The sequence below is a fragment of the Eurosta solidaginis genome, chromosome 1, assembly GCF_040869045.1.
Source record: "Eurosta solidaginis isolate ZX-2024a chromosome 1, ASM4086904v1, whole genome shotgun sequence".
Lineage (NCBI taxonomy): Eukaryota > Metazoa > Arthropoda > Insecta > Diptera > Tephritidae > Eurosta > Eurosta solidaginis.
Window position 1 is genome coordinate 236,297,644 of NC_090319.1, and position 144,179 is coordinate 236,441,822.

Sequence of the window (144,179 nt, forward strand, 5' to 3'; positions counted from 1 at the left end):
CAAACTTTTTTTTCGTGTTACTTATTTTAAATCCTTCCTCCTTGATCTGTTGGGATGTGATATATTATATATTATTTCCTCAATTTATTATATGAATTTCTTGTAAAACGCATATCTAATATTTAGTTTTGGGCTGACACACAGTGTTATTAATGAAGAAGTGGCCCTGTGTGAAAAGGAAAAGTTTATTATTTCATTAAACGAAATTGTGATTCCATTAAGTTTCTGTGTGAAATTGGCACAAAATATTAAAATTAAGACATTGTAGTAGTAAATTTAGGGGCCTTTAATTTACGTTAAAATATTTGAACTGATGAATTGTTAGTCCTGGTACCGAAGTGGGATTTTTCCTAACAAACAAAATCTGGTAACACTATGGGCAGTTCAACCTAACCTGGCCTGAAATATGTAAATTTACGCGTTCACTTCTTAGGCATTATAAACAAAAATGTATGCAGAACGAAAGTTAATATTTCAAAGTTAATATGCAAAGAGGAAACACTATTTCAATCGATTGATTCGCTTTTTATTTACAGCTGTGTAATCAACCATTTTTATGATTGCTCTGCATTATTATGTATTTTAATAATAAAATAACAAAATATACATCCACATGTACCTTATTTATCTTGTCACCATGTAGATTAACAATTAATTTATAAAAATCAGCTAAGTATCAATATAGGGCATTTCTTAATAAAAAATTATTATAGTTACCTAATTTAAAAAAACATATCACCAAAAAAGATACAATTGTATAAAAACCAGGGACGGAAAATAATGTAACGATTTTACTGCAATTCCCCTTATTTGCAATCTTCTGCTAACGCTCGAATCACTAAACTGTTGAATAAATAACTCCAATATTTAATAATGCAAAATGGCCTTTATTAAAGTACTTCACAAAAGAGATACTTCACAACCAATAGCTTGCTTAAATGAAACTGATTTCCGTGCCTCTACTGCTGCCGCCTTTTATACTGTCTGGTTTCCTCGTTGCATACTTCTAGGCTTTTCCATTCCAGAACTTACTAGTTAGTTATCAGCTACAAAATCACCAGCCACAACTACGTTTATAGCTTCCCATATGCGCGTGAGTAATACTTGCACAAATTATTGCCCTCTCTTGTGAGCACCTCAGATAAGATATATGCATGTGTTTGTGAGTTGCTTCTCCGCTGCGTGTACGTACATATGTGTAGACATAATGATTGAATTTTTGATGTGCATCAAGTCACTGCTTAGCATCGGCTTAGAGATGATAGTATTCCTTAGTTCTGCTAATATTCGTTACAATAATTTTTTTTTTTTCGGAGTCGAAAAAGTCCTGGTCATATAATTGTCCTTGGTGAAAATATTTGAGTTCCCAGGTATCCCTATAGCAACATCATGTCGAATGATGCATCCTTTTTATTTTTCGAACTTTTTCCATAAAAGTCAACATATAAAAGTAAAATCTGTATTTTTAATTTTTAAGTCCTATAGAACTAGTTAAACTCGGACTTTTAAAAATAAAAGTTAAATCAAGACTTTTATTTTTTCAGGCCGAAATAAAAGTCCCGCTTGATAACAAAAGGACGGCTTATCTGAATTAAAAAAATTTGGTACCAATCTCCTGGATTCCTAAAATGTAAAACCTTATGGACTTTTGAAAATTTCTGTTAATAATACTAGGCGCCCACCGTGGTGTGATGGCAGCGTGCTCCGCCTACCACACCGTATCTCCTGCGTTCGCACCCCGGGCAAAGCAACATCAAAATTTTAGAAATAAAGTTTTTAAATTAGGAGAAAATTTTTCTAAGCGGGGTCGCCCCTCGGCAGTGTTTGGCAAGCGCTCCGGGTGTATTTCTGCCATGAAAAGCTCTCAGTGAAAACTCATCTGCCTTGCAAATGCCGTTCGGAGTCGGCATAAAACATGTAGGTCCCGTCCGGCCAATTTGTAGGGAAAATCAAGAAGAGCACGACGCAAATTGCAAGAGAAGCTCGGCCTTGATCTCTTCGGAGGTTATCGCGCCTTACATCATTTTAATACTAGAAATTTATCATAAACAAACTAGATCGAAAATATCGTAGTATAAATGGAGAGCTTGCAGTGGATTTTTGCAATAAATTTCGTTTCAATACAACTATTAGGGTCAAAATTGTTAAACCCCATTCTGCTATGATAGGAAAGCTTTCCAAAAAAAGAAATGGTCGCAATCGGCCAGTAGCCACGCCTCTTTCTGTATATAGAAATTTACGCACAGAACATGCAATATTTGAGTATCAAAATAAGCCACGTTATTTAAATTTGGCACGTAAAGTACTGACATTGCATTGCAAATCCATGGCCATAAAAGCTCATAATTTAAAAAATCATGTGTGCTGAACTACCGGTTTCGAAGAGTCCTTAAATGATTCCGGAAGAGTCCCAAAATGACATCAAAATAGTCCCGAAATGATCCCGATGGGATCCCGGACAAATCCAGAAAACTATCCAGAAATTATGACGGAAGGGCCCCAAAATCATCCCGAAATAGTCCCGGAAAAGTCCCAAAATTACCCTAACGGAATGCCGAAAATCATCCAGAATCATCCGAAAATCATACCGAAATAAACTCGACGCGATCCCGAAAACCATCCATAAATGATCTCGGAATACTCCCGAAAAAGTTCCGAAATAATCCTCACGGAATCCCGGACGGATCCCGAAAACTATCCAGAAATGATGCCGGAAGGATCCCCAAATGATCCCGAAATGACCCTGACGGGATCTCGAAAGTCACCCAGGAATGATACGGGAAGGATCCCCAAATGATCCCGCAATAGTCCCGAAATAACTCCGACATATTCACGTACTTAGCAATGAATTCAAGTAGCCAGTTTTGATATTTTTATATACAAGTGGGTGTGACTTTAATTCGATTTTAAAACTTTTTCCGTCGGCATGTACAAATACAAATATGAAGTTCGCTTACCAATTTGCAAAAATATTGCTCAAAGTATGTACGACTTATCGCACTTGAAAGTCCAAAAAATCTTATTTGGAAAGTAGTTGGTGCCATGCCCATTGTCCAAAAAAATTATGTGGATCAACTACATGCAATGTCAGTAATTTACGTGCAAAATTTAAATAACATGGCTTATTTAGATACTCAAATATTGCATGTTCTGTGCGGAAATTTCTATATACAGAAAGAGGCGTGGCTACTGACCGATTACGACCATTTATTTTTTTGGAAAGATTTCCTATCAAAGCAGAATGCGGTTTACCAATTTTCACTCTAATAGTTGTATTGGAACGAACTTTATTACAAAAATCCACTGCAAGTTCACCATTTATACTACGAGATTTTCGATCTAGTTTGTTTATGATAAATTTCTAGTATTATTAACAGAAATTTTCAAAAGTCCATAAGGTTTTAAATTTTAGGAATCCAGGAGAATCGATTGGTACATAATTTTTTTAATTCGGATAAGCCGTTTCTTTGTTATCAAGCGGGACTTTTATTTCGGCCTTAAAAAATAAAAGTCGTGATTTAACTTTTATTTCGGGACGTTTATTTTTAAAAGTCCGAGTTTAACTAGTTCTATCGGACTTAAAAAATAAAAATCTGAAAATAATTTTTATCTTGGTCCAAATATATTTAAAGGCCAAAATTAATAGTTTTGTAAGGACTTATATTATAAAAGGAATAACAGTTTCAGCCCCTGATAAAAACAGCAACGCTGCCCACATATGTTCAAAATTCCCCACATTTGGTGAATACCAACAAAATTGCAATGCCGGTACATATATATATACATGGTGGATATAGTATTTTGTAGGTATTTAAAGTTCAAACTATGAGCTTTAAGATGTAGATGGAGCTATTTAAAAGAACTATGCTGACAAACCGACATGTAAATGCAAATGACTCAAAAGCAAGTGCTGTGTGCTCCGTTGTTGACTATGCTACGAGATTCTTATTTATAATTATAATTGTTTGGAGAAAAGCATGCGCTCCCCAATGCTCTCCTATTAATTTCATTCGAGTGTGGGTATCAATATCTATGTTAGGTCTACGTAGGTGTGTGGAATCATACAACAATTTTCTCCCACAGCTTGTCTCAATATTAATCGTACGCACATCGATATATGTACATACAATTTATCCGAGTATGCATTTTTGGGCATGGCATTTAATAAGCTTTTCGATATTTTTCATATGTAACTAATAATTTTTGTTCCGGTACGATTGCATTCATTAAACTTTAAATGCGAATGTATATATATGTGTACTTAGTAAATAGTTTTTTGTTTGTTTCGAAAATCATGAATGACAATTATTATAGTATAACGTATAACGAAAAGAGTTTGATATCATTCTCTTTAAAGAGCATAAAATTAATATTTTCATTCCCAAAGTCTGAAGCAATCAACACCACTTCATAACACCGCATATACATACGAGATATACGTATACGCAATGCGTGTGAGGCAAAACGACATTAAGTGCCAAGCGTTGAATTCTCTGTAAGGCACAACGCCAAACAAAATTAGGGGCTGCTTGTGTCATACATACGTCATAATGAATTTTATTGGGAATATTGTACACCTAGCATGTCTTTCTCGCAAGTACATTCAATAGTAGATATTATTGTACAATTGATACATTTATTCCCTTTTGCACTTGTTGGGCAAAAGACTTTAGATTAAATCTAGTATTCAGTTCTTGAAAATACTTATCTAAATGCATAGGTACATATTATTGGTTTATATGTATATGTGGAAAGGGGCCACTGCTTATACGCTCGATGTATGTAGCAGAGAAAGCAAGTTTACTTTGCACAATTCAGTATGCAAGTATGTATATTACAGAACGAGAATACGAGTTGGAGTTCCAGGCATATCAGTTTATTTTCTGTGCATTTGTGTGTACTTGGGAAAGCACCTTGTCCGTTTAAAAAGTCATCGTATTTGAAGTTATACGAAATAGAGGCACAACGTAAGTGTAGGCCAGACAAACGTATCTGCAACATACATACACATGTACATACAGCCATGCAAACTTATGTTTGTATACAGTGCCTTGTGTTATTTGCCTTCGTTAGTGTTATCACGGAGTGGCGCTGATTTAGAACATGCTTGTTAGCTATGGAGTGACGCTCTGTAAAAGACTTGAAATGAGTGTACTGATGCGCGAGCGATGAAAATCGGAATGGCGCTGCGCAGAGGAATGCCATGGGTAGTAATTTTGATTCAATTGTGTGTTGACAAAAGATTCTCTGTTTTTAGTGTAGATTTGTACTTCGTATCGCGTAGTAGGAAATTTATGTTTGACGTGGCAGTTAATCGTGCAACATAACGTAACACAAGACAACAATAGACGCTACGAATTCACATGAAACGCTAATTATAGTCTGAGGTCGAAAAATAATTTCCAAATTTCATAGACATACATGGAGGACAATCTCCCCTTATACAACTATATTGAAATTGCGGATTCTTGAAGAACTGTTTGTACCTATCCAACAAATTTCAAGCAGACAGGCGTATGAAGTATAAAACAAGTCAACTTAAAGTTAGCCGAAGAGAGAAAACTTAACAAATAATTTAAAATTTGATGTGCTTATACGAGATAAATACATGAAAGAAATGTTTCGTTTTACTATGAATTAAATCGAAAATATATAGATATGTACATACAAGTTCATCTCAAACGAAAAAAGCATTATCTATTGATATGTATAAACGAATAGCACAATATTATGCGTCATTGAAATGGGCAGCAAGTGTTGAAAGTAAATATTATAAGTTCTTAAAATTTGTAGTGAAATCATGTGTGTAAAGTGTTCTTCCGGAATTCGGTATTTTGATGATACGTACCTATAAAAAAATATAATATCAAGTATAATCTTAAAATATTAAATACGTGAAGTCTTCGAGAAACTAAACGAAACTCCTTTTTTCCAAAAAATGTTCTACACTCCCCACCACCAAATTAATTCGCATTTAATATCACATATTACTCGCCGTGTAACAAACGCCATAACAACAACACCGAAAACCAACAATAAATCAACAGCAATTAGGGCTTGGCTTCTCAAAACAAAAAATGCAAATACAAAAAACAATTATAAATTTGTTTCTGTTTGATCGTAAAACGGAATTTTATTATCGTCACCGGCTACGAAAACAACACGAACAATCAAAAACAACACACGATCTGTTAACAATATACATATTTGTGTTTGAAAAATAAATTACAATAATCGGTGAAATAAAAACGAATCACATTTAAACTGTTTGTGTGTCACTTTTCATTAACACCCGGCTTTACCAAGCCTTCGGGAACCATAAACTTACGCAACATAACTATTTCTACGATTGCTTATTGTTTTCTTGGCATCGTACTGGAATACCCCCAATAAAAATATTTACGACCAAATTAATGACGTCAAATTTTGTCTTTAATTATTGTCAAAATAAATGGTGAAACTGTTGAACGTAAATTGCTCGCATCATTATTATTAAAAACAACAAAACCAAAAAAATAAAAAACAGGTATTTAATTAATTAACTATGTTATACAATTAACAAGTAAAATGCTTATGAAAAATCCACCTTACGGTTTGCATACATACATACATATGTATGAAAAATTGTGGTGTTTTTCTCTAAATACTTGAAATTCTAAATATTGATGAAACATTAAAATTTACGCGAAACAATTTAAAAAAATTGTGTTAATCCAATATAAAATATGTGGGCCTGCAATGAACATTTGTCCTTGCTTATACGTTCGCCTACACGAAATGAACACACACACAGCATAATTTCACTACATATTATCTATGTACATATGTGCTCTCTTATTAGCCTCTTCAACGTTTGTGTTAAAGAAAACGTGTGGTGCTCTCTGACTCAACAATTAAACACTCAAACGGTCTATTGTGTTTTGCTTTCTTTGGCTCTGGTTACTGGTTTTTGACGGCTGTGCACATACTTACATATATATATATATATATATATATATATATATATATATATATATATATATAGATATATGTATATTTTTACTAATATACATTCGAATAATACAAACAAATTTAAATAATTCAAAACTGATCTAAATGGAACTAATAACATATTGCTTGGATTGGTAATCTACATGTCTTTGTGGTTCGTATTGCTTAGACTTCGATACCATCGCTTGCGTTTGCGGCGTAATATTTATTTTTGTCACCAAACTGTTCCCTAAAAAATCCTTTTTATTGTTTTTGTTCAAATCGCGTTCAAAATAACCGTAATTATTCCACCGCTTCCCCAAACCCCAACTATCCCGCTGGCGTGCGCTCTTTACGACCCCCACGATGTCTCGGCAGTCGGGTCGCACGCCGCTGCCGGGGCTTGGTGGGGGCCACATCATCACGCTCCACATCCAACCGCTACTGCTACGGGAACCGTGCCCACTGGTGGAATCATCAATCAACAACCCGCCTCGAATACCATTAATCAATTGCATCATCACCCGCACCATCATCATCATCATCACCATCCACACCTGCAACACCATCATCATCTGCAACATAATGTACCGACTGTGTCAGCGAACTCAACATCACATATACCAACGGCCGCTGTGCTTCCATTACAACAACAACAAACTACAACGACTTCGCATTCCACGCCAACACACGCGGTTATGTATGACGATCCCCCTCCAGTGCCAATCGTGTCCTCACAGCAGCAACAACAAGCACTACACCTATCCTCCCAGCAGCAGCAAACCGCTTCTGCATCAGTTGGTGGTGAACACAGTCCATCCCGAACACCGTCAGTCGTTCCCTCACAAACACAGCAACATCTCACATCACCCCACCATCATCAGCAACAGACAAATAGTGTTCCGACTGGTGCGACAACTAATCTTCAGCAACAGCAACAACAACAAAGTACAGCAGTGGCGTCCGGCCAGACACAGATTGTTGCACCGACAACGGCGAGCGTCTCTCCTTCGAGTGTTAGTTCTCAACCTCCAGGTAAGTAAATTAGTTCCTCAAATATAATTACGTATAGGGTTTTGTTTCATTCAATAGAATATAGAAAAAAAATTAAGTGTGGCTTATAGCCCATTTTTTTCTGGAAAAATTTTACGCTCAATTTTGCACTCGGAAATTATATCTTTTGAACTAGATTATTTGGCAAAACGGAGAGAGCTTTGAAGCAGCAATAGCGCGATTTTATTTCCAGAAAAGAGAACACTATCAGAAATTATAGTAGGAATACCAACGTCAAAATTTTGCATAGGGCCATATCCAGCGTCACCTACATACGTTCTACTGATCGACACAAAATTGCAGTTTTTCTGAAAATTTTCAACACGTTTCAAAATAGGGTGGCACAGGTAGTAGAGTGTATATGATGTTCTTCATGAATCATATCAAACTTATCTGCGGCCGAAATAGTTTGGTGGTAGCGCGCTCCGCCTACCACACCAAAGATCGTGGGTTCAATTCCCGTGCAAATCAACATCAAAAATTTAGAATTTAGTATTTTCAATGAAAACTAGTCTGCCATGCAGATACCGTTCAGAGTCGGCTTAAAACATGTAGTTCAAGTCCCGTCAATTGTAGGAAAAATTAAAAGGATCATGACACAAATTGGAAGAAAAGCTCGGCCTAAATCTCTTCGGAGGTATATCGCGCCGTGTATTTATTAATTTTTTATCTGCAAACAATTTAAAATTGCAGAAAATCGGCATTTTAAGCCGTGTCTTACACATTTCCGGAATAATTTGGTTTTTGGGTCCTACAACTTTGCTATATAAATTCTGCGAATTGCTTCATTTAATCCAAATGAAGCTTTACTTTTCAGGAATAGGTATTTATAGAAAGTATAACTGGTGAGCTGGCCGCCGTGGGTTCATTTTAATCTGCTATGGTTTCCTATTAACACATTGATGATGGTCAGTGTGAATAACGTTTCACATCCCATAAAATTTGACCAGGAAATAAGTTTTGTTAGTGAAACAAGGAAAAAGAAGGAGTATTTAGATGAAAATACTGATAATTATCTTGTAACATGCCACTTTCATTGGGCATACGTGATACATTCACTACGACTCGTACCTATGTATACTTAGGGCCGGATTAACAGGTAGGCAGTTGCTTGGGCCCCCGATTTTAGGGGCCCCCGAAAAATGAAAAAGACTTCAACAATTTTCTTACAAACATAAAATTCTAGAGATTGAAAGATAAATATAATCAGAACTGAAAATAAATTTTACTTAAATAAATAAAGCTGAATTTAAAAGGCGACGACCGACAAACTAGACAAGGTTTCTAAAAAGTATATTTCCGACTCATTTGAGAAATTGTATGAGCGTGCAAAGAAGTGTATCGAAGTGAAAGGAGAGTATATTTAATAATAAAAAGGGTTTATAACTTTGCCTCAGTTGGAAGGTCAAGTCTATCGAATCAAACTTTAAAGTTTCTTACTGAAGAATGTGGTTTAGATATTCAAAATTGTAGAGGACAATAATATGACAACGCATTAAATATGTCCGGGAAGTATAAAGGTGTGCAAGCTAGAATATCGAGTTTGAATGAGAATGCGATCTATGTTCCCTGTTCCGCGCATTCCCTTAATTTGGTTGGAGAGCGAAGAAGTGGTGTTTTTATGCAGTAGATTTTTTCGCCATTAAGCAGACATTATATAATTTTTTCCGCTTCCATCTATCGTTGGGGCGTATTAAAAAATAAAATAAACAATGAGAAAACTTTGAAGACATTGTCAACTACGATTATTTGATATAATATTAGATGCTCTAGAAATCATTACTGATGATGAATCATAAAATACTGATACTCGTTACGTGTATCGCGAATAAAATGCAAAAATTCGAATTTGGTTTCATGATGATTTAATGGAACTCTATTTTGACTGCTATGCGTTCAGTGAATAAGTCATTGCAAAGTGAAAAAGCAGATTTGCAAACGTGTTAGAAGAGAATTTAGTATCATTCCGTGAAAAGTTCAATGATTTCGAGGAAAAAAACAAAACAATTATTACCTGGTGTAGGTTATACAGAAATCGTAAAACGTACTCATCGTAGAAAAAACCAACCTAATGACGGAAATGCTCCAGAAGTAGAATTTTCGCCTCGCGATGATTTTAGGACAAAAGGTTTCCTCGAAATCGTCGACAATCTTCACAGTGAAAGTATATGGAAGTTTCAGAGAGATTTGCATTTCTCATCAACTTTTCTCTAAGTGATGGAGACCTCCACGAAGCTATAAATTACTTAGTTAATATTTATTGTAGAGACTTGGAAGAATTTTTCATTGGAATGAAACAATTCCAAAGTTACGTGAACTCCAGATACACTGATGCACAAAAAACTCACAGTCATTTGTATAAGATTCTAATGGAAGATCGTTTCACCAATGTATTTCCTAACACAGAAATATCTCTTCGGATTTGTTAACATTAATGATCACAAATTATTCTGCCGAACGATCCTTATCGCAATTGAAAAGAATCAAAGCTGCTGAAAGAGCTACAACGCGACAAGAGCGACTCGAGATGTTAGGTATACTTTGCATTGAGTCAGATTTCTTGAACAAAATCCATATTGATGAATTTGCCTAAAACAAATGTAGAAAACGACATGTTGTAGGTGGTAATTTTATTGATATTAATGCATTCTGACAATAAAATTTTTCGAAGGATATAACTTTGTATTTTTTAATCGAAAAAAGAAGGGAAGGGATGTGAAAAAAGGGCCCGCTGAGGGTTAATCCGGCCCTACAGGTAGGTATGGCAATGAAGGAATGGAAAGATTTTTCACTTGTATGAATTCAGAATGAGAAAAATTTATATGCATTGACATTTTCTTCATTATTATAAAAATTCATATATGTATGTAAATATTAAAGGAAAAATATATGTACTTGCCCTTTGCGAAAAATCCTGGCTTAGAAGTACAACGACAAAGTCCGCAGTATAAGCATTCCATGGAAAATCGTTAATTTTAGTCGTTTTCGAATTGCTCTCCTTATACATACATTTTCAAAGCAAATAAATTTTAAATATATCACACCTCAACGTGGTGGTGTGAGGAGGAATTAGGAGAAAGAATACAAAATAATATCAGCTTGAGAAAAAAAGTTAGACAGCAAAAAGGAGAAACAAATTGAAAAATTAAATATCGTTAGCTTAATGTGAAAATGTGCTAAGTCACTTTTTACGAATTTTACAGGAGACGAAAAATACTGAATAATTTTTGAAATAACTTTTTTTTCAAAACTGTGAATGAGGATACCTTAGTTACAATACTTTTGAGTGTAGAAGCTTTGAAAAAGATAAGCAAAAATCATGTATGCTAACCCAGCAGCTATTTTATGACTTAGCACAATTTCCTCACTCAAAACAAATTTTTCTCCTGACTTAGCACTTTTTACTCAATATGTTTCCCATCACTCTACCCCTTTAATGATTGAAATATAACACTAAAACTATAATTTTCACACAAATACTATTTATTTGTCAAACTATTTCTAACTATTGGCGGTCATCGTGGTGTGATGGTAGCGTGCTCCGCCTACCACACCGAATGCCCTGGGTTCACACCCCAGGAAAAGGAACAAAAAAATTTTAGAAATAAGGTTTTTCAATTAGAAGAAATTTTTTCTAAGCGGGCTCGCCCCTCGGCAGAGTTTGGCAAGCACTCCGTGTATATTTCTGCCATGAAAAGCTCTCAGTGGAAACTCATCTGCCTCGCAGATGCCGTTCAGAGTCGGCTCAAAACAAGTAGGTCCCGTCCCGCCAATTTGTAGGAAAAATTAAAAAAAAGGAGCACGACGTAAATTGGAAGAGAAGCTCTGCCTAAAATCTCTTCGGAGGTTATCGCGCCTTACATTTATTTATTTATTTTATTTCTAACGGTTCTGATCTGGACTCCTTTGCCGGATGGTGCGCAGACAATAACTTATTTTTAAGTTCAAACAAATGCTGTGTTGTGTCTTATTCCATAAAGACAACTGCCACATACTTTATCTACAAACTAAATGCTAAATCTCTTAATCGTTGTCAAGAGAGTAAAGACTTGGGTTTACTTTTTGACTCCAAACTCTCTTTTTCTAGTCACATTGATTTCGTTGTTTCAAAATTTGTTGCAATGGTTGGGTTCAGTAGATGTAACACCAGTGACTTTAAGGACTCTATGACGTTGAAGGCACTTTATATATCCTTGGTCAGAAGTGGTGTTGAATATTGCTCAATAATATAGAATCCTTTCTATGAATCTAAGTCCTATAAAATTGAGAAAGTTCCAAAAAATTTTACAAAATTGCTTTACGTATGCTTCACTGGCCAGACGGCCTCCCATCATATACCAGCAGTCATAAATTGCTTGGTCTTCAGGCTTTGCATGAGAGAAGAACTTTTATCTCACTCATGCTTGCCTATAATGTAATAAACTTTAGCACGAATTGCTCTGATTTATCTACTTTGTTCATTCCATATATTCCACTGCGTGATCTTCGGCATAATAGATTATTTATCGAAATAACTCATAAAACGAATTATGCTATGAATGAACCTATAACTAGGACTATACATCCAGAAAATCGATGCAGTAGTGTTCTTAATTTTAATAACAGCTAATATCAGTTTAAGCTTGAATTGTTTTCTATTTTTAACTAGTCTGTAAGAAAGCATGTAGTTATCGACATGTAAGAATTGAAGTAGATTATAGTCAGCGCAAACATTTATCATACACCAAAGGCATGTCTCAATTGGGTAAATCAATTTCAAGGGGTTGTGTTCGCAACCCTCTCAAGGGGTTTCCAGCACAATATATAGCTTCTCCAACCCAATTGTTAACTCACCTAACCGTGGCGAATCCTGTTTCATTGACAGCCGAGGCTCTGGCGACCCCAAGTTCCCCATGGAACTAGGGGGTGGGGAGGGGGGATGGCCTAGAAGGTTTAATGTGATCATATAAATCGTTCCCGAGATGGTCGAGCTAGTAGTACCTTAATAGTGCTTTGCTACCGGAATGTACCGGATCTATATCCGGCAAAGGGCCATCAACATCGGTAACATTCCCCAAAGCCTTGGGGGAGTGTCTTTATCGTTAACACAACAACAACAACAAAGCATGTACTTTTAGACTGAATGAATTAAATAAATAAATAAAATGTGCGCACAAGGAAAATACTAGTAATTCAGATTGATATTACTGACAGGTTGACTTAGCACATTTTCTTTAACAGCTGAAGACTTAGTACAGTTACACATCATTGCCCACAGCACGTAAAAATGAAAAATTTAAATATTTTTTTATTGTGATCCATGTATTTTGAATTCAGTTTTAAAACTGAGTTAAAATGCGATTTTTGAAAAAAAGTGGCTTAGCACATTTTCACATTAAGCTAACGATATGTTATTCTCAGAAATTCCTTAACAACCATTTTTTATTCCTTCATATTAGTTACCTTAATATGTAGAATGTTGATTTCTGAAAATAGACTAAGCCTGTACCTGGAATATGTATATTAATATTAGTATACTGGACTAAATTTCTATGTTTAAACATTGCTTTAGAATTTATGCCGAGTTTCATTTCCAATTTGCGTCGTGCTCATTTTAATTTTTCCTACAAATTGGAGGGACTGGCTTTACATGTTTTACGTTGACTTCGACCAACATTTTCAAGGCCGATGAGTTTTCACTGAGAATCTTTCCATGGCAGAAATACACTCGAAATTACTGCCGAGTTGCGACCTCACTTAGAAAAAGTTTTCTTATTGAGCAAGCTTGTTTCTAAATTTTTGATTTTGCTATGCCCGGGACTCAAACCCAAGATTTTCGGTGTGGTAGGCGGAGCATGCTACGATATATAGTATAAGGGAAAATCGAAATTCGAAAAGTGAGTTTCACACGGGTCCCGTAAAATAAGTTTATTTTTAAACAATTTCTTTTTTTCTAATAAACCTATTTAAATTTTTTTATTTTAACAAACCTTGATACAACTACTACCAAATGGAATATTTGTTTTTTCTTTTCAAATATAAAGAGTTTCCCTAAAGTTTCACCTGACTGACTGGTGTCCCGTACAAACTGATGCTTTTCTGCGATTTTTCTCACACATATACAAATATTTCAAGAGTAGGTTTCTATTTTTATTTAGACATGTACCCCACAATATTAATGCACTAAATACTTTGTCCGAAAAAGTTATAAGTTTTCTTTAGTTAAGGTCTAAAAATGAAAAAAAAAAAAATATGTACTATTTATCCCGTACCAACCGTGGAATGATGAATTGTTGGTAACAATTTTACATTTTTTCTATACTCTGTGCGGTATTTTCCGATCGGGTGACAGCCATGTAGCTTTATACTCTTTTTATGTAAAATCTTTGAGCTGGATATGACAACATTTCGGGAAAAAGCGAAGTCGATCATCCTCCTCCATTAATTACTAACTACTATCAGAAATTGCTGTGTAAATGTATTTTTATGAACAACTAGCAAAGACCCCGCGAACTTCGTTTTGCCGAAAATAAGTTAGATATAACTGAAATACTTTTTGAAACCTGTTGAGCAACTTTAAATTTTTCATTGTGGTTTTATTTTATTTTATAAAAGCTAACATAATTACAGAAGTTATTAAAAAAATGACTTGTGAAAATCAAATGAAATATGGATATACAGTCATGTTAGAACAACATCAGCAGCAATTATTTAGGAAAAAGCATTGCAATGCTCTTTGATAAACAACGCTTTTGGGTTTTCCGTCTTGACTGAAAATGAATAACGCTGGAGGCCTACCAACTCTTGAACATCCAACGTAAAGCTGTCCCTGGGAAAAAACTGGATATTCCAAGTCTAATCCACAGACTTGGAAAGTTTGGCCTTGCGCTTTAATAATCGTTATGGCAAAAGCACGTCGCACGGAAAATTGAAGGCGTTTAAACTCAAATGGCATATCAGTTGGTATCATGGGAATTCGTGGAATCAATACATCTTCACCTTTGTATTTTCCAGTTAAAATTGTGGCTTCAGTGATGTTATTTATAAGCTTTTCACTGCAAGTCTGGTGGCATTACACAGTTTTGGTTGATTAATGTTACGAAGCATTATCACAGGTACCCCAATTTTGAGCTCTTAATTATGTACGAGCAGTCCCGCCACATCGAGTGAATTTAGAAATTCTGTTGGATAGTTCACAACATCTTCTTCATGGATGACAGTATCATTGACTTGTATGATACCAAGTCTCCAATTATTTGCGACTGAATATTTGCGTTCGTTTCGTTGACATCTTTAGTTTTTCCTTCCAAAATAACTCTTTCACTTAACAAAGCATGATTTTTGTATTGCTCTCTTAAATTGGGAAAGACCTACGCAACCAATTGTTCTTTGGTTTCAGTAAATTGGCAAAAGATTTGGGGTAATGTTATCAATCCCATATTGTTAGCACGAATTATACCATGTCCAATAGCTGGGAATTGTTTGGAAAATAAGGCAGCTGTTGGTTCCTCTTGCAGTTGAACACGAATATTCGTTTCAAGTTTAATTACTTTTACAAACTTCCACAAATTGGAAGATTTCAAAGATGCATTTAGTTCATCAGCAGCAGTAGATTTTGGGATAACTGGCAATGTCTGCCGAAAATCACCGGCTAACAATACCAAAACTTCACCAAAAAAATTTTGATTTTCTCGTAAATCTTGTAATGTTCTTTCCAACGCTTCCAATGACATTCGTCCCATACAATTAGGGCACATTGTTGCACCACCTTTGCCATTCCGGACGTCTTTGAAATGTTACATGTCGGATGATCAATAAGTTGAACATTTAAAGGCAACTTAAGTGCAGAAGGCGCCGTTCGACCACCATCCAACAAAGTAGCTGGGATTCCAGAGGACGCTGGTGCTAAAACAAATCTATTTTGTGATCGTAAAGCAGCCAAAAGCAAAGAAATTAAAAATGTTTTCCAGTTTCTCCAGGAGTATCCAAAAAATAAAATCCACCAAGCGCATTGTCGACAGCATGCATAATTGTATGATAAGCTCGTTTTTGCTCTGCATTTAGCTTTTGAATATTTTCATGAAGAAATATTGCCAATTCATTGGTATCGAAATTTCATTCGCGTTCCACTTCTTGATTTAATAAACCATGTATTGGTCGATTGAGCGAGGCCATACCAAGTTGTTCCATTGCTTTATTAGTCATCGAAAAACACATTTCTTCAATTAAAACCAATGCTTCATTATATATTTCGTTAGTGAACTCCAAATCTTGGTTTAAGGTCATAAGACGCATGCGACGCAATATATCTTCGCTTATGCAATCCCGATATTTTCTCCATAACTCAATGGGATTTGATGGGCTACATGTTGATATCAAAATTGAAAAAAAAAAAAAATGTTCTTATTTGATGTGGAGAAGATGTAACATACACATCATTAAGCGCGTTATCCCAATGTGCATCACACTCAAGTAAGTGCAATCTTTGACAGCCCTCACGATACGTCACGCACACATTTCCATTGACCGTCCTCAAATCTTGAAATAAAATTGGACCGCGAATATTAATTAACAGCATACGTAAATAGAAACACTCAGCATTGTTAGGACGCACGGTATAAATTCGTCCTAAAGCACTTGTAAAAAACACATTTGCGAAGCCATGAACTGGTGTTCCTTGTTTACGTCTTTGAAATTCTTTAATCGATTCATTTCATGTAAGGTATTTAGATCGATTACGAACACCCGCACTACGCTGCATCCTTAATCTATCACTTCTACTACGTTCTTCCCTTTCTTCTTCACTTCGAGCAGAACGTAAACTTGCATTTCTGTCCTGTCTGCCTATATTAAATCGTTCGCGTAGTTCTTCTGAGCGGTTAGACAAACGTCTAGCATTACCGGTACGACGACCGATATTGCGTCATATTGGGGGCATAATTAGTGATCACTGAAAAATTTACTTTGAAGTTCAGAAAAAAGAACCAAAAATTTAATATTATCAGCACAAAAACACAATTCACTTTTTATTTTAATCACTGAATCCAATCTGGACGATTTTTTTTTAAATATTTTTCAATCGCTAAATATATTTTCTAAACTTTCCAATGTGTACTATATTTTAAACATATCTCAATCATTGCATTTTCTTTTTAAATTTCCGCTGGTTCACATGTACATACGTACTTATTTTTTAATTAATACGCGAGCTAATTGCAATTAAAACAAACGCAAACCCAGTGAATTATGCATGACAATTACTGTTACTTGTGGTGGGGTGAAGTGTGATGAGGTGAGGTGAGGTGCGGTGAGGTGAGATGAGATGAGGTATCTATCATTAGGAACGTTTCCTTTCAAAATGCTGACGCAAGTTCCAAACGCAAATCAAATCGGTCCAACAATTTAGTAGTTTGGTGGCATACAAAGTACTGAAAACGCAATAAAATTTCGAAATCATGTGGTCGGCCCTGTTCCACATTTTGGACGATATCACTTTAAAAGGTTCACATATTATTCATACCTTTATGTTAATACCCATATCGTATAAAAGCATCCTAGGGTCACCCCTAGTCCAAATTTTGGTCGATATTCCGGGAATGGGTTCTCGTATGAACCCGGTTTCACCTCCTTGTTAAAACTCTCATCAAATACCTATCAATTGATATCCATATCGTACAAAGATATTCTATGACCTATATCTCCAAAAGGCGGGGTCGGGACTCCAGCCCCACCCCGGAAGTCAATTTATGGTAGGAACGTTTCCCTTTAAAGCGCTGACACATGTTCCAAACACAAAACAAATCGGTTCAGCGGTTTGGTAGTTTGGTGGCATACAATGTACTGAAAACGCAAGAAAAATGCGAAATCGTGAGATCTCAGCTTTCCGCATTTTTCGGCCGCAAAATCAAACTTTTTTGAATTTTTTTTATATATAAACCTTCCACAAAGAAGTCCAAGAGACTGCTTTTACAGAATTGAGATCGGCTTAACCATTTGGGCAAACATCGCGGTCGTACGAAAGCAAATCATTTATATATATATATATATATATGTAGATATGTGTATGTGCATTTTTTCATCGCCAAATATGTACATGGGAAGAAGCGGTAAAGGCTACTGATCTCGAATTTCTAGCTGTGTCCGTTATGCATATTTTTTATTTTTATATAGAAAGTGGGCGTAATTTACCAAATTTGTGATTCTATTCAAGGGCAATTCTATTTTAAAAAGGAAAGGTAGTTATAAATAATATCACAACATCTGCAACCGTATTTGAAGTCGATGCAAAAATTTTAGTAGTCGTTGCCACGCGATTTTTTTCAAGATAGTTAAATTAAGTTTTTGTGTCAACGAAGTTTACATATAAAATTTAAGTATTGTAGCTTTACAATTGACGGATATCCCGTTATGTATTGAATTATCACAGAACTATATTTCATTGTGAAATGATATTTAGTAGTACTCCTAGTCGAGGTAACAATAAAAAGTATTGAATTTCACTACAATACATTTCTTTAAATAAAAGTTATTGCAAAACAAGTCTGAAAGGCTAAGTTCGGGTGTAACCGAACATTACATACTCAGCTGAGAGCTTTTGAGACAAAATAAGGGAAAATCACCATGTAGGAAAATGAACCTAGGGTAACCCTTGAATGTGTTTGTATGACATGGGAATCAAACGAAAGGTTTAGTGAGTATTTTAAAAGCGTGTGGGCATTAGTTCATAGGTGGACGCCTTTTCTAGATATCGCCATAAAGGTGGACCAGGCGTGACTCTAGAATGTGTTTGTACGATATGGGTATCAAACGAAAGGTGTTAATGAGAATTTAAATGGGAGTGGGCCTTAGTTTTATAGGCGGACGCCTTTTCGAGATATCGTCATAAAGGTGGACCAGGGGTGACTCGAGAATGTGTTTGTATGATATGGGTATCAAATTAAAGGTATTAGTGAGGGTTTTAAAAGGGAGTGGCCTTTAGTTGTATATGTGAAGGCATTTTCGATATATCGACCAAAATGTGGGCCAGGGTGACCCAGAACATCATCTGTCGGGTACCGCTAATTTATTTATATATATAATACCACGAACAGTATTCCTGCCAAGATTCCAAGGGCTTTCGATTTCGCCCTGCAGAAATTTTTCATTTTATTCTACTCAATTTGGAAGGTGTCAAACCCACTTTTCAAAGTTTTTTCCAAAGTTATATTTTGCGTCAATAAACCAATCCAATTACAATGTTTCATCCCTTTTTTCATATTTGGTATAGATTATGACATTTTTTTCATTTTTCGTAATTTTCGATATCGAAAAAGTGGACGTGGTCATAGTCGGATTTCGGCCATTTTTTATACCAAGATAAGGTGAGTTCAGATAAATACGTGAACTAAGTTTAATAAAGATATATCGATTTTTGCTCAAGTTATCGTGCTACGGACGGTCGACTGTGTATAAAAACTGGGCGTAGCTTTGACGGATTTTTCCCATTTTCACAGAAAACAGTTATCGTCATAGAATCTATGCCCCTACCAAACTTCAAAAGGATTGGTTAATTTTTGTTCGACTTATGGCATTAAAATTATTCTAGACAAATTAAATGAAAAAGGGCGGAGCCACGCCCATTTTGAAATTTTCTGTTATTTTTGTATTTCGTTGCACCATATCATTACTGGAGTTGAATGTTGACATAATTTACTTATATACTGTAAAGATATTAAATTTTTTGACTTAAATTTTTTTTTTAAAGTGGGTGTGTTCGTCATCTGATTTCGCTAATTTTTATTTAGCACACATATAGGAATACGAGTAACGCTCTTGCCAAATTTCATGATGATATGTTCAACGCCTGCCAAATTACGGCTTGCAAAACTTTCAAAATACCTTCTTTCAAAAGTGGGCGGTGCCACTCCCATTGTCCAAAACTTTACTACTTTTATGTTCTACGTCTTAAGGCAAACCCACCTACCAAGTTTCATCGCTTTATCCGTATTTGGTAATGAATTATCGCACTCTTTGTGCTTTTCGAAATTTTCGATATCGAAAAAGTGGGTGTGGTTATAGTCCGATTTCGTTCATTTTAAAGCGCGATCTGAGTTGAGTGCTCAGAAATCTATGTACCAAATTTCACCAATATACTTCAAAATTTACTCAAGTTATCGTGTTTGCGGGCGGACGGACGGACAGACGGACGGACGGACAGGCGGACATGGCTAAATAAATTTCTTTTTTCGCTCAGATCATTTTGATATAGAGAAGTTTATATCTATCTCCATTAATTTATCCGTTACGGATTACCGTTATGCGAACAAAGTTAATATATTCTGTGAGCTCTGCTCAGCTGAGTATAAAAAAAGTGTGATGATGACCCCTCGGACAAATACGCTGACGGATAGACCGACGACCAATGCTAACATAAACATTTTTAAGTCACCACTGCGTCTCATGCGCATTTTTCTGCGCTCCATTTCGGCATGTATCAATCGCGTCATCACTAGAAACGCCATTTTACTCACCGCAGCCTGACATTGTATGTTCTGCACATTAGGGGAACTAAATTCCTAATGGAAGGCTCCTCTCCCAAAACTCTGTGTACAGAGAGTCTATCGCCGTGAAAATGAGAGCAATTAAACATTGCGTGTTCTGCGTTTTCCAATTCGGTGGGACAGTGTGGACAGAAAACATCCTCCTCCATCCTACGCTTATGTAGATACTCCTTGAAACCTCCGTGCCCACTCAATATGTGCGTGAGGTGTTAGACGGCTAGATTTGCCTGGGCCGCTGATGTTCGGCATTATTCGCGTTAGCGCTCTACTAACTATAGAAACTTCCTCTCCCACCGCCCTGAAGTGCTTCTTAAAAGTTATTTTTGAGTCAATGTTTACTCCTAAATATTTCAAGAAAGGCTTTGACTTTATTTCATAATCTCCTATGGTTAGGACTACCCATCTACAGTTCGCTTTGAGGTCACCAACACCACTTAGATCTTATTGCTAGACATTTCCAGCCATATGTTCGTCAGCCATTCCTTTATTCTTCCTTGAGCTTCTTGGCCACTGCTACTACGGCAATGGCATATGCATAGTCGACCATTTGCTTGCCTCCGGAAAGTTCGATTTGTAGCACACCGGCATACATCTCATTACACAGCGTTGTCCCCAGAACAGAACCCTGAGGGATACCGCCGGTGATGTTGTGCTTTCTTGGTCCCTCATCCGTATCAAGGAGGAGTACTCTGTCGCTAAAATGGTTACCAATTATTCTAAGCAGGGAAGCAGGCATGCTAAAGTTTTGTAGCGCTGTTATTATCTGCATCCAGTTCGCGGTGTTAAAAGCATTTCTAATATCCAAAGTATGTGATTATTGCTTCGCGGTTATAGCTTCACGGGCTATATTGACAACTGTTTGTATTGCATCTATCATAGATCTTGATTTTCGAAACCCAAACTGTCTGTTTGGCAAGCCACCTGGGCTTTCCAGGGTTTGCTGCAGGCGCTCACTAATCATCCGCTCGGGAATCATTTCTATCGAATCCAACATACAAAGTGGCCTATATGAGGATGGCTGGTCGGGCATCTTACCGGGTTTCAGCAAAGGGACCAGTCTTTGACGTCTCCATAAGCGAGGAAGACGCCCTCTCGCATGCAGGCGTTGAAGAGGTCCGTAAATACTAATGTCCTAGATCTTATCGCGGATTTAAAGCCTATATTTGGCACTCCATCGGGTCCCGGAGACTTGTTACCTGCAACTCTATATCTTTCTCTGTGATTCGTGAGATTTTCACTCTGCTAGGACCAGTAATCATGTGTCGGAAAAAGAGTTTCGACGATTCGTTTCATCAGTATTGGTAGCATGTAGGTTGCTTTGATTTCTGCTCTATAATTTTGGCCATCTCTGTTTTGTAAGCCAATCCCCAAGGATCAACATCGGCCCTCACCATTAGTTCTTCGAAGCACCCTTTCTTGCTCTTTTTATAGCATTTTTTAGCGCTGTGTAGGTACTGTTTAGCTCATCATATGGTGGTGATGGGCATGCCCTCTGGCCCCTGAGCCGTGATGTGACATTTTCTTCGCTCCTCCGCTATTTCGTCGTTCCATCAGTAAACAGGAGTCCGATTTCCTTTGGTGCGACTTCTTGACATGAAAGTAACCTACGCTGTGCTTAGTGACCTAGATATTTGAACCGACAGGTCCTCCGCATACGTGTATTGTATAGTTGCATCGTTCCAAATAGCATCAAATGTTTGGGGTTTAAAAAGGTGTTGTTTCCATCTTCTTCTTTGTAGTTGATTGGCAGCTATCCTTGGTGAAGTTTTCACCAGCTCTAAGCTAATAGCATTGTGTTCCCTATGTGTGTGGACGTTGCTGATGGACCACTTTGCTCGCCTCTCCATTTCCCTACAAGCAAACGTAAGATCTATAATCGATCGTCTACTGCCAGTATCGAATATACACTTACTGTAAAAAAAAGCCGAAAAACTGTTTTTTCCTGTTACGGCGTTTCTACAGTCACTACAGCTGCGTGATGAAACTTTTTAGTTATTGTGGTTAATATTGATAATTTCTTAACTCGTTATGTGGTATTTTAAGGCGGGAAAGTTAGAAAGTCCATAGCAGTTTTCGTAAAATCAACTATATTTCATATAAGTAATAATTTTATGCCAATTTCACACAGAGGCTTAATGAAATAATTAGTCAAGTTTTCTACATTAAAGCCTTAATTGAACACAATCTTCCATACAAAATACAAATTATTAATTATCTCATTATTGCTTTATTGATTGCCTAATCGAGTGATAAATCCAGTCAGTTTTGCTTGGTGCTTCGAATTTCATTGTCAATGTAACAAATGAGAATCAAAAATAAATTATTTTCAATAAAAGATAATATCGCTTTTTCGAAAATAGGTAGGTACATATTTGGTTAAGTGCAACATCTTTGGGTAGTTGCGCATGCATTCTATTCTGTATTACGGTTAAAAAGAAAACGACTTTATAGTTAAAAAGGAAATGGTTGTTTTCCATTTTAACTATTTTTTATTAAAACGAAATATTTTTTTGGGGCTGCTGACAGAATTCGCTTAATGAAGCAAATGGCCTGTATGAAAAGGGAAACTTAATTATTTCATTAAATATAATTGTGATTCGATTAAGTTTCTGTGTGAAAACGGTATTATCCTTGAAAAAAAAATTAACATAATTGTCTAAATCAAATATGGAAAGCGCCAGCGGAGAACAATATAATGAATTATCCCTAAGGAGATTCTGGACGAAGTATATTGAATAGGTGACTTTATTCACTCGTTATAAAAGTGGACGACCACGAAAGGCCACTGAACGCGTTAATAGGAATATCGTCATGGCAGCTTTTCTGAATACATTTAAAACAGTTCCAGAAACTTTCGCGGAATTGAAGTATAAACATTGATAGTATAAACATGAAAACTATAATATTGTTACGAATATTAGCAAAACTAAGGGGTGCTGCTATCTCTAAGCCGATGCTAAGCAGTGACGCGAATTCACATCAATAATTCAATCATTATGTAGCTACATAAACGAAGCAATAATTGCGTCTACACATATGTACCATGTACGTATACGAGCAGCGGAGAGTCAATGCACAAACACATGCATATATCTGAGATACTCCTATAAGTATGCAATGAGAAAAACTATAAAATTGTGCATTTGTAGTTACAGCTGAGAAGTTTGAGAGCTGCTGGACTAGTAGATTCTGGAAGCGCCTAGAAGATGTATAAAATTGTGTAATTGTAGTTACAGCTGAGAAGTTTGAGAGCTGCTGGACTAGTAGATTCTGGAAGCGCCTAGAAGATGCGAAAGTTGAAATCAAAGAGTATAAAAGGCGACAATTGTAGAGGCGCTGGAAATACTTTTTTCCGTAAGTACACTGAAAGAAATGGTGCTAGTAAAATCAACAAATCGGTTCTGTTGTTCATGACTTAACGGATATTCGGTGAAATTAATCGTATTACGGTTAATTCGACCGAGTTCTTTGTCAAACGAACAAATTAGTTTAGTCATTTTAACAGGAGAGAAATTGTAGCTCTTAAGTTAACAAAATTCTGTAAAATTGACAGATTCCTGGTCAATCTAACTGATTTTTCTGTTAACACAACTAATCTCACTGGTCATTTCAACAGCGATCAACAGACGGGTTGGTGTCGAAATTCTGTATGTACAAAATTCTAAAAACAAAATTCGGCTTTCTAAAATTCTGCTTTCAAAATTCTGTATTAAAATATAATGTTAACAATGTTAACCTTTAACTATGGAGGTGAATTTTTGGGACATAGTATGTGACATGGTGGTAAATTTGACCCCTTGCAAAATTATTTAGATATTTTAAAAAATATTTGGTTTTACATAGTTTTTTTTTATACAATAACATCTTATATCTTTTTCCAAGTAAAATAAATACAACAGACCATTTTTTTATTTTTCAAAAACAAAATGCCCGCTTTATTTCACAAGGGCTTTATTTTTCATTTTATAATAAACACAACATAGTAAATTAAGAAAAAAAGTTATAAATTAAAAAGTGTGTTAAACTTAAAAGGTATTTTTTCACAGCCAAATGTATGTATATAAATGTATGAAATAAATTATCTTAAAAAAGGTTGTACTCTGGAATCCACAGGTCAGTCTTTTGGGGGTATTTTTTACTCATCCATTTCTGTATTTGCGCAGTTTATACATACACGTTTACTACAGCCCATACACATGTGGAGTCTTTCGTTTAAGCCTGCTGGGGCATATGTAACATAGTTTACGTGCTGCACTATTGTCTTCCATGGTCGGTGGAGCTATGGACTCTGTACCTAGAATTTGGCCGATTATGTCTCGCAAAAGCCGAGGGAGTCTTGGGTTATGCTGTCGCCGTTGCAAATGCGGTACTATTAACTGTCGGGCTAATTTTTTTAAAAAGTCTCCTCTTGAACAGTTGTCAAATTCCTTCGAAGATTGGAAGATAATGTAATCGTTCACAGCACTTATATCTAACATTCTATAAAATATGGCTAATGACCAGCGGCGTGACATAAATAAGACATGAATAAAGTGAACATTTCTTGTCAAGTTCATCCACTCCACCTTTTGTATTATTGTAGTCTGCTATCATAGCAGGTTTCCCAGTAAATGGATCATCTTCTTTTTTGTGATGCATTGAGCTTAACAATATGACGGCACGATTTATACGAGGCACATATGACAATATAGTAACGTCTTTGGTGAACCCATACATGGATGAACTCAACTTTCTAGACTTTTTGGGCTGAAATTCCGGGGGAATCTCTCTCTTGTTTTTTTTTTTAATGTTCCCAAATAAGTTATGCTACGCTTTTTTTATTCTTCTACCACCTGGATTGAAGAAAACCAATTGTCAGAGTTACATTTCGCGCACTTCCTTCTAAAGGTTTACAAAGTCTTATCACTGATTGTGTTGGTATTGCAAGTCGTTTTTCTTCATTTGTCAAGCCAACTCCATCGGAATTTTTCCCAAAGTAATTATATGCATTGGAAAGATACTGTATGCGTGCATCTGTCAAACACATTATTTTGATACCATACTTTGCTGGCTTCTTTGGCATATATATCTTGAACTTGCATCTACTCCGAAATGGCACCAACATTTCATCAATGCAAGCATGAGTTGCAATCGAATAACTTTTTTTACAGTTTTCTACAAATTTGTTCGGAACCTGCAGCTAATGGATCACTCGCCAATCGTTGATTTCTATCAGAAGAGTTATCAAAACTTAAACAACTGAGAATGCAAAGAAACCTAGTTTCGGACATTGTACATCTAAACATGTCTCGTCCAGTTCCATATGTAGAGAAAATAAATTTTGTGTCTTCGTGGTTAGACTTGAATACGGATGTGTATATTAAAATTCCGAAAAACGCTCTCAATTTAATTAAATCAAGACATTTTGTTTCGTTTTTTCCACACACATCAAATTTAGCTTTCAATTTTGCATTTGTATGTTCTAAAATCAAAGCTTCCATATCACTGTCAAAAATTCTTGACCAGTATCCACATAAATCCGTTTCAGGATTTTGATGCAAAGCCACTGGCAATCGTACAATATTGTGCAGAGGCGTTCTTACAGCGCGTGTAGGTTCAATTGCTGACCACTTAAATCCGTTTTTACCATAATAATAATTCACTCCAGACTCGCCAATAATTTCTCCAACATCAGTTGCATTCCCTTCAACGGCTTCAATCTCCTCAGAATTATCTTCAACTGCTCCATCGGAATCATAGTCTTCATCGCTGGATTCCGCTTCTTCAAGACAAAACGTCGGATCAGTAATGTCATCTTCAAAGACGCTGAAGTCCTCATCATCTTCAAGCAATTCGGCTATCAAAGACTCGCTTAATGATTTTGATCCTGACATGACCTATATACATCCATAAATAGGTCACATAATTTAAAATTTAACAAATCACGAAACAAATTTTCTCTACTAAATAATTTATTACTAGCTAGACGGAGGAGTGGTCATATATTTTCTATGATAAACTAACACTAAGTCCGACGTGGGGTAAATTTTTTTCTATTGAAAACTTACGCTTACCTGGACGTGGTAGTAAAATATTTTCTTAAAAAAGCTTGCTTAAACCTGGAGGAGTGGTAATTTTTACCCCAACATACGTATTTCTCCGCTCGTGCTACACCTATAACAGCCAAAACACAACTTATCAAAAATCAACACGAATTGAGAAGCTACTGAGAAAATGAAACTGAAAGAGTGCAGCATAAGAGAGCAACTTAAAAAAATAGTAAGAGAGGGTCAATTTTACCACCACCTCCATAGTTAAAGCTTAAAGAGGTTATGTAATTATTTTGAAAAAGTGCACCATGCACAGTAATTCTGCGTAGAACACCTGTCTGCATAGGCGGCCTTCAGCCGCGCTTATAAAAAATAACCCTGGGCTACGCCATGCCAAGTCCGGGTGTGTGATGTCCTTCTGCGTAGTATACCCTTCTGCGTAGTATACCCTTCTGCGTAGGCGGCCTTCGGCCACACTTTAAAAAAATAACCCTTAGCCGATCCAAAACAGGCTACGCCATGCCATGATCCCGGAATTTTGACTTCCAGAATTAAACATGCAGAATTTTGAAAAAGCAGAATTTTAGAAAGCAGAATTTTGAAAAAGCAGAATTTTATTCAAGCAGAATTTTTTTCAAGCAGATTTTTTTTGCAATTTACAGAATTTTGTCACCCAGAATTTTGTAACACAGAATAATGATACGCTCCCTCAACAGTCAATACATGAGCAAATTTCAACGAGAATTTTACGCTCACTGCGCTCTCTACTTTGTACTTATGACGATAGTGCCACTTGTTTAAAAAAAATACCAAAATAAGAAAACCACCAAATCAGAAAATACACAAAACGGGAAAACAATAAAAAACTAGTTTTTCAGTTATCAATACAAAATAAAAAAACCCGTTTTTCAATTTACTGTGCACAAAATTATGAGATACCGGGACACCTATTTATCGGGTACAATTTTGCAACTTCTCCTCCAAGCGAAATGCAAAATTGCGCCCTATTGTTGCAAAAGTTTTGTTCGAACGCACAGGATTTTTCAAAAGTTAGTAACATTTTGTTGAAGTTTTTACGAATTTTCACTCACGCGAACGAATCTAGTGAGATAATAAAAAACATTCTTTTTTAATGTTGATGTTTCCGACAACATAAAATTTTGAGTTGTTTTGGAATCGTTTCAACTTAAAGTGTTACGCAAACTAAACTTGTCGAATTACATGTAAAGTTACTCCAGTGGTGAATTACCTTCTAGCAATTTGATTCATTACTTTTCTATAACTTACAAGTTCTCTATTTAAAACGTTATGTCAAACATTTTTACAAGTTTTGTTCGAAACAATCAAGTGTGGCAACTACATGTGAGAGAAGAAATTGAGAATGAGCTGAGCTGCAACTGAAAGAATTGAGAATCAGTTTTGTGACTACTATTTTCATTTCTATATTCATATATATGTATATGTAGCAAGCATGCGTATTTATGTATTCACATATTTACGTATTTTTATGGCGGCCGCCGTGGTGTGATGGTAGCGTGCTCCGCCTACCACACCGAAGACCCTGGGTTCACACCCCGTGAAAAGCAACATCAAAATTTTAGAAGCAAGCTTTTTCAATTAGAAGAAACAATTTCTAAGCGGAGTCGCCCCTCGGCAGTGTTCGGCAAGCACTCCGAGTGTATTTCTGCCATGAAATGCTCTCAATGAAAACTCATATGCCGTGAGATGCCGTTCGGAGTCGGCATAAAACAAGTAGGTCGCGTCCCACCAATTTGTAAGCTCGGGCTAAAATCTCTTCGGAGGTTATCGCGCCTTACATTTATTTACAACTTTTTTTATTCATTTGACTACTAAAACGGTCAATTATGAGTCAACGATTTGTGCGCAGTTGATTCAACATATTGTTGCGATGGATAAAAATTAACAGAAAATCCGGTTTAATTGACCCGTATTTCGGTTCATTTTACCAGTGCTTTTCTTTCAGTGTATAATTTCCCGTTCGTTTACAAGCTCTAGTCTCAGGGATGTAAAGCTTTCGAGAAGAACTCTACCTCTATCGCTAGCTCGACTACTACCCCATACATTTGACCAAGCATTAAAGTATCCACTTATTATAACTGGGTTCCTACCCTGTGCTTCTATGCTCATCGCAATAATTATGCTCTAAAACTCCGTGCTAGTCATGCTTGGAGGTGCATAGCAACTTTATATGTATATTCCTTTGATTTTTGCCCACGTGAACTCAGCCACTATCGGTGCCATCTTTTCCTGTAGAAAAGTTTTCCTGGTATCCAAATTGAGGCTTTCCCCGCTGAGTGTGTGATCCAACTCTGCTCATGAATATTTCTGTACGGTTCTGTATATTGTTGTTACAAATCTTCCTTCACACATTGTTTGAAATAAGAGGTGTTGGACCGCTTGGGGGTGGCTTAGATTGGGTTGTTACAATCTCATTAAGCAATGCGGATGCTTTCAACCGATTTTGTGATTCTTCTCTAGAGCAATTCTATTTTGAAAATTAAGGTTGGTTATAAATAATAACACAACATCCTCAACCGTTTCTGAAATTGATGCAAAGATTTTCAAAAGATTCGAGCGGCCTTAGTAGGTGTTGCCAAGCTTTTTTCATATTCAAGTTCAGCTTTTAGCTTTATAAATGACGGAAGTGTCCCGTTGAGTATTGAATTCATATTTATTTTTTACAGGAGTATTAGTCGCGGTCAGAAGAAGTAGTGTGTTGAATTTCATTACAATTTCTTACTTTTTTTTTGGGATTTGGGATTAATGGCAGGGTTCTACGACCACAGCACCAGGTACAAAATGAAACTGGCCTTTCTAGATTGTCGTTTCATTTCACATATTCCTCCGTTATTCACAGTAGCTCCGTTATTCAATAATATTTAAATTCCGTTATTTCTCGTAACAATGTTAATTATTTGGTTTTCAAATGGCACCACGCGAGGCACAAAATCAATAGTAATTTGGTTTTTAAATGGCACCACGCCAGGCACAAAGTCCGCAATAATTTGTTTTTTTAATGGCACCACGCCAGGCATAAAATACGTATAAGTATTTCAAAACAATTTGTCACTTCATGTTGGGAGGACAAAAGCTATCCTTAAGACACGTCCAAGGGTGCTCTTCCCATCCCAACCTCCCAAGTTCACAAACAGGCGCGAAGCTATCCCTCGAGCCTGTTTGTTATTTCCAGCTCAAACCAAGCCTAAAAACATTTTTAGCTGAGCTGTGGATAGCTGACGCTTCCCAGTTGAAACCCAAAATCGAACTGAAAATTTATTTCTTTAAATGAAGGCTATTGCAAAAAAAAAAACAAAAAATAGTCTGACGGATAGACCGATGAATAAATGAACAATGCTAACATAAACTTTTTTTAGGTTGACTTAAGTAGAATAAAAAAAATCTTTATTGATATTAGAGAAAAAAGCAATGCTGTAAAAATCCATTGTTACTAAGTTTTAAGCGCGCCTAAAACAATTAACACCATTAGGATTAAATAGCATATAGAATTATTATGTAGCTAAAAAAATGGTGAATAAAAGGAATAGCAACAAACAGGCATTACTTAGAGGCCAACTGCAAAGTGAGCTGCGGGGCATTCATGTGGCTGAGTGGTTAAAGGCATCTGCGTTTACACTGGTATGAATGTTGGAGAGTCGAGTTCAATACTCAGCTCCCGAGAAGCTAGCTGATGAAGAAGTGAAATTCAGAAACATATCCTAGTAACCATCGCCGTTTGTAAACTTTGCAATTTTTCTCTAATATCAATAACAAAACAATTGTATAAAGCAATATGAGCAAGTCTCGCTAACTAAATACAGATGAAAACAAATAAAGGTGTCTAAGTTCGGGTGTAGCCGAACATTATATACTCAGCGTGAGCTTCAATTGTACATTTCATTTCAGATAAATTACTTTTCTACATAACACGTGGCACCGCCCGTTTAACAAAAAAATGTCTCCCCATTTCCTCTCGCAATAAAACTTGATAAGTGAAATATCATTGATTCAAAACAATTGTTTGCTAAGTTATAGCTTATTAATCTGGCCTACGACCCTCTTAAACTTGGTTTATATCTAAGTTGACATGGTCTTTAACCGATCCCGTCCATTATGACTAGAAATATTTTCTGCTATAAGGAAAATATGTGTACACAATTTCATTTCGATATGTTAATTTTTCTTCGAGTTATGGCTCCCGAAACGTAGAAAATTGCTTAAGGGTAGCGCCACACCCATTTTCAAAAATATCAGTGTTTTCCAATTTAATGTTATAATTCAATATAGAAGGAAAAATTCTATTGATACAAAGCTCTTTTTCGCTAAGATATAGCTTATTTTCGTCTACGACCCTTTTAAGAATCTTTTATATAAAAGTGGGCGTGGTCTTTAACCGATCTCGTCCATTTTTTTCCAGAAATATTTCATGCTATAGGGAAAATTTGTGTACCCAATCTTATTACGATCCGCTAATTTTTCTTCGAGTTATGGCTCCCGTAACATTGAAAATTGCTTAGTCATAAAAGGGGTGGTGACACGTCCATTTTTTTAAATTTGAAGTTTTTCCTATTTATTGTTATAAATCCACTTGGGAAATCAAATACCATTGATATAAAGCTCTTTTTTGCAAAGATATAGCTTATTTTATTTGTCCACGACCCTTTTAAAAATCTCTTATATAAAAGTGGGCGTTGTCCTTAACCGATTTCGTTAATTTTTCTTCAAAGCATTCCTTATAGTAAAGGCAACCTCTCTGCGCAATTTTGTTACGATGGGTTTAACGATTTTTGATTTATGATTCATAATATTTGTAAAATTGATTTTATCACAAGTGGGCTGTGCCACGCCCATTTAAAAAAAATTTCAAATTTTTATGAAGGGTCTCAATATCAGTCCACAAGTCAAATTTCAACATTCTACGTGTATTATTTACTAAATAATCAGGTTTTTTGTGTTTCCCAAAATTTTATACATATGTATAAAAAGTGGGAGTGGCTATAATCAGATTTCGCTCATTTTCAATGCCAACATATTCTGGGTCCAGATATGCTCGTGCACCAAATTTGGTGAAGATATCTCAATATTTACTCAAGTTATCGCGTTAACGGACGGACGGACGGACGGACATGGCTCAATCAAATTTTTTTTCGATACTGATGATTTTGGTATATGGAAGTCTATATCTATCTTGTGAGGGTGAGTTAACATCCCACCTAAACAAACGTGCACAGATACATGTTAACAGCGCCATCAATGTTGCTAACGTACGACGTCGCAGCTATAGCAACATTAAGCCATGTTGCTAAACATATTGGCACTTGCAACAAGGAACAGTGTGAGACGAAATAAGACTGACAAGTATACATGTGTTTGGTTAGGTGTGTATTCGAACTATAAGCTGATATCGTATGATTTTTCAGTACCGAAAGGAGCAATGACCCACTAGGTTCGGCCAAAAACAAGTGAATAGAGAATGAGTTAGTGCGAAAACAATAATCAGGTGATCACTAATGCAATTTATGTTAATAAGAATTAGTTCGAAAACAACGCAAATATTAGCAATGCAATTCTAATGCAAAACAGCAGCTTCAACTAAAGGACACAAATTAAAAGAAGCCAGTTCCAGGCATAATCGCAATCGATGCGGTCAGGACTTATAGTCCTCCGCGAAAATAAAATTACTCCTACTATTGTTAGAAATAAAGTGTCAGTTTTAAAAACATAAAGAAATATAAACTCCTTTAAATGTTTTTTCGGGAATGTAAATAAATTCGGTATAGCCAGTAAAGCTTTTTATTCTCGTCGGCGAAATTATAAACTTTAAATCAATGTAATAATTTTTTTATGAAGTGCAGTGTTGGAAATATGATGTTTATGGAGAGAAAGTTGTGTAGGGCTTAGAGTTTGCCTTAAAAATGTGTCAGGACTTTGGGTCCACAGCGAAATATCAAATTTCGTTATTGATTTTTATAAATCTTGTTTCGACAAAGATAGTTGAAATATCATCCGATCATATATATATATATTTATAATGTGACTGGTGGGGATTGTGGAAACGGTGCTTCTTTCCAGCGAAAGCAAAGACAATTTTTTTCGAGAAGCAGATATAATTTATCAACGGGTTGAAAGTTGTTAAAAAAAAATTTAAAGATTGTCGATGAATGACAAGTGAAGTGATAATTTAAAGTCCTACCAAAAATACACTGAAATGACGAAATAGTTATAAAAATAAATAAATAAATTTGTTTGAAAAAAACTCCATAGCAATATCCTAAAGGTTATTTTAAACACAGAAAGCTTAGTAAAACCTTGCATATAACTGGTTTACAAAAATCTTAAAATTTATGAAAATGTGTCAGGAGTTTGAGTCCACTTCGAATAATCAAATTGCGTTATGTGAAAGATGGTATAAATCTTCTTTCGTCAAAGGTATTCGAAATATCGTCGGATCATAGATATATATTTTATACTGTGACTGGGCTTAAACAAGATCCGTAAAGGACAAACAAAAGATTAAATAAATTTGAAGAAGGGAAGAGAAGGAAAAGTCACAGTTGAACAATAAAAGTTTTATAAAATCGCCATTCTGAAAAGTTAAGAAAATTTTGAAAGTTGGAAATCGAAATTAATAAATCTACATACTATGCCATTTGTACGAAAGATCAGCACGGGCCAGATTCAGCACCAGCAAGGATATGAAACATCGAAATGGGCTAAGAGGAACATGGTAAGATCACTCTTAGCAGGCTGGGTGGGTAAAGAGACGGAGAGGCAAATTACAGCGGAAGCCCTCCTAAACATCCGATGAGTAAGTATTTTAGCAGCAGATATGTGTCTTTCAAGGGTAGTTGCAGGTTAGTTTAGTTCAGTTTTTGTTTTCTCTGTGATATTTTTCGGATTTGAGAAGAAATCTTTCCTCGTAGGTCGGAATAACCCCTTCCATTTGCGAGTTACGCAATGTCAAAATCTCTGTTTAATTTTTGTTTTCTTGTGCCGACCCAAAAGTCAGTGTACGAGCAAGAACCCCACCCCATTCGCTGAAGCATAGCTGTTTGACATTAGACAGAGTATGCTCCTTGAACTCTATACCTATATAGGTTAGGTTAGGTTGAAGTGGCTGCCTCCGCTGTCCAGAGGAGACTCACGTAGGCCGTTGTGGCCCGTTGTGCTACCACGCGGAGGGCCCCTATTTCCTATTTCCCTACTTCCGAAGAATGCTTAGACCCCAGTGAGGCTAAACCAGCGCGTTTGCCTGATGAAACGCAAGATGTCGTTTGTGTGTGCTCCAAGGAGTGTCTGTGGAGGCATCGGTACCTGGTTTCTGACAGTGCGGGACAGTGGCACAGATAGTGCTCTACGCTTTCTATCTCCTCCTCGTCCTTACAGCTGCGGCAGAAGTCATTTGTTTGTAGGCCCATATAGGCACCATGAGTGCCCATGAGACACTGACCTGTGAGAAGGCCCACTAGTGGGCTTTTAGAGATACGGTTTAACATTATCACCGATTGCGATCTCTTTTCACCCAGCTTAGGCCAGATTTCTTGGATATTCTACATGTGGGTTCCATGGCCCACCTGGCGTTTGCTTGATGGGTGTATAGAGATCGCAAGCAGTGCTTGCAGGTGTTTAGAAGAGGGCTGGCCCAACCAACGGAGGTTATTGTTTGCAGATTGGTGCCTTCCCTAACTAGCTCGTTCGCAGCGCAGTTTCTTGAAATGTCACAGTGGCCAGGAAGCCATATGATGCTCAGGTTGCATTTTCAGCTAGGTTGCTAAGGGTTTCCCTGCACTTCCACGTCACTAGTGACGAGATGTTACTGCATTGCAGGGATTTTATGGCAGCCTGACTGTCCGAGAAAATTGAAATAGAATTGGTCACCTGCAGGTTAGCAAGACAGAGGGCTGCTTCCCAGATATCTATAAGTTCAGCCTGAAAAACACTGCAGTGGTCGGGTAAGCGCAAGCTTTGGCTTAGATTGAGCTTCTCAGAGTTTATTCTGCTGCCGACTCTGTTGTTCAGTTTAGAGCCATCTTTAAAAAAGGGGGTTTCGTGAGATCCCTGCTCCCTGCCGTTTGCCCACTCGTTCCTCTCTGGGATTCTTGTGGAGAATTTGTTGTCCCAGCAAGGGGACGGTATTGTATGGTCCAATTTTAAAAAATTCCTGGGACCTGCTTCAGGATCCGGGTGTGACCAAACCTGCAGTCCCTCCATGGCTCGATCGGGTTGAGCCTTGCCGCGTTGCAGGCGGCACAGTATTTTCCATACAGATCAGTGGGTAGAAGGAATAATATGGTTTCAAGAGCTTTGGTGGGAGTGGAGGGAAGGGCACCGCTAGTAAGCATTGCCGCCATCCTCTGCACTCTCGTTACTTTGCTCTTGTTAGATTCGATATCGAGTGCCGTCCACCATACGGTGACGGCGTAGAAGAGTATTTCTCACCACTGCCGTGTTGATCCAATGGACGATGAGGGGCTGGAGACCCCACCTTTTTCCTATTGTTGACTTGCAAGCATAGAGAGCCATTGTGGTTTTCCTGGAACGCTCCTCCTCATTCCGCTTCGAGTCTAAATTCCTGTCTAGAATAACTCCGAGATATTTAACCTCTGAAGAGAGTTTGATTTTCCTCCCATTTAGGGACTGGTGGGTAAATTTCGGTATAATGCGTTTGCGGATAAACAGCACCATCTCAGTTTTTTCACTGCCGATGCTGTGTCTTCATTCCCTAGACCAAGTATTTATTAGATTAAGAGCATATTGCAAGAGTTCGCCAAGCACCGGAAGGTGTTTGCCGGTAACTGTCAAGGCTATGCCATCGGCATATGCAATGACTTGGCATCCGATGGGCTGTAGTATAGATAACAGAGCGTTCACCGTCAGGTTCCTTAGTAGAGGAGAAAGAACGCCCTCCTGGGTGGGTTCGTCTGTTGGTATACCTTATTAACGAGGAGTTGCCCAGTTCAGAAATAATGCTTCCCTTGTTTAGAAGGAACTCGACGAATTCCACAAGAGGCTCTTCTACCCATAGTGAGCGTAGGGATTTTGTGACCGCTGCTGGGAGAATGTTGTTGAAGGCTCCTTCTATATCGAGAAAGATACCCAGCGTGAATTCTTTGTAGGCAAGTCCCTTCTCTATCTTATTAATGATAGCATGTACAGCTGACTCTACGGATTTGCTCTTAGAGTAGGCGTGTTGGTTGTTGGAGGTTAGTGCTAGATTTGCCGATCGTCTAATATAGGCGTCCAGCAACCGTTCTAGAGCTTTTAGGAGGATGGAGGTAAGACTAATTGGTCTGAAGTCCTTTGGACTGTTGCCCGATATCCTGCCTCCTTTGGGTATGAAGACTACTTTTGCTGTGGTCCATTCCGTGGGGATATAGATCAGGTTGAGGCAAGCCTTGTAGATTTTAGCTAGCAGCGGGCTTGTAATTCAGCGGGAAATATTCCATCAATTCCCGGAGATTTGAAGGGTTCGAAGGTCTTGATTGCCCATATAACTCCTTTTCGCTAACTATGTGGTCCAGGGGTCGAAAGGACCCTGGGTTAGATTGTATGTTTAAGAGGTATGGTTGAAAGGTGCAGCCTGGAAAGTGAGTGCTGACCAGGGTATCTAGAATTTCCGTACTAGAAGTGTCTCATTCTCTGTCCGCTGTGCGAATGCAGCTGGGAGGTATGGGGCTTTTGGAGAGGACCTTTCGTAGGCGATTGGCCTCTGAGACTTCTTCGATGTCATTGGTGAATTTCTTCCTGGAGTCCCTTTTGGCCTTCTGGATTGACTTCTTGAAATATTTTAAGGCGTCCTTATAATGGGACCAGATTCCAGGGCGCTTAGCTTCGTTAAAAAGTTTTCTGCTGTTTTTCTCCTGCTCGGAGTATGTGGTCCAGGGGTCGAAACGACACTGGGTTAGATTGCGTGTTTAAGAGGTATGGTTGAGAGGTGCAGCCTGGAAAGTGAGTGCTGACCAGGGTATCTAGAATTTCCGTACTAAAAGTGTCCCATTCTCTGACCGCTGTGCGAATGCAGTTGGGAGGTATGGGGTTTTTGGAGAGGACCTTTCGTAGGCGATTGGCCTCTGAGACTTCTTCGTTGTCATTGGTGAAGTTCCTCCAGGACTCCCTTTTGGCCTTCTGGATTGACTTCTTGAAATATTTTAAGGCGTCCTTATAATGGGACCAGATTCCAGTGCGCTTAGCCTCGTTAAACAGTTTTCTGCTGTTTTTCCTCTGCTCGGAGATTTAAAGATTTGGTGATAAGATCTACTGCTTCTTCTATTTTGGACGATGAGTCTAGCTCACCGAGAGAAGGAAATGTTGTGTCTAAAGGAGGCGCTTCATCAGTTCTTAGCGGTAAGCTCGACCTACCGCGAGAAGTTTTTCTTAGGAGAGTAGATGATAGGACATTTTTATAAAGGTTCCAGTCCGTACGTCTCCTATTCCTGTAAGCCACCCTAGGCGGTGTACGCAAAAGTAGAGTAAAAGTGATATACATATGATCAGAGTAGGAGTTTTCGTTGGAAACTCTCCAATTTTTGACAAGGTTAGAGAATGGCCCTGAAACTTGAGTAATATCTAGAAGCACCTTTCTATTTGAGGTGATAAAAGTTGGTTTGTCTCCAGAGTTGCATATACTTAGATTGTTGTTAATAATAGAATCAAAAAGAGGTCGGGTAGGCAATCCATGTTTCGATTCCGTACTGTGGTACTGCCTATTAATGTCCTTTTGGTCTTTTGTTGTAAAGTAAGGCTTGTTCATTCCTTAACAAGAATGTCGGCTAAGCTGTTGGCAACATAGACCGGCTGGTTGGTTACAATGTACACACGATCAGAGGACCTAACATCGGCTCGGACCATTATCTCGTCGCAGCCAAAATACGCGCCCGCCTCTGCCCGAAAATTTTACCAAAAATTTCGGCGACAGACGGAAGGTCCGGGGCAAACTACGGTAAGAACGAAAACGGCGACCTTATAAATGATGCCCAGAGAGTACTTAGACAAGTGAGGGAGCATTTCCCTGCTCTCCTAAATGGAGACAGCCTAAGGATGACGACTCCGATCTCGAAATCGATGATGATGGAAGTCAGCAGTAACCATATTAAAAAACAACAAGGCCGCGGATGTTGATGGATTGCCTGCGGAGCTATTCAAAAATGGTCGGACGAGTGCACGCCCGACGATTGGAATCTAAGTGTTCTTTGCCCAGTCCAAAAGAAAGGGGATACTGCAAACTGCGCCAACTATCGCGGAATCAGCCTTCTTAATGCCGCATATATGGTCTAGTCAAGTGTATTGTGCGAAAGATTGAAGCCCACCGTAATTCGGCCTATTGGACCTTATCATTGCGGATTCAGACGTGGTAAATCTACCATCGACCAGATTTTCACATATTCTATAGAAGCGTGCAATGACATTGATATCATCGGGCTGGACACCCGCTCCGTAAGCTCTGCTAACTCCAAACTGGCAAAAGAAGCGCTAACGATGGGTTTGATGGTGAATGAGGACAAAAAAAGTACCTGCTGGAAAAAGAAGCGGTAAAGATGGGTTTGATGGTGAATGAGGACAAAAAGAAGTACCTGCTGTCACTGCAGAACTTTTTCATTTTCTTCTACTTAATAATACACCCATTTTACAAAGTTTTTTTCTAAAGTTATGTTCTGCGTCAATAAACCAATGAAATTACCATGTTTCATCCCTTTTTTCCTATTTGGTATAGAATTATGGCATTTTTTTCATTTTTCGTAATTTTCGAAATCGAAAAAGTGGGCGTGGTCATAGTCGGAGTTCGGTCATTTTTATACCAATACAAAGTGTGTTCAGATAATTATGTGGACTGAGTTTAGTAAAGATATATCGATTTTTGCTCAAGTTATCGTGTTAACGGTCGAGCGGAAGAACAGACGATCTACTGTGTATAAAAACTGGGCGTGGCTTTAACCTATTTCGCCCTTTTTCACAGAAAACAGTTATCGTCCTAGAATATAAGCGTCTACCAAATTTCACAAGGATTTGTAAATATTTGTTCGACTTATGGCATTAAATGTATCCTAGACAAATCAAATGAAAAAGGGCGGAGCCACGCCCATTTTTAAATTTTCTTTTGTTTTTGTATTTTGTTACACCATATCATTACTGGAGTTGAATGTTGACATAATTTACTTATATACTGTAAAGATATTAAATTTTTTGTAAAAATTTCACTTTAAAAAAACATTTTTTTTAAAGTGGGCGTGGTCATTGCCCGATTTTGCTAATTTTTATAAAGCATACATATAGTAATACAAGTAACGTTCCTGCCAAATTTCATCATGATAACTTCAACGACTGCCAAATTACAGCTTGCAAAACTTCTAAATTACCTTCTTTTAAAAGTGGGCGGTGCCACGTCCATTGTCCAAAATTTTACCTGTTTTCTATTCTGCGTCATCAGTTCAACCCGCCTACCAAGTTTCATCGCTTTATCCGTCTTTGGTAATGAATTATCGCACTTTTTCAATTTTTCGAAATTTTCGATATCGAAAAAGTGGGCGTGGTTATAGTCCGATATCGTTCATTTTAAATAGCGATCTGAGATGAGTGCCCAGGAACCTACATACCAAATTTCGTCAAGATACCTCAAAATTTACTCAAGTTATCGTGTTAACGGACGGACGGACGGACATGGCTCAATCAAATTTTTTTTCGATACTGATGATTTTGATATATGGAAGTCTATATCTATCTCGATTCCTTTATACCTGTACAACCAACCGTTATCCAATCAAAGTTGATATACTCTGTGAGCTCTGCTCAACTGAGTATAAAAATCAAATACCTCAACATGCTCATAGTAAGTTAATTGACCTTTGCATTGATTATGCCGATATTTTCGCTCTTGACACGGACAAAATGGCTTTAAACAACTTCTACGAGCAAAAATTTAGATTAGCAGACAACGAGCCGGTATATGCTAAAAATTATCGATTGCCATACTCTCAACACGAAGAAAAAAATCGCCATTGTTAAACAACGATTTGATTGAAACCAGTTATTCGAATTACAATAGTCCTTTGATTGTAGTCCCAAAGAAAGATACTAATGGTCAAAAAGCTTATCGCACATGCGTAGATTTTTGCGCAGTAAACAAAAAACTCATATATGATAAATTTCCACTAGCTAGAGTTGACGATATTTTAGACAATCTCGGTAGAGCAAAATATCTTTCCACATTAGATCTTTTTTCTGGATTTCATCAAATCCCCTTGCATCCTGACTCACGTGACATTACATCTTTCAGCACCTCGGTCGGCGCATTTAGATGGAAAGTGCTTGAATTCGGTTTAAATATAGCACCTAATTCATTCTCACGAATGATGACAATAGCTTTTTCGGGTATACCACCCAACGTCGCATTTTTGTACGTCGACGATATTATCGTAATAGGTTGTAGTGAAGCACACCACATTAAAACTCTTTCAAAAGTTTTCGATACTTGTAGGTCTTTCAATCTCAAACTTAACCCAAATAAATGCAACTTTTTACTACCAGAAGTTACATTTTTAGGTCACAAATGTTCAGCCAAAGATTTGTTGCCAGACGACTCTAAAATAAACGCAATTAAAAAGTATACAAAACCGACTGACAAAGACGCGGTACGACGATTTGTCGCGTTTGCAAACTATTAAAGACGGTTTATACCGAATTTTGCGTCTCTGGCAGCGCCTCTAAATCGATTAAGCAGAAAAACAGTTGAATTTGTATGGGATGTAGAGTGCGAAAGAGCATTTTTATCTTTGAAAGCAGCGTTACTTTCACCAAAATTACTTCAATATCCAGATTTTACTAAACAATTCATTATTACAGTTGATGCTTCCACAACTGGATGGGGCGCCATTTTAAGTCAAGAACAGCAAGATAGTGATTTACCAATTTGTTTCGCTTCTAAAGCATTTAATAAAGCCGAACAGAAAAAACCCATTATAGAATTGGAGCTTTTAGCTATTTAATTTGCAATCAAGCAATTTCGACCATACGTTTATGGCACCCATTTTATAGTAAAGTCAGATCATAGACCTCTAGTATACCTTTTCAATATGAAAGACCCATCTTCAAAACTTTCGAGAATTAGGTTAGAATTAGCAGAATATAACTTTACTAAATGCAACCTCCCGTGTATTTTGTTGTTGCCGATTGTACATAAACTGTCAATCGTTCTTTCAGTTTCTTCTGTCAAAAGTGATGAAAGAAGAAAAATGTCACATGTAATTTTCGTCAACAAAGCCAAAACAAAAAAAGAGAAAAGTTGCTTTGCTGATGAAGCTGGAGGAAAAAGGCATTTTAAATGGAAAATAAAGGTAATTAGCTGATTTTTAAATGATATATATTTAATTTATTGTTATTATTTATTTACATATAGCAGCTGAATCACTTCTTCAACGTTTCCAGCGCATCAACTCTTGGTAATTCTATACGACAGCATGACACTGATAATATGCGTCCATAAATATCGAGAGAGGTGTTAAAAGATGCGCATTGACCTCGACAAACAATAATCAGAAGGCGGAGGTAAAATATTTTGTGTTGGACAAGAGATATTTGCAAAAGAAGTTGAAAATTTTCAATTGAAAATTTTCATGTACGTGTTGTAATGTTGATGATATTTGTACCCACAAAAAAATTGTGGACATAAGTGTTTTGCGCAGATATAGTTTTGGTCTCCAAACCGGTGTTGGACCCACCCAGATTAATTTTTTATAAGCGCGGCCGAAGGCCGCCAGCGCAAAAATACTATGGATCCCACCCCGGTCTCGAAGCACTCCGGGGTCATTTTTCGGTTTTTTGGAAATATCTTTTGAACGAGCTAAAATTTTTCTTTTCCGCCTTCGGATTATTGTTATTAGATTTGGTGATGCATGTTATCTTGCCCTCAAAGAAAAGGAATATGATAAGAAATTTATAGATTTTCTGTCGAAACGTTTATATGATCGCATCACTTCAAGATTATCACATGGTATATGTAATAGTGATCCAGAGCAAAGGTGGTTTATTAAATTTATCATTACTTATGGCCTTAAAAGATGTGGCGTTGTTTAGTGCCTCAGCAAGTACTTCTGCATCACTGGAACCTACGTGCGATTGGAACTGAGAAGGATTTGGCACATAGTTCAATAAGGTATACGAGTTTACCGTACTGAATTGTTTAGTTAATTTGAAAGTAATTTATTGTTAAACTTTTATAGATTTGGTATTGGTTGTTTTACCACCATTGAAGAGGTTGATTATATTACCGATACCTGCATCAAACATGTCGAAAGTTTACGTGAAATGTCTCCATTATGGGAGATGGTGCTGGAACCAATTGATTTGAAAAATATCCAATGGTCGCAACATTAATTTTGTTTATGATATATAAATAAGGGACCGTTTTGTATTGTATGCATCTTTTAGTGTATGTATTTATATTCCAAAGCAGTTTAATGTAAAGTGAGATACAACTTTTTTGGAATTATATTGTTCCTACTTTATCTGCCGAAGGTCGTTATTTTGTAGAACTAAAATTATATTGGGAAATGCTATTGCTAAATGGTTTTTGTTGTAGACCTTATTTTCAATACATGTATGTAGGAGTGCTAACGTTACTGTCTCCAAGAGATGTTGAAAATTTGGGATGATATTGTATATAAAATGCTGAGTTAATAGTATGTTCATGAATAAGTACTGATTTATTTTAAAATTTCATGTATTTTGTAAAGTAAAAATTAAGTAATTTAGTAACCTAATAAATATCGAAGATACATATATACATAATAACGTTTAACGTTGGAAACTCGTCGTGTCGGTATTTGAGGTGCAGATTTCTTTGAAGAATATGTACTCCATGTCTTTAGATGGAATATTTTTTAATTAAAAAAAAGCACGGTTGTGTTGGATACTAGTTCGGTTGTAGTACTGACTTCAATTACGGTTCCGGGCTTTCCTTCTGGCTCTAGCCAGGAGGCTTTTGTAGCAATTTCGGCTTTAGGTTGGATCTGGTATCGGTACCTGCTACGGTAAAAGTTCGGCTTGGAATATTTCCGTTTTCAACTCCAGTATCTCTTATACTCCAGTTTTTTTCTTGTCATCATATGGATGATATAAATAATCCAAAAGTAAACCTATAGCATGTAAAACGTAATTGTCTAGCAATATTTTCTCTTCGCAAACTGTTTGTGGCCCTGATAAGGGCAGCTTTTCGTAGGTATAATTGTTTAGAATTTTTTTTTCTCTTTGTTGACTATTGGTGGCCCTGATAAGGGCCGTTTTGCGTATACATGTATAGCATATTTTCGCTCTTTGTAAACTAGTGGTGGCCCTGAAACTAGGGGAGGTTACTACGTCTGGGTTTCACGGCTTATTCGTGGTACATCATGCATATCCGTTTGTGTGCTGCAGCTGTTCCGTGCGAAGTATTGACCTTTCGCTCCACCGGTGTCACTTAAAAAAAAGCGAACATGTAGAAGGGACTTTATTATTTATCCTTCGTCCTTCCTTCACGTTGTAGCGGCGAAAGTATTGTCCGATATTTTGGTAGATAACTGTAGGAATGACCGTTGGGGACGATAAGACAACTTCCGTTTTTTACAAACTCTTGATTAGCACTGCTAATTCATACATAAAATTATATTATATTTTTTATCTTACAACATTCGGGAAACAATATTTACATCAAAGACAGTAAATATAGCGATGGAGTGGAGTTGGGCATCAAATTTACTCTCTGAGCTCCCACAATAAGGTCACAGGCCTGAAAATGGAGCAAAAAAGTTAAGCCATTTTAGGGAAGCTAACGTCACAAGCTTTTTCCCAATTTTTCCTCTTCCTTGATCTTGCGGGGTAATTCTTTACTTTAGCTCACAACAGCAAAAACTTGAGCAAAAATATCGGGAGGTGTCAAAAAAAGCGTTTTGGACTCAGGACGACGAATCCGAAAGCGAAAATTTAAAATTTTATTTCTGTCAAAAAATATTCCCAAAAAACTGAAAAATGGCACCGGAGCGCTCCGAAACCGGGGGTGGAATCCATAGTATTTTTGCGCAGGTAATAGTCTAGCTGAGGGATCGACTGCTAATACGCTACCAAAAATATCGAGAGAGGTGTCAAACGACGCGTCTTGACATCAGTATTGATAATCCGAAGGCGGAAAATAAAAATTTTAATTCGCTCAAAAGATATTAACGAAAAACCAAAAAAAGACCCGCGGGTATCTCCGAAACCGGCGGTGGGATCCATAGTAATTTTGCTCAGAACACCTTTCTGCGTTGGCGGACTTCGGCCGCGCTTATAAAAAATTACCATGGGAGACCAAATCTATATCCACGCAAAACACTTTTACCCACAGTTTTTTTTTGTGGGTACCCAACACCATCAAAATTACAACAGCCACATGAAAATTTTCAACTTTGTAAATATATCTGGAAAGAAATAAAATTTTCAATTTCCGTTTTCGGATTCGTGGTCCTGGGTCCAAAGCGCGTCTTTTGACACCTCTCCCGATATTTTTGGACGAGTTTTAGTAGTTGTGAGCTAAAGTAAAGAATTACCTAATAAATTTTCACATCAAAAGTAAATAAACAAAAATGTAAACATAAACAAAGTTTGACATTTTATGACCACCTTCGAATGAAAAAACATGTAAAATGCAACTCTGATGCTTTTACCTGGTTATTGTACCACGGTTCGAACATTATACTATTACAAATTTCAAAAATATTGGAAATAAAATTTTAAAATCTTTAGAAATTATACTAACAGATCCAGTGGAGACAGTAACAGATGAGGATACAAATTTAAAACTAATGAAAATTTACCATAATGATCCCATTTCTGGTGGACATTGCGGAATGAAAAGACCTTACGCAAAACTACGAACAAAGTTTTATTGGAAAGATATGACTCGTGATATATCGAAATATATCAAAAGTTGTAATGATTGCCTTTTGAACAAGGTTAAACTTAAAACAAAAGAAAAACTTATTTTAACACCAACTCCTTGTAAACCATTTGATATACTAGTAATTAACACAATAGGACCCCTACCTGAGTCCAAATATGGTAACAAGTTCGCACTTACCATGATTTGCGACATGATTAAATACCTGGTAACAGTCGCTGTGCCAGACAAATCGGCAAAAACAATCGCTTCAGCAATCTTTGAAGGCTTCATTTTGACATACGGCACAATGAATGCCATAAAAGCAGATTTAGGTACTGAATTTAAAAATGAATTATTTGAAGAATTAACTAAACTTCTAAATATTGAACATAATTTTTCAACTGCATACCATCACGAAACTGTTGGCACGATTGAACGTAATCATAGAGCTTTTAATGAATACTTACGTGCATATTTAAAAGATACTTTTTTCTGATTGGGATGTTTATTTAAAATACTTTAATCTCATACACAGTACTACGAGTAGCACAGTTTTCGACAATAAATTTTCGCCTTTCGAGTTAGTCTTTGGGAAAAAGGCAACTTTGCCTAATGAATTGACAAAAGAAAAAATTGACCCAATTTATAATGTCGAAAGCTATGCCAAAGAAGTTAAATTTAGGATGCAGAAAGCACACAAAATGGCACAAAACCTAATTAATAAAAATAAGTTACAAAGTAAAAATCTGTACGATAAAACGGCACGACCTTTAGTTGTCAAAATCGGAGATAAAGTACTTTTACAGAAAGAACCACATCATATACAAGAAAATATTTATCAAGGTCCATTTATTATAACTAAAATTAACGAACCTAACGTAACTATTTTCGATTAAGTTAAAAACAAAGAAAAGTAGTACATAAAAATCGCCTAAGTAAAGTAAATTAGCATTACTTCAATACTTTGAATAAACCGTAAATGTGATTGAAAAATAAATCCAAAATTTTTTTTTACTAGTAATTAAGCAGCCACGAAGGCACAAAAACTTGTAAAACAAAAAAAAAAAAAAAAACAGGAAAATAGCACACAATTTTGTATATTTAGGAAAAAAGGGTATTTCTTAATATATAATATGTAATAAAAATGTGAAAATTTAAATTGAATATATCAAACATAAATACTTACAAAGAAACATTCAACATATATTGTAGTAAATTAAAATGTTATTAATATTTATACCTTTTATTTAAGTTACAATGAACTACCAAAACGTAACTACAATTTGAGTATTCGAGGTATAAAATCTTTTTCAATTAATAATAAAAATGGTTCCGAACCAACGAATTAAAAAGGGGGGTACACCTTAATATAAATATATATTCGTTTGTTCGCAACAATTTTTATAAGTTTATGGCCAAAGAAGAATGTGACAAAACTTTGTCAATTCTTTTTTTCCCCAAAAAGGATGAAGTAACAGCAGCCTTAACAAATAATAAAAATATCACCCTGTTTCCAAATTGCTGCAACACCCGTTGTCTACTGTGAACGAACAACCGGTGTTGGAACAACCTGGAAACAGAGCAATTCGGCTCGGCAGAAAAAGACCGGCCATTATTAAAAAATCTGGACAAGAAAGGGAATAAAAATTAAAAATTACAAACTGAAGGAAAACTAAAATAAGTGCAAAAGTAAACTAAAAACATTTATTGTATTACAATTATTAAATTATCTTAAATAAAGTGAAAAGAAAAACTAAATTAAAATTCGTGTTTGGTGTTTGATGTGCAAAGCGCACATCATTTTTCGGAGGTTCATAAAATGAACCTTATAGAGGTCAGTTTTTTCGTAGGTTGTTGTTGTTGTTGTTGTTGTAGCAATGCTCGCCCCACCTAATAGCCGCGACCGATCACAAATTGTCATCAATATCCTCTAACGGGAGTCCAAGGAAACTTGCCGTTTCAACAGGGGTGGACCATAAGGAAAGGGGTGTTAGAGGCGTTGGTTCCACATTACAATTAAAGAGATGGTTGGTGTCATGTGGGGACACATTGCAAGCAGGGCATACATTTTGTATGTCGGGGTTTATTCTGGATAGGTAAGAGTTTAGCCTGTTACAGTATCCAGAACGAAGTTGAGCAAGAGTGACACGCGTTTCCCTGGGGAGTATGCGTTCCTCTTCTGCGAGTTCTGGATATTTTTCTTCAAGTACTGGATTCACCGGGCAATTCCCGACATAAAGGTCCGACGCCTGTCTATGGAGTTCACCAAGGACCTGCTTGTGTTTTTCCGCTTCATACGGCTGGGTTCTCAGGTGCCGTATTTCCTCAAAATGCTTACGGAGATGACTCCTTAGGCCCCTAGGCGGTGCTGGTTCGTCAATCAGATGTCTGTTGGGATGCCCAGGTTTCTGGGTATTCAACAGAAACTGTTTGGTCAGCATCTCATTTCTCTCCCTGATGGGGAGTATTCTCGCCTCATTATGCAGATGGTGTTCTGGGGACATAAGAAGACAGCCCGTGGCGATTCTGAGAGCAGTATTTTGGCAGGCCTGTAGTTTCTTCCAGTGGGTGGTTTTTAGGCTTGGCGACCATATGGGTGACGCGTAGCACGTAATCGGCTGGCTAATTGCTTTGTATGTGGTCAAGAGCGTTTCTTTATCTTTTCCCCAGGTACTGCCAGCAAGGGATTTGAGGATTTTATTACGGCTCTGAATTCTTGGAACAATTGCGGTTGCGTGCGCATCAAAATGTAGATCCTGATCAAACGTCACACCCAAGATTTTGGGGTGTAGGACAGTCGGTAGCGTAGTGCCATCGACGTGGATGTTCAATATGGTCGACATTTGGGGCGTCCATGTTGTAAACAAGGTCGCGGAAGATTTAGTCGGTGACAATGCCAGGTTTCGCGAGGCGAAAAAACTGGAGAGATCAGGGAGATAGCCGTTTATTTTATTGCATAGCTCATCGATCTTTGGGCCTGGGCCTGTGGCCATTATTGTGCAGTCATCGGCGTAGGAACCGATTGTGACTCCTTCCGGTGGTGAATGTAACTTAGATATGTAGAAATTAAACAAAAGCGGGGATAGGACACCACCCTGTGGCACCCCTTGTTTAATTCTCCTTTGTTTTGATGTTTCGTTTCTGAATTGCACCGATGCCTGCCGACCACCCAGATAATTTGCGGTCCACCTTTTAAGACATGGGGGAAGGGTGGACCCTTCCAGGTCTTGCAGTAACGAGCCATGGTTGACCGTATCAAAAGCTTTTGATAGGTCTACCGCTACGAGTACTGTTCTATAATGGGGATATTGATTCAAACCGCAATTTATCTGGGTGCTAATGACATTTAGCGCGGAGGTAGTGCTATGGAGTTTTCTGAAGCCATGCTGATGAGGGGCTAGCTGCAAATGTGCTTGGAAATAAGGGAGCAAAATGGCTTCAAGCGTCTTTGCCACTGGCGATAGGAGAGATATCGGACGATATGACTCACCTACGTTAGCTGGTTTCCCAGGCTTTAGTAGCGGGACCACCTTGGCCATTTTCCATTTCTCGGGTATGACAAAGGTGGAAAGAGACAGGTTGAAGACATGCGCTAAATATTTGAAACCCTCTTTCCCTAGGTTTTTAAGCATCGGCATGGCTATGACGTCTGGGCCCACTGCTTTGGATGGTTTAGCGCGACCAATGGCGTCCTCAACCTCTCTAGCGGTGATGGTAATTGGTGACGCGCTGAGTTTGTGTTTATGTGCGTGTCTATTGCTCTCCGTCTATCTTTGTCGACCGTAAGATGCATTATATATTGTCGGCAGAAAGCGCTCGCGCATTTTTTCGCATCCGACAGCACCTTATCGCCAAAGGCGATGGAAACTTTGTCTTTGTGCTTAGTCGGATTCGATAGGGACTTTACGGTGGACCAAAGTTTACCTACACCGGTAGAGAGGTGACAACCTCTTAGGTGCTCTTCCCATTTCGCCCGCTTGTGTTCGTCCACAAGCAATCTGATGCGTTGGTTTATATCCCTTATTTGGGGGTCGCCTGGATCAAGCTGTCTTATAAGGTCGCGTTCCCTCGCTAAGCTCGCGGCCTCCGCCGGGAAGTGGGGCCGGATTTCGGGAATTCTCCCGGCGGGAATGAAATGTGCCGAGGCGGATTCAATGACCTTACGGAAGTGACGCTCCCCTTGGCGGGCATCAGTCGGGATAGGGAGGGCAGCAAAGCTGCTGTCTGTTGCAGATTTATATTCTTCCCACTTTCCTTTTTTGAAGTTTATGAAAGTGCGTTTTTCGCTGACGATGAAGTCGGCGGTACGCTCGAACGAAATAAGTATGGGCAGGTGGTCGGATGCCAATGTTACCATCGGCTGCCAGTTGACGCAGTTTACGAGTTCTGCGCTTACGATTGAGTTATCTGGCGAGCTATGACAGCTTCCTACCATACGTGTGGGGGCGTCTCCGTTTATTGTGCAGAACGTCGTTTCGTCTATTTGATCCGCCAACATCTCACCCCTACTGTCCGCCCGCAAGTTTGAATGCCATAGGTCGTGATGGGCATTGAAATCGCCTAAGATAATGCGATTGTTGCCAGTGAGTAAGGCCTCGATATTAGGGCGGTATCCACTGGGGCAACAGGTGGCAGGAGGGATTAGGATGTTGATGATTTCTGACGTTCTAAGACATTGTCACTGCGGTCGATGCCAGGATCAAATATATAATATTGCACAGAGTGGTGTATAATAAACGCGAGGCCGCCTCCATTTCCGCTCTCGCGGGCTTTCCTGTGGACATTATAACCAGAGCAGGTCTGCAATGCAGATCTTGCTGTGAGTTTAGTCTCTTGAATCGCAGCAATGCGGATGTTGTGCCGCTTCATGAAATCGACTATCTCCGTAATCTTCCCAGTTAGTCCATTACAGTTGAACTGCAGAATTCTGAAGTGCATGAGGGGTGACGCCGCCACTCTAGGGGTAAGTGAGGGGTGACTACGCCTAGGTTGTGGAAGGCCAGGACGCAATTGCTGTTGTGGCCTTGGGACTGGGCGCCCTTGGGCAAGCATTGGGGTACCCGGATGATTTGGGTTTGCGACCTGGCAACATGGCGCGATGAAACCCGTCGAGGGGTTGCCGTCGCGGAGACCAGAACATCTAGGAAAGTGGCACCACCCAAGGCAGGAGCTGCATTGAGCGGATGTCGCAAACCTATATATTCTGTGCTGGCAGACGGTGCAAACGGAGGCAGGGACTAAGAGTCTGTTTCCCTGACCTGCACGATTGCTGCCAGAAAAGAGGGGGGGGGAGAAGAAAACGGGGGCAGGGGCTGATACTCAGCATTGCTACCAGCTCTACTACGAAGGTAGTAGTTATGAGTGGTATCAGCTGTTTGAGTTGTTGGCGCCGTGGGGCGCGAGCAGCAGCGGGTACTTGTTGTGGCTTGCTGAGCAGCGAAGCTGCTGGAAGGTAGTGGGGATACGCTTAGGCGTAGACTACGGGACGCCCTTGGGCGTGAACAGCAAGGAGCCACAAAAGATTTATAAAAGTTACGTGGACGTCGGGTTTTGGGATCAAGCCCAGAACAACCTGTCCGATGCAACCATCCCTTGCACGAGACACACTGAACAGAGTATGACCGTCCTAAAAAGATTCTTTTCTGGCAGATGCAGCAAAACCATTTCTCATGACCGGGGTCAGGAGACGGACCCGGATTGGGTTCGATACCTTCCCGGAGTAAGAGAATATGTAGCAGTCCTGCTGCAAGGAGCTGCTGGGAGGATGACAATTTGTGGGAGGGACGAAACAAATTAAATGGGGTCACACTGAAATGACAGTCCTTGGTCGGGAAAAATCCCGAGTCGCTCCGGTACATAGAACCGACTGCCTTGGGAAGCGTTTTTTCGTAGGTCGTGAACTATGGTCTTATTTTAAGAACATATTTTTCTAGTCTATCGATTGCACTTTATGAACATTTTGATTTATGAACTTTGTGTGCTCAGTTCAAGCACATTCCTGCTTAACTTCTTAATATTTTCCGTTTTCAATTCATAAACCTTTCCATATTTATTTGGGGCGTCTAAAAATTGGACGATGGACCGGTCAGTTTCTTTTGGAAAATTCTTTTTATAATTCTTTATAAATAAAATATTGAATTCAAATTGCTGCTACGCTACCACAACTGCTGAGTAGTTTGTGCCAAAATCTGTATTTTCGTACAAATCATGCCGTTGTTTCGCTTAAAGTTAGTATAGGACAAAGGTATCCTTAATAGAACATGTATTCATATATTAAGACCAGCTGATTTTTTCCAAGAAAATTGTAAACAGTTCAAGCACAATATTTTTTTTTCAAAGGCGGTGGTATTTATTCAAGAAAAATCGCTCCTTCTTCAAGAATAAAAGGAAAAACACGGAATGCTGACCTTAAATCCGGTTGTGCTTGATTTTAGAAAGCCGTTTTTCAATGAGAGTACCTCCAAGTTTTTATTGTTATCTTCGAAATTTAACTGTTAACTTCATTTGCTAATAAATTGGCATTTTTTCTTTTACCATCTGACATTTCATCAATTTATACCATATCACATAAGGTTGGGAAATACCGACTAAATTATAGACAAGGGGTGACGTTTTTTGACGTTTCATCCTTGGCCACACAGGGAAAATCACCATGTAGGAAAAAAAACCTAGGGTAACCCTGGAATGTGTTTGTATGACATGGGTATCAAATGAAAGGTATTAAAGAGTATTTTAAAAGGGAGTGGGCCTTAGTTTTAGAGGTGGACACCTTTTCGAGATATCGCCATAAAGGTGACCAGGGTTGACTCTAGAATGTGAAAGGTGTTAATGAGTATTTTAAAAGGGAGTTGGCCTTAGTTCTACGGGTGGACGCCTTTTCGAGATATCGCCATAAAGGTGGACCAGGGGTGGCTCTAGAATGTGTTTGTACGATATGGGTATCAAATGAAAGGTGTTAATGATTATTTCAAAGGGAGTGGGCCTTAGTTCTGTAGGTGGACGCCTTTTCGAGATATCGGCATAAATGTGGACCAGGGTGACCCAGATCATCATCTGTCGGGTACCGCCAATTTGTTTATATATGTAATACCACGAACAGTATCCCTGCCATGATTCCAAGGGCTTTTAATTTCGCCCTGCAGAACTTTTTCATTTTCTTCTACTTAATATGGTAGGTGTCACACCTATTTTACACAATTTTTTTCTAAAGTTGTATTTTGCGTCAAAAACCAATCAATCACCATTATTCATTCCTTTTTCGTATTTGGTATGGAGTTATGGCATTTTTTTCATTTTTCGAAATTTTCGATATCGAAAAAGTGGGCGTGGTCATAGTCGGATTTCGCCTATTTTTAATACCAAGATAAAGTGAGTTCAGATAAGTACGTGAACTAGGTTTAGTAAAGATATATCGATTTTTGCTCAAGTTATCGTGTTAACGGCCGAGCGGAAGGACAGACGGTCGACTGTGTATAAAAACTGGGCGTGGGTTTAACCGATTTCGCCTATTTTCACAGAAAACAGCTATCGTCGCAGAAGCTATGCCCTTACCAAATTTCACAAGGACGTGAAAATTTTTGTTCGACTTATGGCATTAAAAGTATTCTAGACAAATTAAATAAAAAAGGGCGGAGCCACCCCCATTTTAAAATTTCTTTTATTTTTATATTTTGTTGCACCATATCATTACTGGAGTTGAATGTTGACATAATTTACTTATATACTGTCACGATATTCAATTTTTTGTTAAAATTTGACTTTAAACTTTTTTTTAAGTGGGCGTGTTCGTTATCCGATTTTGCTAATTTTTATTAAGAACACATGTAGTAATAAGAGTAACGTTCCTGTCAAATATCTTCATGATATCTTCAACGACTGCCAAATTACAGCTTGCAAAACTTTTAAATTACCTTCATTTAAAAGTGGGCGGTGCCACGCCCGTTGTTCAAAATTTTACTAATTCTATATTCTGCGTCATAAGGGCAACCCAAGCTTCATCGCTTTATCCGTCTTTGGTAATGAATTATCGTACATTTTTTGGGTTTCGAAATTTTCGATATCGGAAAAGTGGTCATGGTTATAGTCCGATTTCGTTCATTTTAAATAGCGATCTGAGATGAGTGCCCACGAACTTACATACCAAATTTCATTAAAATACCTCAAAATTTACTGAAGTTATCGTGTTAACGGACATACGGATGGACGGACAGACTTGGCTAAATGAAGTTCTTTTTTCGCCCAGATCATTTTGATATATAGAAGCCGTTACGGGGTACCGTTTTGCGAACAACATTACATCTGTGAGCTCTGCTCAGATGAGTATAAAAAGACAAATGGGGGATACACTAAGCAGCCGGAAAAGACATGTAAGCTCTTACTTAAAGCTGGCTTTCCGGACTTTAGAGCAGGCTATCAACATTCACATAGTGATGAGAAAAAAAGCCCAGCAAAAAAGCTCACCTCTGTCAAGCGAGTGCACTGGGCCAAGTCTAATTTCAGCCCATTCAAGTCACCAGAACCGAATGGGGTCTATCTTTATAAGCAATGCTTCCGCTGTTCACTATAATACCAATATTATTATCTGTATTTAATTAGCGCCCGCCGTGGTGTGACGGTATCGTGCTCCGCCTAACACACCGAAGATCCTGGGTTCACGCCCCGGGCAAAGCAACATCAAACATTTTAGAGAAAAGTTTTTTAATTAGAAGGAAATTTTTCTAAGCGGGTTGCCCCTCGGCAGTGTTTGGCAAGCACTCCGAGTGTATTTTGCAATGAAAAGCTCGCAGTGAAACCTCATCTGCCTTGCAGATGCCTTTTGGAGTCGGCATAAAACAAGTAGGTCCCGTCCCTCCAATTTGTAGGAAAAGCTCGCCCTAATATCTTTTCGGAGGTTATCGCGCCTTACATCATTTTATTGATATTAGGTTAAAAAAATTACAAAGTTTACACACGGCGATGGTTAAGGGTACATACATGTTTCTGAATTTGACTTCTTCATCAGCTAGCTCCCCGGAAGCTGACTATTGAACTCGAAATCTCCAACATTCATACATCATATTAATGTAAAGGCCTTTATACACTTAGCCATATAAATGCGCCGCTCCGCGCTTTGCAATTGGTCTCTAAGTATTGCCTTTTTGTTGCTGTTCCTTTCTGCCTTTACACTAGTATGAAGTATGAGTGTTGCAGATTTCGAGTTCAATACTCAGCTTCCGGGGAGCTAGCTGATGAAGAAGTGAAATTCAGAAAAATGTACCCTTAACCATCGCCGTGTGTAAATATTGTAATTTTTCTCTAATATCAATAACAAAAACAATTGTATACAGCAATATGAACAGTTCTCGCAAATTAAATACAGTTAAAAAAATTTTATATTTCCTTCTAATAAATTGCGTAATTAAGATGTGAGTTACTCAAGGATTACCGTTTTCATCGTCCCTATTTCAGTTAAATTTTAAGCTATCAAATAGTTTTAAATTTTTAAGTTTAAGTATTAAACTCTTTTTGTGCTTTTCTCTTTCTCTTGTTGTTCTATCACTATCTCAAACCGCCCTGTAACACTTTGAAAGGTTTTAAATTCAGAATAATAGTGTGGCAAAATGTTTCAATCAATGGAAAGTACCTGAGGGTTACATTTCACAAATCCCTCACGTGGAGTGCTCATCTATATGCTACCTCAAACAAAAGAACAAGAGCCTGCACTCTATGGCAAAACATGAGGGCTATCTCCCAAAAGTGTATACAAGACATTTAGTACTGTTGTCAAGCCAACAGTCAGTTATGTTTCCTTAGTTTGGTGGCCAAAGACCATACAAAGATCAACATTGGCAAAATTAGGTAAACTGCATCGACTTAATTATGTTGGCATAACGAGTGCAATGAGAACGTCCCCGGCTTATGCTCTTAGTGCCTTAGTGGGAATAACCCCTTCACTATTCCAATATAAAAAGAAGCCTACTCCTACGTTGTGGGCAGAACTCTTTGGGAAACAGGGAGTCCATATGCTGACTTTGACTCAAAGGTTTATTTCACGGATGGATCGACATTTGATTACGGGAAAACGGGTGCTGGTACCTATTTGCGTTAAGATATGAATACCATTGGGGTGCTACCCCAATAGTTTTCAGGCAGAAGATAACAAACCACCTTGCGTACCTGTAGTCTTATGCAACTACTTTTAAGCTTGTCAATTAAAGCACTGGATAAAAGTATTAAATGATCTGGTAGCCAAAAACCAGGTTTTGTTAGAATGAGTTCTCGGGCATCAGAGACATGATGGTATTAACTGGCAGCCTAGCAGGGTACTATAGCAAGCAACATTCTATGGCCCAGAGCCATTCTGTGGACTCACAAAGGCACGCACTAGGAAACCAAAAGTAACTGGGAAATAAAGTAGCTTAGACCACACTGGATTATCTGCTCAAGGCGAGGACAGTCCAAATTGTTTATAATCCCTGCAACAAGAGTAACAGCCAAATTCATTAATCTACGCAGAGGGAACGGTCTACGAAATCTCCTATGTATATTAAATCTATCCGGTACGCAAATCTGTCGCTTTTGTGAGCTGGTGCATAAAACAACGGTTCAAGTTCTCTGCGAATGCATGCTGTAGTAAGGCAAAGATTCTCCCATCTAGTTGACATGACTCTTCGAACTCTTCGAACAAATTCTATTCATGGTTCGATTTGCCTGTAATTTTTGTGTAGATTAGTATTTACTATACTTTTTTCCGGGAAGAGGACGATGGACCGATCTTTTCTTGGTTCGATTTGCCTAAAATTGGGCACATAGGTAGCTCTTTGCCTAGATTAGTATTCATGAGACTTAGACTGGGGCTGGGATTGGGACTGGGAAAAAGGGACGGAGAAGAACTAGAGAGAAGAGAAAAGATGGAAGGAGAAAGAGATAGAGTTAAACGAAGATACAGAGATATGGAAAGATGGAGCGGAAAAGACGGAGAAGGATAAAAAGACGCAGCAAAACTGAAAGGCAGAGGGGAGAGTGTAAGAAAAGATACGGAAAATGGGGAGAGAGGAGAAGAGAGAGAAAGTGGTTAGAACTGCTTAAAAGCTAGGGCAGAGCACTGTCGGGGAGGGAGAAAGAGACACAGAAAAAGAGAGAGGCAGAGGGAAGAGTGAATAAAAAGATACGTACAAGGTGGATAGAGGGGAAGAGAGAGAAGGAGATAAAAACTGTTTAAAAGCTAAGCAGATAGACCCAAGCTAGGACAGAGCACCGTCTGCCGGGTCTTACTTACTTACTTATTTAATTGACGCTTAACCGTAGAGGTCTATAAATCTTGCAAAGAACTTTTTTCTTGAGCACTCTCAGAATCGATTCATCTGATGTTGTCATGGTCCATGCTTCTGCACCATATAGCAGGACGGGTACGATAAGTGATTTGTAGAGTATGATTTTCGTTTGCCGAGAGAGGACTTTACTTTTCAATTGCTTACCTAGTCCAAAGTAGCATTTATTGGCAAGGGTGATTCTTCGCTAGATTTCAGAGCTGATGTTGTTGTTAGTGTTGATGCTGGTTCCCAAATAAACGGAGTTTTTTACTTCTTGGAAATTATGACTGCCAACACTATCGTGGTTGCCAAGGCGAATATATAATCGCACGAATGGGGGTCACCCTGTCTGAAACCTTGTTTAGTTTCGAACGGCTCGGAGAGGTCCTTCCCAATTCTGACTGATCTTATGGTGTTGCTCAACGTAATTTTTTTTTTTTACTTAATTATTTTATTTCATATATTTGATTGTAACATAATGTAGGCAGTGTGCATTTTCTGTTTTGGCAGACGGTACCACAGATTCTGCTGGAATTGAGCAATGCTCAATTTGCGTCCGGTATGTGGATTCTTCAAAAAATAAGCTTCGGGATGACTTTTTGGGATTCGTAGAACTTCAAAACGCTTCTGGGGAATATCTTGGAAAACCATTGAAAATCATCTTTTGGAAATAGGTTTATATGGCTCTCCAGCAATGAGTGGAGAATTTCATAGTGCGCAAGCATACATTCAATTGGATTTTCCTCTTGCCATTTATGTGCACTGTGCAGCACATAGTTTTAATTTAGCGGTAAATGCAGCTTGTGATGTAGCTGGCATCAAGAATGCATTGGGGATAATCTGATCAATACATGATTTTTACCGATGGCCATAAAGGCAAAATGTTCTCCAGAAAAAAATTTCGATTATACAAAAATAAAGTCGAAGAAAAAAATTGAAAATCCTCTGCCCAACAAGGTGGGGTCAATGTCATGAAGCGGTATCCACTTACATTAAACTTCAGCTAGCAATCTTCGAAGCCCCTACTGCTATAGGGAAAAACGACAAAACTTCAGCACAAGCTTATCAGTTTCAGGCTGCTATTTCTACCGTGCAATTCCAAATGTCTTGCTATATAATGCAGCCTGTGCATTCCGTCGTTTCGCCTTTGAATAAGCAATTGCCATCAGGAATTCAAGATTTGTCAGAGGCCCTGAAATGTGCAAAATATGCTATGCGGGAATTTCAAGAAAAGTGACAAAACTCAGAAATAAATTTTGACGAATTTTTCGAAAATTTAAAAAAATATGCACAGAATACGACATAGATATTAAGAAACCACGCATTGGTAAACATCAATTAAATAGATTCAACGTTGATACTGGGAGCGTTGAAGATTATTGTTGAATCGAATTCTATATTCCATTCCTTGATGCATTCATAACTCATATCCAGGGCCGTTTCATGAAACACCAATCAATTTTCGAAAATTTCGGTGTTTTGTTCCCCAAAAATTAGTACGACGCTGAAAAATGCAATAAACTTCATGAATTTTATGAAAGTGTTCTGAATTGTTCCAAAACTGAGTTTGCAATGGAAGTCAAAATATGGAGAAGGTCAGTGATGGTCAGAATTTTAAAAACGTGTTTGATAACTTTTGAGGTGGGTACAATTTTGATGATAACCTACAAAATGTGTATGCTATATTTCTTATTTTTTGAGATGGTGAATCAAACTGCTTTCGAACATGTAAATAAGATATTGCGAATATTAGCCGTTGTACCGACAGCAACAGCAGAACGCACATTTTCTGCCCTCAGAAGGTTAAAATCATACTTGCGGAGTACAATCAGTCAAGAACGCTTCATTGAATATCCATATTCATATACCACTTACTGTAAACGAAGTACTAGAACAGTTTTTCAAAAAACCTAGGCGATTGCTGGGAAATAGTTCTGGGAAAAGTTAGTTTCTTAATGCTGTATGTATTTAAAGCTTGAGTATACAGCCATTTTGCACTGACCGATTTTGGCTATGAACCAATTTTCATGTCGTAAAAATATACGAAAAATACCTCACATCGACACCATCTTTTTCAATTATGTTCATTTATTTAAGTTTTACCGGTAATACTGTAATTTTAACTTTGTACTTTTATATCACATCTCCACGGGAGGGTTTGAACCCGAATGTTCGATCTATTTTTTGTTATGTTGTTGGCTGCTAATGCGTATTATTATCAGTATTTCTCATAAATAGATGCAATTCATTTTTATTGGGCTACTGGGAAGATCAAGAACAAAAGGTAAACAACTAACTGCATCTGAAAAAGAAATATATATTTTACATCTGCACAATGAAAGAAAAACTTTTTATCAGTGAATTGTTTAGTCGGCGTCGCCAGTCAAGTGAAAGATTAATAAAACGACGTTAGGAGCGCGGTAATGTAGAAAATATGAGAGGGAGCAGTATATCAAAACAGCGGCTCCGAAATCAACGCAAAACTTCAAACTACTACAAATCCAAGTATCGGCGAAATAGTTCGAAGACTGCACAGAAACAATGATATTCAATGACGATTACCATGCAAAAAGCCTTTAATTTCGAAAGTTAGTAAAGATAAACGCCTCTTTTTCGCTAGCAGGTACAAAACCAAAGGGTTTTGACTCATGGAAAACGGCATTTTCTAGTGATGAGAGAAAATATAATATATTGTAATGAATTTTGAGAAACTCCGCTTATTTTACACCTTCTGCTAACGTTCGAATCGCTAAACTATTGAATAAATAACTCCAATATTCAATAATGCAAAATGGTCTTTATTAGACTACTTTGAGGATACTTCACAATAACACTTATGCTTCACAACCAATAGCATGCTTAAATGAAACCGATTACTGATTACTCAGCTTTCGCTGCTTTTATACTCTCTGTTGCCTCGGTCACCCATTCCTCCTAAGGTCTAGTAACTTCGTGAACTTCTTGCCTGGTTACCAGCCATATATGTGCATGTATGTTTGTAGTTTATAGTCTCTCGCATAGCCATATGCGTGTTTATATGTCAGTACTACTTAGGCTTATGGTGAGTATCTCTCTGCTGCCTTGTATGTACATGTGTAAATGATGATTAATGTGTTTATGTAGCTTGCTTTAATGTTGTTGTGCCTTTATTTACTAACCGCTTAGTTATGAGAGTATCACTTAGTGATACTAATATTTGTCACACTGCCCTCCACCTAAGTCTGATCGTCCCGAACAGACAAATCTCTCGATCTAACCGCTGCTAGCCTCTCCAAATGAACCACCCTTCTATTTCGTGGTTTCCCAGTGGTTTGTATGCGGTAGATGGTATCACTGATCCTCTTCACAACTTTGTATGGGCCTTCCAAACTGCACCAAAATTTGGAACGAACACTTTTCCGCCGGGGAGGGTTGTATATTAGTACCAAATCTCCCTCCAAGAAACCTTCCGAATTTTTGTTGTTGTCATACCTGTGTTTCATTTTACTACTCATTATCCTGGACCGTTCCCTCACACTCTGTTGTTTGGTCAATGAACTACTTCGCAGAGCTTGATCTTGATTTTGCATCATCAGTATCGTTTTGAGGTTTCACAACAGTGGTGCGCGCTGGCTTGAAACTACCCTTGCATTCTTTCTGGGAAATTCTTTCCTTCGTTTTAGTGCGTCCATTAGGTTTTGTCAATGCCAGTGTTTCTCTCGCGGGTATCTTTGTTTTTGCTTTGTTTAGCCCATTCGTTCCATCAACTTTTGCCCGATCTACTGCCTTTGACTTTGGTAGTCTTTGTCGAATCGCCGCCACCAGCACTCGCTTACTACTGCAACCTTTCTCCAAACTGGAGTTGAGTGGTACATCCTGGTTCTTATAGCGCATATTCCTTCTTTGCATGTCGATCCTGATGTCATGGTCAACTAAGAAGTCCACTCCCAATATGACTTCATCAACGATCTCCGCAACAAAGAACTAGTGTAGAACCATGACCTTTCCAATTAAGACTTCACATATCGATTCTCCCTGGACTTGGTTATACTCGCCAGTGATCGTACGCAAGCTTGCTCCAGGTAATGGCTTTACTCTCCAGTTGACCAAATCAGATCGGACTAAGGAATGAGATGCGCCCGTATCTACACTCAGTACACGTTCTTTGCCATCCACAATTCATTTGGCGGTAAGACTGCTCGATTTTCTTCTAATTTGCGAGATAGATATCACAAAACATTCAATAGCTGAGACAAGTTCTCGATCTTTACATCTGACTCGCTCTTGCTTATCTCCTCCAGCTTTGCGTTTACGACCAGCCAAGTTGGAACTACCAGGACCGGTACTGCAATGACGTGCAATGTGACCTGGGTTACCGCACTTGAAACACTTCATAAATCCGGCATTTTGCTGTTGTGATCCCTTCAGTGCTTCCAAAATTCTTTTTACCCAATCTGGCCTTTCTAGCTCCAAACGGCGTGCTTTGAAATCTGGTTTACTCAATAGTCAGGCAGTTTCCTGAGTCAATGCATGTGATACCGTTTCTGCAAATGTTGGCTTTGGGTTTGCGTATGTAGTTCGCTTTGCTTCGACGACCCGTATGCCATTTATGAAGCTCTTTACTCTTTACCCCACGGGTGCGTCCGTATTTGCCAAATGAGCCAACCTTTCAACATCCAACGTAAATTCCTGCAAAGTTTCATTCGGCTATTGGTAACGGTTTTGTAACTCAATTTGGTATATCTGTTTCCTATGCTCGCTTCCGGAACATCTCTCGACAGCGGCCATCAATGCTTCATAATTGTTTCGCTCGGACTCTGGAATAGTCTGTAAGATTTCAGCTGCAGGCCCAATCAATGCCGCGAGCAGTGCAGCAACTTTATCTTCCGCATTCCAGTTGTTCACTGCTGACGTCTTCTCAAATTGAAGCTTAAATACCTGGAAAGGAACAGAGCTGGGCAATTTAGTTGCAGCTCCTGTATACGACCTTTTAAAGCATGTATCTCGGCCTCGATTTTGTCTCAAACTGCATTATTTTTTCGTCCATAAGTGCTTCCAGTTGTGCAGATATTGCAGCCAATATCATGTTAAAATCTGTGCTCGTCACTGTCTGCTGTGTTTCGTTTTTTTCTTCTATTTTTGTTGTTGTCTTGTCGCTATCAGAGTGAAAGACATACTCGTCACCATTGATTCCTTCAAATACCATAGCTACCCTTAGTCGTCTTTGTAGCTGGGATTTATAGTCAGTAGTAGCCAATCCACGGGCTTCAAACTCCTCCTTCAGTTGCTGGATATTCAATTCGCTCAACTTTGCCATGTCCTAGTTGCAAATATTCGCAGTCTTCGGAATTTATTCAACAATTATTATTATTATTATTATTAGACTACTTCCAGGGTACATCACAATAACACTTATACTTCGCAGCCAATAGCGTGCTTAAATCAAACTGGTTACTGATTACTCAGCCTTCTCTGCTTTATACTCTCTGTTGCCTCGTTCACCCATTCCTCCTAAAGCATCTACCTCGGCCTCGATTTTGTTCTCAAACTGTATTCTTTTTTCGTCCATACGGGCTTCCAGTTGTGCAGATATTGCAGCCAATATCATGCTAAAATCTGTGCTCGTCACTATCTGCTGGGTTTCGTTTTTTTCTTCCATTTTTGTTGTTGTCTTGTCGCTATCAGAGTGAAAGATATACTCGTCACCATTGATTCCTTCAAATACTATAGCTACCCTTAGTTGTCTTTGTAGCTGGGATTTATAGTCAGTAGTAGCCAATCCACGGGCTTCAAACTCCTCCTTCAGTTGCTGGATATTCAATTCGCTCAACTTTGCCATGTCCTAGTTGCAAATATTCGCAATCTTCGGAATTTATTCAACAATTATTATTATTATTATTATACTCAGTTGAGCAGAGCTCACAGAGTATATTAACTTTGATTGGATAACGGTTGGTTGTACAGGTATAAAGAAATCGAGATAGATATAGACTTCCATATATCAAAATCATCAATATCGAAAAAAAATTCGATTGAGCCATGTCCGTCCGTCCGTCCGTCTGTCCGTTAACACGATAACTTGAGTAAATTTTGAGGTATCTTGATGAAATTTGGTATGTAGGTTCCTGGGCACTCATCTCAGATCGCTATTTAAAATGAACGATCGGGCAATAACCACGCCCACTTTTTCGATATCGAAAATTTCGAAAAATCGAAAAAGTGCGATAATTCATTACCAAATATGCATTAAGTGATGAAACTTGGTAGGTGAGTTGAGATTATGACGCAGAATAGAAAACTAGTAAAATTTTGGACAATGGGCGTGGCACCGCCCACTTTTAAATGAAGGTAATTTAGAAGTTTTGCAAGCTGTAATTTGGCAGTCGTTGAAGATATCATGATGAAATTTGGCAGGAACGTTACTCTTATTACTTTATGTCTGCTTAATAAAAATTAGCAAAATCGGAGAACGACCACGCCCACTTTTTAAAAAAAAATTTGTTTTAATTCAAATTTTAAAAGAAAACCTAATATCTTTACAGCATATAAGTAAATTATGCCAACATTCAACTCCAGTAATGATATGGTGCAACAAAATACAAAAATAAAAGAAAATTTCAAAATGGGCCTGGCTCCGCCCTTTTTCATTTAATTTGTTCAGGATGCTTTTAATGCCATAAGTCGAACAAAAATTAACCAATCCTTGTGCAATTTGGTAGAGGCTTAGGTCCTAGGACGATAACTGTTTTCTGTGAAAAAGGGCGAAATCGGTTGAAGCCGCGCCCAGTTTTTATACACAGTCAACCGTCTGTCCTTCCGCTCGGCCGTTAACACGATAACTTGAGCAAAAATCAATATATCTTTACTAAACTCAGTTCACGTACTTATCTGAACTCGCTTTGTATTGGTGTAAAAAATGGCCGAAATCCGACTATGACCACGCCCACTTTTTCGATATCGAAAATTACGAAAAATGAAAAAAATGCCATAATTATATACCAAATACGAAAAAAGGAATGAAACATGGTAATTGTATTGGTCTATTGACGCAAAATATAACTTTAGAAAAAAACTTGGTAAAATGGGTGTGACACCTACCATATTAAGTAGAAGAAAATGAAAAAGTTTTGCAGGGCGAAATCAAAAGCCCTTGGAATCTTGGAAGGAATACTGTACGTGGTATCACATATATAAATAAATTAGCGGTACCCGACAGATGATGTTCTGGATCACCCTGGTCCACATTTTGGTAGATATCTCGAAAACGCCTTCACATATACAACTAAGGGCCACTCCCTTTTAAAACCCTCATTAATACCTTTAATTTGATACCCATATCGTACAAACACATTCTAGAGTCACCCCTGGTCCACGTTTATGGCGATATCTCGAAAAGGCGTCCACATATATAACTAAGGCCCACTCCTTTTTAAAATACTCATTAACACCTTTCATTTGATACCCATATCGTACAAAAAACTTCTAGAGTCACCCCTGGCCCACCTTTATGGCGATATCTCGGAAAGGCGTCCACCTATCGAACTAAGGCCCACGCCCTTTTAAAATACTCATTAACACCTTTCATTTGATACCCATATCGTACAAACAAATTCTAGAGTCACCCCTGGTCCACTTTTATGGCGATATCTCAAAAAGGCGTCCACCTATAGAACTAAGGCCCACACACTTTTAAAATACTCATTAACACCTTTCATTTGATACCAATATCGCACACAAAAATTCTAGAGTCACCCCTGGCCCACCTTTATGGCGATATCTCGAAAGGGCATCCACCTATAGAACTAAGGCCCACTCCCTTTTAAAATACTCATTAACACTTTTCATTTGATACCCATATCGTACAAACAAATTCTAGAGTCACCCCTGGTCTACCTTTATGGAGATATCTCGAAAAGGCGTCCACCTATAGAACTAAGAGCCACGCCCTTTTAAAATACTCATTAACACCTTTCATTTGATACCCATATCGTACAAACAAATTTTAGTGTCACCCCTGGTCCACCTTTATGGCGATATCTCGAAAAGGCATCCACCTATAGAACTAAGGCCCACACCCTTTTAAAATACTCATTAGCAGCTTTCATTTGATACCCATATTGTACAAACGCATTCTAGAGTCACCCCTGGTCCACGTTTATGGCGATATCCCGAAAAAGCGTCCACCCATAGAACAAAGGCCCACTCCCTTTTAAAACACTTATTACATTTTTCGTTTGACACCCATATTGTACAAACGCATTCTAGAGTCAACCCAGGTCCACTTTTATAACGATATTCCGAAATGCTTCCACCTATAGAACTTAGGCCCACTCCCTTTTAAAATACTCATTAACACCTTTCATTTGATACCCATATAGTAAAAACAAATTCTAGAGTCACCCCTGGTCCACGTTTATGGCGATATCTCGAAAAGGCGTCCACATATAGAACTAAGTCCCACGCCCTCTTAAAATACTCATTAACACCTTTCTTTTGATACTCATATCGTGCAAACAAATTCTAGAGTCACCCCTGGTCCATCTTTATGGCGATATCTCGAAAAGGCGTACATCTATAGAACTTAGGCCCACGCTCTTTTATAATACTCATTAATACCTTTTATTTGATACCCATATCGTACAAAATAAATTCTAGAGTCACCCCTGGTCCACCTTTATGGCGATATCTCGAAAAGACGTCCACCTATAGAACTTAGGCCCACTCCCTTTTAAAATTATCATTAACACATTTCATTTGATACCCATATCGTACAAACAAATTCTCGAGTCAGGCCGGTTCCACATTTATGGCGATATCCCTAAATGGCGTCCATCTATAGATCTATGGCCCACTTCCTCTTAAAATACTCTTTAATACCTTCCATTTGATACATATGTCATACAAACATATTCCAGGGTTACCCTAGGTTCCTTTTGCAACATGGTGATTTCCCTTACTTTGTCTCCACAGCTCTCAACTGAGTATGTAATGTTCGGTTACACCCAAACTTAGCCTTCCTTACTTGTTATTATTATTATTAATGCTATTATTAGACAAGTTCGAGGGTACATCACAATAACACTTATACTTCACAACCAATAGCGTGCTTAAATCAAACTGATTACTGATTACTCAGCCTTCACTGCTTTTATACTCTCTGTTGCCTCGTTCACCCATTTCTCCTAAGGTCTAGTAACTTCGCGAACTTCTTTCCTGGTCACCAGCCATATATATACATGTATATTTGTAGTTTATAGCCTCTCGCATAGCCATATGCGTGTGTATATGGGAGTACTACTACGGCTGATGGTGAGTATTTCTCTGCTGCCTTGTATATACATGTGTAAATGATGATTAATGTGTTTATGTAGCTTGCTTTAATGGTGTTGTGCCTTTATTTAATAAACGCTTAGTGGTGTGAGTATCACTTAGTGATACTAATATTCGTCACAATATTTGCACCAGATGGTCGTCGCGTAGTGTGGCAGAAGCGAACTGAAAAGCTGCAACTCAAAAATATTAAAACAACCATGCAGAGGTTCTATCATGCTCTGGGCTGTATGTCCGCTCAGGGAGTATGGAATCTAGTTTTTTTTTAGAAGGCACCATGGATAAACATGTTTATATATTCATCCCGAAAAAATATTTACAGTCCAGTGCTGAAAAAATCTTTATGTCAAATATTTCTATTTCAACAAGACATCGACCAAAAGAACATTAAAATACGGATAGTTTTCAACACCAAACACTTACCAACACCTTCTCAGAGCCCTGACTTAAATCCGGTGAAAAATTGTTGGTCTTATCTAGAAGATAACGTGTGCAAACATAAAATTTCGACGAAAAGTGACCTTAAATCTATTTTGCTCGATGAGTGGGAAAAAGTTTTTACAGAATTTCGCAGAAAGCTCGTGGAATCTATTACAAAGCGTTTGTATCCTGTTTCCAAAATGATGGTTACCATACAAAGTTTTAAATAAAATTTACTCGGATTTTTTACAAATACTTTTGTGAGTAAAGAAATTTTCATTTTTTATGTTTTGAAATCAAAGTAAATTATATCACTAGTTTGAATCATTAGCTTTAACACCACTGAAACGTTTTAACTGAATACTTCGATTGCAAAATACTTTTGTGAGCCACTAATCCTATATTGCTAGTACAATATGCTCGCAAAATTTTTGTGATTGTATTAGCATAAGTGTGACAAGGAAAAATTCAAATTTAGGTACATTTGATTATTTAAAACAAAAACATTTAAACAGGAATATATCGGCACTGTGATGCTTGTGAGTGTACCCAGCTTATATCAGCAACATAAAAGTATTACATGCAGTGACGGACAGAAGTCTATATAAACTCCCTACTTTCGTTGTTTAGAAAAGATAAAACCTTGTGTACATGCAGTCGTTTTAACCCTTGTACAAAAAACAACTAACTTATAGCGAAAAAGTATCTAATATTAGCACCAGTTAGGTTAGGTTAGGTTGAACTGGCCGGTCCATGAGGACCTCACATAGACTGAATGAGTCCGCAGTGTTGCCAGAAGTTTATTTTAACGACCAAACTAAAAAACCCTATCGAAAACCAGGACTTATGATATAAAATAACTCCGACCCTTGGCAAATACTAGAAGCTTTTTTGGACTTAAGCCACTTGCTGCTTCTAGATCTGACCGCTGTATCTCTCCTAAAAGCTGGAGTCTTAGTCTGCCAAGTGCAGAGCACGAGCTCAAAACGTGCTCGATCGTTTCCTCCTCCAACCCGCACTTCCTATATCTGCTATCACTGACCAAGCCTAATTTAAAGGCATGTGACGCCAGAAGGCAGTGTACAGTCAGAATACCCGTCATGAGTCTACAGTCATCTCTTTTTAATGATAGAAGTAACTTTGTTAGTCCAAGGTTGTAAGATCTACACATAATCTTCGACACTTTACAGCCTGCGCTTGAACCCACGCCTTTCCCGCTTGGTCGAACATGTGCACATCTTGCCTTTTCTTAATCTCGCCCAATCTAATTGAGACGTCTACGGAGCAAGCTTCGAGGGATGCGCTTTTTTAGCTATTTCATCTGCTTTTTCATTCCCACTATTCTGATATGCAATGGGACCCTGTCCCGATTCTTTCCAGAGACTGCTTACACCCTAACACAGTTTTAGATGCTGTGCTATGTGAGGTTATTGCCTTAATTGCTGCTTGGCTGTCAATATAAAAGTTAACACGGTTGCAGTCTAAGCTATTCTCTTCCAGTGTTTCTACTGCTTTGGTTACGGTTAATACTTCCGCTTGGAAAACGCTACAGTGTTCTGGCAGCTTGAAGGACTTGTTTATTTTCGGATCAGCACAGTATATCGCACACATGTATCGCCTCGTCTACCATTTGAGCACCCTTGCACCAACCATCCACCTCTATTGTGGCTTAAATATCTCCGTCGAAGCGCAGATAGAGAATCAGATAGTCTGCTCTTCCTGTAATTGATGGCGCTATACTACTATGGCCGTATGGTCGGCGCTCAAGCTGCCCCGAAGCACTGAGTCTAGATGCAGTATGTTCTTTGCTACCAGGTTTACAGGTGGAATGTACAGAATGGCATAGAGTGCAGCCCTCGGGGTTGTTTTCATGGCTCCCGTAATGCTAAGCATTGACAGTCTGCATACCCCCTCTAATTTTTTAGGTAGGTTGTTATTTGTGTGGCTTTGCATCAAACAATAGCCCCATAATATAGAATGGGGTTTACAATCGCTGTAAAAACCGAATGAGAGAGAGGGCGATAAGCCCCACGTACACCCCAGCATTCTTTTACATGCATAAAGTGCCGTTGAGGCTTTCATCACCCTCTCATCGACGTTGAGCTTCCATGAGAGCTTACTATCTGGATGACTCCTAGATATTTTTTGCAAGGTTACTCCTATAGGGTCACTTATAGGCCCCTCCTAACTAAGGTCTGGTCCAATTTGGGACCTTGTACCTCTTTGTAAACAACAACATATCCGTCTTCTCTGCGTTGGCTGTCAACCCGACATTATATGCCCAGGTATGTATATCCTGAATCACCCGATCCATCAAAGGGCTTATCGTTGGAAGGCACTTTCCATTTATGACAATTTCAACGTCATCTGCGTAAGCCGTAAGCTTTACGGGTCGCTCATCGAATCGCCTGAGCAGTTGGTTGATGACCAGCGTTCACAGCAGAGGTGATAGCACCCTCCCTGCGACGTGCCACTGTCCACTGTGAGGTTATCTTCCTGCAATTTAACATGCAGCCGATCCATCTGGTTAAGGCTGGATGTACTTTAATGTAATTAAGGCCATCCATAATCACCCATTTAGAAACATTGTTGAAATCCCAGGCAATGTCTAAGAAGACTCCTTTTTTATTGGACGTTGGGGTAGCGCACTACCCTCAAGTGGCCCAATGAAACCAAGCTAATCCTGTTCATGTGTCCGCACGCCTTGGGACCGCCGTTAGGCATAACTTCACGGGGTCGGAAAGGCGATTTAGTTGCCACACTACTTCGTATGCGCAGTTCTCTGCGCTCCCTTTCAGCATGCATCAATTTCGTCATAACTATAAAGGCCATCTTGCTCACAGCAGTCCAATAGTCTATTTGTCCGGATATTCGGGGAACTAAATTCCTAATGGAAGACTCTTCTCCAAAAACTCTGGCTACAGAGAGTATTTCCCCGTAAAAACGAGGGCAGTGAAACATTACATGTTCTGCGCTTTCCAATTCGGAGGGGCAGTGTGGACAGAAAGGATCCTCCTCTATCCCATGCTTATGTAGATATTCCTTGAAGCCGCCGTGCCCGCTCAATATCTGTGTGAGGTGGTAATTAAGTTCGCCGTGTTTTCGCTTGTACCATTCCGCTAAATTCCTAATTAGCATGAAGGTCCAGCTTAGTCTAGGGGTTCATATTTGACAAGCTTACTATTTGGAATCATATACATATGTACGTAATATTCTTATATTGCTAGTACAATATTCTCACAATGTGTTTTAAATTGGAAATCAAAAAACGACAGTCTACAAAATTTTTGTGATTCTAGCAGCATAAGTGTGATAAGAATACAAAAACAAGAACATTTAAAGAGCAATATATCGGCAATCTGATGTTTGTAAGTGTGCCCAGACCATAGTAGCAATACAAGATATATGTATGGAACACTTTTTTTCCCGCAAGTGGACCACAGTCCAAGCGATTTGTTTGAAATTTATTATTAAGGCAGCCAAAATCTGATGGTAACTTTATAACGCAAGAATGTGTAGTTTGGGGAAAGTGGGAGTAGGAAATGGAGATGAGAAAGTGCTAACGGAATATAGGAAGGAGGTGAAGAAAAATAGAGGGAGCTTGCGGATAGAGAGGCAGAAGTTACAAAAATTTTTTTCACAAAAGCTACATTATGACATATGCCTCTGCTTTCTGGGAGAGTGGAAAAATCGTGGGGAAGAATATTATCCGCCATTAGAACGTCTCCATTTTCTATCTTTTATACAAAAATGGAAGTTTAATCTAGGGCGAAACCGAAATTTATGTACCCCACATGTGGTCTCATATATGTTTGCATATAACAAGGATAAATTTGACGAAGAACGCCACGAACATTAAATGATTTGAAAGCTGTAATTAAAACAATGTTCCTTACAAATTTCCTTAAACTTGGGTCTCTTTGTTTTTTTTTTTTGGCTTTTTTGTTAAAAGTTTTGTGAAGAGCTTAATTAAAAGCGCGGACCTCTAGCGCTCTTCACTAACTTTTGCCATCGGTAACTTAGCTTAACAATAATTTTAACATTTCTGCTTTTGTAAATCCTAAAACGCAACATAAAAATTACATAACCTTGCTGAATCCTGTAATAAACTTTTGGCGCGAACAAATAATAAGTTGTTTTTCTTATTTTCTCAGAGATGCCACTTCTTTCAAATTAAATAAATGCTAAACAACTGTTATCAAACCAAATTAGTGAATCACTCAGTCGACAATGCAACCAGTAATTGTCCACGGTGAAAATCAGAATTTCAGAAACGGCAAAATTTAGTGTATAGCGCTATTGGACTTTACAGAACTTTTGTCCACTCGGGCTCTATAAGTTCGCTGCTGATAACGCAGTTAGCTTCATGGCTTAGGACCAACTGTTGTAGTAGCTCATCAGCAAGCCTGCTCCGGATTAGGTTGCCTTTGATTAAACTAATCATTATTGAGTTGAGATTTTGGCCTTTGCAACAGCGAGTGCCGCTCTGAAAATGATGCATACTCCTATAGCTGCCCTGAATGCCGTCTGGTCACTGCAGTGCGCCGTTTCAATTAGTACGGTACTAGATTTCGTTTTTCGTACTGACCGTAGCACCGTACATACCTGTGTCATTAGCGGGAACTAGCTTACTTAAACTAGTTGATCATTAAAGGAAGAAAGGAAGAAAATAAATAAATTATTTCTCACAAATTTTGTTTTTACTAGTTTTGATTAACTTTTATATACTTTTTCCGCTTATTGCTTTTATTATTTCTTTAAAATGTTAAATATACTACTGAGCTTAATTAGATTTACAGGGCTGCATACTATTAAAATGAAATACAAAATAGAGTTATGTATATTTTTCCTTTTCAGATATGTCCCTAATTGCTCCTTTGCATATTCCTGCGATTCGTCCAAGCTTTGAAGCTGATGCGGCTACGGCTGTCAAACGACATCCTCACCCATGGGCTTATGATGGGGATGGATTCAGTTCAGCACAATATCATGCATCGCAATACTTTCTGGATAGAGATCGAAAACCTGTTTTTTATGGATATCCTGAAACGCAATACCAGGTTGGTTAACTCTTTTTTTAAAGTCTACCTCATTGAAATCTCTTTTTACAAAAAATCTTCAATATAAAACTTATGTCATTGCTTTCCTAGCCATATTGGAATTATCGGGAACAACCAACACCTACTACAGCGGCCTACATGACCGCCACTGACGAGAGACATGCCGCTGTGGCTGCTGCACGTCAATCTGTCGAAGGAACATCTCAGTCAAGTTATGAAACACCAACATATTCTTCTCCCAGCGGGCTGCGTGGATACCCAAGTGAGGCCTATACAAGTTCTGGTAAGATTCATAAAATTATGTAAATATGTAAGTATTTTCACTTCGGCGCCATGTTGTCAAAACAGATTTAACAGAAATGCATCCTTGAAACGAACTCATTAATCAGAATTTTGGGGCTGCGTCAGATATTTCTCCACTCTACCCTGCCGCGATACTTATAGTGGTCAGTGTTGCCAAAATTCTTTTGGCGAATCGGCCAAATGGAGAAAAAAGGCCGTCCCAAAATGAGCTAAATACAATTTCTAGAGTAAATTTATTAGCAAAGAAAAAATCGGCCAAAGAAATTTCGATACGAATCGACGGCAACACGTCGTTTGTAGAACGCTTGATGGCGAGAGAGCGACGATGAAAGGGACGGGTCGGCGGTACTTGGGCTACACGCTTTTTGTTTTCGTTTTGCTAAACAACGTTACATTGGCTGCAGATTATTTCCGACAAATTTTCAAGTTAATTATTGAAAAATAGAATGTCTATAATAATTTGAGTTAGAAATTAATTTTTTTATATACATTTTTATTAAAAACATTTGTTAAGGCGTATACCAAAATTATAGTGAAATCTGCAAATCGTTTTAGACTAATCGGTTAAAAAATCGGCTGACCTCTCACCCCGATTTTTTGTGACTGTTTCAATTCCAAATCTGCCAAATCTAGCCGGAAATCAGCTTAATTGGCTACGCTGATTGTGTACTGAGACGAATCTATGGCAAGATCGCCGAAAACTATGAATAAAATATCAAATAAATATTGATAATATTCTTCCATAAATATTGATAATATATTCCATGGCGGCCACCGTGGTGTGATGGTAGCGTGCTCCGCCTACCACACCGTATGCCCTGGGTTCACACCCCGAGCAAAGCAAAATCAAAATTTTAGAAATAAGGTTTTTCAATTAGAAGAAAATTTTCCTAAGCGGGGTCGCCCCTCTGCAGTGTTTGGCAAGCGCTCCGAGTGTATTTCTGCCATGAAAAGCTCTCAGCGAAAACTCATCTGCCTTGCAAATGCCGTTCGGAGTCGGTATAAAACATGTAGGTCCCGTCCGGCCAATTTGTCGGGAAAATCAAGATGAGCACGACGCAAATTGGAAGAGAAGCTCGGCCTTAAATCTCTTCGGAGGTTATTGTGCCTTACATTTTTTTTTTTTTTTTAAATATTCTTCCATCAATAAATATTGATATGCTTTCCATGTCCAACTGATAATCCAATATTGATGTAGTCACCATAAGAGTGTGCATCAGCACAATTCAAATGTATAGTATAAGACTTTGCGATGCACACTACCAAACACAAAACAATAAAATACGTGCAACCTGCATTTCTTAAAGCTTATCATCACTTAGACAATGTTTAGGAGATCCATCTAGCGGCAATTATTGAAACCTCGTGGCAGTGGTAAATAAAACGGATTGTACTGAATAGCGGAGACCCGCACATCTGTTGGTCGGTCAGTGTATCGGTTGCAATAAATAGTAGACACGTACACTTTTTTGTCATAGAAGTGGAAAATAATGTAGAGTTAAAATGGAGAGACACATTTCAGTTACAACTGAGCAATGCATAGTGAAATTTAGCGGTATTTATTTTATGCGCAAAGTTATACACTTAGCAGTCCATATAGAGTTTAAGTGTATATGTATATACATGTAAAAAACACAGGCATTATTCGACTTTTTTCTATGCAAATGAAGCGCTGTTATTTTTGTGAACCCAAAAGTATATATCACCGCCTATAATATTCTAACTTTATTTAAAGAGTATTGTTTGTTAAATTAAATTCTTATTGCTTGAAATACAAGCTGTAATGAGAATAATAAGTAAAGCTCAACAATAAGAACCTAATATTTCTTTCGCCAATATTAGCAATGTTACCTTCCTAATGTCGGATGGGTTGTATTTAAGAAACATGACCCGGTTTACAAGTACTTATGTATATATACATATATATTAGGTAGGTAATATATATATATTAGGGTAGGTCGATTTGTATGGACGAAAGTAAACCGATATCGCGCCATCGATTTTTCGATAGGATTTGGCTCAGGGAAAAAAGTTCCACTACGCATACGCAAAAAAATATTTTTCGAGCCTGCGAAATTTAATTTTTTTGACTTTTTTTCAACTTTGATTTTTAACGTTTTTTTGATGACGTACTAAAAAAATAAAAAAAAAAGTATTTTTTTTTAAACTGTTATCGAAAACGTTTTTAGCGGACATTTTTTGGTCGGATAGCGTATACATGAAAATTTTACAATCAAATGAAATTTTTTTAGTAGGTCATGAAAAAAACCTTAAAAATCAAAGTCCAAAAAAAGTCGAAAAATTAAATTTCGCAGGCTCGACAATTATTTTTTTCTGTATGCGTAGTGGAACTTTTTTTCCTGAGCCCAAATCCTATCGAAAAATCGATGGCGCGATATCGGTTAATATTTCGACCCAGTCTAATATACATACATACATTCGCTAGTTAAGAGCTACATTTTTTCTGGCTACTTAGTATGTACCAAATTTCAGGGAAATCGCTCAATAAATATTTTTTTTTTTGGGACAAGTCGGTCCTTGGCATACTCCCCGGAAAAATGTTCCCTTATTATTAACCCAAGCTATAAGGTACCTATGTACCAAAATTCAAGCAAATCGCTCAATAAATTTTTTTTGTTCCACTCCCGGAAACAACGTTCTCCAAACAGTAACCTAAGCAAAAAGCAGGTAGCTTACAAGTAAGCCTTCGGCCTTTAAACTAAAATTCTTGCCCTGACTGCCTGAGTAGTGAAACACAAAACTCATTCGAATTGTGTAGGTACATGCATGTGTATTTGTGTCGGTACACTAAATTGCCTGTTTTGTGTATTTTAATGCACACTAAGAGTTTTGTGTAATATTGTGCCGCACAAAACAATACACAAAAACAATTCGAAATTCGGCAAGTATTTTTATACTCAGTTGAGCAGAGCTCACAGAGTATATTAACTTTGATTGGATAACGGTTGGTTGTACAGGTATAAAGGAATCGAGAGGGGTATAAACTTCCATATATCAAAATCATCAGTATCGAAAAAAAATTTGATTGAGCCATGTCCGTCCGTCCGTCCGTCGGTCTGTCCGTTAACACGATAACTCGAGTAAATTTTGAGGTATCTTGATGAAATTTGGTATGCAGGTTCCTGGGCACTCGTCTCAGAGCACTATTTAAAATGAACGATATTGGACTATAATCACGCCCACTTTTTCGATATCGAAAATTTCGAAAAACTGAAAAAGTGCGATAATTCATTACCAAAGACGGATAAAGCGATAAAACTCGGTAGCTGAGTTGAACTTATGACGCAGAATAGAAAATTAGTAAAATCTTGGACAATGGGCGTGGCACCGCCCACTTTTAAAAGAAGGTAATGTAAAAGTTTTGCAAGCTGTAATTTGGCAGTCGTTGAAGATATCATGATGAAATTTGGAAGGAACGGTCTCCTATTACTATATGTATGCTTAATAAAAATTAGCAAATTCGGAGAACGACCACGCCCACTTAAAAAAAAAATGTTTTTAAAGTCAAATCTTAACAAAAAATTTAATATCTTTACAGTAAGTAAGTAAGTTATGTCAAAATTCGACTACAGAAATGATATGGTACAATAAAATACTAAAATACAATAAAATTTCAGAATGGGCCTGGCTCCGCCCTTTTTCATTTAATTTGTCTAGGATACTTTTAATGCCATAAATCAAACAAAAATATACCAATCTTTGTGAAAGATTAGATTCTAGGACGATAACTGTTTTCTGTGAAAAAAGGCGAAATCGGTTGAAGCCACGCCCAGTTTTTATACACAGTCGACAGTCTGTCCTACCGCTCGGCCGTTAACACGATAACTTGAGCAAAAATCGATATATCTTTACTAAACTCAGTTCACGTATTTATCTGAACACACTTTGTATTGGTGTAAAAAATGGCCGAAACCCGACTATGACCACGCCCACTTTTTCGATATCGGAAGTTACGAAAAATGAAATAAATCCCACAATTCTATACCAAATGCGAAAAAAGGGATGAAACATGGTAATTTGATTAGTTTATGACGCAAAATATAACTTTAGAAAAAAACTTTGCAAAATTATTAGTAGTATATTGATATTAGAGAAAAATTGTAAGTTTACAAACGGCTAATATCAATTACAAAAACCATTGTATAAAGCAATATGAGCAAAGCTCACTAATTAAATATTAGTAGTACATTTCGCAATTCCTGCAATAATATTGTTGTTTTTCCATTTCAAAATGTTTTACCACATTCTTGTATTACACAAATATAAAGGACTTGGGTATAGAAAATGTAGAAACCTAAAAACAATTTTACCGATATACTTTGTTGTTGCGTTTAAAGAGTTTTTCACAAAAATTAAAAAAAAATACGTTTTCTATGCTTTTTATACTCAGCTGAGCAGAACTCACAGAGTATATTAATTTTGTTCGCATAACGGTTCCTCGTAATGGCATAAACTAATCGAGATAGATATAGACTTCTATATATCAAAATGATCTGGGCGAAAAAAGAAATTCATTTAGCCATGTCCGTAGGTTCATCCGTCTGTCCGTAATCACGATAACTTGAGTAAATTTTGAGGTAGCTTCATGAAATTTGGTATGTAAATTACTGGGCACTCATCTCAGATCGCTATTTAAAATGAACGAAATCGGACTATAACCATGCCCACTTTTTCGATATTGAAACTTTCGAAAAACCGAAAAAGTACGATATTTCATTAGCAAAGATGGATAAAGGGATGACACTTGGTAGGTGGGTTGACTTTATGACGCAGATTAGAAAATTAGTAAAAGTTTGGACGACGGGCGTGGCACCGCGCACTTTTAAAAGAAGGTAATTTAAAAGTTTTGCAAGCTGTAATTTTGCAGCTGAGTATGAGTATGAACGGTTACACCCGAACTTAGCCTTCCTTACTTGTTTTTCCTACAAATTAGCCTACATGTTTTACGCCTATTCAGAGCATTTTTGTTCTAATAGAAAAAAATTGTTTCTAGATTTTTGATGTTGACTTGCAAGGGAATTGAACCCAGGATCTTCGGAGTGATAGGGGGAGCACGCTACCACACACAAAATAAAATAAAATGTTTGTGTGTTTTATGGCGTTTTAAATATTTACAAAAAATCTAAGGGTTCAAGTGCTTAACACCGGCTTATAATAATTAAATATTTAATTATTATCTTTGTTACTGGTAGATTGCGATGGTAAAGTTTCGAAAACGGATCTTAATCATCACCAGGAAACTTCGTAATGTTTTGGAAGGTTTCACCGAGACTCGAAATAAACAAAATAAAAAATTTAGTTAATTAAAATAAATAAATATATGTATAGCTCAAAATAGACTTAAATAAAACAAAATAAATAGAAACAAAGTTAGTAAATAATAAAATATAATGAAAATAAATAAAATAAAACCAAATTTTACCGAAATGAAATAAAATAAAACAAAATTAACCGAAATGAAATAAAATAAATTGAAAAAAAGGGAAGAAAAAAGCAAAGAAAAGGAATTGGAAAGGAAGCGAAAGCAGAGGGGGGGAAAGGAAAATAAGGGAAATGAAAGTAGGAAACAAAGTAAAGGAAAGAAAAGGAAATAAATGGAAAGCAAATGAAAGGAAAGGAAAGAAAAGGAAAGGAAAGGGAAGGAAAGGAAAAGAAAAGAAAGGAAATCAAGGTATAATGCGGTCTGTAATGGTTGAATTTCTACAAGGAAAGGAATGGAAATAAAAGCAAAGATATAGTGCCGTCTGTAGTGGTAAAATTTCAACTACTGGGCAAACTCTAGTTTAAGATATGCGCACAATTCTTTTGCGCACTATTCGTTGCGGCATGCTCATGATGAGAGACATATAGTTGGATCAGGAATGTGATGGCTCGGGCCAAGTTACTTATGTGCACCCTTATTTGAGGATATGATCAGAAACACAATGTTTTTTGCGACATTTTCCATAATATAATCAAAATCTACCTCACACAGTACATTTCCAGTTGAGCTCTGAGGATTAAATTAATGAGTTGCTTTTCCCTCATATCGTCCATACGAATTCGACTTCTGAATAACTAAATTTTTGTGAATGATCTTTCACTTGTGATCTTTCACTTGTGTTACTGATAAGTATAAACAATCTCTGAGCATTAGTTCACCAATGAAATTTCGTCTCCAAGTGCGCCCATTGATTTAAAAATAACAGAAACACTGGCTGAAAGTTGTACTACCGATGCTTGAGAGCCAAGGGGTAGTCTCTGAAAACTTTTTAACGGCATCTTCGTATGTATTGAACGACTCTATTTTTTGTTTTACAAATGATTGCTGAAATGTCAGAGTATTAACTGCAGTTCGTACGGCCACAACAAGAATTTTATTTGATTTAATGGTTAAATTATACCTTGGAAGAACGTATGGCCAAAAATGTAACACATAAAGCAGTTTCAAAAGAGAGTACAACTTCTTTCCTATGATTGATTTCTAACCAATTCTTTCTGTTCAGCTACTTACGTCCCAAATCAAAGTCGGTGTATCTTTGGTGAGTAAGAATCCAATTTTCACAGCTGTTATAGAATCAGCACGGCATGAGCAGCGACGAGCACTCAAACATTTATGACTGCATAGAATAAAAAAGTAAAACTTAGTTTCAGGTTTTATGACCAAACAATAATTGTCTTTATTGGTGAAGTTACCTTAGTATTTATACAAAATTATTCTAATTAATTCCTATGAGCTACATACATTACATATTTATATTGTTACATACTTACATACTAAGTGTACAAAATATGAACTACGTTAATACATATATTCAGCTAGGTGGGAAGCGCAATCTTAGCGCAAATAACATTAGTTGTGGGAAATGCATAGTAAGCAAAAATGGCATAGAGTATGGAAAATGCAGTTTAAGCGTAAACGAGTCGTGGGAATAAATTGTATGTAGGCAAAGGTTTGTAGTGAGCAATTTGAAATAGAAGAAGCCTCAAGTTACGAGACGTAGACTGTATGTATGTACAAATGAATGAATATGTATGTAAGAGTCAATGCATTTCAAGACATACCAAAACGAAAATATATGTTTGCTCAAATGAATGAATGACTGAATGAACGCTTCCCAAGGCAGTCAGTTCTATGTATCGGAGCGACTCGGGATTTTTCCCGACCAAGGACTGTTATTTCAGTGTAACCCCATTTAATTTGTTGCGTCCCTCCCACAAGTTGTCATCCTCCCAGCAGCTCCTTGCAGCAGGACTGCTCCGGGAAGGTATCGAACCCAATCTGGGCCCGTTTCCTGACCCCGATCCTGAAAAATGGTTTTGCTGCATCTGCTGGAAAAGAATCTTTTTAGGACGGTCATACTCTTGTCAGTGTGTCTCGTGTAAGGGATGGTTGCATCGGACAGGTTGTTCTGGGCTAGATCCCAAAACCAGACGTCCACGTAACTTCTATAAATCTTTTGTGGCTCCCTGCTGTTCACGCCCTAGAGCATCCCGTAGTCTACGCCTTAGCGCCCCCCCCCCCTCCCACTACCTTCCAGCACCCCGCTGCCCAGCAAGCCACAACAAGTACCCGCTGCTGCTCGCGCCCCACGGCGCCACCAACTCATACGGCTGCTCCCACTCATACCTACAATCTCCGTAGTAGAGTCGGGAGCAATGCCGAGCATCAGCTCCTTCCCCGTCTTCCCCCCCCCCCCCCTCCCCAGAGTGACGATGTCTCCCCCCTTGTACTTCAGAATTCTGCAGTTAAACTGTAATGGATTAACTGGGAAGATCACGGAGATAGTCGATTTCATGAAGCGGCACAACATCCGCATTGCTGCGATTCAAGAGACTAAACTCACAGCAAGATCTGCTCTGCAGACCTGTTGTGGGTATAATGTCCACAGGAAAGATCGCTAGAGCGGAAATGGGCGGCCTCGCGTTTATCATACACCACTCTGTGCAACATCATATATTTGATCTCGACATCGGCCGCAGGGACAGTGTCTTAGAACGTCAAGGCTTATCTGTCCGGTCAGGCGATGCAAACCTAGAAATCATAAACATATACATCCCTCCTGCCACCTGTTGCCCCAGTGGATACCGCCCTAATATCAGCGCCTTACTAACTGGCAATAATCGCATTATTTTGGGCGATTTTAATGCCCATCACGATCTATGGCACTCAAATTTGCAGGCAGACAGTGGGGGTGAGATTTTGGCGGATCAAATAGAAGAAACGACGTTCTGCACAATAAACGGAGACGCCCCCACACGTATGGTAGACGGAGGGCCAACAGACGCGCACATAAAGATAAATTCAGTGCGTCTGCAATTACCATCACCGCCAAAGAGGTTGAGGACACCATCGGTCATGCTAAACCATCCACAGCAGTGGACCCCAGACGGCATAGCCATGCCGATGCTTAGAAACCTAGGGAAAGAGGGTTTCAAATATTTAGCACATGTTTTCTTTCCACCTGTGCCATTCCCGAATAATGGAAAATGGACAAGGTAGCCCGCTACTAAAGCCTGGGAAACCAGCTAAGATAGGAGAGTCATATCGCCCGGTATCTCTCCTATCGCCAGTAGCCCAGACGTTTGAAGCCATTTTGCTCCCCTACTTCAAAGCAAATTTGCAGCTAGCCTGTCATCAGCATGGCTTTAGAAAACTCCATAGCACCACCACCGTGCTAAATGCTATCAGCACCCAGATAAATTGCGGTTTAGGGAAGGGTCTACTCTTCCCCCATGTCTGAAAAGGTGGACCAGAAATTATCTGGGTGATCGGCAGGTATCGGTGCAATTTAGAAACGAATCACCTAAACCAAGAAGAATTAAACAAGGGGTGCCACAGGGTGGTGTTCTATCCCCACTTTTGTTTAACTTCTACATATCAAAGCTACCTTCGCCACCAGAAGGAGTTACTATCGTTTCCTACGCCGATCACTGCACAATAAGGGCCACAAGCCCAGGCCCACAGATCGGCGAGCTTTGCAACAGAATAAACGGCTACCTTCCTGATCTCTCTAGTTTTTTCGCCTCGCGGAACCTGGCATTATCACCGACTAAATCCTTTGCGACCTTATTTACAACATGAACGTCCCAAATGTCGACCATTTTGAACATCCACGTCGATGGCACTGCGCTACCGACAGTCCTACACCCCAAAATCTTGTGTGTGACGTTTGATAAAGATCTACATTTTGGTGAGCATGCAGCCGCAATTGTACCGAAGGTCCAGAGCCTTAATAAAATCTTCAAATCTATTGCTCGCAGTACTTGGGGAAAAGATAAAGAAACGCTCATTACCACTTACAAAGCAATTGGCCAGCCGATTGCATGCTACGCGTCCCCGATATGGTCGCCAATCCTAAAGACCACTCACTGGAAGAAGGTACAGGCCTGCCAAAATACTGCCCTCACAACCGCCACGGGTTGTCTTCATATGTCCCCAGAACACCATCTACATAATGAGGCGAGACTACTCCCCAATAGGGAGAGAAATTAGATGTTAACCAAACAGTTCCTGTTGAATGCCCAGAAGCCTGGGCATCCCAACAGACATCTGATTGATGAGCCAACACCGCCCAGGAGCTTAAGAAGTCATCTCCGTAAGCATTATGAGGAAATACGGTACCTGAGAACTCAGCGGTATGAAGCCAAAAACACAAGCAGGTCCTCAGCGAACTCCACAAACAAGCGTCGGACCTTTATGCCCGGAATTGCCCGGTGAATCTAGTACTCAAAGAACAATATCCAAAACTTGCGTAAGAGGAACGCATATTTCCCAGGGAAATACGAGTCACTCTAGCTCAACTTCGATCTGGATACTGTAACTGGTTAAACTCTTACCTATTCAGAATCAACCCCGACATACAAAACGTGTGCCCCGCTTGCAATGTGTCCCCACATGACACCAACCATCTCTTTAATTGTAATGTGGAACCAACGCCTCTAACACCCCTCTCATTATGGTCCACCCCTGTTGAAACTGCAAGTTTCCTTGGACTCCCGTTAGAGGATATTGATGGCAATTTGTGACAGGTCGCACATATTGGATAAGGCGAAGCACTGCTACAACAACAACAACAAATGACTGAATCAATGAAGGCTACACCATCCGCCTTTGAAAAGGCAGTCATACATAATTTGTGCACCAATTATGGATGGCTACTCGAGCGGCACAATTAGCTTTTGAATACATTTGCGTTTACTTTACTCTTTATCTTCCTTATTGATTTGTTTACAATTTTTTTTCTTTTCATATTATGTTATGAGTACTTAATGGAGGTTATGAGTAAAGTGAATGCTTCTATTCACTTAAATGTGTGCTGTTGTAATTAGTTTTTCTATTTAAATTATTTTATTATAATAATTTAAGCCAATTTTTATGAATTATTATTTTCTTATTTTCATTTACTTTTCTACATTATAGGGAATTAAAGTGTAATTATTTTTACTATCTCTATTTTCTACTGTATATGTTCCGTTATATTTACTATTTAGTTTATGACTTGATTCGTCTTTAACTAATACTGAGCTTCCTATATCTATTTTTATACTATGGCTACTTCTATCGTAAATTAATTTTTGTGTTTCTTTGAACTAACTTCCTGAGCTAACTTTCTAGCTCATTGTTGTGCTATTTGTAGTTTATATTTAATTTCTTTGTCGTAAGCCTCATGATTATAGATTGGGCTTATTGTATTTTCTTTTAGAAACTCGTAAGTCTGGCAGTGTTTTCCGAGTACGAGCCCGAAAGGACAATATTTATGTACAGCAGATGGTGTTGTATTGTAACAATATGTAAAATATCTGAGGTACTCATCCCAACCACTTTTGTCAGTAGATATGTAAGAACGTACAGATTCATTAAACGTTCTGTGACTGCGTTCAACAGTTCCTAAAGTTTGATGGTGGTAAGGTGTTGAAGTTTTACGTTCAATCTTGAGAAGTTTGCACTATTCTTCAAATAAGTTATTTTTGTATTCTGTTCCCATGTACAACCATAAATCAGAATGAAACGATCGAATACAGCTTTAGCGAGCGTCACAGCGTTTTTACTTTGGACTGGAATTGCAACCAAGTATTTAGTTAAACCACAAACGATAGTAACTGCATATTCCTTTCCATGAATTGATTTTGGTAATGGTCCAACTGTATCAATTTGTACTACGTCAAATGCTTTCGGAGGTTTCTCCGTTATAACCAATGGCTCTTTTATATGTTTGTTAACTTTGCTTTTCTTACAGTGGATGAAATTTTTTAGATATTTTCTTATGTAATTTTTCATTTTTTTCCAGCTATATTTTTTTTTTACCTTATTTGTCATGCTGTTTATTCCAGGGTGGCCACCACATATAGGATCGTTATGATATTTATGAAGAATTTCTTGAATTTTGTCGACATTTGTCACATGCATAACTTGTGGGGTTAATGCGATTAATAGATTTTTGAGAACTTTGGTACCTATTTCCTTAAATTTGTTTACTCGAGTATAATTATCTTTAAACAATTTGTCCCCTAAGGACAACTGTATCTTTACAAGACCTAAATTGCCGGCTTCTTTTGTAAGCCTCCTGAAGATTTGTCCCAAGTCAATCTTATCTTCAACAATTAGGTTACTTGCATCTATTGTTCTACAAATTTCGTTTCCTTTTTTGAAATATAATTTTGGAGGATCGAAAACGAGTACGACATGTCTTTTTACTTCAAATTTATTTAGCGCTTCATATATTAGAGGCTTCTCTATGTGACTTTTATTTTCTTCATTTATATTGTAACGAATATTAGCAGCACTATGGGATACTTCATCTCTAAGCCGATGCTAAGCAGTGACTTGATGCACATCAATAATTCAATCGTTATGTCTACACATATGTACGTACACGCAGCGGAGAAGAGACGCACAAACACATGCATATATCTTATCTGAGGTGCTCACAAGAGAGGGCAATAATTTGTGCAAGCATTACTCACGCGCATATGAGAAGCTATAAACGTAGTTGTGGTTGGTGATTTTGTAGCTGATAACTAACTAGTAAGTTCTGGAGATGGAAGTGCCTAGAAATATGTGAACGAGGAAACCGCACAGTATAAAAGCAGCAAGAGTAGAGGCGCGACAATCAGTTTCATATAAGCTATCAATCAGTTTGAGTTAAGCAAGCTATCAGTAAGCGAAGTATGAGCATTATTGTGTAGTACTTTAATAAAGGCCATTTTGCATTATTGAAGAGTGGAGTTATTTATTCAACAGTTTAGTGATTCGAAATTAGCAGAAGGTTGCAAATAAAAGGATTTGCAGTAAACTCGTTGCAATTGGTGTCAGAAGAGGAATTGTTGAATAAATTCCGAAGACTTCGAATACAACTTGGACATGGCAAAGTTCAGTGAACTGACGATCCAGCAACTGAAGGAGGAGTTGGAAGTCCGTGGATTGGCTACTTTTGGCGAAAAATCCCAGCTACAAAGACGACTAAGTGTAGCTATGGTATTTGAAGGAATCAATGCTGAGGAGTATGTCTTTCATTATGATAGCGACAAAACTACAACAAAAACGGAAGAAAAAACGAAACATCGCAGACAGTAACGAGCGCAATATCTGCACAAACATCGACAATGGCATCTCAGCTGGAGTCACATGAGGCACGCATTTCAGAAATGGCGTCGCAAATGTCATCTCAATTGGAAGAACAGAAGACATATATGTGATCTCAACTGCAAGCGCAAGAGGCACGTATATCTGGAATGTTGACAAAAATTTCGGATCAAGTATCATCGCAGCTCTTTGCGAAACTAGAAGAGCAGGATGCATAAATTTTACAACTCGAGGACAAAATTTATGCTGAGATAGAAGCGGTAAAAGGTCTTATGCAACAGTTACAACTAAATCGCCCAGCTGTTCCAGCGAGCAATCCGAAGGTAAAAAGTCCATCTTTTGATGGCTCCGTTCCTTTCGAGGTATTCAAGCTTCAATTTGAGAAGACGTCAGCAGTGAACAACCGGAATGCTGAAGATAAAGTTGCTGCACTGTTCTTGGCATTGAAAGGGCCTGCAGCTGAAATCTTACAGACAATTCCAGAGTACGAACGGAACAACTATGAAACGTTGATGAGCGCTCTAGAGAGACGTTACGGAAGCGAGCATAGGAAACAGATATATCAAATTGAGTTGCAAAATCGTTACCAAAAGGCGAATGAGACTTTGCAGGAATTTGCGTCGGATGTTGAAAGATTGACTCATCTCGCAAATGCAGACGCACCCGTGGAATACACCGAGAGGATTAAAATTCAGAGCTTCATAAATGCAATACGGGATGCCGAAAAGAAACGAGCTAAATATGCGAACCTAAAGCCAGCATTTGCTGAAACGGTATCCCACGCACTGACTCAGGAAACAGCGTCACTTTTGAGTAAGCCCGCATACAAAGCTCATCGCGTGGAAGTGGAAAGGCCGGAGTTATGAAGTGTTTCAAGTGCGGTAACCCAAGTCACATTGCACGTCATTGCAGCACCGGTCATGGTAGTTCCAACTTGGTTGGTCGTAAACGCAAAGCTGGAGGAGATAAGCAAGAGCGATTCAAATGTAAAGATCGAGAACTTGCCCCAGTTATTGAATGTCGTGTGATACCTATCTCGCAAACTGGAAGGAAATCAAAGCAGTCTTACCGTCAAAGGAAATGTGGATGGCAAGGAGCGTATACTGACTGTAGATACGGGCGCATCTCATTCTTTAATCCGATCCGATTTGGACAACAGGATAGTAAAGCCATTACCTGGAGCAAGATTGCGTACGATTACTTGTGAGTATAACCAAGTCCAGGGAGAAGTAGTATGTGAAGTCTTAATTGGGGAGGCCATGGTTCTACACAAATTCGTTGTGGCAGAGATCGTTGATGAAGTCATATTGGGAGTGGATTTCTTAGTTGACTATGACATCAGGATCGATATGCAGAGAAGGATTATGCAGTATAAGAACAAGGATGTGCCACTTAACTTCAGTTTTGAGCAAGGGTTCAACAGTAAGCGACTGCTGGTCAAAGAGATTCGACAAAAACCACAAAAGTCGAAGGTAAAAGTTGATGGAACGAATGGGCCAAACAAAACAAAATCAAAGATACCTGCGAGAGAAACACTGGCATTGACAAACCCGAACGGACGCACCAAAACGAAGGAAAGAATTTTCCAGAAAGAATGCAAGTGTAGTTTCAAGCCAGCGCGCATTTCTGTTGAGAAACGTCGGAACGATACTGATTATGTGAAGCCAATCCGTCAAGAGCAAGCTCTACAAAGTGGTTCATTGGCCAAACAACAGAGTGCGAGGGAACAATCAAGGATAATGAGTAGTAAGATGAAACGCAGGTACGATGAGAACAATAATTCGGAAGGTTTCTTGGAGGGAGATTTGGTACTGTTATACAACCCTCACCGGCTGAAAGGTATTCCATCCAAATTTCCTCTTCGCAGCGGAGAAGAGACGCACAAACACATGCATATAGCTTATCTGAGGTACTCACAAGAGAGGGCAATAATTTGTGCAAGTATTACTCACGCGCATATGAGAAGCTATAAACGTAGTTGTGGTTGGTGATTTTGTAGCTGATAACTAACTAGTAAGTTCTGGAGATGGAAGCGCCTAGAAATATGTGAACGAGGAAACGGCACAGTATAAAAGCAGCAACAGTAGAGGTGCGACAATCAGTTTCATTTAAGTTATCAATCAGTTTGAGTTAAGCAAGCTATCAGTAAGCGAAGTATAAGTGTTATTGTGAAGTACTTTAATAAAGGCCATTTTGCATTATTGAAAAGTGGAGTAATTCAACAGTTTAGTGATTCGAACTTAGCAGACAGTTGCAAATAAGAGGATTTGCAGTAAATTCGTTACAATATTATTGCTGGCTGGTTTTCTAGTCTCGGATCTTGTAGTGATTTTTAGTATTTTACATGCCTCCAACGACATTTCTTTTAGATTCTCAATATTTATTCTGGATAATGCGTCGGCTACGTAATTATCTTTTCCAGCTATGTACTCCACCTCAAAGTCATATTCCTCCAATCCAATCTTACTCTAGTTAATTTTGATGAAGGGTTTTTCATTGAAACAGGTATGCTAAAGGTCGATGGTCAGTTTTAATTAAAAATCTACCATATACATATGGTCTGAAGTAAGTGATAGCCCGGTGGATGGCCGCTAATTCTTTTTCAATTATTGCTTTATTTATTTCTCCTCTTGAAAAAGATCTTCATGCATATGCAATTGGTAAATGTTTTCCCTCATATTCTTGGCTAAGGACTGCGCCGGAGGCATAGCCACTGGCATATGATGTTATGCAAAATTCTTTATTGAAATCGGGGTATTGTAAAATATTTGAACTAAGTAGTGCTTTCTTCAAGTAAGCAAAATTTCTTTCACACCTTCGTCCAATAGAAGGAAACGTTCTTTTTGCAGAATCGTGTTAAAACTCTAGAATATTCTGAAAAATTTGGAAGGAATCTTCTGTAGTAGTTGCAAAAAGCAACGAATCGTTTGACTTCATCAGCTGTTTTGGGTGTTGGGTAGTTCTGAACAATTTCAAATTTATTTGGGTAGGGAAGGATTCCTTTATTAGTGCATTGATGTCCTAAATAAGTAACCTCTTGACTAAAGAATAAGCATTTATCAGGGTGTAATTTTAAATTATATTTTCTCGCTTGAAAATACATCCCGTATACTTGTCATCATATGCTTTTCGGATCATCCTAACATTACCAGGTCATCTATATATAAAAATGCTTGTGAGGGTTTCAGACCTGCGAATGATAAGGTCATCATTCTTTGGAATGAGTTTGGCGCTACTTTCAAGCCATAGGGAAGTCCTTTGGAGCAGTAAGTGCCATTATCTGCTGTAAATGAAGTAAAATCTCTAGAATTTTGGTCTAGTTCTATTTGATGAAAGCCTGACATTAGATCCAAACATGGAAAGTATTTTCCTCTTCCTAATTGATCCACTCCCTGTCATCAATTCTTGGGAGTGGGAATTTATCTGAGGTTAGTTTTTTATTTACTTGTCTGTAGTCAATGACTAGTCTCCATCTTTTATCTTTGTTACCGGATAAAGATTTCTTTGGTACTAATAGGATTGGGCTATTATATTCGGGATTGAAGGTTCTATAATGTCATCTTTAAGTAATTTGTTTACTTGTGTGTTTATTTCATTTTTGTGTGCTTGCGGCAATCTGTAGTTTTTAATGAAGACGGGGTTATCATCTTTTATATGTAATTTTTGTTTATAAAATTTCTTGGCTGTTATGGGCTCTGTTTCTAATGCGAATATATCTATGTATTCTGAGCATAGTGAATTTAATTGTTCACTAGCAAATTGGAGGAAGTTTTTATTAAGTCTTTCTAATTTTTCTTTATTATTAGAGTTATTTTCTAAACTGCTTTTGATTAGTACGTAATCATTAAGATTTTCTATTTTTATACTCAGCTGAGCAGAGCTCACAGAGTATATTAACTTCGTTCACATAACGGTAATCCGTAACGGCATAAACTAATCGAGATAGATAAAGACTTCTATATATCAAAAAGATCTGGGTGAAAAAAGAAATTCAGTTAGCCATGTCCGTCCGTCCGTCCGTCTGTCCGTCCGTCCGTAAACACGATAACTTGAGTAAATGAGGTATCCTGATGAAATTTGGTATGTAGGTTCCTGAGCACTCATCTCAGATCGCTATTTAAAATGAACGATATCGGACTACAACCACGCCCACTTTTTCGATATCGAAAATTTCGAAAAACCGAAAAAGTGCAATAATCCATTACCAAAGACGGATAAAGCGATGAAACTTTGTAGGTGCGATGACCTCATGACGCAAAATAGAAAATTAGTAAATTTTTGGACAATGGGCGTGGCACCGCCCAATTTAAAAAGAAGGTAATTTGAAAGTTTTGCAAGCTGTAATTTCGCAGTCGTTGAAGATATCATGATGAAATTTGGCAGGCACGTTACCCCTATTATTATATCTGTGCTAAATAAAAATTAGCAAAATCGGATAACGAACACGCCACTTTAAAAAAAAATTTTTTTAAAGTCAAATTTTAACAAAAAATTTAAAATCTTTACAGTATATAAGTAAATTATGCCAACATTCAACTCCAGTAATGATATGGTGCAAAAATAAAAGAAAATTTCAAAATGGGCGTTGCTCCGCGCTTTTTCATTTAATTCGTCTAGAATACTTTTAAGGCCATAAGTCGAACAAAAATTTATCAATCCTTGTGAAATTTGGTAGGTACATAGATTCTATGACATTAACTGTTTTCTGTGAGAATGGGCGAAATCGGTTGAAGCCCGCCCAGTTTTTATACACAGTCGACCGTCTGTCCTTCCGCTCGGCCGTTAACACGATAACTTGAGCAAAAATCAATATATCTTTACTAAACTCAGTTCACGTACTTATCTGAACTCGCTTTGTATTGGTGTAAAAAATGGACGAACTCCGACTATGACCACGTCCACTTTTTCAATATCGAAAGTTACGAAAAATTTAAAAAATGCCATAATTCTATAGCAAATACGAAAAAAGGATGAAACATGGTAATTGGATTAGTTTATTGTCGCAAAATATAGCTTTAGAAAAAAACTTTGCAAAATGGGTGTGACACCTACCATATTAAGTAGAAGAAAATGAAAAAGTTCTGCAGGGCAAAATCAAAAGCCCTTGGAATCTCGGCAGGAATACTTTTCGTGGTATTAAATATAAAAATAAATTAGCGGCACCCGACAGATTGTATTCTGGGTCACCCTGGTCCATATTTTGGTCAATATCTCGAAAACGCCTTCACATATACAACTACCACCACTCCCTTTTAAAACCCTCATTAATACCTTTAATTTGATACCCATATCGTACAAACATATTCTAGAGTCACCCCTGGTCCACCCTTATTGCGATATCTCGAAAAGGCGTCCACCTATATAACTAAGGCCCACTACGTTTTAAATAATCATTAACACCTTTCATTAGATACCCATATCGTACATCACACATTCTAGAGTCCACCTTTATGGCCATATCCTGAAATTGCGTCCACCTATAGAACTAAGGCCCACTCCCTTTTAAAATACTCTTTAATACCTTCCATTTGAAACCTATGTCATACAAACAAATTCCAGGGTTACCCTAAGTTCATTTTGCTAAATAGTGATTTTCCCTTATTTTGTCTCCAAAGCTCTCAGCTGAGTATGTAATGTTTAGTTACACCCGAACTTAGCCTTCCTTACTTGTTACATCGCAGTTTTGAATAATTGCGATTTTGTCAGTAGTGTTTATGATTCTAACCATTGTGAATCAAACTAAGTGTGATAACTTATCTGTCAACTGTCTGACAGGATGTTCAATATGGCTACTTTTTAGCGTTTTGACAGGGTGTTCAAAATGGCGGCGCATAGGGCCGGCTATCTTCAGCTGGTGATAGAAAGAGATACAGAATGAGACAGCGATAGTCAACTACAAATCAGGTGATCCAATCACTTGGGAATTTTGACGTCTATGCAGAAGATATCACACTTAGTTTGATTCACAATGATTCTAACGAAAGTTTGACATTTGTTTGCTATTTTATTGGCAATGAAGATTCCGTCTTTTAATTGTTCATGGGGAATAAAAAAATCAGAGTTGTCGGATTTTATATTAATTTGTCGAATTACTTCTGATCTAGGGGGTATTGAGATTGTATTGATAGTGGGTGTATTTGTCATTGGGATTAATATATTTTGTGGAAAATCACGGAATATTTGAATTAATCTGTCTTCATTTTTCCCATAATCTAACAATTATATTTTTTGATAAAGTCCAGTCCTAGGATTCCATTGCATGGAATTGGAAAATTATCATTTTCTATGTGAAATTTGTGCGCTATTAAAAGATCATCTCCTATTAAGTCTGCTGTGACTGTACCTAGTGTGTTCGTTTTTCCCTATCCAATGCCCTTTAGATCTGTTATTTGTAAATTATTTATTGTGACATTATTGTCCCTTTTTTTCGACCCTTTTTTATAATTGATACGTCTGCTTCTGTATCTACTAGGAGAGTTGAAAGTAAATTATTTAGACTAGTTCTGGAGGATATGTAGCTGTTTAAGTGTAGATTAAGTATACGCCCTTTTTTGTTATCTACTGTTGAGATGGAGTGCTCTGGTTTTCCTGCTGCGTGCACTTACGTACATTGTCAGTATTATTTCGTGTTTGGTTGAAATTTCTATTTCTGGTTTGAGGACTACCGGTTTGTCCACTTCCAAATCTTCTATTCCGATAACTTCTGTAGTTATTATTTCTATAACCTCCACGGAAACCACTACGATATTGGATTTGTTGCCTTATGCTCATAATTGTATTTGAGTTGCCTGTTATTTCCGTACAACTATTAGTGAATTTGGAAATGGCATCGTTCATGTATGTGAACGTTCCGGCTTGCATTATCATCTTGACTTTATCGTTAGACCAGTTCCTCCATATAGCTTTGACTGCTGCTTGTGTAGAATATCTATCTATTTGCCAAGTCTGGGGTTAATCCATCAGATATGTAAGCTCCTTCCAGTGCCTTGGAAATTTTTTTATTTCCGCAGTATACTGGTTTGCAGTTTTACTGCGTTGTTGTATGTTCTGGAGTTTTGCTGTCAAAACTTCTACTGATTCACCCTTAATAGCAGATTTCAACTTTGTCTTTATTTCCTGAATTGTGTTTTCATTGCTAATAAGGTTTCGTGCGTGCCTTTTAGTTTAGTTTTAATCAATATTGTAGCCAGAACTTCATGATTATCTTTTATCTGTTCAAGAATATCAAGAGCATCTAGGAAACTGTTCAAATTCTGTGGCCTATCATCAAACTCATGTAGCACTGTTTTAATTAATTCTACTACTGTTTGTGCCGTTTCGGTAATCATATTTGGAAACTCTGTTGGTTTAGTATCTTCAGTTAATGGAGTCTGACCCGAGTATGACTCTGACAAGAGGATATTAAAACCAATTTGAAGGTTTTCTTCAGCTGTAGTTGGTACTGTTACTGACGATTTTTCTGGCTTTATTTTTTCTTCCGCTAACACATTATACATTTTTTCCATTTGCTCATTTCTGTTTGACGGAAAGAAGTGAAGTAAACGTATTAAAGTCTTTCTTTAAATATGGTTTTGTACGCTAGCTTTTTTTTGTTTAATTTATTTGTTTCCTTGTTAAATAAATAGAAATATAGTGTGACGACTTTAGGGCAATTCCGCTTATTCCAAATCCTCTACTAACGTTCGAATAAATAACCCCACTATTCTAAACTGCCGAATAAATAACTCCACTATTTAATAATGCAAAATGGCCTTTATTAAAGTACTTCACAATAACACTTCTACTTCTCGACAGATAGCGTGCTTAAATCAAAGTAATTACTGATTTTCAGCTTTACCCCCTTTTATACTCTGTGATTTCTCGTTCGCATACTTCTAGGCGTTTCTATTTCTAGAATTTCTTCTCGTTTACCAGCTATACATTTCTCAGCTATAACTACTGATGCACGATTTTATAGCTTCTCGCATAGCCCATGCGCGTGTATATGGGAGTGATACCTCCTCGGATGATTGCCTACTTTTGGGAGTATCTCAGATACTAGCATGTGTTTGTGCGATGATTTCCGCTGCTTGTATGGACACATGTATAGACATAATGATTCATTTGTTGATGTGCATACAAGTAACTGCTTAGTATTGGCTTAGAGATGACAGTATCCCTTAGTGTTGCTAATATTCGTCACACTGCCCTCCACCTAAGTCTGATTGTCCCGATCAGACAAATCTCTCGATCTAAAGGCTGCCAGCCTTTCCAAATGAACCACTTTCATTTTGGTCTGTGGTTTGCCAATGGTTTGTATGCAGTACACTACATCTCCTTTCTGAAAACTTTCTGAATTAATTGCTTTAGCGTATCTGGCTTTCATCTTGTCACTCATAATCTTTGCTCGTTGCCTTACAAAATCGTGTATCTCTCTCAGCTCTTATTCCAAGACACCGCTGATTTCTTGACATTTCTCTTCGCATCGGCATCTATCCCAAACTTCAAATCAGTTAGCAGTCGAAGGTCATTGTCAAAAATTACCTTTGCGGGAGTTTGGCCCGTTTTCTCATGCACTGCCGATCGGTAAGCCATCAAGAATAATGATATTGTGTATCCCTCTCCTTATGGTACTTGTCTACTACTTTCCTTAAATCCTCCTCCAAGGTTCTATTGAAACGTTCCACCACACCATCGGACTGAGGATGCAATGCAGTTGTCCGTGCTTTTCGAAAGCCCAACGATTTACACATTTCCTGGAACACAGCTGATTCGAAATTCCTGCCTTGGTCAGAATGTAACTCTATTGGTACACCATACCTTGCAACCCAATTGTTTATAAACACTTCTGCTACTGTTTCCGCTTCTTGATTTGGGATTGGGTATAACTGTCGCCATTTTCTGAAATAATCCATAACCACCAGTACATATTTGTTTCCGAAGTTGCTAGTAGGAAATGGGCCTGTGACATCCATAGCGATCCTTTTAAATAGCGCACCTGAGTTATATTGCTTCATCTGGCCATGACTTCGGGTTTTGGGCCCTTTCGCTCTGCTGCAAACCTCGTAGTTCGCACTCAGTGACCGACTGACGGCAACCAACCCAATAGAATCTCTTTTTAATCTTCTCGAGCGTCTTCGTGATTCCAAGATGACCTCCGCTCGGACCATTATGCACTGAGCACGTCAGGCATCTTCTTTCTGGGAACAACTATCAGTTTCTTCTTGCATTGACCATCCTCACTCTCCCATACTCGATGCAAGCAACCGGATATCAATTCTAAACTGTTCTGCTATCCCCAATATGACTTCGCAATGGGACTCTCTGCTGACATCTCCTCTCTATTTGGTCTTTCATTTCGTTCGAGCCCTTACTTAGCATGTGACAAATCTGTATCTTGTAGCTGACACTTCCTTAGTTATTCCTTGTCCCATTCATCCGTACATGTTATAGTCATAAGCCGGACATCTATAATGTCTTCTTTAGCTTCGGCCTTTGAACAGTACTTGCATTCCAAACTACATTGTGTCCATGACATTGCATCAGTATTTCCATGAGTACTACCTTTTCGATGCTCAATGGAAAAGTCAAAGCTCTGTAGTCGCTCGATCCAACATGCCAATTGTCCTTCCGGATTACGGAACTGCAGAAGCCATTTCAACGCTGCGTGATCTATCCTGGCGCGGAATCGCTGGCCGTAGAGGTATTTGTGAAAATGCTAAATGCACTCTACCAATGCCAACAGCTCTCTCCGTGTAACGCAGTAGTTCCTTTATGGTTTTCCAATTGAACGTCTGTAATATGCAACTACTTTATCCTGTCCATCAATCAGTTGTGACAAAACGCCTCCTATAGCATTTCCGCTCGCACCTGTATCTAGAATAAACGTTGCTCCTGGAATGGGATATGCCAACATTGGGGCAGTGCACAAACGCTCTTTCAATGTTTGGAAAGCTACTTCTTGCTCCTTCTTCCATCCAAAAGCTTTATTTTTTCTTGTTAGCTCGTGGGGGCTATGGGCTACGCTGGCAAAATTTGGTTCAAATCACTGGTAATATGCGCACAGCCCAAGGAAACTTCTCAATTCATGCAGATTCTGTGGTCTTGGCCAATTTTCACTGCTTCTATCTTTTCATTCGCGGTGCAGATGCCTTCCGTCGTTACTTTATGACCCAAGTAACTGACTTCCTTCTTGAACAGAGAACACTTTTTGCGACTAAGTTTCAGACCAGCACCAGCTATTCTTTGGAAAACCTCCTCCAAGTTCTCCAATACGATGATGTAGTCTAGGTACACTAAGCATGTTTTCCAATGTACTCCTTTCAGTACCTGATCCATGAGTCTTTCAAAAGTAGCTGGTGCATTACATAGCCCAAAGGGCATTACTGTAAATTTCCAAAGACCATTTCCGACGCTGAAGGCTGTTTTCTATTTGTATTCCTCCTTCACCTCCACTGGCAAGTGCCACTTTGCAAATCCAGTGTGGAAAACCATTTCGTACCAGAGAGCGAGTCCAGAGTGTCGTAAATTTTTGGCAAAAGGTAGCTGTCCTTTTTCGTAACGTCATTCAACTTCCGTTAATTCACGCAAAACCTCATTTTTCCATCCTACTTCTTTACAAGTACTACCGGTTGGCTCTATGGACTAGCTGATGGTTCGATGCCCCGCTGTCGCTCATTTCTTGTACATTTGACTCCCAACTTCCCGCTTCGCCAGTGGAACAATGCGTGGAGCTTGACGGATCGGCCTCGCATCTCCAGTGTCAATTTGATGTTTCACAACGTTGGTGCGGCCTCGTTTGGAACCATCCTGGTCAAATATGTTCGCGCACATTAGGAGCAGTTATTTTGCCTTGCTCTGATAGGCTTCCTCTAGCCTCTCCGTCCAGGCCGTGATGTCATTTGAAATATCAGTATTACTAGATGAAACGTGTTCCTAGAGCTGTTCACAGTTAATTACAACTTCAGCCTCTTGGCATCTTCCCAAGTAGCTCCTTTGGTCAGTTTAAGCGGTGACTTGAACTCATTGAGTAATCTTACCGGAATACGCCCATCTTGTTTTGTCATAGCCAGGATTTTTCCTACAAGTAAATTCTGTGTTGACTTGTTTGCTGCCTCGACAACCCACAATTTGTTTGTTTCACAATCTCCACCAACCTTTGCCCAGATGACTGCTTAGTATTTTAGTATTACCTGACCCTCTTCCACCAGCACTCGTCTACTGCTGTAGCCTCTCTCGTAACCGAAATTAAGTGGCACATCCATGTTCTTATATCGCATCGTCTTGGTCGATTAAGAAGTCCACTACAATTATAGTTTCATCAACAATCTCTGCCACTATAAAATTGTGAAGTACCGTGACGTTCCCAATTGCTACTTCACATGCTACTCCTCCAATTACCTGGGCGTCTTCTCTTGTGACTGTACGTAATCTTGCTCCAAGCAATGGTCTTATCTTCTTGTTGACTAAATCTCATCGAATGATGGAATGAGATGCGCCCGTATCTACAGTCAGTAAACTTTCCTTTCCATTCACATGTCCTCCGATAGTAAGATTGCTTGACCTTCTTACAATTTGCGATATAGAGATTATGGGGCATTCAATTGAGGGAGCCAGCTGTCGCCCCTTGCAGCTGACTCGCTTTAGTTTAACGATGGAATGGACTTGGAGATTTGCTCATCTCCTTGAGCTCTGCATTGGAGGCCACCGTGGTGTGATGGTAGCGTGCTCCGCCCACCACACCGTATCCCCTGGGTTCGCACCCCGGGCAAAGCAACATCAATATTTTAGAAATAAGGTTTTTCAATTAGAAGAAAATTTTTCTAAGCGGGGTCGCCCCTCGGCAGTGTTTGGCAAGCGCTCCGGGTGTATTTCTGCCATGAAAAGCTCTCAGTGAAAACTCATCTGCCTTGCAGATGCTGTTCGGAGTCGGCATAAAACATGTAGGTCCCGTCCGGCCAATTTTTAGGGAAAATCAAGAGGAGCACGACGCAAATTGGAAGAGAAGCTCGGCCTTAGATCTCTTCGGAGGTTATCGCGCCTTATATATATATTTTTTTTTATTGGGATTGGTACTGCAATAACGTGCAATGTGCCCTGGCTTTCCACACTTAAAGCATTTGACGGCACCATCGGTTTGCTGCTGCTTTCCTTTTAATGCTTCTAAAATTATGTCTACCCAGTCTGGCCTTTCCACTTCCACGCGATGAGCTTTGTATGCGGGCTTACTCAAAAGTGGGACAGTTTTCTGAGTCAGTGCATGGGATACTGCTTCAGCGAATGTTGGCTTTGGGTTTGTGTATGTAGCTCTCTTCGTTTCCACGTCCCGTATACCATTTATAAAGCTCTGGAGTTTCACCCTCTCGGTGTTTTCCACGGGTGTGTCCGCATTTGTTAGATGAGCCAATCTTTCAACATTCGAGTCAAACTCCTGCAAAGTCTCGTTAGCTTTATGGTACCGGTTTTGCAATTCTATTCGGTAGATCTGTTTCCTGTGTTCACTTCCGTACCGTCGTTCTGCAGCGGTCATCAATGCTTCATAACTGTTAGGTGCGTACTCTGGGATGGTCTGTAATATCTCAGCAGCTGGTCCTTTCAAAGCCACGAACAATGCAGCAACTTTATCTTCGGCATTCCAGTTGTTCGCTACTGACGTCTTCGCAAATTTCAGCTTAAATACCTGAAAAGGAACAGAACCATCAAACGTTGGGGATTTTACCTTAAGAGCAGACATTGAAGTGATTGGACGGTTCCTGGATCCGATCTTTCAAAGCATCCATCTTGGCCTCCATTTTATCTTGTCTTTCACTAAAAGCTCCAGCTGCGATGAGAATTTGGTTTCCTGTGCCTCCAGCTGTGAGGATATGCGATCCTCTTGTGCTTTAAACTGCTCAGCGAACTGAGATGTCATATATGTTTTCTGTTTTTCCAGTTGTGATGCCATATGTGTCCTCTGTATGTGACATATGCGACGAAATGCGTTCCTCCTGGCTTCCATCTTGGATGTTATACGTGTTTCCTGTGACTCCAGTTGAGATGACATTTGTCTCTCCTGGGCTTCAATCTTGGATATTATACGGTTCTCCTGGGATTCTAGTTGAGATGCCGTTGTCGATGTTTGAGCAGATATTGGAGCCAAAATCATGTTCAAGTCTGTGCTCGTAACTGTCTGCGATGTTTCGTTTTTCTTTTCAATTTTTGTTGTTGTCTCGTTTCCATCAGGATAAAAGACAGCATCGTCCACGTTAATTCCTTCCGACTCCATAGCGTCTCGTAGTCGTGCCTGAAATTCGAGTTTATTGCCGGTTGTATTCAATCCACGGCTCTCCAACTCCTTTTTCTGTAGCTGGATCCTCAGTTCACTCAACTTTGACATGTCCAATTTGTGTTTAAGTCTTCGGAATTTATTTAACAATTCCTCTTCCGACACCAATTGTAACGAATTTAGGGCAATTCCGCTTATTACAAATCCTCTACTAACGTTCGAATCACTAAAGTGTCGAATAAATAACTCCACTATTCAATAATGTAAAATAGCCTTTATTAAAGTACTTCACAATAACACTTCTACTTCTCGACAGATAGCGTGCTTAAATCAGAGTAATTACTGATTCTCAGCTTTACCTCCTTTTATACTCTGAGATTTCTCGTTCGCATACTTCTAGGCGTTTCCATTTCTAGAATTTACTTCTCGTTTACCAGCTATAAATTTCTCAGCTATAACTACAGATGCACGATTTTGTAGCTTCTCGCATAGCCCATGCGCGTGTATATGTGAGTGATACTTCCACAAATGATTGCCTACTTTTGGGAGTATCTCAGATACATGCATGTGTATGTGCGTTGCTCTCCGTTGCTTGTATGGACATATGTATAGATATAATGATTCATTTGTTGATGTGCATACAAGTCACTGCTTAGTATTGGCTTAGAGATGATAGTATCCCTTAGTGTTGCTAATATTCGTCACAATATATATATGACCCGGGCTATGAAAATGTGGATTTTGACTAAAAAAAAAATAATGCAAAAAAAAGTTACTAAGAAACTGAAGAAATGCATTGTTTGCCTTTAACAGCTGTTTCTTTTTTGAGTCATAAGCCACCTTTTCATATGCCGGGTCACATATATACTGTGGGCTCCCTTTTCATCTCAATGGTTTTCCAAAATTTCTTTAAAAAAACTAATTCCTTTTCATAATCTATTGTTTCAATTTTTACCTGGCATTTTCGTCCCAGTTAAGTGGATTTTTTAAATATTTTTTGGGCATTCCAATTTACTCTATTTATATTATTTATTTTCCCTCAATTCTTTAATTCTAATTCTTAAGTTCAATCTTTCTTCCGTATTGGTTGAAAAATGTAGAAGTCTATAAGCTTCGGCTATACCTTTTTCCTTTGGAATTGTTTACCTCCCCGTTTTTGCTTTAATCTCTTCGCCGGGCAGGTATTTTGAGTTTTCCTTTTTTGTCAAGCTTATTCCCGCGTCGATATTCCTCTATGGTTATCGTTGTCGGACCTTGCTTCACTGTAGGTGTATTGGAAACCTATTCACTGAGTTCGTTCAATTTTTGTTTTAGTTCATTTTCGCATTTATCGAAGAAGTTCATGAAATTGTTCCTCAGTTAGGTCGTCTCTCATAACCGAGGGATAGCCATAGCTTACATTCCTTTTTTGTTTTTTTTTTTTTTTGAAAAAATGTTTAGTAATTTAACCAGAAATAAAATGTTTCCTAAGCTTTTTCCTTAGATTTATGTATAACTACTAAAATTTTTATATTTTTTTTTTTTTCAAAAAATTTCCTAAGCAGAAATTTGGTCCGTTGTCTCATGCACTGCTGATCGGTAAACCATCAAGAATAAGGATATGTGTGTATCCCACTCTTTATGGAACTTGTCCACTACTTTCCTTAAGTGCTCCTCCAAGGTTCAATTGAATCGGTCCACCATACCATCGGACTGATGATACAATGCAGTTGTCCGAGTTTTTTAAATGCCCAATGTCTTACACATTTCTTGGAACAAAGCTGATTCAAAATTCCTGCCTTGGTCAGAATGCAACTCTATTGGTACACCAAGCCTTGCAACCCAATTGTTTGTAAACACTTCTGCTACTCTTTCCGCTTCCTGATTTGGAGTTGGGTATATCTCTGGCCAATTGCTGAAATAATCCATAACCACCAGTACGTTATTGTTTTCGCGGTTGCTAGAGGGAAATTGACCTGCGATATCCATGGCGATCCTCTCAAATGGTACACCTGAATTATATTGTTTCATCTGGCCATGACTTCGTGTTTTGGGCCCTTTCGCTCTGCTGAAAACCTCGTTGGCAATCCACTCAGTGACCAACTGACGGCAACCAACCAAATAGAATCTCTGTTTAATTTTCTCGAGCGTTCTCGTGATTCCAAGATGACCACTTTCCTCCTACATGGTCTTCGTGACAATGCATCAGCATTCCCATGAGTACTACTTGTGAACATGTTTAATGCACTCTACAAATGCCTATAGCTCTCTCCGTGTAACGCAATAGTTCCTCTCTGGTTTTCCAATTGATCGGCTGTAATATGCAACTTCCTTCTCCTGTCCATCGACCAATTGTGACAAAACACCTCCTATGGCATATCCACTCGCGTCTGTATCTAGAATAAACGTTGCTCCTGGAATCGGATATGCCAAAATTTAGGCAGTGCACAAACGCTCTTTAATGTTTGGAAGGCCACTTCTTACTCTCTCTTCGATTCAAAAGCTTCATTTTTCATTGTAACTTAATGGAGACTATGGGCTACGCTGGCAAAGTTTGGTACAAATCAGCGGTAATATATGCACAGCCGAAGGAAACTTCTTAATTCATGCAGATTCTGTGGTCTTGGCCAATCCTTTACAGATTCTATCTTTTCATTCACAGTGCACATGCCCTCTGTTAGCTTGTGACCCAAATAACATACTTCCTTTTTAAACAGTGTACAGTTTTTGGGACTTAGTTTCAGACCAGCACCAGCTTCTCTTTGGAAAACTTCCTCCAAGTTCTTAAGATGTTCATCAAGGTTCTTTCCCAATACGATGATGTATAGGTACACCAAGCATGTTTTCAATGTATTCCTTTGAGTACCTAATCCATGAGTCTCTCAAAAGTAGCTGGTGCATTACAAAGTCCAAAGGGCATCACCGTAAATTGGCAAAGACCATCTCCGACAATGAAGGCTGGTTTCTCTTTGTCTGGCTTCTGCACTCCCACTTACCAGTAACCACTTTTCAAGTCAAGAGTGTCACCAATTCTTGCAAATGGGTAGCTGTCCGTTTTCGTGACGTCGTTCAGCTTCTGGTAGTCCACGCAAAACCCCATTTTTCCATCCTTTTTTTCAAAAGTACTACCGGTGAACTTCATGGACTCTCTGATGGTTTGACTCACAACTTCCCGCATGGCCAGTAGAACACTACGAGAAGCTTGACGGATCGGCCTCGCATCTCCAATGTCAATTTGATGCTTCATAACGTTGGTGCCTGCTGCTTTGAACCATCCTGGTCTTCCTCTAGCCTCTCCCTCCATGCCGTGAAGTCGTTTAAAAGAACAGTTTTGATAGTTGAAACATTTTCCTGGAGCTGCTCACAGTTAATAACAACTTCAGCCCCTTGGCATCTTCCCATTATAGCTCCTTTGGTAAATTTGAGTGGTGACTTGAACCCATTGAGTACTCTAACTGGAATACGCCTGTCTTTTTTTATCATAGCAGGGGTTTTCCTACAAGGACGTTCGATGTTGATTTGTTTGCTGCCTCGACAACCCACAATTTGTTTGTCCCAAAATATCCATCAACTTTTGCCCAGATGACTGCCTCCGATTTTGGCGGTATTTGCTGATTCTCGACGACCAGCACTCGTTTACTGCTGTAGCTTTTCTCGTAGCCGAAATTAAGTGGCATATCCATGTTTTTATATTGCATCGTCTTGCTTTGCATATCAATCTTGATGCCTTGGTAGATCAAGAAGTCCATTCCAATTTTTATTTCATCAACAAACTCTGCTACTATAAAATTTTGTAGTACCTCGACGCTCAAAATTGCGACTTCACATGATACTTCTCCCATTACGTGGGTGTCATCTCCAGTAAATTTATGCAATCTTGCTCCATCCAATGGTCTTATATTTTTGTTAACTAAATCCGATCGAATGACGGAATGAGATGCGCTAGTATCTGCTGTCCGTAAACGTTCCTTTACATCCACATGTCCTCCGACAGTAAGATGGCACGAAGTTCTTCCAACTTGCGAGCTGGAGATTATGGGGTATTCAATTGCGGGAGCCAAATGTCGCCCCTTGCGGCTGGCCCGCTTTAATTTAACGATTGAGTGGACTAGGAAATTTGATCATCTCCTTCAGCTCTGCGTTTACGACCACCCATAGTATTTGAACTATTAGAGTTGGTGCTGCAAAAACGTGTAATGTGCCCTGACTTTCCACACTTAAAGCATTTGACTGCTTCATTATTCTTCTGCTGCGTTCCCTTCAGTGCTTCCAAAATTGTGTCTACCTACTGTGGTCTTTCTACTTCAACACGATGGGGTTTGTATTCTGGTTTACTGAAAAGTGAGACAGTTTCCTAAGTCAGTGTGTGGAATACCGTTTTAGCAAATGTTGGCTTTGGGTTTGCGTTTGTAGCTCGCTTCGTTTCCACGTCCCGTACGCCATTTATAAAGCTCTGGATTTTTACCCTATCGGTGTACTCCACGGGTGGGTGCGCATTTGCTAGATGGACCAGCCTTTCGACATCCGTCGCAAGCTCCTGCAAAGTCTCGTTAGCTTTTTGGTAGCGGTTTTGCAAGTCAATTTGGTATATATCTTTCCTACGCTCGCTTCCGTAACGTCTCTCGACAGCGGCCATCAATGCTTCATAACTGGTCCGTTCGTACTCTGGAATAGTCTGTAAGATTTCAGCTGCAGGGCCTTTCAATGCCACAATCAGTGCAGTAACTTTATCGTCAGCATTCCAGTGGTTCACTGTTGACGTATTCTCAAATTGAAGCTAAAATACCTGGAAAAGAACAGAGCCGTGAAAAGGTGGAGTTTTTACCTTCTGATTGCTCGCTGGAATAGCTGGGCGATTTAGTTGCAACTCCTGTATACTACCTCTGAAAGCATTCACCTCGGCCTCGATTTTTTCCTCAAACTGCATAATTTTTTCGTCCATGCGCGCTTCGAGTTTTGATGATATACGCGCTTCTTGTGCTTCTAGTTGTAATGTTATGCGTGTCTCTTGTTCTTTCATTTGAGATGCCATATATGTCCTTTGTTCTTCCATCTTGGATGTTAAACATGTCTCCTGCACATCGAACTTTGCTGACATATCGGTTTATATTTGTTACGACATTTGCTTCAGCACTGTTAATATCGCTTTAATGTCTACACCAATGTTATCGTAGTCTCTATCTTCTCCTCTATTTATGTAGCCGACTCTTCCACATCATGATGAAAATTGTGTTGGCCAACGTCCTTTCGATTCCAAAGCTTCTCTTAGTCGTGATTGTATCTCGGATTTATTGTCAGTAGTATTCAATCCACGGGCTTCCAACTCTTTTTTCAGTTGCTGAATCTTCAATTCACTCAACTCTCAACTTGGCCATGCCCTTGTTGTCCTCTGTAATTTATTCAACAATTCCTTTTCTAACACCATTTTAACGAATTTTTGGGAAATTCCCGATAATTATGCTCCTTCAGCTAACGTTCGAATCGCTGAACTATCGAAAACATAGCTCAAATATTCAGTATAGCCAAATCTGCTTTGTTATACTACTTTGGGAAAAGTGCTTCACAAATTAGTTATTCGCGTGCTTCACTGAAGGTGTGTAAAAAATCAATCTGATTGATAATCGCTTGCAACGCGCTGCTTTTATACTCTCAATTAGCATCATTCACCTATTTCTCCTAAGGTCTAGACTTTTCACGAACATTCCTTCTGGAACAGTTGTATCTCATACTTGGTTATTTAGCTATGTACATGTAAATCTGTAGTTTATGTTTTTCTTCTTGATATATGCATGTGTATGTGTGAGTAACAACTCCTGCTCTTAGCTGATGACTACTTATGTGTATGTGAAATAATCTCTTTGCTTCAAGCTGCTGGTTAAAAGTCCCACACATAAGCAGTTCTTCATTTAGATGAGTTTAACACATGCTTATACTTTATGAGTAGATTGCATGTATTTTTATGGAGATCGGTAGAATGAGCGACACTGGCGCCATCTGATATTGAAAAGTAGCCAAATCCCAAACTCTGTGATGATTGAAGTATGGGAAATACGTTTTCATAGAGAACACACACACAGAATTTGATTTTTATATATATAGATGTAGATAGACTGAAGCTAACAAATTTTTTTATCGGCGGCAGATTACTAAACGCCCAAAATGCATAACAGCTAAACTCAACTGCAGTCAAGCTTTAGGTGTTAAAATAACTTAAATTTGTACGGCAGCCATAGTTCTGAAAAATCCCATTTGTAGGGAAGGTGACACGACCCTTTTTTCCCCATTGCACATTTTACTGGAGCTGTTAGTATTTAACGTCATATAGCTCCTTCCCAATTTTCATTATTCTACCATTACTACATCCAGAGATATGCAGTATGATATATTCCATTTGTATGGGAGGTGCCACGCCCCCTATTTCCTAATTCCACATTTTCTTGGTGGTGTTAGGGATTGACTTCATATAACTCCTTACTGAATTTCAATGGTCTGGCATGTATACCTTCAGAGTTATTCAGTACCAAAGATCCCATTTGTATGGGAGGTGCCACGCCCCTTTTATATATCGAAATTATTTTTAGCCTAAAACCTTCGTGTTGATCAAAGGAACCTATAGCCAAAATTTGATGATGATTGAAGTGTGGGAAATACGTTTCCATAGGGAAGACAGAGAGACACAGAATTTGATTTTGTATATATGTATATAGATATATCTAGTAACTAACCAAGCATGACATGCAACTGTTCTCGAAAGAAGTAGATCTTAGGAGAAGTATACGGACAAGACAACAGAGAGTATAAAAGCAGCGCAAGCTGAGGAATGAGAAATCAGTTTGATTTAAAAACGCAATTAGTTGTGAAGTATAAGTGTTATTGTGAAGTACTCTCAAAGTAGCCTAATAAAGCCCATTTTGCATTACCGAATATTGGAGTTATATATTCGACAACTTAGCGATTCGAACGTTAGCAGAAGGTTTCAAATAAGCAGAATTTCTCTAAATTCGTTACAATATTTTACTCCTGAAAAATGCAAAAAACAACATTTTTTCGCGGACAACATTGGTAAAAAATTTTGAGGTAGCCAAATGTCACCACAAAGAAGAATTGAACGGCTTACATCACGGTTATCCCACCATGGGCTGTTCCATGATACAAATATTATAAGGTAAAACCGGTGAGAGGCAAATCACGTTTAAAAACATTTTAAAATTCTCGCTGTTTTCACGTTTTTGTTTTTATACCTTTCATGAAAATTAAATGGTACATTAACTTCGTCACGTATCTCAAAATTGTAAGTGCTTAAAGGAAAATAGACAGACCCACCAATAAGTATACCGAAATGATCAGGATGAAGAGCTGAGTTCATTTAGCCATGTCCGCCTGTCTGTTTGTATGCAAACTAGTCCCGATTAGACATTTTTCGGAACCGGCCGGATCGGACCACTATAGCATATTTCCCCATATAACCGATTTTTCAGAAAAGAGGATTTTGTCATATCTTCCTCAATTTATCAAATTGAAGCTTCAAACTACACCAAATGCTTTCGTATATTCTCAACATTATTGTATTATCCCCCACAGCCGATTGTTCAGATAAGAAGCTTTTCGTTATTACTGCGCCATTTTACAAGCTAGAGGCTTCAAATTTCACCGAATTCTTACGGTAGAACATTAATTGTTTTCTGCAAAAATCATCGAGATCGGTGGTATATATAGTATATATCCCATATAACCGATTTCTCAGATAAGAAACTTTTCCTAATTTCTGCCCCATTTTAACAGCTAGAAGCTTCAAATTTCACCAAATGCTTACGTATATAGCATATATTGTTGTCTGTAAAATTTATAGAGATCGGTGGTATATATAGTGTATACCCCATATAAACTGTTATTTCTGCCCCCTTTTTAACACGCTTTTATTAGCTTGGCCTGTATGTAACGGAATCTTTGAGCTTAATTTTCACCGGTTCCTAGAAGTCCGATTAATTTGAAACTTTGCATACGTATCAAGGACCGATGACAATGCATTAATGTGATGGTGTGGTGACATAAGGTCAACGGCCATAAGGTCAATTGGCCTTATTACCACTTTGAATGGCCATAAGTTTGATTGAAACTTTGCACACATATCAAGGCTCGATGACACTGCATTAATGTGATGGTGTGGTGACATAAGGTCAACGGCCATAAGGTCAATTCGCCTTATTACCACTTTGAATGGCCATAAGTTTGATTGAAACTTTGCATACGTATCACGGCTCGATGACAATGCAATAATGTGATGGTGTGGTGACATAAGGTCAACGGCCATAAGGTCAATTGGCCTTATTAACACTTTGAATGGCCATAAGTTTGATTGAAACTTTGCACACGTATCAGGGCTCGATAGCAATGTCAAATTTTAACAAACAATTTAATATCTTATACTGCAAAGACAAGTAAATTATGTCAAAATTCAACTCCAGTAATGATATGGCGCAACACACTACAAAAATAATAGAAAATTTCAAAATGTGGGTGGCTCTGCCCGTTTTCATTTAAATTGTGTAGAATACTTTTAATGCCATAAGTCGAACAAAAATTTACCAATTCATTTTTAATTATGTATTTTTCAATAAGCAACTAATTTTTGGATTGGGAAGGACCTCTCCTACCAGTCGAAACCAAAAGAGGCAGCAGGCAAAGTGACCCTCTATCATACTACTTATTTCACCTAATGCTGGAGAAATTAATTCTAGCAGCAGATCCATGATTCATGAACGTACAACTGCTGGGGTATGCTGATAATATTGCCATCAGTAGCCTTAGCAAACGCGCCGTAAGTTGTTCCCTCTCTAGAGGTAGAAAAGGTGGATCTTTGAGTAAATAAGAACAAGGCGAAGTACTTGCTGTCCTCCAAGAAACAATCGGCGCACGGATATATATAAATTAGAGACAGTAAAGGATGTCGTCAAACTAGGGCGATATCCACTGATCTTGGAGAGGCAGGTCGAGAAAAAATCAATCACCAATTAATGTATGTTCCTCCCACAAACAATAGGAACAAACTAACGGGTACCTCCAACCGAGATCATTCCTTTCAGCAGTAGCGAGGACACTTGACAGTGGGGATGGTCTCCTAGTACACACAATAATACACAAAAGCCGATCTAAAAAAATTAATTGCTAATTTTTTGAGTTAAAAAAAAAAAAACGAAAACCAAACATTTTTTTGTGCTTTCTTTAGTTTAGCATTTTCACAACGTTTTAGACATTGATTTTAAAGTTTTTTTTTTTTCTTTTAAATCAAAAAACCATTATGGCCGCCGAGAAGAGAGAATAGTTTTACCTTCTTATAGTTTTGTCATGGGCTGTTCAACAGTATCTTTGCTTTCCTGTAAGTGCCTGTACATATGGGCGTCGTTGTCTACGTCCTTTTAAAAATAAATAAATTTAAGGCGTGATAACCTCCGAAGGGATTTTAGGCCGAGCTTCTCTACTAATTTGCGTCGTGCTCCTTTTAATTTTTCCTACAAATTGGCGGGACGGGACCTACTTGTTTTAGGCCGACTCCGAACGGTATCTGCGAGGCAGGTGAGTTTTCACTGAGAACTTTTCAAGGCAGAAAAACACTCGGAGTGCTTGTCGAACACCGCCGATAGGCGAACCTACTTAGAAAAATTCTCTTCTAATTGAAAAAGCTTGTTTCTAAAATCTTGTTTGATATTGCTTTACCTGGGGCGTGAGTCCGGGGTCTTCGGTGTGGTAGGCGGAGCACGCTACCATCATACCACGGCGCCCGTTTAGTCATTATATTTGTGGGAAAGTTTATTACGTGCAGCATTTCCAATATATATCCTTTGTTGCTGTGCTTTCCTTGTGAGAGAATTTGTTAACTTTTCTATACCAAAATTGAAACCCTCAATTTACTACTGTGTTTTTTTATTTGGTTTCAATGTGAAACTTTTTTGAGAAATAAGTATAAAATCTTAAAATTGTTTTAAAACAAAACCAAAAAACCTTGTAGCCAGTTCTAGGGTTGAAACAAAACCAAAAAAAATTTCAATAATCTAAAAATAGAAACTTGTATACACGTCTGGTTTTAAAGCACACCCCAAGAGTTTAAACTTGGTGCTAAAAATTTAAAAGTTGTGAAAACTGCTGCAAGTCATAGATTCATTTTTGAAACATTTTGTTATACATATGTATGTATAAGTTGGTATTCGAATCGTTTTTATTAAAATAACCGAACTCGAGTTATGTATGACAGAATATCAATGTTGAAAATCGAGATACTAAGATGCTGTTATATCGATTTATTATGTTATATTCCAGGCGGAGCTACTGGAATTCCTGTTGGTACTGTAGGACCTTGTACGCCAACGAATCCGTTACATGAATGGACTGGTCAAGTTTCTGTTCGAAAAAAGCGCAAACCGTACTCTAAATTTCAAACACTCGAATTAGAGAAGGAGTTCCTCTATAACGCATATGTCTCAAAACAAAAGCGTTGGGAATTGGCAAGGAACTTGAATCTTACGGAACGGCAGGTATAAAAGGCATCAAATTATCCATATTTTAACACTAACTCATTTGTAAATATTTAAAATGACCTTGTAGGTAAAAATTTGGTTCCAGAATCGTCGTATGAAAAATAAGAAAAACTCGCAACGTCAAGCCGCGCAGCAGAGTAACAATAACAGTGCGAATAGTAATCATAATCATGCGCAAGCAGCGCAGCAACTCCATAATACTCACCATATGAACTTGGGCCTGAGCATGGGGCATCACACTACTAAAATGCACCAGTGACCTTTGGACAACAGCAGTGTTAGCACAATGGGATTTAATTCGTACTAGTATTTAGCAGATATCAAGACAGAAATGCAGGCGGAGTTTCAGTAAAATCGATAATAAGATTTCAATTCACATTCATCAAACCAAATTATCATAGAGTAATTTTAAAATACCCAAACTTAAATTTTTTGTACATTTCAAATCACTCACATAATACACATGCATGTATTATGCATATGTCAAATTAACCATGCTTTGAAACTTGGTATCGTATGTTGCAACCAACAATGCCGCCAAAAATTAATATGTAAAGTTGAAACTGCTTCATGGCATCGTGGACTTGCAATTTGCACTTTTAAAGTACACATCGTGCCCGACGCGGTAAAATCCCCTAATTCAAACAAAACACAAAATTTTACAGTGGAACTAAAAAAAACTCAGTTGAATGAAAATGGCATTAAATATTATAAATTTTAAAATGGTAATTCTATACGACAGCATGACACTGGTAAACCGCATCCAAAAATGTCGAGAGAGGTGTCCAAATACGCGTATTGACTTCGAAAACAATAATCCGAAGGCGGAAAATAAAAAAATTTAGCTCGTTCAAAAGATATTAACGAAAACCCGGAAAATTACCCCGGAGTGCTCCGAAACCGGGAGTGGGATTCATAGAATTTTTGCGCAGAACACCTTGCTGCATTGGCGGCCTTCGGCCGCGCTAATAAAAGATTACCTTGGGTGGGTCCAACACCGGTTTGGAGACCAAAACTATATCCGCGCAAAACACTTATGTTCACAATTTTTTTGTGGGTAATACAAAGTCATCAAAATTGCAACAACCCCATGAAAATTTTCTTTTGCAAGTATCTTTTGAATGAGCTAACATTTTTGTTTTCCGCCTTCCAATTATTGTTGTCGAGGTCACTATGCGTCTTTTGACACCTCTCTCGATACTTTTGGACGCGTATTACCAGTGTCATGCTGTCGTAGAGAATTACCTTCAAAATATATTTAAAATACAGGGAGTTTGCTGCTTTTCATAGTTTCTTTCGGAGGTAGTAGTATTTAATTTATTACACAATTTTTTTTTTCTTTTACCACCATGTTCCGAAAACATATCCTAATCCATCAATATCAAAAAGTCGTTTGGAATGAAGAAATTATTTAGAAGGGCCCGTAACCCTGATCGAAACTCATTTTTTAAATCATAACAGTTCTTAAATAATGAATCGGATTAATGACAAATGATTGTAAAACGTAATACGGACAAAGCTTTCATAGCGTCGTCGACGACGCCTATATTCCAGCCTTGCCAAAATTTCTGAATATCGTTACCTGCAAAATGAGAGCAGAAATGATGACGCTATGGGCTCATTCAGCCTATGTTAGGTCCCCACGGACCGGCCATTTCAACCTACCTGCAAAAGAATAGTAACGTAACGTACTTTACCATCGAATGCAATAAATTGCGTATTCATAGCAGTTAAAAATTCAGAAACAATGTATACTAGCACTTTTTTCACAAAATTTTGTTCTCACTTTAATAATTAAAATAAGGGCGTAAGATGAACTTGGGAATTTCACTCTTCATGTAGGTTTGTAAATAAATATAATATTAGTTTTTCGATTTCGAAGCTAAACTAGTTTCTGACTCGATACACTTATTCAGGACAAACATACCCTTAGTTTAATTCACATACACACTGCTCCTTAACGAACGATAGGTTGCTAAAAAGTGGCACCGAAAATTTTTTTAATTTTTTTAAATCGTTTGAATGGGAGTCTCAGCTTTCCGTAATATATGTGTAGTTTGAATATTTTCATACGGGCAGTATTTACTTCATCAAAAGGATCGATGTTAAATAAAAGTCGGGTGTATGTCCTGGAAGAGCCATTAAAATTAAATTGTTAGATCTTCACTACGATCGTTGTAGATTTACTAGATCAGAACATTGAAAAAACCCGATGCATAGAAGGAAATATATGGCGGTATTATCCATGAATATGGATACTACATTAAATAAAAATGAATAGTCCTGCGCTTTCAATAAATATTGATATGCTATCCTTGTCCTAAATTCAATGCTAAAGCTGAATCCACACAAAATTTTTATAAGAAACATAGTTAAGCAATTCACAAGGTCTATAATTATATTATAAAGTATTTTTTTATAGCACGGCTGGCCCTTGTGGGCACTACAGTTAGTTGTATGTCGTATATAAATACATCGGTAAGAAGAGAGATCAGTAAAAAGCATGAAAAATCTGTATTTTTGCAGCTTCTTATATTTTTATTGACTTATCAAATTTTGTTTTTTTTTTTTTTTTTGCATATTGTAACGAACATATTGTAACGAATTTACTGCAAATCCTCTTATTTGCCCTTTTGCTAAGTTCGTATCACTAAACTGTTGAATAAATAACTCCAATATTGAATAATGAAAAAATGGCCTTTATTAAAGTACTCCACAATAACACGCAATTGCAACTTCTAGGCGCTTCCAGAATTTACTTAGTCACCGCCATATAATTATAACTACAGATGCACGTATATAGCTTCTCATATGATTGTATTTGTGACCGACACTTCCACAATTACAATTGCATACTTTTGGGAGCATCTCAGATATCTGCATGTGTTTGTGCATCTCTTCTCTGCTGCGTGTGCGTACATATGTGTAGACATAATGATTTATGCGTTTATGTAGATACAAGTGACTGTCTGCTTTATTGTGGTTGTGAATTCATTAATTTAGCATCAGAGGGGATGTGAGTATCACTAGCCACTGCCTCCACCTAAGTCTGATCGTCCCGATCAGACAAATAACGCTGCCAGCATCTCCAAATGTACCACTCTTCTACTTCGTGGTTTCCCAATGGTTTGTATGCGGTAGATGGTGTCACTGATCTTCTTCACAACTTTGTACGGGCCTTCCCAATTGGATGGAACACCTTTCCGCCGGTGAGGGTTGTATAACAGTACCAAGTCTCCCGCCAAGAAACCTTTCGAATTATTGTTCTCATCGTATCTGTGTTTCATCGTACTACCCAATACCCTGGTTCGTTCCTTCACACGCTGTTGTTTGGCCAATGAACTACTTCGTAGATCTTGCGCTGGACGGATTTGCTTTGCGTAATCAGTATCGTTCCGACGCTTCACAACAGTAGTGTGCTCTGGCTTGAAACCACCCTTGCATTATTTCTGCGAAATTCTTTCCTTCGTTTTAGTACGTCCATTAGGGCTTTTAAATGCCAGTGTTTCTCGCACAGGTACCTTCGGTTTTGATTTGTTTAGCCCATTCGTTACATCGACCCTTGCCCGATCTGCTGCCTTTGACTTTTGCGGTTTTTGTTGAATCTCTTTCACCAGCACTCGATTACTGCAGAACCCTTCTTCCAAACTGAAGTTAAGTGGCACATCCTGGTTCTCATAGCGCATAATCTTTCTTGGCATATCGATCCTGATGTCATGGTCAACTAAGAAGTCCACTCCCAATATGACTTCATCAATGATCTCCGCCACAACGAATTTGTGTAGAACCATGACCTTCCCAATTAGGACTTCACATATCACTTCTCCCTGGACTTGGTTATACTCCTGTGTGACCGTACGCAACCTTGCTCCAGGTAACGGTTTTACTCTCCTGTTGACTAAATCAGATCGAATCAAGGAATGAGATGCGTCCGTATCTACAGTCAGTACATGTTCTTTACCATCCACATTCCCTCTGGCGGTAAGACTGCTCGATTTTCTACCAATTTGGAACAAAGATATCACAGGGCATTCAATAGCTGGATCTAGCTCTCGATCTCTACCGCTTACTCGCTCTTGCTCATCTCATCCAGCTTTGCATTTACGGCCACCCACATTGTTGGAACTATTAGGATCAAGATCGCAATGACGTGCAATGTGACCGGACTTCCCGCATTTGAAGCATTTGATAACTCTTTCACTCCGCTTTTGCGATCTTTTCAGCGCCTCCAGTATTGCGTCTACCCACTCTGGCCTTTCTACTTCCACACGGCGTGCCATGAAAACTGGCTTACACAGAAGCGATGCTGTTTCCTGAATCAGAGCGTGGGACATCGTTTCTGCGAATGTTGGCTTTGGATTCGGATATGTAGCCCGCTTCGTTTCCACATCTCGTATGCCATTTATGAAACTCTGAATTTTTACCCTTTCAGTGTATTCCACGGGTGCGTCCGCATTTGCAAGATGAGCCAATCTTTCAATATCTGAAGCAAATTCCTGCAATGTCTCATTTGCTTTTTGGTAGCGGTTTTGCAACTCAATTTGGAATATCTGTTTACTATGCTCACTTCCATAACGTCGTTCTAGTTTAATGCCGGTTGTATTCAATCTACGGCTCTCCAACTCCTTCTTCAGTTGCTCGATCTTCAATTCACTTAATTTTGGCATGTCCAAGTTGTATTCGAAATCTTCGGAATTTATTCAAAAATTCCTCTTCTGACACCTATTGTAACGAATTTACTGCAAATCCTCTTATTTGCCCTTTTGCTAAGTTCGTATCACTAAACTGTTGAATAAATAACTCTAATATAGAATAACGGAAAAATGACCTTTATTAAATTACTTCACAATAACACTTGTACGTGTACGTACATATATGTAGACATAATAATTTATAGGTTTATGTAGATGCAAGTTACTGTCTGCTTTATTGTTGTTGTAACTTCATTTACTTAGCATCAGACTAGGGATGTGAGTATCACCTAATGTTGCTAACATTCGTAGCAATATTTTGTAATTTTTAAAAATAAATTAACAGTTTTTTGAACAAAAACTTAGCTCACTTCCCACGTTTTATAGTGTGGCAAATATTAGCATTTTGATACATCACTATGCTGCTACTAAATAAATGCGCAACAGCAGTGAGCAAGCAGCCACACATACATGGAAATAACGAAGCTAACAGCGAAGAGAATAGTTCACTTACATACATGTAGGCAGCAGCTAAGGGCATATAACTAGAAGACAAAATTGAATACTGGATACATAAAGGTAAACAAATAAGCAGCTGTACGTGAGAATTCTAGATCTTAAGAGAAATGTGCGAACGAGGTTACCGAAAGTATAAAAGCAGCGCAATCTGAGAATATGGAATCAGTTTTGATTTTAGCACGCTATAGTGAAATACGCGAGTGAATTAGTTGTGAAGTACTACTAACAAAGTAAAGAAAGTGATTTATTCGACAGTTCAGAGATTGGAACTACAAATGAAGGAGCTAAATAATCAGGAACTCATAAATTCGTTACAATAGGTATACAAGTAAAATAGGTTTGTTTCCTTCTCTTTCTAACACACTGCCCTTTGACATTGACCGAAGTTTCCAAACAGTGTTAAACCTGGTGGAACGAGCGTTTGACACAAATTGCCGGTGTTTCCGCCATTGGGATCGACGCAAGGATGGAAAAATTGGCGAGAAAAGGTGCGGAATTTCAGACATGGGTTAGGTTAGGTGGTAGCTGTCCTGGTATGGGAGCTCACTTGGACCGCATGAAGGTCCGTTGTGATACCACATAATATAACGGTGTAGTATAGTTTCTAACGAGACCGATCTCATCCATAGATAAATCCTCCGGATATCCAACTGAATACTAGTTCTGGAAAACGCTGGGTAATCAAGCACAAAGCGACTCTATGTTTCCACCTCATCGTCCTCCATACAGGTGAAGCAGGATGCGGTTTCGAGTAATCATTCCGGCCAAAAGAATCTTGCTACCCTGCAAGGGGTGGTGTCCGCCCAATGTTTGCTGAGCTGGATCGAGGCCCATTTATGTAGGAACAGACCACAGGCGGACAGCGGAATCTCGAAATCCCTGCAGCCATCTTCATCCGGTTCAATTGTACCGATGCGGGCTAAGAGATCCGCTTAACAGTTCCCTGGGATATCACTATGGCTCGGGACCCCGATAATCTTAATCATCAAATAGTTTGATGCAACGCACGCGAGGTCAGGCACTCCCAGACCACCCTCGAACGCACTAAAAGTGAACTCAAGGCCTTAATAGCCGCTTGGTTATCAGAGTAGATGTGAAATTCCCTAACCGTAGTAGCACTGGATAGTATTTTAACCACCGCAACCTTAATCGCAGCAACTTCCAAAGACCCCCCGCCAACCTTTCCATCCAGCCTTGACCCATTCCTGAACAACTCAACTCGTTCCCTGCCCCAGATGAGTTCCCTTCCCCTTCGTTCTTTCGGGGGAATGGATGGGGTGAGGTTGCACAGGGAGCAGTTATCAGCTCACAGTAGACCTTCCGGTCAGGGATAAAGTCGAACCTGGTAAGAAGGCTAGAGTGTCCGAAATTGCTGTGATGGTAAATTTTTTGGACAAATTTAGTAAGAAATATATAGTGCGTGATATGGGACCTATCGACAATTTTACAAAAGTCGTAGAATGGGGTATCCAAAGCGGCGTAGTTATATCAACACGGCTGTAAAGTGTTTTCTACTTGTTCAAAAGGTAGCCGGGAAAAGCTGTACTACAGATACTACACACACTACTACACTACAGCTACTCCACTATTATATACGCTGCCGAATAGCCTCCACAAAAATGGAGATAGAACAAGCATTATTATCCGGTGAACAAACAGCTGATACATTTATTACTTGTAAACCTTAACAATGCACTTGATATACATAGGCCGATGTTATTTTTGTTTTACAAAAATTTTATATGAGAAACAACAGCACAACAGACAGGTTTAAAATCATAGCGCATACGTTGGATAGGAGACCTTGTGAATTGTCTGAGTACTTGCTGTGGATAAATACGTAAACAAAGATATCAGAACATTTTTCAGGACTCGAAGGGGGGTGCCAATTATGTTCGCCTGTCTTGTAAGAACAGCGCTCTACGACTCGGCTAAATTCGACAAACTAATTTTAATTATATGAAATTCTACCATTGTACCAATATATAATATATTGCTACCACGTCCATATGTTTGCTTCTTATACAAATAAGGCGCTATCAACATAAAATTTTTTAATTCAAATTCATACTTTATACATAGATATTCTTAATATTTATATAAGGTCCTTTTAAAATGGGATTGGTGATGCGCGTATTTACTATTTAAAGAGTACAAATAAAGTTGAAAATACGCTGATTACAAATGGATATTGCATGTGATGTGTTTTATCAGCAGTGAAATCGACACAGCACACAGTGGCCAATTTGGCTTCGCTAGCGGCATTTTATTCATAGCTTCCAAAGTAAAGAAGTTATCTTCAAAATTTTTTTTTCTCAATTCAGAAAAAAATCAAACAATTTTTGGAAACAAAATAAAATTTTTTTTTTTAAATTTTTTATTTTTTAATTTTTTTTAAATTTTAAATTTTTAATTTTTTTAAAATTTTTTAATTTGTTTTTAATTCAATAAACATTTTCCACCATATATTCATATATAAAATAAGAAAAAAATTGTCAACTCAAAGAGAAACCATATTATAAAAGAAATATTAATCAGATTCTTCAGTATCAGATTCAGAGAAATCATCTTCAAAATGATGCATTATCAGCAAGCTTTTAACTTCCTTATCGAAACTAATATTTCTGGAATAGGAAATTGATGAGCCGTTGGACAATGAAGATATTAACGGATCGGAAGAAACAAAAAGAGCGTTAATTATATCTTCCATTGTATTTTTTCTGCAATTTTTTCTGGTATTATTTTCACGGATGTTCCGATAATCTTTATTTCTGGCTTCAAGCGCTTCCTCGGCCATCATACCAATTGGAAGCGAAAAATGATTGATTATGTCTGCTCCATGAATTAAAATTCTGTGAACAGACGAGGGCATGTAAAACCAAGGGTATAAAGTAACAAAAATTTCGGCAGCTTCCATTGCGTAAAGTCTGAATGCCTCCGTGTTTATATCGTATACACATGCAAGTGCTCGTAAGACGACGCTAAATCGATATATTAAATTTTCGTTCACCCCAGTTATACGAGCGGCTAAATCTGGTTGTTGAAAGAACCTTCTTGCCGTATTTCCGTTGTTGGTATTTCCAGTAACAGCCATTGGTATGTCGACCAACAAATGTATTTCTTCTCGTAGCTTCTGCTGTATATTTGTTTTATTTTGTCCAACAATATCCTTGTCAGCACCACGGGTTTGCCACTTTTTTATTGGTATTCTATAGGATATGTGCAAAATACATTCAAAAAACCGTATCCAGGCGTGGAGACTGGATAGCCCATATTGAAAGAGGTTCACTTTAATTGGAAAGCTCTTCACCAAATTTAAGTCATTCATATTTTTCGGTGTTGCCTTGCAGATTCCGCATATTTGCGAAGAAGATTCTGAAATTACGCTGAAAGTTTTACCATCAAGCATGGTCATGTGAAATTGGTGATCAATAATCAATGAGTTTACATATGTTGGTACAATATTTAATATTTGGCTCTTAATATTTTCAATTTCCCTGCGACTCAGGTCCGCCATTTGCAGCTACCAATAATCCTTCACATGACACTTCCTCTGTAAGCGCTGACATCTTATTGACTTGCGTTTTTCTGCAGCACTTGGAAAGCTCTTTTTCCGGCCGTCCAATATTTTCATTTGCTTTTTTTCCCAACAATACCAATGGTGTATCTAGCCATTCTTGGTTAATTTTTTCGAAAAACACCTTACTTCTGCCACAGGCCTTCCACTTTTGGATAAGCCTACTATCAAAATTCCGCAGTTTCTTTCCATTTTTGCACTGCTCCTTCTGAGTATAGGTAATTTTACTCAAAACGGTACCAAAAACATAATTTTCTACGGCGAGAAACTTCTTGGTGGGGATCGCTTCTTCATGCCATATTAAAAAAAGGGTGCGTTTTGACACAGACATTTTGCCTAAAAAGTACAATAAATTGAAGGTTCGCAGGTACTCGCAGTTCATTTTGGACATTTGGACACACAATGGTTTACACATATAGGAAAATTTAAAATGACACTGAATCTAGGTGAATTTTGAAAGTTCTACTCCACGAAAAACAGGTGTACGTTACAATGGGCGAGTTGCTAATACACTTAAACACGATTACGTTTTATAAATAACATAAGTATACACAGATCACAACCACAGTTTTTTTTTATATAATACATACCTTGGCGTTAGTATATAACAAAACTTTTAATGAAAATAATAAAATTTGCAAGTTTAACACGAATACGAAAACGATGATCAAAAAGGCGGAAATATTTTGCACAACACTTGCAGAAACATGTGCTGACTTTGACAGCTCACAGCTGTTCATCAGCTGTAAGCTGAGCTTTTAAAAATCGATACAAATCTAGTGAATGTATTTGTTATCGATTGTTAAAAAAAAATTAACGGTTTTTCAAATTTTAAAATTTTAATTAAATGCCGCTAGCGAAGCCAAATTGGCCACTGTGCAGCAGCCTCTAGGCATTTCCCATTGTTACTCAAAATGTTACAAAAATATTTTGTTTAGTTTTTACAGAACTTTACTACTCGGATCAGTCAAAATTGGCCGATTTGAATTGTTGTTGTAAAATCACATTGAAATTATTTAAATTTTGTACTTTTGATTCACAATGATTTTCAGAAAATTACCCAGCAAAAATAAAAATTAAAATGATATGTTGCCCAGACTTAAACGTGATACATGGTAAATAAAATCTAACTATATTCCATACATTTTCGTAATATTTTTAAGGAATCTGAATTTTCTTTTTATTATATTAGAACGCCGATAAAACTAGTTTCAATAAGTAAATCTACTTTATGTCCGCTTAAACTCTTATTATAAGTCCTCTGCAAGTCTGATTTTATATGTGGAAAAATACTTATAATTTGGTTAAAAAACTTGCATACTATTACTTTATCATCAGATTTTTTTAGTCAATGTATTGTGTAAGCCTTACTTTGTGAGAGGCTCCTGATGACTAATTGCAGTATACACATATGCCCTGACCAAGCAAGCAAATGCTAATTTTTCCGACTTTTTAAGCTTGTACAAAATTTGCAATAATTTTTCAAACCATACATCCTTAGACTAACAAAGTTACTCCTATTATTAAAAAGAGAAGACTGTCGAGAGGTATTCCGTCTGGACACGGCTTTTTTTAAAACTGGTTAATTCATTAAAAAAAAAAAATAAGAATAAATGTACGGCGCGATAACCTCCGAAGAGATTTTAGGCCGAGCTTCTCTTCCAATTTGCGTCGTGCTACTTTTAATTTTTCCCTACAAATTGGCGGGACAGGACCAACTTCTTTTATGCCAACTCCGAACGGCATCTGCAGGGCAGATTACACTGAGAGTTTTTCAAGGCAGAAATACTCGGAGTGCTTGCCAAACACTGCCGAAGGGCGACCCCGTTTAGAAAAATTTTCTTCTAATTGAAAAACCTCATTTCTAAAATTTTGATGTTGCTTTGCTCGGGGCGTGCACCCTGGATCTTCTGTGTGGTAGGCGGAGCACGCTACGGTGGCCGTCGATTCATTCAGTCTAAGTAGTATAAAAATATTGGTGCTTGTTTTTAGTTTAGACTTAGGAGAACTAAGGACTACCACTTACGATTTTGCTCTAGGGTAGTCCGAACCCACAATATTCCCATATTTCTAGTGCACACATCGGTATCAAAAATTTTTTTTGCGAGACCTGGATTGTTTGAAGTCTCTGATTTTGCTGTCAATTACTCTGTCGGCTAATTCTGTTGTCAAATTCATTTAAGTCTTATATATACGTTTTTTCGACCCTTGAAATATTACCGCAACTATTGACGATGTCTTTCACCTTTTTAGGTAGTTGTTGACTTAAGGGAAATGCTACCTACTACTCCTTGGGGGGAAAAATAATCTTTCTTTTTGTTTTCGTTTACCAAAACTTCTGATAAAATCTTCACGTCTGTGTAGATTTAGTCCAATTTTTCATCTGCGCTAAGTCTTTGACTTGTAAGCAGTGCAAATAGTAGTCTTATTTTTTACCAAGATTTAGCCAAATCCATATCTTTTCTTCGAAGATTTTTAACAAAAGAATGCGCCAACGAAAAAACATTATACGAGCGATGACGATGACGAAATCGCAAGAGCTCACACCGGAAATTAGTGTTGTCGCTTTACATGGTGTATCTCTATTGCTGAATTTACTCACATTCGTCAGTGATTCAATAACCATCGGTAAATCTACAAAACGTCCTTATTGGACGGTCATAACCGTTTAAACGGTTAAGCGCTAATTAAGTAAGTAAATCTAAAACAAACTGCAAACTGCTTCATGTCTGTCAGACCATTTGTTTCGCTTACGGTTAAAAGTTCGAGAATAAAATTTGAAACTTTTTTGTAGAAAAAAATTGTTTTTTCAATTTCGCGGATTTTTGCTCGTTTGTGTGCTGTAAGTACTCCATTGTGTCTAGCGACACAACCACATAAACGATATCTCTTGTATTCCTCAAGAATTGGGGTGTATTTCACTGGTCTTTCTTGTGCATCGGAATACAATGCTTCACTAAAAAGGTTCGTAGTAATAAACTATGATATTTAATTGCAGCTGTTTAGTAAACTCCGATGAAATGGGGCTTAAGCATTTTTATAGTCGTATATAAAAAATATATTAAAAATTTCGAGTGTTCTTGCTCGCTTTGTGGTTCTATATACATATTATATAGTATTGTTTAGTCTAGAAAAGGTGAAAAATATTCAACGCTATCTATGGGTTCCAGACTGAGAGGATCGCCTTAACATTCTTGTTGAGCTACGCAAAAAAGAACAACCGGTTCTCGATGATTGAATATGAGAGTGAATAACTTTATTGTACAGTTTGCTTATTTATATGTAGCGGAAAAAAGGTTTACATAAATATGTATGTTGGTACTTCATTATTTCTTACATACTATATGAAAAGCAACGTTATTAGAAGAAGTGAGTAATTAAGAAAAAGTCATCTAAAGAGATGAGGAGAATAAGCTGATGAAATAAACAGTAAGCGACCAAAACATTAGTACGCTTAACACTTATTTTATTCTCATTTTCACTTAATATTTATCAAAGTTCTGCCTTTTAAGAGGTTTTGTAAATATATCTGCCAGCTGTTCGTTTGTTGGCACATACTTCAAAGTAAAGCCGCCGGCCTCGTATACCACTCGTATAAAGTGTACTTTGACTTCAGTATGCTTGGTTCGCTTCTGATATTGTGGATTCTTTACCAAGTTAATGGCATTCTGATTGTCCAAATATAAATTCGTGTTGTGGAGTAGTCGCATAACTCACTCAACAGACGTCGTACCCAAATTAGTTCATTTACACTTTCGCATGCTTCCATGTACTCTGCTTCGGTTGTTGAAAGCGCTACTGTTGGTTGAATTTTCGAAGACCATGAGATCGGTCTACCGCAGAATATTATGACATAACCTCCGGTTGAGCGTCTAGTACAAACATCTCCAGCAAAGTCCGAGTCACTATAACAATTTAAAGATAAATTAACAGTTTTTGTAAAACATATACCTTTGTCAATTATGCCTCGTAAATATTTAAAAATTCGTTTAAGAGCGGCAATGTGTTCCCCCTGATAGGTATCCAAGAATCGGCTAACCTAGGATACTGCAAACGCAAGATCTGGTCTTCTGAGCAAAGATAAATACATTATTGATCCCACTGCTTCGCGGTATGAATTGATTCTCGCTTCCGCATTTTGGAGTATACCTTCTATAGGAGTACTAACTGGCTTAGCATCCAACATGTTAAATCGCTGTAACACTTTTCTAGCAAAGGCCCCTTGTTTGATGAAAATCTGGTCTTTACCAAGCGTTATCTGCATACCTAGATAAAATATTAAGCCGAAGATTTTAATTTCGAATTCGCCTTTTAAATAATTAATCAAGTCGTCAAATGCGGTACTGGACTTAGCCGCAATTATTCCATCATCAATATAGATTGCAAGGATGAGCTTTGAGTTACCAATTTCGCCTGCGTAGATTTCAGGTTATATGCTTCTAAAATTTGTGTAAATTTCTTGTTCCAGCATCTGGAAGCTTGCTTTAAACCAGAAATACTTTAATTTAACTTGCAAACCCTGTCTGAATCGCCTTCAAATCCAATAAGTTGTTGCATGTAAATTTCTTCCTCAAGATTACCATACAAAAATGCTGTTTTAACATCAAATTGTTTCATCGTCAAACTATATGTTCAGGATAATGCAAAAATTATACTTGGCTACTGGGCTAAATGTTTCACAATAGTCTGTGCCGAATTTCTGTGCGAAACCTCGTGCAACCAGACGTGCTTTGAACCTTTCAACTTCACCTTTCTCATTGCGCTTTATATTAAACACCCATTTATTAGAAATGGTGCCTTTACCATGAGGAAGATTTACCAAATCCTAAGTTTTATTGTTGTTGAGAGATTCAATTTCGTCGTCCATGGCACTTATCCATTGCGTTTTTGAGTCACCACTCATCGCTTCTTTAAAAGTTTCAGGCTCATCGGTCTCTGCCAAACATGCGAGGTGGAGATCGGCATTATTTTTGTCCTTTTTGGTAGACCTTGTGTTATAACATTTTATAACGCCATCATCTTCTGTATTCCCATCAAGTGATTGTGCACCCTTAAAACCTTCACACGATTCTTCATCGGTCGCCGGCTCAGACTTTTCAATCTCCAATGGTACATTAAGTTGCGTTTCTGCATTTGTATCATCTTTGTGAGGAACAACTACTTCGTTATTAACTTCGCGTCTCTCGAAATTTCAATTTTCCTTTCATGCGGAAACCAAATTCGATACCCTTTACAATGCTCCTCGTATCCAACAAATACACCTTTCTTCGACTTTGCATTTAATTTTCGCCGTTTCTCCTATGGAATGTGCACAAATGCATCAGAACCAAAAACCCGAAGATTCAGAATATCTGGTGGATGGCCGAACCATAGATCGTACGGTGTTTAGTTTTGGTTTTGCATGTTCGGTTAAGAGTATATGTAACGTTTTGGAACGCTTCGCCCCAGAATTTCAGACTTAAACCTTTCGCATATATCATTGACCTTGCCGCTTCTATGATAGTTCGCATACATGAACCAATAAACAGATCCCGCATTAAAAAATGAGAGAGCAAAAAATCATAGTTTGCCGTGAAATAAATTTTCTCGGCGTGACGTCACGTTTTTGACAACATTTTTCATTACTGACGCAGTGTTCAGACTTTATTCCAATCGGAGTATTTTGCTCCGCTCTTACCTCCTACTACATTTTGTTATCTCAAAGCTTTATTTGGGTCAAGTTGAAAACTAAATAGTATTACTACCTAATATCTTTTGGTTGAAGTTTTTATTGTATACGTATGAAAAGCTGATAGTTTACAAATGACAATTGGATGAAATGACGTGAATTCATTGTTTATGTCTTAAAACATGTTTGTGCACATTTTACTCACACGTTTTGTGCTTTTTTCGTACGGAATGAGAAAAGAAGAAGTAAAATGTAAGCAAAAAATGTGTTTGGGTGTGATCTGTAAATCCTGCCAAAATTTAACATACAGCACTTCTTGAAGTACGTTGAGTCTGTGAGGTCAGCTAACCCTATTTTGCGATAACAGTCGCCAATCGGGGGACCAACCGAGGTAAAATCTTCCTCCAACTGTCTCTCCAAACTCAGTGCAGGTTTTCTCTTTTCTCTCTTTACAAGTTGCCGGAGCGTATTCGTTCATCCGCATAACATGCCTTACCTAGCGAAGCCTTTAGATTTTCAATCGCTGCACCATCGTCATATCTGCGTAAAGTTCATATAGCTCATCATTATACCTCCTTCGACACTCGCCGTCGACATCACGGATAGAACTATATACCTTCCGGAGAACTTTTTTCTCGAATACTCCAAGAGCCATTTCATCTTCTCTCGATCCCTTCCATGATTCCGAGCCATACATCAGGAGAGGTATTATGAATGACTTATAGAGCGAGAATTTTGTTCGTCGAGAGAGGACTTTACTTTTTAATTGCATAAGGAAACACTTGTAGGCAAGAAATATTCTCCGTTTGGTTTCTAGGCCGACATTGTTTTTGCTTCAAATTCTGCTTCCCAAATGAACGAAATCCTTCACAGTCTCGAATTTATATCCGTCAACAGTGACGTGGCTACAAAGGCGACGATGACAGCAAGTGCTTCGTCTTGTCCAAACTTACTGCAAGACCCACTTTTTTTTGTTTTTTTATCTTCGCCTCCATGTGTGAACAGCCCGGCGGGTATTCTGCCATTACTTGGCACCTTGTGATCTTTTAGCCGTGATATTGGATGCCGGGAATTTTTTTCATCACCGGCGATCGGGGTATCGGCTTCGTCTTCCCCCACACTCTGTTCGTCAGTTAACAGGTCGCCATTATCGTTACTACAAGAATCTGCCCGGTCTTGAAACCTTCTGTCATTAAAAGAGTATGAAATATGTATGGTAACCGAAAATAATAATAATGATATTTTTTCGTGATAAATATCCAGGGAGATAGAATGTGTTGTGTTAATGGGAGCACTAATAGGTCATCCTACACGTTTTAGGTCGAATCCATGTGCATATGATAAGGCAGATAATTTGTTTGCTAAGAAACATTTTACGGCAAAAACACAATCGAAAGGTTTTCCCAGCCACCAAATCAATTTGATGTTAGTTGTTTGCCCGCTTTCAAAAAGGAAGAAAGAAAAAATGTACTCCGAAAATTTTATTTTTACTCTGGCGTAGTCGTGTGCTCAGGTAACAGTTTTAAATACTCCGAACACTGGTAGCGAAACATGAGAGAAATGTAATAAATCGAAAAATTTCAAAAGCGCTACGTCATCAAACTTTTTTTTCAAATTCGATTACAAATACAACAATTCCGGAATGCGGGATCTTGGCTCATTCGATTATGGTTCGCATATCTCTTTCTGCTCAACCATTGTGCTCTGGAGTATACGGTGTAGACTTTTGATGCACAACTCGATACTCATTAATAATTTTTGCACATCCTTATTCACAAACTCCAACCCATTATCAGATCTTATGTATCTTACCTTTTCTGGATCTCAGATTCAACTCGGTCTAAAAAGAGTTTCAACTTGCTCGCAACATCTGATTTGGATCTAATGCAATAAACGTAACGATAGTTTGAGTAATCATCGCGAACCAAGAGCATGTAGCGAGCACCTCCATACGACATTTCCTGCATTGGTCCACATAAGTCGGTATGAACCAGTTCTCCTGCCACACTCGCTTTATTCTTGCTTTGGTCAAACGGAAGCCGATGCTGCTTTCCCATAATACATGCCTCACAAAAGAAATCACTTCCACTGAAAGGTATATTTGGCTTCTTAAGAACCTTCTTTACATGGTCTTTGTTTTGATGGCACAATCGCTCATGCCATGGTTGAAGAGATTCACATTTCTGCTTCTGCATTGCTTACCTTTAATAATAGTTTAAAAAGCTTCGCGCTTTTACCCGTACCTTGCAGACACACTTTCCCGTCCTTTTCGAAACTACAATCATTTCCATGAGCGCGTAACACGTATCCTTTGGCCAAGTAAGCATTACAGGATAATATATTCAGCTTAATATCTGGAACATACAATACTTCCCCTAAACGTTTGATGTTCCAAACATTTCCATCAAATGCTATCAATTCAATACCGCCTTTGCTATACGCTTGAACAATTGAACCATCTGCGATTCTAATATCTTTCCGAGTTTCTAGCTTGATGTACGTTTGAAACCATTCATTACGGTACGTCATATGCTCGCTTGCACCGGTGTCCATATACCAAGTATTTTCTTCAGATATGTTTGACTTTACAAACATAACTTCACCTATAAATGCATCGCAACTTGATGATTTCTCCGCTTTTCTTTTGTTTGCACAATCCCGCTTCCAGTGCCCATACTTTTTTCAAATAAAGCACTTGCCCTGTGGTTTTTTGATGTTTGCTTTATTTAAACGCTTTGTTACAAAAGCTTCAGGTTTGTTAGAATGCACATCTAAACGAAATTCCTCCATACATAGTAGGGAGGTCAGAGTCTTTAAAGTTCTTTCTTCACGCGATGTCGCTTCCCAAGAAGCAAAAAAGTGATTATATTGCTCCGGCAATGTCATTAAAATTTTTGTAATTAGCATATTTTCCGAAATTTTCTCGCCCAGATCTTCGAGCTGTCTCGCAATTTTCTGCAGCTTAGTGATATGCATTGCAATGCTGTCTTCTGAATTTTTCGCATACTGGAAAAATTGTTGTTGCAAAAGGTGAATGGAAGTCTACGACTTCTGCTCATACACACTTTCTAACGTTGAGTACATCTCAGCCGCTGTCTCACAATTGATCACGTGCATTAGCGGCTCCTCTCCCATCGAGTCCACCAGATTCTTTTGCGCCTTGGCATCATTTGCCTTCCATTAATTCACTACCTGCAGTAGTCGGCTGCACTGCAGTTCCATTTGCAATATCCCAAATTCTGCTTGCTTTGAGTATAACCTTGACCTGGAACTTCCACATTGTCCAGCCCTCATCTCCTACGAGCTTAGCAATTTTTATTTCCTCCATAGCACACAAAATTTAAAAAAATTATACTGTGTACTTTTACTTAGATATTACCGCACTGGGCCCATAACCTGTTGAGCTACGCAAAAAAGAACTACCTGTTCTCGATGATTGAATATGAGAGTGAATAGCTTTATTGTACAGTTTCCTTATTTATATGTGGCGGAAAAAGGTTTACATAAATATGTATGTTGGTACTTCATTGTTTCTTACATACTATATGAAAAGCAAAGTTATTAGAAAAAGTGAGTAATTAAGAAAAAGTCATCTAAAGAGATGAGGAGAATAAGCTGATGACTGATGTCTATCAACACTACTACCTCTTCTACTACTTGTGCCACTGGTACTAATACTTCGTTGCCAATGAGTTTCGCTACGGTGGTAGCCCAAAATAATAACCCATCAACTGCAAATTTTGGACTGCGGGATGCTCATACTGTGAGTAACACGCAGAATAATGATAATGTTCCTGCACCTTTACTGGTAGGGAGGAGTGCCAAGAAGAATCTAAGTTAGCCACTGGTTCTTGGCGTAAATACCAACTCGGAACTGTGTATAGCTTCGAGTATGAAGTGGCTGCACGTCTCATCGTTCTTGCCCAAAGTGACCGAGGATGATATTTTAAGCTATGTCACGAAACATTCTGGCATTGGTAAAACTTATTTGAAATGCGACAAGCTCGTAAAAAGTGGTACCAATCTGTCCGAACTAAGGCGAGTCAGTTTTAAACTAGGCGTATCGGAATCTTATTACAACAAAGTTATTGATGCGAACATCTGGCCTGTTAATGTAATTCTACGGCCGTTCCGTTTTTTTCCAAGGGGCGGTGCAACTCAACAAGTGGTGTAACAACATCCCTGAATTTCAAACCGAACTCTTTGCCGTTTAGTATATATTATGAAAATGCTTCTGGGCTTAGAACTAAGTCTAAAGCAGTATATTAATTTAGTTCACTTTTGGGTTATGATGTTTACGTTTTCGTGGAAACCTGGCTAAATGAAAATTTCTATGACAACGAGTATTTTGATCCCGAAATGTACAACGTATATAGAAAAGATCGAGATACGTTAAAAACTGGCCTGTCCCGAGGAGGTGGTACTTTAATTGCTGTTCGGCGTAAATATCACTCATCATCTATTTCACTGCAGAATGAGGACACGCGGTTGGATCAACTGTGTGTATGTGTCAATGGGTCGTCGACACTCTTTATATGTGTATCTTACATTCCGCCTGGTAGTATTGACAGTTTGTATAAAGCACATACTGATAATCTTACATGAAAAAAATTATGAAAATTATCCTGTACTATAGCACTGAACAACAGATTTCATTTGATATCCATATTGTATAAACACATTCTAGGGGTACCCGGGTCCACGTTTTGGGCTATATCTCGAGACCCTAGCCTCACAGGGGTATGAAAATTATCCTCTACTAAATCACTCAACAATAGCTTTCATTTGATATCCACATTCTATAAACACATTCTAGGGGAACCCGGGTACACGTTTTGACCTATATCTCGAGACCCTAGTCACCCAGGGGTATGAAAATTACCCTCTACTAAAGCACTCATCAACATCTTTCATTTGATATCAATATGCTATAAACACATTCTAGGGGTACCTGGGTCCACTTTTTGGCCTATAGCTCGAGACCCTAGGCACCCAGGGGTATGAAAATTACCCTCTACTAAAGCACCCATCAACAGCTTTCATTTGATATCCATATTTTATACACACATTCTAGGGGTACCCTGGTCCACGTTTTGGCCTATATCTCTAGACCCGAGTCACCCAAGGGTATGAAAATTACCCTCTACTAAAGAACTCATCAACAGCTTTCATTTGATATCCATATTCTATAAACACACTCTAGGGGTACCCGGGTCCACGTTTTGGCCTATATCTCGAGACCCTAGTCACCCAGGGGCATGAAAATTACCCTCTACTAAAGCACTCATCAACAGCTTTCATTTGATATCAATATTCTATAAACACGCTCTAGGCGTACCCGGGTCCTCGTTTTGGCCTATATCTCGAAACCCTAGTCACCCAGTCACCTATTCTATATTTCAAGTTAGATCAAACTACACACGGGTTGCAAAATAAATTCAAAATCGGTTCAGTAGTTTAGGAGTCCATTGGCCTCAATTGTGTGACACGTGTTTTTTATATATTAAGATAAAAATGTGTTTTATACAACGGACTTTTCAAACAATATGAAACTTTTACATTTGATCAGGGCCCGTATCGCGTGTTACGATCCGTGATCGCAAACCAGTTTTTAAATCTATATAGCTCTGTTATGGTGAATGGGAATATATGCATAGGTAAGCAAGGGACAATTGCGTATTCATAATAACCATTATTGATTGTTATTTTCTAAAATAAATTACCAGCTTCCTATCTATCGTTTGAGTAAAAATGGTTTTCGACCCGTAATCGTATAACACGATACGGGCCCAAATTATTGTTCAGCTCCATTCATGAAAGGTATGAGGTCTTCGACAAAGCCGAAGGCAGTCTTGTCCTTACTTTTCATATAAGGATAATTTTGAAAGCGCACAACATTCACATTAAATGATATACTCTCTCTTCTTGAAATTAGAAACAGAATATAACCCTAAAGTCTTATAGGTTCGTATGTATGTTCTGGGAGCGACTCATCTCTTCCGAAAGTAATCCCAATGTGAACTATGTGGTGAATTACGCAAAAATGTGTTCCGTTATTTGGGTGACCGTTATTGGTTAATCCTTGACTGAAGCTGACTCGAGGTCAGATATAATTAAAACACAGGCAGTTCTTGTAAACCGATATACTTCGATTAACTCAGTAATCGTTCTCAGGAAAAACTAATAACAATAAAAGCAACATGAAAAACAATGATTTTTATTTAAAACTAGTAACACATATTTATTTCCTCGCTTGCACCATCTAGCCCAAAGATAAAATGTATTCATTCTCTAATTTGTATCGGAAGAACATGACTGAACGAAAAAGAAAAGGAGCTCCTGATTTTCTTCTGCCGAAATGAATTTTGAAAGAATTACGAATACAGTGGTATAATAAATATGTATATGAAAAAGATTCGACATGGTTTAGAGCAACGATGTTCGTCCTGGGCCCGTATTACGTGTTACGATCAGTGACTGAAACCCATTTGGAACCAATCGATAACTATCCAATTGTCAAACTATTTCTGAAAATTATAATACATAATGGATCTAACCAGTACTATTTGTCGCTACTTCGCATATGCCATTAATCTGATCCACCATTTCAGAGACATTGTGATTTAAAAAATGAGTTTCGATCACGGATCGTAACACGTAATACGGGCCCTGTTTGAAGTGATTTCCCAAAACTCTGATGACCAAAATTAACGGCCAAAACTTCGACCTACTTCTATTATCTTAATCGAAGATCAAAGGTCACAACAACAGTTTCACCCGAATATCTCGTTTTCAAAGGATTTTTCATGACTCTCTAAACTTATTGTCTGCAATGTTTTTCATTGTGCCAACCAATCGCTTCGGCGTTGCAGCCCGTATACCGCAAGCTTTAAGCAGTGGAAACTGCTGTTTATAACTATGGCACAGTACTAAGTTTAAACATTAGCTGAGTTCGAATGTACACTGATCCAGATCCCGATAAAAATTTAACTTGCAAATGCAACAAAAACGTTATGATCCTGATATTTATTTATCTGGATCAATTTGGGATCCACAGGTTGGCTCTGTTGACTTCGTTTTTTGTGGTGGATTTCTGAAAGCAAACCTTTTTTACTTAGCAGCACCTACAGCCATAGGCACTAGGGTATACGACATTAACCACCTTTTTCCCTCTCGACACCCGATACATTTTTACATTAAGTCTGAAAAATTATAGAAGCCACAAAATAATTACATTATATTCATTTCAAATCAAGCTGGAAAAACGATACATTTTCCATTTGCGTATCTACAACAAAATAAGAAAAATGCAAGAACCACAACAAAATGTGCAATTGTTTTTTGCACAAAGCTCCTGACAGAAGTAAAATTTTCATATCAGCCTTCGGAAGACTGCTATAAGGTTTAAAACGCTTTTTTTTATACCTCTTCCACATTTTTGGACGTGTTTTAACTGCCGACCCCGGTTGTTAAATAGAGGTACTAGCTTTTTTTAAAGTGGAAAATCCCATACAATTTAATATGGAAAATATGGCATTTGTTGCATAATATTAAAATTAGTATTAGTGTATACTGGTATAATTAGTATTATTAGTTTGATAATTTGTGTTGATTTTTAAACTAAAACAAAATAAATAAAACCGTTTAAAAAAAGGCATCCTCTCATAGAACTGATTCGAATCGTTGTTGCTGTAGCAGTACTTCGCCTCATCCAATAGAGACGACCACTCACAAATCGTCATCTGGTTCGCTGGACAATTCATGGCATATAGGTCTGACGCATTTTGGTGTATATCACTCAAGACCTCTTTGTGTTTTTCTTCTACATATGGCTGTGTTCTCAGGTGCCGTATTTTCTCATAATTCTTGCGAAGATGATTTCTTAAGCCGCTTGAATCAGATGTCTGTTGAGATGGCCAAGTTTATGGGTATTGAACAGAAGCGGTGTGTCCAGCATTTCATTTCTCTCCCGAATGGGGAGTACTCTCTCTTCACAGTGTAGGTGGTTTTCTGGGGACATAAAATGACAGCCCGTAGCGATTGGAGAGCAATGTTTTGGCAGGCCTGTATTTTATCCAGTGAGTAACCTTAAGGCTAGGCGACCATATCGGGGACTAGTAGCATGCAAGCGACCGGCCAATTGCTTTGAAAGTGGCAGTGAGCGTCTGTTCTGGACAGATCAGGTAGATAGTTGTTTATTTTATTACATAGCTCATCAATGGGTTGGCCATTATCGTGCAGTCATCGGCGTAGGCTAAAATAGTGCCTTTTTCTGGTGGCGAAGGCAGTTTCGATATGTAGAAGTTAAACAAAAGCGGGGATAGTACACCACCCTGTGATACCCCTTGCTTAATTCTTCTTAGTTTAGATGCTACGTTCCTGAATCACACACATGCCTGACGACCAGGCAGATAACTTGCTGTCCACCTTTTTAGACTTGGAGATAAGGAGGATCTTTTGAACTTCACAGTATCAAAAGCTTTCGATAAGTCTATTGCTACGGGTACTGTTCCGCGGTGAGGTTTTTGATTCAATCCGCAATTTATCTGTGGGTTGATGGCGTATAGCTCGGTTGTAGTGCTATGCAGTTTTCGAAAGTCATGTTGATGATTGTTAAGGCGCAAGTTAGCAGTGAAATGGGGAAGCAGAATGGCTTCAAGTGTCTTGGCTACTGGCGATAAGAGAGATATCGGACGATAAGAATCTTCCACGTTAGTTGGTTTCCCAGGCTTAAGTAGCGGTACCACCCTCGCAATTTTTCATTTTTCGGGGATGACGAAGGTGGACAAAGACAGGTTGAAGACATGTGCTGTGTTTATGCTTGTGTGCGCGTCTGTTGGCTCGCCGTCTAGCTTTGCCAACCGTGGAATCATCACGTACTGTGTGCAAAAAGCGTAAGCGCATTTTTTCGCATCCGACAGCCCTTTATCGACAAAGGCGATGGATATTTTGTCGTGGTGCTTAGTCTGTTCCGATAGGGACTTAACGGTAGACCATAGCTTACTTACAGCGGCAGAGAGGTTACAATTCTTCAAATGATCATTCCATTTCACCCGCGTGTGTTTATATACTAGCTTTCTGATGTGTTGCTTTATGTCCCTTATTTGGTGGTCGCCAGGTTCTCTCTCGCTAAAGCTGCGACCTCCGCTGGAAAGTGTGGCCGGATTTTCGGAATTCTTCCAGTGAGGGTGAAATGACCCGACACGGATTCAATGACCTTGCGGAAATATCTCTCCCCTAGACGTGCATCAGTTGTGATTGGGAGGGCTGAAAAGTGATTGTCAGTATATTTTGTTAAGTCTACAATCTTTCCTCTTTTAAAGTTTATGAAAGTGCGTTCTTCAGTGTTGATGAATTCGGCTGATCGCACGAACAAAAAGAGTATGGTTAGGTGGTCGGATGCCAATGTTAACAACGGCTGCCAATTGCCGCAGTTAACGAGTACTGCGCTCAAGATAGAGATGCCTGTCGAATTATAACAGCTTCCTACCATACGAGTGGGAGCGTCCCCGTTTATAGTGCAGAACGCCGTTTCCGTTTCCGTACCCGGTGTAGTTGAGCTTGCGGCCTGGCAACATGGCACGATAAAACCCTTCGGGGGGTCGCAGTCGCTGAGACCAGAACATCTAGGAAAGTTGCACCGTCAAAGGCAAGAACTGCATTGGACAGATGTCGCAAGCATATATGTATATTCTGTGGTGGTAAGCGGTGCACAGGGTGTTATGTACTAAGAGTATGTTTCCCTACTCCTGTGCCTGTGCCGGAAAGAGGGGAGAAGGCGGTGCAGGACCTGATCTCGGAATTGCTACCTACTCTGCTGGGCAGGAGCTGCCGTGGGAGCTGGTGGCGCAGTGGGGTGCGAGCAGCAGCGGGCCTTTTTGTGGCTTGCTGAGCAGCAGCTGCAAAAGATTTTTAAAAATGACAGGGTCGACGAATGTTGGGATCTAGCCCCGGACATCCCGTGCGATGTAACCTTCCCTTACACGTGACACACTGGCAAGAGTGTGACCGTCCTAAAAAGATTCATTTCCGGCACACGCAGCAAAACCTTTTCTCTGGACCGGGATCAGGTACCGCCCCGGTATTGGGTTCGATACCTTCCCGGAGTAGGAGAATGTGGCGTAGTCCCGCTGAAAATATGTGCTAGGGGGATTAAATTTTTGGGTGGTACGCAACGAATTAAATGAAATATAGAACCGGAGCGCCCTAAATATGTTGTTGCGGATTTCTTTTGATAAGGAAATGTCAAAAGCGTTTGGGGGTTGCATTTGCAGGTTAAGTGCGATGAAAAGCGAATAAACTAGTAATTTCGGAAATGCGATTTGTATGCGGAAATGCGTAGCATTTGGAATTTTTTACCCGCATTTGGGTCAGTGTAAACCAGTTGGTGCAGTGAAAATGTAGCTTTAGGCAAATTGGCTCACATTTTGTAGTTTATCAAATATTATAATTTCAACAAAGAAAATTAAAAATTTGTACCAATTTTGAAAAAAAATTTAAGACAACAATTATTGAGAAGGCCATGAGCCTCAACCTTGATGTAGACGAAAAACTCGTCTTAGAAAGAAATATATTTGCGAAGAACTTGTTTTTGTAACTTTTGAGGTAATTAAACGTTATATGATAATCATCAAAAATCAAGTAAAATGAAATTTAATACCAATTTCACACAGAGTTAATGAAATAATTTGTCAAGTTTTTTACATTGAAGCCCTTATTGAACACAATCTTCCATAAAAAATACAAAGTCCTAATTATGTCATTATTAAATGCCTTCTGGAGTCAGAAATCTGCTTGATGGGCTGGATTTCATTGTCAATGTACTAATGACAATCACAAATAAATTATTTTAAATAATTTACGGAAAATAGGAAAACACCAATCAGTTTCAACTATTTCTTGTAATAGCATAGATTTTTTTGGGGCTGCTGACAGATGTTCGCTGCGTGAAAAGGAAAACATAATTATTTCATAAAATTGTGATTCGATTAAGCTTGTTAAGGCCACAATAGAGGTGGACGGTTGGCGCAAGGGTGCGCAAATGGCGGACGAGGCGATACATGTGTACACAGATGGTTCCAAAGTAGTGGAAGGAGTAGGGTCTGCGGTATACTGCGCTGATCCGGAAATAAGCAGATCCTACAGGCTGCCGGATTACTGTAGCGTTTTCCAAGCGGAAATATTAGCCGTAACCAAAGCAGTAGAAACCTTGGAAGAGAATAGCTTAAGCTGCAACCGTGCTAACTTTTATATTGACAGTCAAGCAGCAATTAAGGCAATAATCTCTCATAGCACAGCAGCTAAATGCGTGTTAGAGTGTAAGCAGTCTCTGGAGAGAATCGGGACAGGGAGAAGCATACATCTATATTGAGTCCCAGGGCATATGGGAATAGATGGGAATGAAAAAGCGGACGAACTAGCTAAAAAGGGCGCATCCCATGAAGCTTGCTCCGTAGATGTCCCAATTAGATTGGGCGAGATTAAGCGAAGTCGAGAGGTGCACATGATCGACCAAGCGGGAAAGGCGTGGGTTCAAGCGCGGGGCTGTAAAGTGTCGAAAATTATGTGTAGGTCTTACAACCTTATACTAACACAGTTGCTCCTATCATTAAAAAGAGAGGACTGTAGACTCATGACGGGTATTCTGACTGGACACTGCCTTCTGATGTCACATGCCTTTAAATTAGGCTTGGTCAGTGATAGCAGATGCAGGAAGTGCGGGTTGGAGGAGGAAACGATCGAGCACGTTCTGTGCTCGTGCCCTGCACTTGCTAGGCTAAAACTTCAGCTATTAGGAGTGATACAGCTGTTAGATCTAGAAGCAGCAAGTGGCTTAAATCCTAGGAAGCTTCTAGTATTTGTCAAGAGTACGGAATTATTTTATAACATAGGTCCTGTTTTTTGATAGGGTTTTTTCAGTTTGGTCGTTAAAACAAAATTCTGGTAACACTAAGGACTCAATCAGTCTATGTGAGGTCCTCATGGACCGGCCAGTTCAACCTAACCTAACCTTAGCTTCTGTGTAAAATTGGAATAATAATTTCTTTTCCTACATATATGTTGTTTTTCTTTTGCCTCATAATAATTATAATAAATTAGCACGATATACCTCTAGAGATATGAAACTCCACAAAAATTTTGCTGTAGCTACAAAGACACTCCTCAATGCTTTTGCAGTTTTATCGAAGTTGATCGTCCTTTACCGGAGCAGAGTCTCCCTGCAAAATATATGTATTAAACATTCATTTTTGTAACAGGATTCACCTCGGGTAAGTGGGGTTGACAATTGTATTGCGTTTTCATTCAGTTGAGTTTTTCCGTTATACTCTAAAAATTTGTTGGATGGAGTTAGCAGCTTTTACCTCCTCGTCGACAATATCTTTTGTAAATCCAAAGCTGATGTGCATTGCCGCAAGTTACCAACAAAAGCACTTAAAGTTCTTACTAAACCTTCAACATCTTATTATTTTTTGCAAACGGTGTTCATTTAAACAAAAACAAAAAAATAATGAACTGCATTAGTATTGATTTAATTTGATTGTTTGCATCCATACTAATACCGACAATCCGCGGTAAAAACTACTAACTCCGCTTTTCACTCTAAAAGACTTTTTTATTCAAATGAAAAGGTAAAAGACTTGGCAAATAGTGGCAAAAGGAAAACGCATATTCTTTATCCAGAACTGTTAAAGATTACAAAACCTGCTAACTCAATACATTTTGAAAATTAGAATGTTGAGTGACGTTTCCATTGAATTGAGTTTTTTACAAAATTCGGTTGGGCGAAGTTATAGCACTTACCACGGCGTCGGATGACTTTTATTTTTTTACTTTTTATAAAAAAAATATTTTTATAGATACGAGAGAGTTTTGGTGTAAGTTAGTATTTGCTTGCTATCCTCGAGAAAGAATTGAAGCCTTAAGTTTTTGAAACACTGGAAAATTTCGGATTTCAGGACCACATTGTTGTCTACAACAAAAAAAAAAATAAATGTAAGCGAGATAACCTCCGAATAGATTTTAGGCCGAGCTTCTCTTCCAATTTGCATCGTCCTACTTTTAATTTTTCTCTAAAAATTGGCGGGACGGGACCTACTTCTTTTATGTCAACTCCGAACGGCATCTGCAGGGCATATGAGTTTTCACTAAGAGTTTTTCAAGGCTGAAATACACTCGGAATGCTTGCCAAAACACTGCCAGGGGCGACCCCGCTTAGAAACATTTTCTTCTAATTAAAAAACTTGTTTATAAAATTTTGATGTTGCTTTGCCCGGGGAGTGAACCCAGGATCTTCGGTGTGGTAGGCGGGGCACGCTACCATCACACCACGGCGGCCACAACCGCAAGTTATGTAATTTTGGCAGGACAGCCACAGAAATATCCATCCGATTACCTTTCTGAACGATGCTGTAGTATCAAGCAAACATGTCATACAGCCGATAGACTTCGTTGACCCTAGACCTAATTTCGTTGCGAAAACCACTCGAAAAGCTGTTTTAGATGGGTATGACTGAAAAAATAGTGAAATTAGAAACTACTCCACAACTTTGCGCTTCGGTTCGTTTTCGCTTTCATCTAATTGAAAATACTAATTTTAAATAATTATAATACTATATATTAATAATAAAAAAATTAAAATATTATTGCGAAATTTTTTTACCGTAGGTAGGTGCCTTGCTCTGCAATATGTACTAGAGTAAATACTCAAAATCTCCAGCTGGCACTAAAATTGCAACTTAAGCATCCAACATTTTTAATAACTCCGGCTGCAACTGATGCCAAAAGCTTTTTTTGTTAGAGTTTCTGGGAAGGAGGAAATGCTTTATACACTTACCGGGATATTTAAGCCTCTCTGCGGGACTATCCGAGTGCACGACGCCCTCCTTCTTTGAAAGGCTACCCACTAAAACCTGCATAACTTTCCCTTGCCGCGCTATTCCCTGTACCTCTAGCCTCATTTAGCATTATATTGGGTACGGGTGCGCGCTACATGAGCTCCAATACCACTCTCACGTTAATAGGCTAGGCATCCATCTTCTCGTTTGCTAAGTAGTATATGCCTCACATATGTCCTTATTTGTATCTTCGTTAGGTAATGCTATTGATGGCACTGCCCGGAGATAGGTCGACAAATATTTCTTCTACCCACCTTCGCTGTTCGTCGAAGTGCCCGCACTCGAAGAAGCGGTGGCATGTATCGTCTAACTTTCCACAATATAGGCAGTTCGAGTTTTCAACCTTGCCTTTTCTCCGTGTGGTCGCTTCAACCATGGGTTCAGTTGAGGAATTCGTTCCCTGCTCTTTCGTACGTTGCTGTTGCTCCACTGTTCTTGCCAGCGCTTACTAGCTTAGGAGGATTCGTAAAGTTGTATTGTCGACTTTTTAAGACATTCTTGTTTCTTTTAAATTTTCTGGCTCGATACAAAGAGGAGATAAATATATTTTTAAAACATATTGTCCTAGCTATTTACATTCAAAGTGGAAACGTTGAAGCTCAATTTTAGAACAGCGAACTTTCCATAAATAACGTATTCCGGTACATGCAGTTATAGTTCCCATCCATTTGGCTGAGTTGAGATATATAAGAATAGTCCCATTGTGGAAAGTTTTTTAACATGTTAGGAAATATTAGAAATAAAGTTTTACCTAAATTATCTTTAGACATTTAAGGAACAAACATCCTAAAAAGTAAAAAGTAAAGTTTAAACCCCCATTTGCAAAAGCCGTCAAAATGCTAAACTTATAAACGTATCTTCTAATCGCCACGGTTAAAGCTGCCAATTATAATTTTCGCTAGTGGGAGGATTTCTGCACATGGTGGTAAAAGAAAATAATATTTTTGTATAGTTGAGAATCGCTAAAAATTATTACAAATAAAAGCTGCTAACTCAGACAAAATTTTGAAAATCTGTTGACTCAATACATTTCCAAAACATTTTGAAAATTAGACGATTCGTGATCGAACTCAATTTTTTTTAATCACAATAGCTCTGAGATGGTGAATTAGATTAAAGAAATGTGAGAACAAGTATTATAGTTTCTAGAACTAGTTTCATAGTTTGATAGTTGTCATTTGAGCGAAATTGGTTTTCAGTCGAGGCCCAGGCCCCGTATCTTTTTATACGGTCCGTAATCGAATTAAATTTTTTAAATCGCAATAGCACTGAAATCTTGGTTGGGCATTAGATCCATAATGTATTGTTGTGAAAAGCTGTTAACTCCATATATTTTCAATAATTTTAAAATTTCAATCTTTTTGAGTTTTTCCGTTCTACTGTAAAATTTTGTTCGATAGAGTTAGCCGCTTTCACCGTGGCATCAATATAATTCTAGATTATAGCTTCATCTAGAATGAGCTGGAAATATACATATATAAAAAACACTTACAATATACTGCACATCTGTATCAAAGTTAAAAGCGAATGTCAGACTTTCAGTAAGTACTGGCAAGTATTTTTTGATCAACCTAAGTATTTAAATCTGGAAATTCTGAAATTCATCAGTAGGGATTGTTGATGTTGGTGTATTAACGATAAAGACACTCCCCGAAGATTTTGAGGAGCGTTATCGATGTTAATGGTCCTTTGCCGGACGTTCCGGTAACGAAGCACCATAAAGGTACTAGTCCGACCATCTCGGGAACGATTAATATGACCACATTAACCTTCTGCTAACTCCACCCTCCACTCAAAATGACTTTTAGATACTGATGGAAAGGGAGACGATTTCTGCACATAACGATAAAAGAGAAGTGTGAATTTAATGCCTAGAACCGCTAAAAATTACTAAATATAAAACCTTCTAGATCCAACAAAATTGTGAAAAGCTGTTATCTCCAAAAATTATATGTACATTTTGAAGTAAATAATATTTAGTGAAGCTCTTTTCAATTGTCTACTGTAAAATTTTGTTGGATGGAATTAGCAGTTTTTACCGCCTCGTCGATGACATAATCTTTAACAATTCCTAAAATTAAACCTGCCTACTACAACAACACAGTTAAAAGCTGCAAACTCCATACATTTTGAAATTTAGTATGCTGAGTGACTTCTTCCTTCGTTAATTTTTTTCGTTCTACTTTAAAATTTTGTTGGATGAAGCTAGCAGCTTTACCACGTCGTTGAAGAAATATTAAAATTGAGTATCCAGTACCGATAGAGTCGCCATTCACTACGGAAAAATCTAATTTAAAGTTATGGTTTTATTGTTTTTGTTTGTGATTTACCGCCAACGTTTATTGAAAGTGGAGCACCTACTCGAGATCCCCCAGTACTGCAAAATTAACGGGCCAGATAAGTTTTATGCCGACTACGAATGGCATATGCAAAGCAACAAAATTTTTGTCCATTGTCCAAATAAGTAATAATTATATCATATTTCAATGAAAAACTCAAGAGCTTGGCATTAACCACACCCTATGCAGATCATAACCAGATTAGAGCCAGATCAATATCAGATCATATTTAACATTAGGTACTATAATCAAAATATACGAGGCACTGTTCACGTCCGAGGAAAATTAGGCACAGCTTCTCTTCCAATTTCCGTCATGCTATTTATTAGTTTTTCCTGCAAATTGGCGGGGTGGGATTTATTTGTCTTATGCCGACACCGAACGGCATCTGCCAGCAGATAAACTTTTGCTGAGAAGCATTTCATGGCAGAAATACATTCGGAGTGTTTACCAAAACACAGCCGAGAGACGACCCCGTGAAGAAACAAATTTCTTTCATCTTCTTGTACACACATCGCACTTTACACGCACCAAATTTTGTATATCGGTTTTTATACCCATGGTATGCGTACATAACTAAAAAATTAAATTTTAAATTAGGCCCCTTTTTTAATTAAGATGTGCTATGTATATTATAAGTATCTACATTGTTGTAAGTTTCAATACTAAGTTCCGCCTTTAAGCATGGAAGTCTAAAGATAACATAAAAAATTATGTGTTTGTAAAGACAAAAAAAAAGGCACTGCTGCGGTCTATAACATACTATTTGAGATGTAATATTATACTTGCATTATAAATATATATTTAAATTATACTATATGATATGCAAAAACAAGCAATTTAAAACTAATCAAATATGGGAGTGAAGCAAAGTACATTAGTAATTATGAAAAGGTAGGAATAAAATTTATGTTGAGTAAAGAAAGTATAAAAAATTAATTATTAATATTTACATATGACTTACAAATAGTTGTAAGTACTACTTCCATTATAACTGTTTAACTAAATAGATAATAAGCACAACTAAGATACTGAAAAATATTGTGGATCTATAAGAACTGTGTAATCGTAGAGATAAACATTCATTTCTGTAAGTTTCTAATGCACATATATATTAACAAAAATACGTGTAGAAAATACTTTCGCTGAAAGAAGCGATGGCCCACAAAAGTAGATACAATTTATGTAGATACATTTAATAAAGGGAGACAGTTAATAAGTATGTCGTAAGAAATTTCATGGAGGGTCTCCTTTAGCCTAAACACATAAACAAAAAAATAAAAAAAAATTATTTATAAAGCAGCTGAATGTCCACTTCTAAATGTCTTTGAATAGTATTTGTCACATTGCATGATAGAACATATATGGTTAATATATAAGATTTTGTAATCCATCTATGTAAGTTGCTGTAGATACAACAAAATAAATTAAAAAAAAAATGAAGTTGACCAAATTTTAATATCAGAAAAGCCACAATGTAAAAATTAGCTCATTTGCATAAAACTGGTGAACATATTCTATTTTGATTTTTAAATCATTTCTATTGAAAATATTGCTTTATACACATGGGCTTTTATTTACAAAAAATTTTGGTATTTATGTAACCGTTTGAAGTTGTCTGTTGTCGTGATTCAGGGTATGATGTTTCAATACAATTTCACTTTTTTTGCACAATATGACTCAGTGATTTTTGATACCCTTTGGCTTGTTGCTATATTTTTTTATTTATTTATTTCTTACAGCTTATACTAAGCCTAGCTTATACCTATATATTTTAATTAATATATAATCTAATAAAAGTTATTTATATGCCATCTATTGACTACCCAAATGAAATGAGAGATAAGTAGCAGACGATTAACACTAATGAAAGGATTGTATCAGTTGTATCTGACGCTGTTAACTTAAAGTGCGAAGGCAGCATCTGAACAGCGATGCACTTATTTGGTTGAGTGATGCGTTACAGTATGAGGTTCGGCTACCTTTTATATACATACGTGGGAAATCTTCCTATTTCCAGCGTAGAGAACTCGAGATGTATGCAATGCTCTTGGTGATTTCGACGTTTTCCCACACTGTTGTTGTTGTTGCTTTTGTAGCAGTGCTTCGCCCACCTAACAGCCGCGACCGATCACAAATTGTCATCAATATCCTCTAACGGGAGTCCAAGGAAACTTGCAGTTTCAACAGGGGTGGACCATAATGAGAGGGGTGTTAGAGGCGTTGGTTCCACATTACAATTAAAGAGATGGTTGGTGCCATGTGGGGACACATTGCAAGCGGGGCATACGTTTTGTATGTCGGGGTTGATTCTGAATAGGTAAGAGTTTAAACCGTTACAGTATCCAGATCGAAGTTGAGCTAGAGTGACTCGCATTTCCCTGGGGAATATGCATTCCTCTTCCGCAAGTTTTGGATACTGTTCTTTGAGTACTGGATTCACCGGGCAATTCCGGGCATAAATGTCCGACGCTTGTTTGTGGAGTTTGCTGAGGACCTGCTTGTATTTTTGGCTTCATACGGCTGGGTTCTCAGGTGCCGTATTTCCTCACTTACGGAGATGACTCCTTAAGCCCCTAGGCGGTGTTGACTCATCAATCAGATGTCTGTTTGGATGCCCAGGTTTCTGGGTATTCAACAGGAACTGTTTGGTTAGCATCTCATTTCTCTCCCTGATGGGGAGTATTCTCGCCTCATTATGTAGATGGTATTCTGGGGACACAATAAGACAGCCCGTGGTGATTCTGAGAGCAGTATTTTGGCAGGCCTGTAACTTCTACCAGTGGGTAATTTTTAGGCTTGGCGACCATATGGGTGACGCGTAGCACATAAACGGCTGGCCAATTGCTTTGTATGTAGTAATGAGCGTTTATTTATCTTTTCCCCAGGTACTGCCAGCAAGGGATTTGAGGATTTTATTACGACTCTGGATTTTCGGAACAATTGCGGCTGCGTGCTCACCAAAATCTAGATCCTGATCAAACGTCACACCCAAGATTTTGGAGTTTAGGACAGTCGGTAGCCGGTCAACATTTGGGACGTCCATGTTGTAAATAAGGTCGCGGAAGATTTAGTCGGTGATAATGCCAGGTTTCGCGAGGCGAAAAAACTGGAGAGATCAGGGAGGTAGCCGTTTATTCTGTTGCAGAGGTCATCGATATGTGGGCCTGGGCCTGTGGCCATTATTGTGCAGTGATCGGCGTAGGAAACGATAGTAACTCCTTCTGGTGGCGAAGGTGCCTTTGATATGTAGAAGTTAAACAAAAGTGTGGATAGGACACCACCCTGAGGTACCCCTTGTTTTATTCTTCTTGGTTTTGATGTTTCGTTTCTAAATTGCACCGATGCCTGCCGACCACCCAGATAATTTGCGGTCCACCTTTTAAGACATGGGGGAAGGATAAAGCCTTCCAGGTCTTGCAGTAACGTGCCATGGTTGACCGTATCAAAAGCTTTTGATAGGTCTAGCGCTACGAGTACTGTTCTATGGTGGGGGTTTTGATTTAAACCGCAATTTATCTGGGTGCTGATGGCATTTAGCATGGTGGTGGTGCTATGGAGTTTTCTGAAGCCATGCTGATGACAGGCTAGCTGCATATTTGCTTGAAAGTAGGGGAGAAAAATGGCTTCAAGCGTCTTTGTTCCTGGCGATAGGGGAGATATCAGACGATACGACTCTCCTATGTTAGCTGATTTCCGAGGCTTTAGTAGCGGGACACCTTGGCCATTTTCTATTTTTCGGGTATGACAAAGGTGGAAAGAGACAGGTTGAAGATATGTGCTAAGTATTTGAAACCCTCTTTCCCTAGGCTTTTAAGCATCGGCATGGATATGCCGTCTGGGCTCACTGCTTTGGATCGTTTAGCGTGAACAATGGCATCTTCAACTTCTCTGGCGTTGATGGTAATTGGTGACGCGCTGAATTTATGTTTATGTGCGTGTCTGTTGGACCTCCGTATATCTTTGTCGACCGTAGAATGCATTACATATTGACGGCAGAAAGCGCTCGCGCATTTTTTCGAAATCGACAGCACTTTATCGCCGAAGGCGATGGAAACTTTGTCATTGTGCTTAGACGGATTCGATAGGGACTTTACAGTGGACCAAAGTTTACCCACACCGGCAGAGAGGTTACAACACCTTAGGTGCTCCTCCCATTTCGCCCGCTTGTGTTCATCCACAAGCAATCTGATACGTTGGTTTATATCCCTTATTTGGGTCGAGCTGTCTTATAAGGTCACGTTCTCTCGCTAAATTTGCGGCCTCCGCCGGGAAATGGGGCCGAATTTCGGGAATTCTCCCGGCGGGAATGAAACGTGCCGAGGCGGATTCAATGACCTTGCGGAAAACACGCTCCCCTTGGCGGGCATCAGTCGGGATAGGGAGGGCAGCAAAGAGGTTGTCTGTAAAAGATTTGTATTCGTCCCACTTTCCTTTTTTAAAGTTTATGAAAGTGCGTTTTTCTGTAACGATGATATTGATGCATTAAGATATGAGGCTGGCATCCTTGATTGGAACACAGCTTGGTTCTATCCAGATATAAACCAAAAACTAAACTTTTTCACTTCAAGCTTAAATTATCTTTATGATAAATATATCCCTGTAAGAATGGCCAAAGTCTCCAATAAAAAACCTCCATGGTTTACAAGAGTGGTATTACAAAGTATAAAAACGAGAAACCAGCTATACATACGTTGGAAAATTATACCAACGCTCGAAAACTGGGAAGCATACCGCGTTGCCCGTAACAAAGCTAATCTGACCACGAAAAACTCTAAAAGGCAGCACTACCGTACCAAGTTAGATGTAAACTTATCTAGCATAGTATTGTGGAACCATCTAAAGTCTGTTGGAATTGGGAGTAAAACTAGTATAGAATGCAATTTAGACGCCAACTCTATGAATGATTACTTCTTAGAATCTAACATTATCCAAAGCAGCAGAGATTTTAAACTGAATGAAAGCTTACTACTTGCAACAGAAAAAACATTTGACTTCTCAACCGTGACTGAGTATGATATTCTAAAAAGTATTTTTTCAATTAAATCGAATGCCATTGGAGAGGACAACGTAGGCTTAAAATTTATAAAGCTGATAATTCCATTCATACTTTCAACCCTAACACACATTTTGAATTTTTCCATCACTACCTCGATGTTTCCGGACTCCTGGAAAATAGCTAAAGTTAATCCAATCTCTAAAAATCGTTTGGGAACCATTCCATCAGATTTTCGGCCAATTAGCATACTTCCTTCTTTGTCAAAGGTTTTGGAAAGGCTAATGGTTACGCAAATAGTTGATTATCTATACAACAATAATCTTCTTGCCGAAAACCAGTCAGGATATAAAAAGGGTCACAGCTGTGCAACTGCTATGCTTAAAGTAATTGATGATATTAGACCGTCCTTCGATAAAGGTGATTTTGGGTTTTCTGAAAGCGCGGTAAATCTGCTCAAAAACTACCTTAGTAATCGTTGGCAAAAGGTTGTGACTAAAAATATGGCTTCTGAGCTAAAAAGATTGCATTCAGGGATACCTCAGGGATCCATTTTGGGCCCGATTTTGTTCAGTATTTTTATTAATGATATGGTCTACTGCTGTAAAAATGTGTCTATACACCTGTATGCGGATGATGTACAAGTATATCTATCCCGTCCAACAGGACTATGTGAAGATTTGATAGCTAGAATCAATGATGATTTGCACTCAATCTCTATTTAGGCCAAATGTAATAATTTCAGTCTTAACGCAAAAAAACCAAAGCTATATGTATTTCACACAGGTCGAATTGTGAAGAATTCTTTCCCACAATAGTTTTAGAGAACTCGTCTATAAATTTCGAGTTAGTTGTAACTAGCCTTGGTTACAAAGTTAATTCATACCTTGGGTGCTCCGATTATATAAACCAAATCATATCTAGAATTTATTTCATTCTAAGAAAGCTGTGGTACACAGCTAACTTCGTCCCGCAGGACACAAAATTACGTTTGGTGAAAACCTGTATAGTTCCACTCATTTCTTATGGCGAACCCATCTACGGGCACCTAGATAGCGCATCTGAGCAAAAACTTGCAATGGCCATAAACAACTGTGCAAGGTATGTGTTTTGTAGGCGTAAGTATGACCACATCTCACAATTTAGTTACAAGATACTCGATTGCAATCTGACTTGCTACTTGAAGTACCGTAATCTTATATATATGCATAAATTCATTAATATAAGAAATCCAAAGTACCTTTTTGAAAAGTTGGCTTTTGCGCATTCGATCAGAACACGCAACTTCATCGTACCAAAC

At 38.3% G+C, this 144,179-nt stretch overlaps 1 protein-coding gene across 1 annotated transcript; it reads left to right on the forward strand.

Annotated features, from left to right (window-relative positions):
- The first annotated feature begins 7,893 nt into the window (after positions 1–7,893).
- Positions 7,894–107,760, forward strand: Abd-B (Abdominal B). Its single transcript, XM_067769178.1, has 5 exons — positions 7,894–8,004; positions 70,349–70,551; positions 70,642–70,834; positions 106,977–107,191; positions 107,262–107,760. The coding sequence occupies exons 2-5, from the start codon at positions 70,351–70,353 to the stop codon at positions 107,451–107,453; spliced, it is 801 nt and encodes a 266-aa protein (XP_067625279.1). The 5' UTR covers positions 7,894–8,004; positions 70,349–70,350; the 3' UTR covers positions 107,454–107,760.
- Positions 107,761–144,179: the final 36,419 nt, after the last annotated feature.

What these genes read in the sequence shown, in the direction of transcription:
- Abd-B (XM_067769178.1), top strand. Translation starts at nt 70,351, where the DNA reads ATGTCCCTAATTGCTCCTTTGCATATTCCTGCGATTCGTCCAAGCTTT. An exon ending in ATCCTGAAACGCAATACCAG is followed by an intron (nt 70,552 to 70,641) that starts GTTGGTTAACTC and finishes TTGCTTTCCTAG; the next exon opens with CCATATTGGAATTATCGGGA. An exon ending in TGAATCTTACGGAACGGCAG is followed by an intron (nt 107,192 to 107,261) that starts GTATAAAAGGCA and finishes ATGACCTTGTAG; the next exon opens with GTAAAAATTTGGTTCCAGAA.